The sequence below is a fragment of the Coregonus lavaretus genome, assembly GCF_964263955.1.
Source record: "Coregonus lavaretus genome assembly, chromosome: 5".
In the NCBI taxonomy this organism is placed as follows: Eukaryota; Metazoa; Chordata; class Actinopteri; order Salmoniformes; family Salmonidae; genus Coregonus; species Coregonus lavaretus.
The window spans coordinates 17,672,037-17,813,214 of NC_139992.1; the positions used below are offsets into that span (position 1 = coordinate 17,672,037).

The window sequence follows — 141,178 nt, forward strand, 5'->3', positions numbered from 1 at the left end:
GGTGTGCCAAGCTTGTGTCATACCAAAGAAGACTCAAGGCTGTAATCGCTGCCAAAGGTGCTTCAACAAAGTACTGAGTAAAGGGTCTGAATACTTATGTAAATGTGATATTTCTGGTTTTCTAAAACCTGTTTTTGCTTTGTCATTATGGGGTATTGTGTGTAGATTAATGAGGGGAAAAAACAATTTAATCCATTTTAGAATACGGCTGTAATGTAACAAAATGTGGAAAAAGTCAAGGGGTCCGAATACTTTCCAAAATGACTGTAACCTTTTAGCAGTGTCTGGTAAATGTCTAGGTGTGTCTAGGTATGCTCAGCCAACTGTATGGTGTCCTTAATATAGTGGGAACGGAGAAGTATGTCAACCTGTATCAGCGACATGGTGGTGTATGAAATACTGTCACATGTATTCCAAGTAATGATCCAAGCAAGGTGATATATTCATGACATATTTACGAGCGCTCTACTTTCTCTAAGGAGGCAACAGCGGCTCCCTCTGCTGGCCAGATGAAATAACCTAACCAGAAAATAATAATTATGCCCTCACTTCTCAAGTGTTGGAAAATGTGTATTATTCAGTAGAAAGGGCCTTTCTAGGGTATGTATAACCAAGCCATGTGAGGTAACAGAAACACCCTAATGAAAACAACATTTTGATTGCAGTTATTAACAATGAAAACTGATATGGTGGTGAATTAATAAGAAATGGACCCAAAAATGTATATAAAAACAGAGCATCTCAAGTTGTATAAACACTTACATACTGACAACATCGTTCACTAGATGGAGGCAGAGGACAAACACATCTTGGCTGTGCCATAAATGGTGTGTTGGAGTAAAAATAGAGTTCCATGAATAGATTTGGAACAGGAAACATGATAAAGAAACTGCTAAAGATGTGTGTGCAAACTTTAGACTAGTACCACCCACAGGCCTACATATGACATGCAGATATAATCATTATTAGGCCAAGGGAATCTCTAATAAATAGGGGATTGAGGCCCTGGTATTGAGGCCTCTTATTTGGGTTGCGCTTCCACAGCTGATATGAGAGGAATCTGCTCTCCTGACTGGAGAAACATGAGACAAATGGCAGAGACAGGAGGATGGAGGGGGAGGGAAAGAGAGAGGGAGGAGAGGGAGGGAATGTCACTTTGAATATAGACCCTCTAGAGACAAGGATCACAGTCTGTCACGCCCTGACTCAGGGGACGCTTATATGTTGAGTCAGGGTGTGTATATTCCTTGTTGTGCTTGTTCTATGTATGAGGATCTAGTATGTCTAGTTCTATGTTGGCCGGTGTGGTTCCCAATCAGAGGCAGCTGTCGCTCGTTGTCTCTGATTGGGGACCATACTTAAGAAGCCTATTGGCACTGTCTAATTGTGGGATCTTGTTCCGTGTAAGGTTTGTTTTCTGTACTACCTTGGACTTCACGTTTCGTTTCGTTTATTGTTTTGTCGTGGTGTTTAATAGTTAAAATAAACATGTATGCATATCACGCTGCGCCTTGGTCTGACCCGTCATTCAACGTTCGTGACAGAAGATCCCACCAAACAAGGACCAAGCAGCGTGCCGAGAAGGAGCAAACGCCTGGGACTCAACAGGAGGTTACATTAGTAGATGTCCTCCTCGGTTGGGGGAGAATTACGGAGGAGGAGGCCGTCCGTTATCGGAAGGCGATGAAGGAGGATGCCCAGGTAGGAGAGGAGAAACGGCGCCAACAGTGCCGACGACGGAGACCCGAGAGGCAACCCCAAGAAAAAATGTTGGGGGGGCACACGGTGTGGACGACGAGGCAGCAGGAGGCCGTGAAAGGGCGGATCTGCAGGTTAGGAGAGGAGGCCACCATGTTACGGGGGCTGTTGGCTCAGAGGGAGCAGGAGTTATTCGGTCAGAGGGAAGCGCTACAGGAGGCTAAAAGGGAGAAGGAAAAAGTAGAGGCACGGCGAGAGGAGCTGGTTAGGCAACAGAAGGAGCCATTCCGGTCCGGCCCGTTTCTGCTCCCCGCACCAAGCCAGTGGTGCGTGTTCCCAGTCCGGCCCGGCCCGTTCCTGCTCCTCGCACCAAGTCAGTGGTGCGCGTCGCCAGTCCGGCCCGGCCTGTTCCTGCTCCTCGCACCAAGCCAGTGGTGCGCGTCGCCAGCCCGGCCCGGCCTGTTCCTGCTCCTCGCACCAAGCCAGTGGTGCGCGTCGCCAGCCCGGCCTGTTCCTGCTCCTCGCACCAAGCCAGTGGTGCGCGTCGCCAGCCCGACCCGGCCTGTTCCTGCTCCTCGCACCAAGCCAGTGGTGCGAGTCGCCAGCCCGGCCCGGCCTGTTCCTGCTCCTCGCACCAAGGCAGTGGTGCGCGTCGCCAGCCCGGCCCGGCCTGTTCCTGCTCCTCGCACCAAGCCAGTGGTGCGCGTCGCCAGTCCGGCCCAGCCTGTTCCTGCTCCTCGCACCAAGCCAGTGGTTTGCGTCGCCAGTCCGGCCCTGCCCGTTCCTGACCCTCGCACCAAGCCAGTGGTGCATGTTCCTAGTCCGGTCCAGCCCGTGCCTGCTCCTCGCACCAGACCAGTGGTGCGTTTGTCCAGTCCGGCACGGCCCGTGCCCGTTCCACCGGTGCCTGGTCCGGCACCGGTCAGCTGTTCCACTCCGGAGCCAGAGCAGTCCGCTCCACCGGTGCCTGATCCAGCTCCGGTCAGCTGCTCCACTCCGGAGCCAGAGCAGTCCGCTCCACCGATGCCTGATCCAGCTCCCGTCAGCTGCGCCACTCCGGAGCCAGAGCAGTCCGCTCCACTGGGGTTTAGTCCAGCTCCGGTCAGCAGCTCCACTCCGGAGCCAGAGCAGTCCGCTCCACCGGTGCCTGATCCAGCTCCGGTCAGCGGCTCCACTCCGGAGCTAGAGCAGTCCGCTCCACCGGTGCCCAGTCCAGCTCCGGTCAGCGGCTCCAGTCCAGACCATGACGTCAGCCCCTCTCCAGGTTCGGGGTCTCCCACACCAGGGTCCAGACAGGGCCTGGCGTATCGTGGGAGGAAGGAGAGGAGAAGCAGCGCGCCGAGGTCCAGACCAGACCAGGGGCGCAACAGGGAGACGGAGAGTGAGAGGTCGTCACGCCCGAGCCGGATCCGCCTTCGAGGCGGAATGCCCACCCGGCCCCTACCCTGTTATGTTTATGTTGTGCGGTCGGTCGGAATCCGCACCTTTGGGGGGGGGGGGGGGGGTACTGTCACGCCCTGACTCAGGGGACGCTTATATGTTGAGTCAGGGTGTGTATATTCCTTGTTGTGCTTGTTCTATGTATGAGGATCTAGTATGTCTAGTTCTATGTTGGCCGGTGTGGTTCCCAATCAGAGGCAGCTGTCGCTCGTTGTCTCTGATTGGGGACCATACTTAAGCAGCCTATTGGCACTCTCTAGTTGTGGGATCTTGTTCCGTGTAAGGTTTGTTTTCTGTACTACCTTGGACTTCACGTTTCGTTTCGTTTATTGTTTTGTCGTGGTGTTTAATAGTTAAAATAAACATGTATGCATATCACGCTGCGCCTTGGTCTGACCCATCATTCAACGAACGTGACACAGTCCTAAAAGCCCCAAGCTTGAGCTCTTGATCTGGTCCCTGTGTTTGATAAATTGAGCTCTTGATCTGGGGCCTGTGTTAGATAAATTGAGCTCTTGATCTGGGGCCTGTGTTAGATAAATTGAGCTCTTGATCTGGGGCCTGTGTTAGATAAATTGAGCTCTTGATCTGGGGCCTGGGTTAGATCAATTGTGTTCTTGATCTGGGGCCTGGGTTGGATAAATTGAGCTCTTGATCTAGGACCTGGGTTAGATCAATTGAGCTCTTGATCTGGGACCTGGGTTAGATAAATTGAGCTCTTGATCTGGGACCTGGGTTAGATAAATTGAACTCTTGATCTGGGGCCTGGGTTAGATACATTGGGGTGCATAACCCTGTTCCTGGAGAGCTACCGTCCTGTAGGTTTTCACTCCAACCCTAATCTAGCGCACCTGATACTAATAATTAGCTGGTTGAATCAGGTTAGCTATAACTCGGGTTGTAGCTCTCCAGGAACAGGATTGGACTTAAAACCTACAGTAGCGTAGCTCTCCAGGAACAGGGTTGAAGTTAAAACCTACGGGAGTGTAGCTCTCCAGGAACAGGGTTTGGAGTTAAAACCTACAGGAGGGTAGCTCTCCAGGAACAGGGTTGGAGTTAAAACCTACAGGAGGGTGGCTCTCCAGGAACAGGGTTGGAGTTAAAACCTACAGGAGGGTAGGTCTCCAGGAACAGGGTTGGAGTTAAAATCTACAGGAGGGTAGCTCTCCAGGAACAGGCTTGGAGTTAAAACTTACAGGAGTGTAGCTCTCCAGGAACAGGGTTGGAGTTAAAACCTACAGGAGTGTAGCTCTCCAGGAACAGGGTTGGAGAGCCCTGACCTACACTAATAGACTAATTGATATAAAGCCAAAGGGTTGTTTCACCGTCCAACCTTAGTGATCTCCTCCTTGAAGCTGTGTGTGTGTGTGTGTGTGTGTGTGTGTGTGTGTGTGTGTGTGTGTGTGTGTGTGTGTGTGTGTGTGTGTGTGTGTGTGTGTGTGTGTGTGTGTGAGCGAGAGAGAGAGAGAGGGTTTGACCTCAGATCAATTGAGCTCTTGATCTGGGACCTGGGTTAGATAAATTGAGCTCTTGATCTGGGACCTGTGTTAGATAAATTGGGGTGCATAACCCTGTTCCTGGAGAGCTACCGTCCTGTAGGTTTTCACTCCAACCCTAATCTAGCACACCTGATACTAATAATTAGCTGGTTGAATCAGGTTAGCTATAACTCGGGTTGTAGCTCTCCAGGAACAGGGTTGGACTTAAAACCTACAGTAGCGTAGCTCTCCAGGAACAGGATTGGAGTTAAAACCTATGGGAGGGTAGCTCTCCAGGAACAGGGTTGGAATTAAAACCTACGGGAGGGTAGCTCTCCAGGAACAGGGTTTGGAGTTAAAACCTACAGGAGGTTAGCTCTCCAGGAACAGGGTTGGAATTAAAACCTATGGGAGGGTAGCTCTCCAGGAACAGGGTTGGAGTTAAAACCTACGGGAGGGTGGCTCTCCAGGAACAGGGTTGGAATTAAAACCTACGGGAGGGTAGCTCTCCAGGAACAGGGTTTGGAGTTAAAACCTACAGGAGGGTAGCTCTCCAGGAACAGGGTTGGAGTTAAAACTTACAGGAGTGTAGCTCTCCAGGAACAGGGTTGGAGAGCCCTGACCTACACTAATAGACTAATTGATATAAAGCCAAAGGGTTGTTTGTCCAACCTTAGTGATCTCCTCCTTGAAGCTGTGTGTGTGTGTGTGTGTGTGTGTGTGTGTGTGTGTGTGTGTGTGTGTGTGTGTGTGTGTGTGTGTGTGTGTGTGTGTGTGTGTGTGTGTGTGTGTGTGTGTGTGTGTGTGTGTGTGTGTGTGTGTGTGTGTGTGTGTGTGTGTGAGCGAGAGAGAGAGAGAGAGAGAGGGTTTCACCTCAGTGATCTCCTCCTTGAAGACACAGTAGTACATGTTGCTGATGAGGCTCTCTTCACACCTGTTGGCCTCAGCACTCCAGTTCACACAGCCTCTCTCCAGTCTCTCCAGACGCTCCTGCAGACGCTGCACAGAGAAACCTGAGGCATGCTGGGATGGCAGGAGAGAAAATGTTTGTATCATAGGATAATGATCAGGAAATGTAACAATCTTCAAAAGTATACTTCTAAACTCAGCAAAAAAAGAAACGTCCCTTTTTCACGACCCTGTCTTTCAAAGATAATTCGTAAAAAATCCAAATAACTTCACAGATCTTCATTGTAAAGGGTTTAAACACTGTTTCACATGCTTGTTCAAGGAACCATAAACAATTAATGAACATGCACCTGTGGAACGGTCGTTAAGACAATAACAGCTTACAGACGGTAGGCAATTAAGGTCACAGTTATGAAAACTTAGGACGCTAAAGAGGCCTTTCTACTGACTCTGAAAAACACCAAAAGGAAGATGCCCAGGGTCCCTGCTCATCTGCGTGAATGTGCCTTAGGTATGCTGCAAGGAGACATGAGGACTGCAGATGTGGCCAGGGCAATAAATTGCAATGGAGACAGGACGGACAGCTGATCGTCCTCGCAGTGGCAGACCACGTGTAACAACACCTGCACAGGATCGGTACATCCGAACATCACACCTGCGGGACAGGTACAGGATGGCAACAACAATTGCCCGAGTTACACCAGGAACGCACAATCCCTCTATCAGTGCTCAGACTGTCCGCAATAGGCTGAGAGCGGCTGGACTGAGGGCTTGTTGGCCTGTTGTAAGGCAGGTCCTCACCAGACATCACCGGCAACAATGTCGCCTATGGGCACAAACCCACCATCGCTGGACCAGACAGGACTGGCAAAAAGTGCTCTTCACTGACGAGTCGCAGTTTTGTCTCACCAGGGGTGATGGTCGGATTCGCGTTTATCGTCGAAGAAATGAGCGTTACATCCTCCTCCATCATGTGGTACCCTTCCTGCAGGCTCATCCTGACATAACCCTCCAGCATGACAATGCCACCAGCCATACTGCTCGTTCTGTACGTGATTTCCTGCAAGACAGGAATGTCAGTGTTCTGCCATGGTGAGCGAAGAATCCGGATCTCAATCCCATTGAGCACGTCTGGGACCTGTTGGATCGGAGTGTGAGGGCTAGGGCCATTCCCCCAAGAAATGTCCAGGAACTTGCAGGTGTCTTGGTGGAAGAATGGGGTAACATCTCACAGCAGGAACTGGCAAATCTGGTGCAGTCCATGAGGAGGAGATGCACTGCAGTACTTATTGCAGCTGGTGGCCACACCAGATACTGACTGTTACTTTTTATTTTGACCCCCCCTTTGTTCAGTGACACATTATACAATTTCTGTTAGTCACATGTCTGTGGAACTTGTTCAGTTTATGTCTCAGTTGTTGAATCTTGTTATGTTCATACAAATATTTACACATGTTAAGTTTGCTGAAAATAAACGCAGTTGACAGTGAGAGGACATTTCTGTTTTTGCTGAGTTTATTTATTATTTAGCATTTCATTGGTATGCATTGTGCCTGTGAAAAAAAAAGTCCAGCACTTGGTGCAAGGGGAGTGCAAACATGCTCTCAGGGTCAAGACAAACAAACAACAGCGGTGAATGATGAGGTGTTGCCTTGCAGTCGCACCGACAGTGTTACTGAGAGATGGCCAACTTGTACAGGTGTCTGACGTGGCTGTGTGTGTGTGTGTGTCTTCTCACCGACTGTTGTACAGTGTTGCTGATATCTCCTCCCAGAGAGATAGCCAGCTTGTATAGGTGTCTGACGTGACTCTGTCTGTCCTGGTGTTGGATCAGCTGGATCTTAGCCTGGCTCGTCTCACTGAACCCCGTCACAGGCTCCAACATTAACAGCTTATCCAGCTGGGGACAAAACAATGAACCAATTAGGAGGCTGTTTATTTATTGCTATGATCCGAATCTATGTGTGTTTAATGATGTTTGCATATCACCAGCTGTTCAAGAATTGATTATAAAATTAGTAAGTAATGAGGTCTATTAGTGTCTTCTGTGTTATCTTGTCTGGGAAACCTGCAAAGCATGCAAAGTATTAATCTCTTATGGTACATTTCTGGCTGAAAAGGTCTGCGAGGAATCTCCAGGGCATCTCTTAACTGATATCCTGTGTTCTTTGGTGTCTACAGAAAAGCTAGATAGGTAAGTAACTCTCTGATAGTTACAATATTTATGTGACATTTCAATCTGAAAATGTCTGTGAAGGGCAGGGAGCTTTGATCTATTCTAAACTGATCCCATGTGTTCTCTCAAACACACAGCAAATATAGTTTTCCATGCCAGACCCAGACACAATGACTCTGAAGAGACTATAGCAAAGATAACACCCTCCCTGATATTTACAGAATGTAAGACTATGGGTGCGTCCCAAATTTCACCCTATTCCCTATATAGTACACCTTATGAGCCCTGGTCAAAAGTAGTGCACTATTCTATTGGGAATAGGGCGGTACACAACACGCACACTTAGACTATGTGTTGTTACCTCGTCATAGAGCTGGTGGAACTTCACGGCCATGTTGAGGACAGACTCATACTCTTTGATTTTATTTTTCACTCTCTGATGAAGGTGAAGCATCTCTGTGACTTTCTCACTCTTCTCTTTGATAGGAATTCCTTTCAGCGCCAACAGTTCTGATGTCTTCACCATGTATTCTACCTCTGCATTCAACTGCTACAGGGGACATACAGTAAATAGAGATATAGTAGAATAATAATGCATATTTACCTATAGGATATCACATAATGGACCTGAACACAAATGTAGGCATGGTGTCATGCTACTTAGAGCCCCTGTAAAGATACTGTATAGATAAGGTAAAGTGTATACTAACTAACTACTAACACAGACTATTGGTACTATTGTAAAAGTATTATACATAATCAGTAATAATAATGTTGTGATTTCTTCTACCTACTGTGTATGACATGCCAATAGGCTACAGTTCTTACCAGAAACTGGGGCTTAGCTAGGTTAAAGTTCTCCAGTAGCTTGGACACAGTCTGAAGATCACTTCCCAGATCTACTTTAGAGGTCGGGACAAGAACCTCCTCCACATTCTTTAGGTCATGAACAGTCTGTAAAAAAAAACTCAATAAAAAAAATATAACACTTCTGTTCCAACATTGTATTCAGGGGGTTGTCTTAACACTAAATGAGATTGCACTTATGATAAATTGAGAATACATTTGTTGTGATTCAGGAATTTGTCATGGATATATAGTACCAGTCAAAAGTTTGGATACACCTACTCATTCAAGGGATTTTCGTTATTTTTACTATTTTCTACATTGTAGAATAATAGTGAAGACATCAAAACTATGAAATAACACATATGGAATCATGTAGTAACCCAAAACGTGTTAAACAAATGAAAATATATTTTATATTTGAGATTCTTCAAAGTAGCCACCCTTTGCCTTGATGACAGCTTTGCACACTCTTGGCATTCTCTCAACCAGCTTCAAGAGGAATGCTTTTCCAACAGTCTTGAAGGAGTTCCCAAATATGCTGAGCACTTGTTGGCTGCTTTTCCATACCATCTCAATTGGGTTGAGGTCGGGTGATTGTGGAGGCCAGGTCATCTGATTCAGCACTCAATCACTCTCCTTCTTGGTCAAATAGACCTTACACGGCCTGGAGGTGTGTTTGGGTCATTGTCCTGTTGAAAAACAAATGATAGTCCCACTAAGCACAAACCAGATGGGATGGCGTATCGCTGCAGAATGCTGTGGTAGCCATGCTGGTTAAGTGTGCCTTGAATTCTAAATAAATCACTGACAGTGTCACCAGCAAAGCAACCCCACACCATAACACCTCCTCCTCCATGCTTCATGGTGGGAACCACACATGCGGTGATCATCCGTTCACGTACTCTGCGTCTCACAAAGACACGGCGGTTGGAACCAAAAATCTCACATTTGGACTCATCGGACCAAAGGACAGATTTCCACCGGTCTAAAGTCCATTGCTCGTGTTTCTTGGCCCAAGCAAGTATCTTCTTCTTATTGGTGTCCTTTAGTAGTGGTTTCTTTGCAGCAATTCGACCATGAAGGCCTGATTTTCCGGATGTCTTAAAGTAATGATGGACTGTCGTTTCTATTTGCTTATTTGAGCAGACTGGCCAATAAAAAGAAAATATTAAGATGGGCAGTCTGAGATATGGCTTTTTCTTTGCAACTCTGCCTAGAAGGTCAGCATCCCGGAGTCGCCTCTTCACTGTTGACGTTGAGACTGGTGTTTTGAGGGTACTATTTAATGAAGCTGCTAGTAGAGGACCTGTGAGGCATCTGTTTCTCAAACTAGAAACTCTAATGTATTTGTCCTCTTGCTCAGTTGTGCACCGAGGCCTCCCACTCCTCTTTCTATTCTGGTTAGAGCCAGTTTGCGCTGTTCTGTGAAGGGAGTAGTACACAGCGTTGTACGAGATCTTCAGTTTCTTGGCAATTTCTCGCATGGAATAGCCTTCGTTTCTCAGAACAAGAATAGACTGACGAGTTTCAGAAGAAAGTTCTTTGTTTCTGGCCATTTTGAGCCTGTAATCGAACCCACAATTGCTGATGCTCCAGATACTCAACTAGTCTCAAGAAGGCCAGTTTTATTGCTTCTTTAATCAGCACAACAGTTTTCAGCTGTGCTAACATAATTGCAAAAGGGTTTTCTAATGATTAATTAGCCTTTTAAAATGATAAACTTGGATTAGCAAACACAACGTGCAATTGGAACACAGGACTGATGGTTGCTGATAATGGGCCTCTGTACGCCTATGTCGATATTCCATAAAAAATCAGCCGTTTCCAGCTACAATAGCCATTTACAACATTAACAATGTCTACACTGTATTTCTGATTTTACGTTATTTTAAATGGACAGAAAAATTGCTTTTCTTTCGAAAACAAGGACATTTCTAAGTGACCCCAAACTTTTGAACGGTAGTGTACATTATATATACTTATTTGTATTGTACCTTTTTCAGTTGTTCTTTGTATTTCTTCAACTGTTTCTTGACGGACTTCATCTGACTGACGTGGAGCTGCCAGGAGGTCCAGAGGTCTGACAGATCCACCTTCTTCTTGTTCAGCTCCTCCATGGTCTTCTCCACCACACCGATGGCTGCCCTCACATTCAGATTCAGGTTCTCACTCACCTGACAATGTCAACATAAAGAATCCATTGGTATCAGGTACTGGATCTTATCTGTATCCTACAGCCCTTACGAAGGGCTCCTGGATGTTGGCGGAAGTTATTATTCCAAAGCAATGCTAACCATACTTATATGAAAATGCAATAATCAATGGTTGTAAGGTTTGTCTAATTCTGGCATGACCTCTGTTTTGGCAGCATTTAGTTTTAAAAAGCAAAAAACTCCACAGTCAGGAACTTGCTGTTACGTTTGTCCCCCACGCTTTCATTTGAACCCAGAATCCAAAACATCACCAAGTCAGCCTTCTTCCACCTCAAAAACATCTCACGACTCAGACCCTCTCGCACTGAACCCACTGCTGAAACCCTGTTTAGTTCACCTCCCTGGTTAGTCTGTCCTTATATTTTGTGTACTTTTATATACTTGCTTATTTTAATGTGTGATTGTATTGCTTTTTATCCTGCTGATTATCTTGTGTATGTAAAGTGACGTGGGTGTCTTGAAAAGCGCTTAAAATAAAATGTATTATTATTACTTGTTAATTCTAAGATATACAGTGCATTCGGAAAGTATTCAGCCCCCTTGACTTTTTCCACATTTTGTTACGTTACAGCCTTATTTTAAAATTGATTAAATTGTTTTTTTTCCCTCATAAATCTACACACAATACCTCATAATGACAAAGCAAAAACAGTTTGTAGACATTTTTGCACATTCATAAAAAATAAAAAATAGAAATATACATTTACATAAGTATTCAGATCCTTTACTCAGTACTTTGTTGAAGCACCTTTGGCAGCGATTACAGCCTTGAGTCTACTTGGGTATGACGCTAGAAGCTTGGCACACCTGTATTTGGGGAGTTTCTCCCATTCTTCTCTGCAGATCCTCTCAAGCTCTGTCAGGTTGGATGGAGAGCGTCACTGCACAGCTATTTTCAGGTCTCTCCAGAGATGTTCGACCGGGATCATATCCGGGCTCTGGCTGGGCCACTCAAGGACATTCAGAGACTTGTCCAGAAGCCACTCCTGCGTTGTATTGGCTGTGTGCTTAGGGTCGTTGTCCTGTTGGATGGTGAACCTTCGCCCCAGTCTGAGGTCCTGAGCGCTCTGGAGCAGGTTTTCATCAAGGATCTCTCTGTACTTTGCTCTGTTCATCTTTCCCTCAATCCTGACTAGTCTCCCAGTCCCTGCCATTGAAAAACATCCCAACAGCATGATGCTGCCACCACCATGCTTCACCGTAGGGATGGTGCCAGGTTTCATCAGACCAGAGAATCTTGTTTCTCATGGTCTGAGAGTCTTTAGGTGCTTTTTGTTAAACTCCAAGCGGGCTGTCATGTGCCTTTTACTGAGAAGTGTGGCCACTCTACCATAAAGGCCTGATTGTTGGAGTGCTGCAAAGATGGTTGTCCTTCTGGAAGGTTCTTCTATCTCCACAGAAGAACTCTGGAGCTCTGTCAGAGTGACCATCAGGTTCTTGGTCATCTCCCTGACCAAGGCCCTTCTCCCCTGATTGCTCAGTTTGGCCAGGCGACCAGCTCTAGGAAGAGTCTTGGTGGTTCCAAACTTCTTCCATTTAAGAATGATTGAGGCCACTATGTTCTTGGGGACCTTCAATGCTGCACACATTTTTTGGTACCCTTCCCCAGATCTGTGCCTCGATACAATCCTGTCTCGGAGCTCTACGGACAATTCCTTCGACCTCATGGCTTGGTCTTTGCTCTGACATGCAATGTCAGCTGTGGGACCTTATATAGACAGGTGTGTGCCTTTCCAAATCTTGTCCAATCAATTGAATTTACCACAGGTGGACTCCAATGAAGTTGTAGAAATATCTCAAGGATGATCAATGGAAACAGGATGCACCTGAGCTCAATTTCGAGTCTCACAGCAAAGGGTCTGAATACTTATATAAATATTTTTTTAATGTTTTTATTTTTTGCAAATATTTCTACAAACCTGTTTTCTCTTTGTCATTATGGGGAATTGTACGTAGATTGATGAGGAAAACAATTAATTTAATCAATTTTAGAATAAGGCTGTAACGTAACAAAATGTGGAAAAACTCAAGGGGTCTGAATACTTTCTGAATGCACTGTATGTGCAGACAGAAAAGCAATGGCTTATAGGAAGGCTCAATGTTAGCATGGATAACAGTGCATGGAGGGGTTGAGGCTTAATAATGTCTCTCACCATGTTTGAGGAGTTGATGTAGTTGTTTCCTAGGTCCAGTGTGGTGAGGAAGCGTTCCAACATGGATTGCCACTTAGCGTCAGCTATCTCCTTAGACGTTACTCCACTCTCCTCATTCTCCTCCTCCTCTGGCTTCCTGTTATAGCTCTCATGTAGACTCTGCATCTGTTCCTCCACCTGAACCAGCATTGGAGTCACACATGTCAGAATATTACATTTTAGCAGTGTTGTGGCGTAGTAAACTACAAGTAGTTCAACTAGTAATTTAACTACTTTTTGCAGTAGCTTAGTGGTAGTTAAACTAAATTCAAATCTAGGTAGTGTTTTCAGTAGTTAATTACTTTTTTTGCCATGTAGTTGTGCAGTTAACTACTGGAGCTACACACTACTCTTCTTGCAAAAGGAAAATAAAATATGGGTGAAGTAGGCAATCATTTACTTTCTTTTTTGGCATCCGACCTGCCTAATTCTCACTTGAAACATTGATTTTGTGCTTAATAGGCTAAATTACACATTCTGTTAACATATGACCCCAAAGTGAACTGTTCTTGCAAATTGTCTTCTATGACATTTCAGATTTACATATGATAATCTTTCATGAAGAGGTTTGGATGTAGTGAACTACTTTTTCAAAGTAACTTTAGATAAGTAAACTATATCTTTCTTAAGGGTAGCTTTGGTGTAGCTTAACTTCTTCCAGGGTTAAGTAACTGGCATCTTCGTAAATTATATTTTCAGAGTAGCTTCCCCAACACTGCATTTCAGATTGATTTCCATTTCAGTTAATGACACATTTCATTTGAATTCCCCTGTGCTTTCAACATAATATTAATGAAATACATAAAAACTTAAATGTACACTGTACATAATTATGTAACATTATTTAGTCAGATACCACTGTACCAAACTAACTATACAGATCTATAAAAACCATGAGCTTCCTAAGTTTCATCAAATGATGTAAGAGAAAATAACCTCCTCAGCAATTCGCAAGAAGCCCACGTATGGTCGGATATTCTCGATGCGAGATGTGATGTTTCTGGTGACTGTCTTCAGCTCCTCTTCTAGCAGTGATGCTTTGTTGGAGAACTCAGTGGCTTCAGGACACTCCAGTGTTCTCAGTTCCTTTATCAGTTCTGCCATGGCCTCTGCCTCACTGACTGTTTCCTGAGAACCAAATTACCAGGGTTGAGAAAACTCTATGGTAACACATACACTATTTTATACACAAAAGTATGTGGACACCCCTTCAAATTAGTGGATTCGGCTATTTCAGCCACACCTGTTGCCGACTGGTGTATAAAATCGAGCACACAGCCATGCAATCTCCACAGACAAACATTGGCAGTAGAATGGCCATACTGAAGAGCTCAGTGACTTTCAACGTGGCACGCTCATAGGATGCCACCTTTCCAACAAGTACGTTTGTCAAATTTCTGCCCTGCTAGAGCTGCACCAGTCAACTGTAAGTGCTGTTATTGTGAAGTGGAAATGTCTAGGAGCAAAAACGGCTTAGCCGCGAAGTGGTAAGCCACACAAGCTCAAAGTACGGGACCACCGAATGCTGAAACGCGTAGAAATCGTCTGTCCTCGATTGCAACACTCACTATAGAGTTCCAAACTGCCTCTGGAAGCAACGTCAGCACAATAACTGTTAGTCGGGAGCTTCGTGAAATGGGTTACCATGGCCAAGCAGCCGCACACCAACCTAAGATCACCATGCGCAATGCCAAGCGATGGCTAGAGTGGTGTAAAGTTCGCCATTTTTGGACTGGAGCAGTGGAAACGCATTCTCTGGAGTGATGAATCACACTTTACCATCTGGCAGTCCGATGGACAAATCTGGGTTTGGCGGATGCCAGGAAAATGCTACCTGCCCGAATGCATAGTGTCAACTGTAAAGTTTGGTGTAGGAGGAATAATGGTCTGGGGCTGTTTTTCATGGTTCGGTCTAGGCCCCTTAGTTCCAGTGAAGGGAAATCGTAATGCTACAGCATACAATGACATTCTAGACGATACTGTGCTTTCAACTTAGTGGCAACAGTTTGGGTAAGGTCCTTTCCTGTTCCAGCATGACAATGCCCCCGTGCACAAAGCGAGGTCCATACAGAAATGGTTTGTCGAGATCGGTGTGGAAGAACTTGGTTGGCCTCAACCCCATTGAACACCTTTGGGATGAATTGGAATGCCGACTGCGAGCCAGGCCTAACCGCCCAACATCAGTGCCCGACCTGACTAATGCTCTTGTGGCTGAATGGAAGCAAGTCCCAGCAGCAATGTTGCAACATCTAGTGAAAAGCCTTCCCAGAAGAGTGTAGGCTGTTATGGCAGCAAAGGGGGGACCAACACCATATTAATGCCCATGATTTTGGAATGAGATGTTCGACGAGCAGGTGTCCACAAACTGTTGGTAATGTAATGTGTATACTTTAGTACAGTACAAGACAGGGTTAGGTCCATTAGAATGAATTCAATTCAGGAAGTAAACTGAGATTCCTGAATTGAAATGGAAGTGACCCCAAACGTTGTACAAGAGCTGTGTAAATAAACAAAAGGGACGTATATCTGAATAGGGTTGAGTAAGTGTACAGGTGTTATATCTGACTCTACCTGTGTCTGTGAAGAGAGTTCCAGGTGTTTGTTGAGCATGTCTTCAGACTGGGAGAGCAGGGAGCCTGGCTCAGTGTTGCTGGAGAGGACACTGTTGCTGCTCTTTAGCCACACTGAGATCTGGGACAGAAACACATTACTTTTACTTTACTTTATTAGTTCCACAATTCATTCAAATGCAGTCAACTGAAATACATGGACATTTACACACACATGAAAGCATTAGCAGTTGATCGTAGGCTGTCAACTAGCCTTGCTACGCGTTTGAGAATGGGCTGTAATCTGACTTTAGATACGCTTAACTGGTCCTTTGTAGCTCAGTTGGTAGCGCATGCCCCTTGTCAACACCAGGGTAGTGGGTTCAATTCCTGGGACCACCCATACATAAAATGTATGCACGCATGTTGTAAGTCACTTTGGATAAAAGACTCTGTTAAATGGCATATATATATGTTTTTACTTTTATGCACCTCTCCCACTGACAGTGAATTATATTATGCAAAAGTCTAACTTGCACATGCTTATGTCAACTCTGAATTCTGCCCAATGAGACTAGCAGTCAGCTGACACATCAATAGGAACAGGGTTGAAAAAAAATGATGGACCTAATCATAGAATTACATATAGAATCCCTATTAATTTAATTGCATCTCTGTGAGCCTAATAGTACATATGTGTTGTTTTACTTTTAAAATGTATTAGGCAAACCTTTTAATGTGACATAAACACAACCAGTCATGATGTTTTCATCTGATTGTCAAAAAATCACATCACAAGGCTCCTATGCAAGCCTGGCTACCTGCGCACATTCGTCCGCTATAGAATTATTCCCGCTGTCCCGCATCCAAACAGTGCAAAATGCACCCACCATTTGATGAATGGAAAGATACATCTGTTACAAAACTCCAACAAGTGTAATGAATGACATTCAGTGGTTGTCACTCATTAATAATTACATTCATAATAATGCTTCATTCACATTAACCATAAGCACTCCGTTACGTTATACCGGATGGCATTCATTTTTATGGGGACTGTCCACAACGGAATGGAATCACAATGCCCCTTTGCAGTTGAAAGCTCCGTTGCGAGACGGATGCTGCATACTTTGAATCTTTCCAAGCTCTGCGTCTTCGTCAGTCCAGCCAGAGTCCGTTGAAGAACAGGAAGTTACCAAATCACAGAAGAAGATGAAAATATAAAACCTTTGTCAAAGTTTCCAAAAATTGCAGTTGTTTAGAAGGAGTGCAAATGTGAATTGAGTTATTGCACACACGCACTTCACAAAATAGGCGTTCCCTAACGGAAATATGCAAACGAATGCTAGAACGTGCCAATAGGATCTCGCTAGCTCGTGCTTGGCTCTGCCCACCTCCTTGCTTGTTCTGCCCCCAATGGCTAATTTGTTCCCATTGGAAACGACAGGCTGTGGTCTATCTTAGTTATACAAATATTTGGTATAGCCATAACCTAGCTTTTAGCTAGCCTGCTGCTCTGTAAGATAGCTTGACTTGCTAGAAAGTTATAGAACAAGTTATAGAAACAACTAAAATGTTTTATTATCAACTGAAACAATATCTTTCTCTTGAATGAAAAGGTAATATTTTGCAATCTCCCAAAATATTGTTTGTATGTCTGGTGGGGTAAGTGTGTGTGTCAGAGCTGTGTGTAAATTGACAATGCAAACAATTTGGGATTTTCAACACATTAATGTTTCTTATAAAAATAACTGATGCAGTCAGTCTCTCGTCAACTCTTAACCAAGAGAGACTGGCATGCATAGTATTTACAGTATTTGCTTTGTCATTATGGGGCATTCTGTGTATATTGATGAGGGGAAAAAACAATTTAATCAATTTTAGAATAAGGCTGTAACATAACAAAATGTGGAAAAAGTAAAGTGGTCTGAATACTTTCCGAATGCACTGTATATCAGCCCTCTGATTACAATGAAGAGCAAGACGTGCTGCTCTGTTCTAGGCCAGCTGTAGCTTAACTAGGTCTTTCCTTGCAGCACTCGACCACATGACTGGACAATATTCAAGATAAGATAAAACTAGAGCCTATAGGACTCGCTTTTTGGAGTGTGGTGTCAAAAAAGCAGAGCATTTCTTTATTACAGACAAACCTCTCCCCATCTTACAACCATTGAATCTATATGTTTTGACCATGACAGTTTACAATCTAAGGTAACGCGAAGTAATTTAGTCTCCTCAACTTGTTCAACAGCCACACCATTCATTACCAGATTCAGCTGAGGTCTAAAACTTAGGGAATGATTTGTACCAAATACAATGCTCCTAGTTTTAGAGATGTTCAGGACAAGTTTATTACTGACCACCCATTCCAAAACAGACGACAACTATTTGTTAAGGGTTTCAGTGACTTCATTAGCTGTGGTTGCTGATGCGTATATGGTTGAATCATCAGCATGGACACACATGCTTTGTTCAATGCCAGTGGCAGGTCATTGGTAAAAATACAAAAGAGTAGAGGGCCTAGAGAGCTGCCCTGCGGTACACCACACTTTATATGTTTGACATTAGAGAAGCTTCCATTAAAGAAAACCCTTTGAGTTCTATTTGATAGATAGCTCTGAATCCACGATATGGCAGAGGTTGAAAAGCCATAACACATACGTTTTTTCAACAACAGGTTATGGTCAATAATATCAAAGGCTGCACTGAAAACAGTACAGCTCCCACAATCTTCTTATTATCAAATTCTTTCAACCAGTCATTTGGGTCAGTGCAGTACATGTTGAGTGCCCTTCTCTACGTATAAGTATGCTGAACATCTGTTGTTAATTTGTTTACAGAGAAATAGCGTTGTATTTGGTCAAACACAATTTTTTCACACAGTTTGCTAAGAGCTGGCAGCAAGCTTATAGGTCTGCTGTTAGAACCAGTAAAGGCCGATTTACCACTCTTGGGTAGTGGAATTACTTTGGCTTCCGTCCAGGCCTGAGGACAAAGACTTTCCTCTAGGCTCAGAATAAAGATGTAACTCAATAAAAAGATAGCTAAGGGTACATCCCAAACGGCACCCTTTTTCCTATATTGTGCACTACCTTTGACCAGAGCCCTATGGGCCCTGGTCAAAAGTAGTGCAATATAAAGGGAATAGGGTGCCATTTGGGACAAAACCTAAGGCTTGAGTGTACCTTGTCCATGAGGTCTTCACATTGGGACACCAGCTGCTGTCTCTTGGCTGCCAGTGCTTGGTGAGCATGGCACTCTTGGCTCAGAGCATCAACCCGGTCTCTGACATATCCTAGCATCCTTTTCACGCCTTCCACTTGGGTACTAGAAATACAGTAAGAGGCATGTCTGCTGTGAAATGCTCCATGTACTAATCATATTATCTGCATTCTTGATCCATCCATCTATTAATATAAAGGCCTATTTTGCACACACGGCATTGCATATAACAAGTATATTTGATTTCAGAATACAGTGATAGCAGTGACATCTTTACTATTGAAATCACATGTTACTCAAAATCTCTGTTTGCCAAACCAGTGATAAGCAGGTTGTGGTTATTATTGACCATAGCAGGTTTTAAACTTGACCAGAGTGGTTTTGACGTTTTGAGTCTGAGGACTAAGGATGTCCTAATATGGATGCCGTGCACCTTACCTCTGTGGGTTGGCCTTATGCAGTATGAGCTGTCCTCTCTGAAGAGGGTCGGTGGCTGACTCTTTGATGCTTCGCAACAGCTCCTCATGCTTTTTGGCCAACTCAGGCAACCATAGTGTCTGGGTCTTCAACCCCTTAAGTTTACTCTCAACAGTTCCCAGGACCTCAAAAGCCTGACAAAACATGAATGAGAGGATAGGACAATATACATTAAATATTAATGTTAACATGATAGATGGTTCAGCAGAAGTCCTGAATAAATGTAATGTTGCTCATTATAATAACAGTGATAATTCATGATGCAGTAGATGGCACAAATATTATACCCTTATTGTCCACTAGAGGGCAGCATGTTCAAATCAAATTAAAGTCACTAGTTCCCTACTCTTGTGTAGAGTACCTCCAAGACAGTTGTAAGCACTTAGTACTGCAATAATAATTACACTCTTCACATATTTGTCGGGCACATGATATTACATGTATAGTAGCTACCTTGTTGGAACTACTAAAGAAGGCTTTCCTGAAGGTGATATGTAATACAAGCCTACAGTAGCGACACTAGGTACCTGGTTGGCACTGCTAAAGAAAGAGGCACATGATTTGTACAGTATTCTAGCTACCCTGTTGGCATGCTAAAGAAGGTGGCACATGATATGTACATTAGGTCGTGTGAAACCGTAACGATTTGGCAGTAGCAGATTTGTTTGCGTTGTTTTAATCTTCCTACATGGACATGTCAACTAAATAAAGACTAACTGCAGCTATCTGGCAAGAGAGCATATTTTTGGATGGTCTGACTATATCCTACAAGTTTAGCCTGCATTTCTTTGTTAAAGCGACAGTACCTTATTGGCAGTGCTTAAGAAGGTGGTACTGGTACCCCCTGTATATAGCCTCATTATTGTTATTTTATTGTTTACTTTTTTTTACTTTAGTTTATTTTGTAAATATTTTCTTAACTCTACTTTCTTAAAACTGCATTGTTGGTTAAGGGCTCGTAAGTAAGCATTTCACGGTAAGGTCTACACCTGTTGTATTCTGCGCATGTGACAAATACAATTTGATTTGATTTGATTTGATGATATGCACAGTTACAGTAACAATCTTGACGGCACTGAAGGCATTTCTCTCATTACATGTACACTAGCATAGATATAGAACAGTTTTATCTTTATGTACACTAATCAGTAATTACCTTGTTGGCCCTGATAATGTATGGCCACAAAACATGTAGAGAAGGCACTGTCCCTTGTTGGCACTGTTAAAGAAGCCAATGCTCTCCTGTAGGTGATATGTATTGTTGCACTAGCTACTTTCTACTGCTGATTCAGTACCTACTCTCCTAAGCGGGGTTATATACAGTAGTCAGTTGTGTCTGTACCTTGTTGGCGCTGCTGAAGAAGGCGTTGCTCTCCTGTAGCTGTGCCAGCCGGCCCATCATGAGGTTCCAAAAGTGTTTGTGCAAGGCTTTGAGAGCCACACTCCTCTCAGAGACATGGCCCGTCTCAGCCTCAGCATGGCCTTCTGCTTCCCCCACTAGCAGCTCTGAAGACTGAACTAGCAGTTTCTCCACCAACACACTCCAGTCCTGCAGAACAGGACGCAAGCACGCACACACACGCACACAGACACACAGGGAATATTAGATTGGCTGTAGATCAAGTATGTTTTCTATACTAAAGTCACTTAGCTGTCGTGCTCATGGCCCCAGCATTATAATAGTCACAAATATACAGTAAAATTGGACATGCCCTAATATATAAGTTTTATGTTATAGCTTTGTTGTTTACTGTTGAAAATATCAGTCAACCACTTGGCAAATATGTCCCAAAGTGTATTCATATTTAAAGTATCATACCTTGGCTTTTTCTTCAAACTCTTTGTATTCCTGAAGGAGCTCTTTATTTTCTGTGAGAGTTGAGCCCAAATTATCTTTTTCAAAGTACAAGTCAGCTTTGTTTTTGAACCAGTGGGTTACCTGAAAAAAATACCATACATTATAACTGCAGTCAGGACATTAATGCATTTATACTTGGGTACTTATGTAAATTATTTCAAAGGAAGAGTTATATACTGCATGACTGCTCTTCCTTACACTAAGCAGTAGATAGAATATTAAACCCAGAGGCATCTGTACTTCCAGCATCTTAACACATGACCCCATATGGCTCAACAAGCCAGAAGGTATCATATTTTTCTAGGTAGGCATTCCCTCATTTCAATATCAGATGCACTTTCTAATACCATACTTATTATCCAACTGTTGTCACGCCCTGGCTCTGGGGACTCTAATATGTTGAGCCAGGGTGTGTAAAGTCTATGTGTGTTGTTCTAGGTTTCACATTCTGGTATTGTGGTTCTATGTTGGCCAGTGTGGTTCTCAATCAGAGGCAACGTGATTCAGCTGTTGCTTGTTGTCTCTGATTGAGAACCATACTTTAGCAGCCTGTTTCCCCACAGAGTTTGTGGGATCTTGTTTCTAGTCTGTTTATGTTAGACCGTGAACTGTCACGTATCGTTTGTTGTTTTGATCGTGTCTCTAAATAAAGAGTATGTTTGCCTGCAACGCTGCGCCTTGGTCCTCCTCTGTTCCCGACGAGCGTGACAGAAGATCCCACCAAGACTGGACCAAGCAGCAAGTCCAGGAGCCAGCGCCTGAGAGATCTCTAGCGGATCTCCTTCGCCTCCTCGACTGGGTCAAGCCATGTGAGGAAGAGAGGGGCTTGACGTGGAGGCAGAAGGGCAAAAGGCTGGCGAGGAGCATGGAGACCTGGTCCACGGGTAGGAGTGAAGCCCATACATTTTTTAGGGGGGGGCTAACGCCGTGGACGACGGGGCAGCAGGAGGCCGCCAGGTTACGGGAGTCACTGGTCACCAGGGGGAAGGAGGATGTAGAGGCACGGCGAGAGGTACTGGCGTGTGTTGCCAGTCCGGTCCGGCCTGTTCCTGATCCCCACGTAGGGCCAGTGGTGTGTGTTCCCAGTACGGTCCGGCCTGTTCCTGCCACTCGCACCAAGTCTACGGTGCGCATCGCCAGCTCGGCCCGGCCTGTTCCTGCTCCCCGCACCAAGTCTGTGGTGCGCGTCGCCGGCCCATTCCTGCTCCCCGCACCAAGTCAGTGGTGCGTTTCGTCAGCCCTGTCCGGCCCGTTCCTGCTCCCCGCACCAGGTCAGTGGTGCGCGTCGTCAGCCCGGTCCGGCCCATTCCTGCTCCCCGCACCAGGTCAGTGGTGCGCGTCGTCAGCCCGGTCCGGCCCATTCCTGCTCCCCGCACCAAGTCAGTGGTGCATTTCGTCAGCCCTGTCCGGCCCGTTCCTGCTCCCCGCACCAGGTCAGTGGTGCGCTTCGTCAGCCCAGCTCGGCCCGTTCCTGCTCCCCGCACCAAGTCAGTGGTGCGCTTCGTCAGCCCGGCACGGCCCGTTCCTGCTCCCCGCACCAAGTCAGTGGTGCGCTTCGTCAGCCCGGTCCGGCCCGCTCCTGCTCCCCGCACCAAGTCAGTGGTGCGTTTCGTCAGCCCGGCTCGGCCCGCTCCTGCTCCCCACACCAAGCCAGTGGTGTGCGTCGTCAGTCCGGCACGGCCCGTGCCTGTTCCACCGGTGGCTGGTCCGGCACCGGTCAGATGCTTCACGCCGGAGCTAGAGCAATCCGCTCCACCAGTATGCAGTCCAGCTCCGGCCAGCGGGGCCAGACCGGACCAGGGGTACTTTGGGGGGTTGGAGAGGGAGCGGGGATCAGGCCCGGAGCCGGATCCGCCGCCTAAGCGGAGTGCCCACCCGGTCCCTCCCCTGTGGTGTTTGGTGGGCGCGGTCGGAGTCCGCGCCTTTAGGGGGGGGGTACTGTCACGCCCTGGCTCTGGGGACTCTAATATGTTGAGCCAGGGTGTGTAAAGTCTATGTGTGTTGTTCTAGGTTTCACATTCTGGTATTGTGGTTCTATGTTGGCCAGTGTGGTTCTCAATCAGAGGCAACGTGATTCAGCTGTTGCTTGTTGTCTCTGATTGAGAACCATACTTTAGCAGCCTGTTTCCCCACAGAGTTTGTGGGATCTTGTTTCTAGTCTGTTTATGTTAGACCGTGAACTGTCACGTATCGTTTGTTGTTTTGATCGTGTCTCTAAATAAAGAGTATGTTTGCCTGCAACGCTGCGCCTTGGTCCTCCTCTGTTCCCGACGAGCGTGACAACTGTCATGCCACAGAACATTTGTTTCTACTCTACTTGGGGGCAGGCAACTCATGATGAGTTCAGATTTTTTTGGGCCCCCACCCCCATCAAAGTTGCCATCCCTGAGGTCGGTGAAAGTTTTAAGTCAAAAGGAGATTTCTGACACAGATTGATCTTAGATAGACATTTCCTGACATTTTGTGACTCACTTCCTGTTCCTGGCGATCCCATTGGTAGATGTTGAGGATCACTTCCAGGTCAAGGAGCTGCTGCTTCATGTGTTGATCCACCTGTCTCCTCCTGTCCTGCAGTATCTCCATCAGACTCTCCACCCGGCCATAGCTGCTGTCAGCCCCTCTCAACGCATCACTCCTCTGAAGACCCTCCTCAGTCTGAAACTCTCTCAGGAAGTCTAGAAGATCACAACTCTTATTCAGAACCAACATTGACTTCTCCAGGAGGCCTGGGGGAAGAGGGGAAGGATGGGGAGGTGTGGACGACAGAGGAGAGAGAGAGCAAGAAAGCAATAGAGAAAGAGAGAGAGAGGGATCGGTTTATTTACTATTACTTGGAGGCATTACATAGTCAGTGCCAATAGCAGCAAAAAGCTGAATTACGTGATACCATTTAAACGTTTCTCATTAGAAAGACACTCTTGTTAAGAACCAGCATTGACTTCTCCAGTAGACCCGAGGGACAGATATGGGCCAGAATAAGAAAAGATGATTACATGCACACATACAATGTATTTGAGCAGGTGCTGGACGTCAAAACAATATGGACCTGATGAAAACCTAAGTGGTCAAAACATTGTCACCAACATACCACATGGGAGCATAGATTGTAATGTGCATAATCTCTTTTTTGATTTGCAAAAGATATGGGCCAAAACAGAAATAATTAATGAATTAGTCCAGCTTTGGGTCGTGTAAATGCTGTACTATAGATGTATCAACATATACCCACCTCTCTTCATAACGCTGTGTTTCATGAGCAGTTCTTTCAGACACTCAGTGTCTGCCAGCTCCTGCCCTCTGCTCTGGAACTCCTCTGCCCCATCTATTCTGATAGCAAACTGAAGGAGGTGGAGGAAGACATAGTTAATCTATCTGTATAATTAGACAACAGTGAAGGAGATGGAGGAAGACAGTTCATATATCTGTATAATTAGACAACAGTGAAGGAGTTGGAGGAAGACAGTTCATATATCTGTATAATTACACAACAGTGAAGGAGGTGGAGGAAGAAAGTTAATCTACCTGTATAATTAGACAACAGTGAAGGAGGTGGAGGAAGACATAGTTAATCTATCAGTATAGTTAGACAACAATGAAGGACGTGGAGGAAGACATAGTTAATCTATCTGTATAGTTAGACAACAGTGAAGGAGGTTGAGGAAGACATAGTTCATATATCTGTATAGTTAGACAACCGTGAAGGAGGTGGAGGAATACAGTGTTAATCTATCTGTATTGTTAGACAACAGTGTAATTTAGCCTAATTTAAGCATGTTAACCCCCGCGAGGCTGCCGGCCCAGACGGCATTCCTAGCCGCGTCCTCAGAGCATGCGCAGACCAGCTGGCTGGTGTGTTTACGGACATATTCAATCTCTCCCTATCCCAGTCTGCTGTCCCCACATGCTTCAAGATGGCCACCATTGTTCCTGTACCCAAGAATGCAATGGTAACTGAACTAAATGACTATCGCCCCGTAGCACTCACTTCTGTCATCATGAAGTGCTTTGAGAGACTAGTCAAGGATCACATCACCTCCACCTTACCTGTCACCCTAGACCCACTTCAATTTGCTTACCGCCCCAATAGGTCCACAGACGATGCAATTGCCATCACACTGCACACAGCCCTATCCCCTCTGGACAAGAGGAATACCTATGTAAGAATGCTGTTCATTGACTATAGCTCAGCATTCAACACCATAGTACCCTCCAAGCTCATCATTAAGCTTGAGGCCCTGGGTCTCAACCCCACCCTGTGCAATTGGGTCCTGGACTTCCTGACGGGCCGCCCCCAGGTGGTGAAGGTAGGAAACAACATATCCACTTCGCTGATCCTCAACACTGGGGCCCCACAAGGGTGTGTGCTCAGCCCCCTCCTGTACTCCCTGTTCACCCATGACTGCGTAGCAATGCACGCCTCCAACTCTATCATCAAGTTTACAGACGACACAACAGTAGTAGGCTTGATTACCAACAACGATGAGACAGCCTACAGGGAGGAGGTGAGGGCTCTCAGAGTGTGGTGTCAGGAAAATAACCTCTCACTCAATGTCAAGGAAACAAAGGAAATGATCGTGGACTTCAGGAAACAGCAGAGGCTGTACCCCCCTATCCACATTGACAGGACAGCAGTGGAGAAGGTGGAAAGTTTTAAGTTCCTCGGCGTACATATATCTGACAAACTGAAATGGTCCACCCACACAGACAGTGTGGTATAGAAGGCGCAACATAGTCTCTTCAACCTCAGGAGGCTGAAGAAATGTGCCCTGTCACCTAAAACCATCACAAACTATTACAGATGCACAATTGAGAGCATTCTGTCAGGCTGTATCACCGCCTGGTATGGCAACTGCACCGCCCGCAACCGCAGGGCTCTCCAGAGGGTGGTGTGGTCTGCACAACGCATCACCGGGGGCAAACTACCAGCCCTCCAGGACACCTACAGCACCCGATGTCACAGGAAAGCCAAAAAGATAATCAAGGACAACTACCACCCGAGCCACTGCCTGTTCACCCCGCTATCATCCAGAAGACGAGGTCAGTACAGGTGCATCAAAGCTGGGACCGAGAGACTGAAAAACAGCTTCTATCTCAAGGCCATCAGACTGTTAAACACCCATCACTAGCACAGAGAGGCTGCTGCCTACATACAGACTTGAAAATCACTGGCCACTTTAATAAATGGAACACTAGTCACTTTAATAATGCCACTTTAATAATGTTTACATATCTTGCATTATCCATCTCATATGTATATGCTGTATTCTATACTATCTATTGCATCTTAGCCTATGCCGCTCTGACAATGACATTGCTCATCCATATATTTATATATTCTTATTCCATTCCTTTACATAGATTTGTGTGTATTAGATATTTGTTGTGGAGCTGTTAGATATTACTTGCTAGATATTACTGCACTGTTGGAACTAGAAGCACAAGCATTTCGCTACACTCGCAATAACATCTGCTAACCATGTGTTTGTGACCAATACATTTGATTTGATTTAGTATGTGCTCTGAGTTTGCACATTTATTCATGGAGATCTCCAAAGGCTTCGTACATTAACAATAGATTTAATAAAGAAGTAAAACATAGAAAAAGGAGCACTGTTTGGTATGTGATGAAACAGAAGGACAGACAGTACAAACAGTTCTGCTATTTGTTTAATTCTCAGTCACATCCACAGTGAGGTTATCCAGGGGGAACCATCTGCTTCCTTTATCTTTCACACTACCGCTCATCATGTTTCATAATCATCACACCAACTCAATGTGCTGCTGCTTTGTGCGGCAGCACCCAGGGTGGCCAGCCTTTAGAGCGTGGGTAAGTTACAGCACATAGGCCTACATTATCACAAAACGCAACGCTGTTTGTGGACTAATGGCATGGAAACTGCACCATTGTGACACTGGCAGTAAATTCCCCTGATATCTAATTGCAGTACAAACAGCCCCTTCTCAGTTACAATGTTATCTACGTTGACACAAATGCTAACAAAGCTGATAAAACAATGAACTGTTTTCTTTTGTCTTTTGAAGTAAACTTCACAGGAGGAAACAGATGCACTAACAGTAACACGACCGTAATAATATATTTCCTCCAACAAACAATGATCATGAAAAACAAAGAACTGGTTGAAATTCCACTTTCTAACAGGCTTAGTACAATGAAAACCCCTGTGGCATTGCCTACATGTACATGAACTGAAAAACAGCTCTGATCTGTTAGGGTCTATGTCTGGTCTATGTATGCTCCATGTCTGTTCTATGTAGCTATAACGGTCTGTTTGTTAGCCCGGCTCATACATCAAGTGCCCCGTCAAAGAACTCTTGAGGCCAGGTGTAGCAGTGACCAGCACTTCTCTAGCAGTGAGCTCAGGGTCTATGTATGGTCTATGTAGCTATAACATCTCCTTTCTGTTAGCCTTCCTACCTCGAGGGCCATGTCAATGAACTCGGAGGCCATGTGTAGCAGTGACCAGCACTCTAGCAGTGAGATCATATACTCCTGAGTGGCGCAGTGGTCTAAGGCACTGCATCGCAGTGCTAACTGTGCCACTAGAGATCCTGGTTCGAATCCAGGCTCTGTTGCAGCCGGCCGTGACCGGGAGACTCATGGGCGGCGCACAAGTCGTCCAGGGTAGGGGAGGGAATGGCCGGCAGGGATGTAGCTCAGTTGATAGAGCATGGCGTTTGCAACGCCAGGGTTGTGGGTTCAATTCCCACGGGGGGCCAGTATAAAAAAAATATGTATTCACTAACTGTAAGTCGCTCTGGATAAGAGCGTCTGCTAAATGACGTAAATGTAATGTATGTTTTTTATGCTTTATGTAACTATAACAGCTCTGTTTCTGTTTGCCCAGCTCCTACCTCGAGAGCCCTGTCGAAGAACTCGGATGCCAGGTGTAGCAGCGACCGGCGCTTCTCTAGCAGTGAGATCAGGGTTCTCCAGGCATCGCTCAGCGAGTCAGCCATGGCCTCGTACACCTCCCCTTCATCCTCCTTCTCCTCTGCCGTCCTGTCTGCCTCCTCCAGCAAGGCCCACACACCTGCTTCATGTTTCTGGAAAGAGAGAGAGTGTAGTGTCTGAGGGATTATGACTTTGCTAATGTTTTCAAAGTGGAACCTGAGAGGATGTTTATTCAGTTTTAGGGGGAGCAGTTTTAGAGGGACACCCCATAGAACAGAGGAAGTCTGTTGTGTGGAGACAGGTGATTGGTCAGTATGGGAAACCACCCATATCCTGGTAAAGATTATAAGTACTGGTTTGAGACAAAGAAGATCAGAACAGACATATTATTTTGGGACACTGTTCTCCAGATGCTGCAGACGTCTGTAAACTTATGCTGAAATCTTGTGATATAAATAAAACGTATAATCAAAGTACAGTATAAGCGGACTCCTTGGTTTCACAGCATAATTAGCAACATTTACTCTACACAACAAGAGGATCATACAAAAAAAGACAGAAGTCTGTAAGATATACTGTACCTAGTTCATTCAAGTATCTTCTCTGCATTATACATATATGTGGTCCTCTGTAGCTCAATTGGTAGAGCATGGCGCTTGTAACGCCAGGGTAGTGGGTTCGATCCCCGGGACCACCCATACGTAAAAATGTATGCACACATGACTGTAAGTCGCTTTGGATAAAAGCATCTGTTAAATGGCATATTATATTATACAGGCCTCCTTTTTTGGATTCTCACTCATGTTTCTGACACAGAGGAGGCATTCTGTTTAGAGCACTGCCTTATAAAAAATTGTTGCATTACCATATACTTGCATGTAAATTAACATTGTAAATGGACCGCTTTTTTTGCTGGCTACATTCTTATTAGCAAAACTGCCTTACAACGGGCTGGCACCAATTTGTACAGTGAGCTCCAAAAGTATTGGAACAGTGACACATCTTTTGTTGGCTCTGCACTCCAGTACTTTGGATTTGAAATGATGCAATGACTGTCAGCTTTCATTTAAGGGTATTTTCATCCATATTGGGTGACCCATTTAAAATAACAGCACTTTTTGTACAAGATCCCCCCATTTTAGGGGACCAAAAGCATTGGAACAAATTCACTTTTGTGTAATAAAGTAGTAAAAAGTTAAGTACTTGGTCCCATATTCATAGCACGCAATGACTACATAAATCTTGCGACTTTACAAACTTGTTGGATGCATTTTCGGTTGTGTTTCAGAGTATTTTGTGCCCAATAGAAATGAATGGAGTCACTTTTATTATAAATAAGAATATAATATGTTTCTAAACATCTCTACATTCATGTGGATGCTACTATGATTACGGATCATTCTGAATTCATCGGGAATAATGATGATTACCTGAATAGTAGAATACCTGGGATAGGATAAAGTAATCCTTCCACCCCCCACCCCAACTTTTGACTACTGTAATACACATATAAGTGAATTTGTCCCAATATTCAAATTAAAGCTGTCAGTCTGTACTTTCATCTCATAGTCATTGTATAATTTCAAATCCAGAGTGCTGGAGTACAGAGCCAAAACAATAAAACATTTGTCACTGTCCCAATACTTTTGGAGCTCACTGTACATTACATGGTCGTTGAGTACAATACTGACATTCTCTGAACATAAAAAACATACAATTACCATATGCATGTAAATCGACATTGTTAATGGAGCGATTCATTGACATTTTGTTCAATTGCACTATGGTAAGCTACACATTTTAAATGTTCAAAGGCTTGCAATGAGATTGCTGCTGGTAAGCTGAATTAAAAGCATTGGATAAAACAAGGACATGGCAAGTTTGTATTCAAATCTGTTTTGGATTGTTTTTGTGATAAAACCTCTCTGTGATTAGAGCTGTTGTTCAGGGGTTTAAATCTGTAGTTACTCTGATATCTTACTGGAAAATTACATTTTAGTTAGCAGACGCTCTTATCCAGAGCGACTTACAGGAGCTTAGGGTTAAGTGCCTTGCTCAAGGGCACATCGACAGATTTTCTACCTAGTCGGCTCAGGGATTCAAACCAGCGACATTTCAGTTGCTGGCCCAACGCTCTTAACCGCTAGGCTACTGGAACATTGACATTAATAATATCAATTGTTCACATGCTTATGCCAATAATATCATACTTGTATAAAACAAGATGGAACATGCTCAGCACTCAGACATAACTAAAACACCTGCAGTAGGTAAAAATAGTGAATGAGTTCTTGGCAATAGTAATGAATAGCCTGGATCTAAATAGCCATTGTCTATAACAAGGCCGGGGGAAAAGCTTTGAGTGGAAATAATATAAATCAACGTTGAAAGGGCTGCAGTGAACATTCCACCTTCCACCTAGGCTGAGGCAATGAAAGTGACTGAAGTAGTTTGACGCTCCATCTCTGAGACAAGAAAAGCATTGATGGTGTCTCAACGAGTTATAGTAAAACAAGGATGGGACTGAAGAAGCTTTAATCATAGCCTAATGGCCTAAACTCACCAAAGCCGGGAGAGCGAGGTGTGTGTGCGATTTATATTAGAATGCATTGTTTTGAATAATAATGTGGCAACCCGTCATTCAGGGCAGGTGGGACACCTGTTTTGAGCCCCACATTTCTAGCAAAAAAAAAAGTTTTTGGGGCCTTGCCTGTTTTGCATGTTATTTTGGCATTAATACGTGTCACATATCAGTTTGCAAACAATGTACAAATAAATAAATAATGATACTTGAGTTAATAAAGCAGCTTTTTTGCTTTCTTGAGTAAGGCAGCTCCAAAAGGAAGGTGTTTCAGCCTAGCTCAGTGCTTTCTGTGGTGGGGCAGCCAGCCGAAAATACGGAGTGTAGGTGTTGGTAATGTTCTCTAGTTGTGCCGTGATTGGCTCAGTGTTCCGTCACTCATGGGGACACTACGTCACCGCCAAGTCTAAGGGTAGAGCTCGAAAATTCAAGCCCCTTGGGTGCTGCCATAGAGTTACATTAGAAGTGCCCATCCAAGAAGTCTCAAGGTCATTGGCCACAGATAAAATGACGTCAAATCACATTATATCTACAGTAGCTTTGATTGGACTGATCATGTCAACATCATACTTTCAAAATCTTAGCTAGCAGTCATCATCATGAATCAAGTCGACAATCTATTGGCAAATCGTTTTTAATCCTTGTCATATCAAGAGAAAAAATGAAGAGAAATTATAGATAAAACGTATCGGTGCTCATCGGCCATTGGACATAAACATTACACAAGTTGGAAATCACATATTCAACAATGAGTGGTTTGGAAGGAATCAGTGGCTTACTGCAAGCATTGCAAAGCAATCACTAGCCTGCTATTCAGTGGAGTGGCTGTGTTGTCCCAAGTCTGGGATTAAGGGTCTCTTTTCCAAGCTTAAAATGACAAACGTTCAACATTGGCCATGATGTCAATGAAGCATGATTTGTGCCGCACTCAAAACAACTTAACTCATATTCTCAATGGGCAGCTCATCCTCATGGCCTACCATGGTCTCATTAGAATATGTCAAAATAGTGACATATCAATAATAGAATAGTGTAGTTCTATGTTGGCATATGTAAAAATAGTGACATACCAATAATAGAATAGAGTAGTTATATGTTCGCATGTCAAAATAGTGGCATATCAATAATAGAACAGTGTAGTTCTATGTCACCTGAGCTGACATATTAGTTATAGCTCACTTGTGGTGCCATTTTTATATATATTTGTTGAATATTCTTTTAGCTTACGGCACCTGGTATTCCCAGGTGGTCTCCCGTCCCGGTACTAACCAGGTGTGACCCTGAACAGGCGTGTTCAGGGTGGTATGGCCACAAGCGTATTCCCCCACCCCCTCTCCGTTTGCTCCTTGAATTAACTCCTCAATGGGCGCGGGAGAGTCGAAGGTCGAGTCATGCATCCTCCGAAACAAGACCCGCCTGGCTGCCTACTTCATATCACACTGCTCGCTTGACCCGGATGTCTGCCGCACCAATGTGTCGGAGGAAACACTGTTAGACTGACGACCGGAGTCAGCTTGCAGGCGCCCAGCCTTGTCACAAGAGCACGATGAGCCAAGGAAAGCCCCACCGGCCAAACCCTCCCCTACCCCGGACCAATTGGCTGTAGTGGCGCCTCTGCACTGCGGTGCAGTGCTTTTGACCGCTGGACCACCCAGGACCCCCCTGGTGGTGACATCTATTTCCAATGAGATGATTACCTTGAGTTTGATCAGGAGCTGCTCGTGTTCATGCAGTAGTTTCTTGGTTTCATCCTGGTTGCTGCCGATCTCCAGCAGGTTGGGATTGGCTTCAGTCAACTGCAGCTGCACCAGTGCCCCACACTACAAAACACACACAGCGTTTGTTTTCTCCCTTTTGTTCTCAATACATATTTATTATTATACACTGGGTGGGTCCAACCCTGAATGTCGATTGGCTGAAAGCCGTGGTATATCACGGGTATGACAAAACATTTACTAGTACTGTTCTAATTACGTTGGTAACCAGTTTATAATAGCAACAAGGCACCTCGGGGGTTTGTGGAATATGGTGAATATACCACGGCTAAGGGCTGTATCCAGGTACTCTGCGTTGCGTCGTGCATAAGAACAGCCCTTAGCAGTGGTACATTGGCCATATACCACACCCCCTCGGGCCTTATTGCTTAACCATACATTAGGAGTAAATGTCCTGTCTGTATCCATTGGATCAATTGATGTACTACTAAGTATCAAAGAGACTCATCAAAGTTAGAACCAGCAGGATGCCGAGGTCTGTTTGTGTTTACCTGCAAAGGCCATGTAACATGTTGTTTATGCTCTGACTGCAAACAGGGCAGGTTGGTGTAATATTATACCTGTGAACACCCACATGGTCCCCCTGTGAATTTCACAGTGTGTAAACAGCGTATGGAAATGTCGTCCGCAACGTGGGGCTCCTTTTCCAATATATTGTGCTGTCCCGGGAACGCCATCAGTGTTTGCATCCCAAATGGTGCCCTATTCCCTATATAGTGCACTACTTTTCACCAGAGCCCTATGTACCCTGTTCAAAAGTAGTGTACTATGTAGAGAATAGGGTGCCATTTGGGACACATTCCCAGGACAATGTCAATCCAGTAACCTGGGGTATTCCTTTAATGTAATGACTTACTGATACCTCTCTGGGTGACACATATTAACTTAAAGTCAAGCTTTTTGTGGAAGTGTCACCCTGAGTGTAAAGAGCACCAACAGCTGTTGCTGTAGCCTATATGACAGTATTACTACATAATGCCTGTATATATTTGGATAGACAGTACAGTAATTGATTTGTCAATGACAACCGTGGTTGTTCCAGCTACAAAGTGTTCATACTACCAACAACTGTTAAACTATATTACAAGATTTATACATAGTGTCACAAGCATTACAGTAGCCTATGTTGTTTCAGATGTAAGGAAACTTTCACTGAGACAATTATTCATATGTCAAAGAAAACGGTGGTTAGTCATGTGGTTGCAGCCACAGAGTGTGCATGGGCACTGTAACTGTGACGGTGCTGGCGGTAGAGATTAGGCCTATTTCCTACTCTGCATGCTTTGCCCTTTAATCAATGCATGCCTTGGATTGCAGCCGTGGCTGGAGCAGTCACTTTAAAGGAACCTCGAAATGCAGAGGAACGGCGTTACCATTACCCCCTTCCCCTTCACGGCCAAAATTGGTCAGCAAAATTGGCGCCAGAGGATACAACACAGAGGACAAAAACATCTCTCTCTTCAAACAGAACATACAGTGAGGGAAAAAAGTATTTGATCCCCTGCTGATTTTGTACGTTTGCCCACTGACAAAGAAATTATCAGTCTATAATTTTAATGGTAGGTTCATTTGAACAGTGAGAGACAGAATAACAACAAAAAAATCCAGAAAAACGCATGTCAAAAATGTTATAAATTGATTTGCATTTTAATGAGGGAAATAAGTATTTGACCCCCTCTCAATCAGAAAGATTTCTGGCTCCCAGGTGTCTTTTATACAGGTAACGAGCTGAGATTAGGAGCACACTCTTAAAGGGAGTGCTCCTAATCTCAGCTTGTTACCTGTATAAAAGACACCTGTCCACAGAAGCAATCAATCAATCAGATTCCAAACTCTACACCATAGACCAAAGAGCTATCCAAGGATGTCAGGGACAAGATTGTAGACCTACACAAGGCTGGAATGGGCTACAAGACCATCGCCAAGCAGCTTGGTGAGAAGGTGACAACAGTTTATTATTCGCAAATGGAAGAAACACAAAAGAACTGTCAATCTCTCTCGGCCTGGGGCTCCATGCAAGATCTCACCTCGTGGAGTTGCAATGATCATGAGAACGGTGAGGAATCAGCCCAGAACTACACGGGAGGATCTTGTCAATGATCTCAAGGCAGCTGGGACCATAGTCACCAAGAAAACAATTGGTAACACACTACGCCGTGAAGGACTGAAATCCTGCAGTGCCCGCAAGGTCCCCCTGCTCAAGAAAGCACGTATACAGGGCCGTCTGAAGTTTGCCAATGAACATTTGAATGATTCAGAGGAGAACTGGGTGAAAGTGTTGTGGTCAGATGAGACCAAAATCGAGCTCTTTGGCATCAACTCAACTCGCCGTGTTTGGAGGAGGAGGAATGCTGCCTATGACCCCAAGAACACCATCCCCACCGTCAAACATGGAGGTGGAAACATTATGCTTTGGGAGTATTTTTCTGCTAAGGGGACAGGACAACTTCACCGCATCAAAGGGACGATGGATGGGGCCATGTACTGTCAAATCTTGGGTGAGAACCTCCTTCCCTCAGCCAGGGCATTGAAAATGGGTTGTGGATGGGTATTCCAGCATGACAAAACACACGACCAAGGCAACAAAGGAGTGGCTCAAGAAGAAGCATATTAAGGTCCTGGAGTGGCCTAGCCAGTCTCCAGACCTTAATCCCATAGAAAATCTGTGGAGGGAGCTGAAGGTTCGAGTTGCCAAACGTCAGCCTCGAAACCTTAATGACTTGGAGAAGATCTGCAAAGAGGAGTGGAACAAAATCCCTCCTGAGATGTGTGCAAACCTGGTGGCCAACTACAAGAAACGTCTGACCTCTGTGATTGCCAACAAGGGTTTTGCCACCAAGTACTAAGTCATGTTTTGCAGAGGGGTCAAATAATTATTTCCCTCATTAAAATGAAAATCAATTTATAACATTTTTGACATGCGTTTTTCTGGATTTTTTGTTGTTGTTATTCTGTTTCTCACTGTTCAAATAAACCTACCATTAAAATTATAGATTGATCATGTCTTTGTCAGTGGTCAAACGTACAAAATCAGCAGGGGATCAAATACTTTTTTCTCTCACTGTAGGCTTTTCCTTCTCCTCTGTTTCTGTGTTTTATCATATCTAATATCTTGTGCATTTGAACTTTCCCATAAATTTAACATGTTTTTACCATGTATTTACCATGCATTTACCATGTATTTACCATGCATTTACCATGTATTTACCATGCATTTACCATGTATTTACCATGTATTTACCATGTATTAACATGTATTTACCATGCATTTACCATGTATTTACCATGTATTTACCATGCATTTAACATGCATTTACCATGTATTTACCATGTATTTACCATGTATTTACCATGTATTTACCATGCATTTAACATGTATTTACCATGTATTTACCATGTATTTACCATGCATTTACCATGTATTTACCATGCATTTACCATGTATTTACCATGTATTTAACATGTATTTAACATGTATTTACCATGTATTTACCATGTATTTACCATGCATTTACCATGTATTTACCATGTATTTAACATGTATTTACCATGTATTTACCATGTATTTACCATGCATTTACCATGTATTTACCATGTATTTACCATGTATTTAACATGTTTTTACCATGTATTTACCATGTATTTACCATGTATTTACCATGTATTTACCATGCATTTACAATATGTATTTGACTGCTATGTGGGAAAAGAATAACTTAGAAAAGTAAACTTTAAAAAAAGACCTAATACCTAATGTCCACTGTCTTATCACTACCATGGGAAAGCCCTGCAGGGCTGCCTACATGTTGAGATGTACGGTGTTAGTATGTGAGGCATTGAGATAAGCCTGCTGGTTTGGCTGGGAGCTAGTCCTATAAGCATAATGGAGAAACAGAGAGCACTATTGACATCCCAGGACACTAGCTGTAACAATGTGGACTATGCAAGCTTGTGACATCATTGACAACATGAAATGCCTTTCTCTGGTTGTGTCGCTAATGGCTATATTCCCTATATAGGCTAGTGCACTTCTTTTTACCAGACCCCTGGTCATAAGTAGTGCACTATAAAGGGAATAGGGTGCCATTTGGGAAACATCCTCTAATAGCAGCAGCACTTTGGAAAGAAAGAGATCGATGGATGATCACTGTGAGGTCAGTGTCTGTCAGATACAGACAGATCAATAATCTAGCTTGACAGTCACTGAACATTACCATTCCTTGTTGTTATATAGACATAACGCTATGGTAATATTAGACAACATTTTTGTTAAACTGCTTGGAAAGATTGATCTTCTCCATCTCCATCATTGTGGAGTGAACAATCATTTCTGACCAAAGAAGAGTTCTGAGAGGCATATACAGTGGGGAGAACAAGTATTTGATACACTGCCGATTTTGCAGGTTTTCCTACTTACAAAGCATGTATAGGTCTGTAATTTTTATCATAGGTACACTTCAACTGTGAGAGACGGAATCTAAAACAAAAATCCAGAAAATCACATTGTATGATTTTTAAGTAATTAATTTGCATTTTATTGCATGACATAAGTATTTGATCACCTACCAACCAGTATGAATTCCGGCTCTCACAGACCTGTTAGTTTTTCTTTAAGAAGCCCTCCTATTCTCCACTCATTACGTGTATTAACTGCACCTGTTTGAACTCGTTACCTGTATAAAAGACACTTGTCCACACACTCAATCAAACAGACTCCCACCTCTCCACAATGGCCAAGACCAGAGAGCTGTGTAAGGACATCAAGGATCAAATTGTAGACCTGCACAAGGCTGGGAGGGGCTACAGGACAATAGGCAAGCAGCTTGGTGAGAAGGCAACAACTGTTGGCGCAATTATTAGAAAATGGAAGAAGTTCAAGATGATGGTCAATCACCCTCGGTCTGGGGCTCCATGCAAGATCTCACCTCGTGGGGCATCAATGATCATGAGGAAGGTGAGGGATCAGCCCAGAACTACACAGCAGGACCTGGTCAATGACCTGAAGAGAGCTGGGACCACAGTCTCAAAGAAAACAATTAGTAACACACTACGCCGTCATGGATTAATATCCTGCAACGCACGCAAGGTCCCCCTGCTCAAGCCAGCGCATGTCCAGGCCCGTCTGAAGTTTGCCAATGACCATCTGGATGATCCAGAGGAGGAATGGGAGAAGGTCATGTGGTCTGATGAGACAAAAATAGAGCTTTTTGGTCTAAACTCCACTCGCCGTGTTTGAAGGAAGAAGAAGGATGAGTACAACCCCAAGAACACCATCCCAACCGTGAAGCATGGAGGTGGAAACATCATTCTTTGGGGATGCTTTTCTGCAAAGGGGACAGGACGACTGCACCGTATTGAGGGGAGGATGGATGGGGCCATGTATCGCGAGATCTTGGCCAACAACCTCCTTCCCTCAGTAAGAGCATTGAAGATGGGTCGTGGCTGGGTCTTCCAGCATGACAACGACCCGAAACACACAGCCAGGGCAACTAAGGAGTGGCTCCGTAAGAAGCATCTCAAGGTCCTGGAGTGGCCTAGCCAGTCTCCAGACCTGAACCATCTTTGGAGGGAGCTGAAAGTCCATATTGCCCAGCGCCAGCCCCGAAACCTGAAGGATCTGGAGAAGGTCTGTATGGAGGAGTGGGCCAAAATCCCTGCTGTAGTGTGTGCAAACCTGGTCAAGACCTACAGGAAATGTATGATCACTGTAATTGCAAACAAAGGTTTCTGTACCAAATATTAAGTTCTGCTTTTCTGATCAAATACTTGTCATGCAATAAAATGCAAATTAATTACTTAAAAATCATACAATGTGATTTTCTGGATTTTTGTTTTAGATTCCGTCTCTCACATTTGAAGTGTACCTATGATACAAATTACAGACCTCTACATGCTTTGTAAGTAGGAAAACCTGCAAGATTGGCAGTGTATCAAATACTTGTTCTCCCCACTGTATCTAAGCTCTTCTGTTCTGTTCACATGAGTTATCAACAAACTGAAAAAGAATACATGGGTTTTATATAGTGCTTTTCAAGGACCGAAATAAGCTTAAAAAGACAACTAAAGACAGCTAAAGACGACACAAAGACACAACTTAAGAATATTTTAGGAGATCGGTACCTTGAACACAGTAACAATAATCTGAGATTCCCCAGCCTGCACGGCGACAGTGCTGATTGTTGTTGTCGCAGCAGGTTGACCTCCAGTGTCACTTTCGTTAGACATTGTCTCCCCCGTCCAAACTTAACTTCATAAAGTACAAGATGAGCTTTACAGCCCCGACAGTACACTCTTCTCTCTGGATTCTGGAAATCCTAGTCTCTCTCCTGTTCTCTCATTTCAGTCTCTGGGGGCTTCCAAACTCAACAGTCCTTCAATATTTCCTTTGAAGACAGTGACCAAGCAAAAAACAGCAGTAGAGAGACCCCTCTGTCCCCTCGTCCAACAGGCGCTATAAAATCAAATTGGAAGGTCTATGTTTAAGCAGCAGTGTTATGCCCCCCTTCCACTCCCTCCAGTCCCACAGCCGAGCCACAGCACAGCACAACAGATCAGAGCCACTAGCATCAATGTACTGACTGAAGCTCAACAAGCAGGAGACACAGAGCAGAGAGAAGTTGACAGGGCAGAACACGACTGGCCAGTGTGTTAAAAATAGAACTATCCACTAGGATTATCACACTGTGCTGTGCTGGGAGCCATTTGACACACCCATAGTTTGGTGGCTCCGCTCCACTCTGGTCTATCTGCACAACCCTTCCCTCTCCCTGCCTGCCTCTCTCCCAGTCCCACTCGGCCCCTCTTTATCCTCTCCTGCCTCCCTCCCACACAGACAACCCCACATAGGCACCAGTCCATCCATGGAATATCATATTGGTAGGCCTATCTATCTTCCAATAGAAGGGAAAATACCCTGTGAGTTGTGATAGCGGGACATATTTTTATCTTGCTTCTCTAGGTCTGTGAATACGTTTTTCCATTGGTGTCCCCTCTGGTGTCCCCTCTACGTGACTGTAAGTCGCTTTGGATAAAGGCGTCTGCTAAATGGCATTTATTATTATTATTATTATTATTATTATTATTATTATTATTATTATTATTATTATTATTATTATTATTATATTATTAAAGCCAAAAGCCAAGCACACTTCACACTGGTATGCTACACTAGTGTTTAAGTATATTTTAAGAGAAAGAAAAGTCCACACTCTCACTGGCTGGCTGCTTCTAATTACCACTACCTTGCCTGGCTGGCTGACTGGCTGGCTAGATAGCCCCTTTAGGCACAGGCAATACTTCTACCAATAAGTAATTCAAAAAGACATATTTGACCACTCTCTCAAACACAGTACATGTCTGTATTATTTATTTTGAGGAAACTGGCATTCTTTAGAGACGTTTTATTTAAAATTCCTCTTGGTTCCCCTTTGGGGAACAAGCCAGTGTGTCAGAGAGTTAGGGGGAGTTAGTATTGTCCTAATGAGAATCAGCTCTTTATTCCCTGACTACAGCACAATGGTAGGAAAAGAGATGGAGAGAGAGAGAGAGAGAGAGAGAGAGAGAGAGAGAGAGAGAGAGAGAGAGAGAGAGAGAGAGAGAGAGAGAGAGTACATTCTGATACAGTAGGGGAAACAGCAGAGGAACACAAACAGACCTCAGCTTCCTGCTGGCCCAACTTTGATGAGTCTCTTTGATACTTAGTAGTACATGAATAGATCCAATAGAGAGAGGTAAGCGTGTCAGAGAGTTAGGGGGAGTTAGTATTGTCCTAATGAGAATCAGCTCTTTATTCCCTGACTACAGCACAATGGTAGGAAAAGAGATGGAGAGAGAGAGAGAGAGAGAGAGAGAGAGAGAGAGAGAGAGAGAGAGAGAGAGAGAGAGAGAGAGAGAGAGAGAATACATTCTGATACAGTAGGGAAACAGCAGGGGAACACAAACAGACCTCAGCTTCCCAACTTTAATGAGTCTATTTGATAGTTAGTAATACATCAATAGATCCAAGATCCAATAGTGAGAGGTATGTGTTACTCTCCTAAGGTACGGTGATAGATATGTACTGTAAACTGGGTGAAGAAACAAACACAATAGATATGAATGTATGTATGTGCATATGTTGTGTGTGTGTCCAAATGATATAGCCTACTGTAAGGCCAACAGTGGCCCATCATGGGCCTCAGGATACCAGAGATCACCGAGGTCACTTCATATCAAATCAACAACTTTTACAACAACACACAACACATTTTGTTGTGTAGACAAGATACAAAACTTCCCAAACGTCCCCAGTGTACAGTACAAGTACTTCAATCATCTACCCTAGTTGCCAATGTCTTACTAGTATGTCGTGCACAGAAACATTATTTGATATATTTGACAAGATGCAAAATGTCACAAATGTCCACAAAGTACAGTTCTAATGTGCAATATAACATTTGTACTATTTTGCATAGAAGGAGCGGCTTAGATAGAGGACATGCCAGGGTTAAAGGACTGAGAGCTGACTGTTTGTAATGGGCAGTACTGTGGAGGAGGTGAATAATCAAACTGGGTTTCATACTGTGTAGAAATGCTCCATCAACTAGAAAATAAAACCACTGTTCAGTGTTTCCACTGCGGGTCGTCACTGTGTGTGTGTGCCACTGCCAAACAACAGTGCCTGACTCAGATACTTGAGGGAAGACATTTGCGTGAAATGTAGCCTACTCAAAGGCATGTCGGGGTGCCTGAAGTCCAAAGAAGTGTAGTGATTGCTAACAAGACAACTTGGATCTGCATGTCATGCTTCCCCATTGTCACTACACTCAGACCTGGGTTCAAATAGGCTACTATGTGAAATCTACAAATATTTTGAGCATTTGCCTGTCTGGAGTGCCAGATTTTGGGATCTCTGGGGGTGCAAGGCAAGGGTTTGCAAAGCAACAAGCAAGCTCAATCAACCACAGCTAAAATATTTTTAATTATTTCAAATAGTATTTGAACCCAGGTCTGTCATGGACTAGTGTTGCGGGCAGGCGGCAGCTGTTAGAGAAGTTAAAGAAACAGCTGAGAAAGTAAGACGCTGTGAGATCAGCCAAGTCGGGGGCACACACACACACAGACACAGACACAGACACACAGACACACAGACACACAGACACACACACACAGACACACATACACAGACAGATCAGCCGAGTCGAGCAGACACACACACACACACACACACACAGACACACACACACAGATCAGCCGATTCGGGCACAGCCCAGGACAGACTGGGAGGACCTGGAAGGCACCCTCACCCCACCCAGCCATCTGTTGGGGTCTCCTGATAATTCTGTCCCAGCTACCGTCTCTCTGAGCAGCTCAAATGGCACCATATTCCTTTTATAGTGCTCTACCTTTAGGGCTCTGGTCAAAAGTAGTGCACTATAAAGGGGATATGTCATCATTTGGGACGCACACTCTGAGCAGCCCGCTCCGGCCGAGAGAAATCAGAGAGGATTAAATATAGGTTCACCATCAGCTTCATGTCATTATAAGCATTGACAACAGCTACAGCAACAGCTATCACCTTCAAGATTTAAAAGCTACTGAGTCAGATGGATTCAAACATTGTAACTTAATGAACAGTATCACCTTTAAGCTGTATTAAAAGATCACCGGGCCTCAAACAGCATTTGGTTTGGAATCCCCCCCCCCCCCTCCCCCCTGCCCCATGTGGATACAATATTTGTTTGTTGTGTGTTACAAAGCTCACTTTCAATATGTTTACACCTTTGATGTCTGAAAATAAATAGGCCTATTTCTTTATAAGGAAGTGTCTCTTTGTTTCTATAATAGTTACTATGGCTTCACAAAATAACAATAGAAATGAACAAGAGAAGACCTAGTAGACCAAAAGCCACCACAACACCCTACTCCCTCTGCTGGTTCACAGACTAAGCTAAGCAGCCAGGGCCTACCCTGCACCTAGATTTGGTACACAACATAGGGAGTCTGTGTGTTGGTTGGACTCCCTGAGTCCCTTGGACTCCCTATTCCTACCCTGCACCATGTTTTAGTAGGCCTAGATCAGGGATCATCAACTAGGTCGGGGGGCCGGAACATAATTACAAATAATTTGTAGACTGCAAATTGACCGCAAGAAGCCCAAACATATATCATATTTGACTAAAACACAATCATTTCAAATCATCCTTACATTTGTATAAGATCAGATGTGTCTCTGTATTATGAATGGGAATACTTTGGAACAGATATCCAAAATTAAAATCACTTGGAGCTGATTTCCTGGCGTTTATACAGTCTTTTATGTCCAGCAATGAAAATAATAAAAATGGTCAGCAAACTTGAGGGGCCAAATAAAACTGCGGGCCGCCAGTTGGGGAACCCTGGCCTAGATCCACACATACAACCTTCAAACACACCCTTAAATACCAAAGAACAAATTATACTAAATAAGCAATATTGCTTCTTTACAATGGCCCAACATTACAGAAACCAGACTTCAGTAGTTCTGCCCTAGGCTCTGAAGATAAGCAGGCTATGGGCCTTCTCCGTTCCAGTAGATTAGAACATCCACTTGAAATACAATATATGGATGCTATGCTACTGAAAAAAGTATTGTTGCCGGGCCATTTACAAAAAGCAAAACTGAACAATTCCAGTGTTTTGATACCTTGAAGGTTTGTGTTAGTCGTGGAATGGTTCGAAAAGTAAAGATGGTATGATAACTTTGAAGATGACTCACGATGTGGGTATTTCCCTTCAACTGCTGTGTGAACTGCTGGCTCCCAGACTCCCAGGAAAGCGGGCACTGATAAAGTCAGGAGTTTATCCACCGGTTGGGCGCCATTTTGTCATTTCCGGCTAAGGGGTGTATTTATTGTTTAAATATAAATGCAAATGTCGTGCCAAATTAGGGAATGTTATTTTATGATGCCCATACTCTTTATTCATGGTGAGCTGTTCTTGAGGTAACATGTTCTTACATACCTCAGTCTAATCTGCACCACCCAGCGGCTGCTGTGAGTACACACCCTGAAGATTTGGGAATGTGTGGCAGCTTTATTGAAACCCTTAAAATATCCTATTTAATCTGACAACTGGGCAGCTTTATTGAAAACCTTAAAATATCCTATTTAATCTGACAGCCTTTCATCAGGGCCAAATTACCGAAAGGGCACACAGGGGGGCCCCCCAACCAATTTGTATTTATTTTGTGGGCCCCCTGGTGGTCAGGTGCCCCCAGATAGCAAAATGTATATAATTGAAGGAACTGCAAAATTCTTTCTCAGCATCATGGCATTAAACATTTTTGAATAACAGGATACTAGCTTAAAACTGCAAAATTATCTCTCAGCCTCATGGCAAAAATTTGTAGAATTGCAGGAAATTAGCTTTAAAACTGCAACATTTTCTCATAGCCTCATGACAAAATGTGTAGAATAGCATTATAAAACTGGGGGCCTGGAGGTCGGTGCCCCAGGGTCCCAAATGCGTCAAATGAAATTGAAGCATGAAGTCATACCTTGTGTATGTGTAAGAGACAACATTGTCTTGTAAGACTTATGAATCAAAAGACAAATAACTACATTCTCTCCAAGAAATCTTTCAAATGTTTGCTTGTTTATTTCGCAGGACCCAGGTTTTCAAGAAATACATGATTAGCCTCGCTAACCTAAAAACTCCACAAGCATTATGACTTTGACTGGTATGTAAAATACCAATATACAAAACAAAATAAATATATAATTAATATTTCAATAGCATGCCTCACAATGCAAAAGGTGTATGTACTGTATGTGTACATTAGAATGACAATTATGAAGAGATTAAGCATAATTCTCATATCACATTTTATTAATAAAAACAAAGCCCTGGATCTACCACTCTAATCTAGGTTTATAACAAAGCTCTGATTTGACATTTTACCTTGATGCACACAAGTGACACAGCCATCTAAATATCTTAAAAGCTGGTTGACTGCACCCATCCATCCACGTAATATACAACAGTCCGTCTATACCGGAAACAGTCGGCTGGGACGTTAGTGCCAAATTCAAAGGCATTTAGAATGAGAATGGATTGATATATTGGCCCATCTTTTTACATTTTTATCTCTCCTTCCAGAAACCACTTGAAAGTACTGCGAACAAGAAACAAAAGAGGGAAAATATAAAATACATTGCTTATAGTCAAACAAGGCAGTTTGACAAGAAAGAGAAAGGCCTAGAAACTCTAAAGCACCGGTAAGGTAAATACAAGGAGAGAGACGGTGCTTTGCTTTCTGTACGTTCTAGAAGGTTTAGTAGAACCATGTAAAAGCTTGAGTCACCTGTCTTAAGGGTTTTTTACACTACTTGTTCTTAACCCAGGCCTAACCTTAACCCTGGGTTAAAACTATCCCTGGGCCAAGTGCAGCGTGAACACAACTTCAGAGGGACAAGCGACAGGCAAGGTAAAGCTTTAAGGGAAATAGTCAATTTCAGAGTTCAGTCCAGTCAGTGCTTTCAGTTTCTTTCTTTTTGTTTCCCTCCTCCTCTCCTCTCTTCTCCATGTCATGTACTGTATGCAATGTAAGTGGATCCTAGAGGACCATATTCTATCTTTAACTGCTATTGGTAGGTTAATATGGCTTGACGAGGCAGAGTACAACCGAGACGGAAGGAATGCGGTCACACCGGGAGATTGACGGGATTCTAGAGATTTAAATTTTAGTCATTTTAGCAGACGCTCTTATCCAGAGCGACTTAAAGTTAGTGAGTGCATACATTGAGATCTGGTGCACGTGATGGTAAGGTGCTGTGTTGACGTAACGTCGAAGGTCAGAGGTGTTCTTTCCTGTCCTCAATGTCTGGAGGACTGCTTGCTGCTGCTGTTATAGGTCTGCAGCCTGGCCCCAGATCTGTTTATGCTCTCTTGTCAACTCCTATGGTCATTGTCACGCCAATGACCATAGGATTTGGCAAGACAGCACAAACTGATCTGGGACCAGGCTAGCTGTTATAAGAGCCTCATTAGCATTCCTAAGTGTCCGTCTCATTCTCCAGTTCTAGTTCCTCCCCATCTTGTAGTTCATTATCCACTTCCTGTAGTTCTTCATCATGTAGTTCCTGGTCGTCTTGTAGTTCTTCATCATCTTGTAGTTCTTCGTCCTGGTCATGTATCTGCTCATACTGTAGCTGCTCGATGTCTTCTTCCTCTTCATCTTCCTCGTGCAGAGTCAGTTTCCTGTCCTCCACCAGCTTCATCTTGTCCCGGATGTGTTCAGCAGAGGACGCCATGTCTCCAGGACTGCCAAAGTACTGCTCGCTCCTGAAGGGGGGACAAAGGGGACAGAAGGACTCAGCAGGGTCATAGATGGGGCTATGGATGCAAGGATTGACAGTCCATGATCAAAATGGCATGCATCATTAGATCTTGCATCTTGGTAAAGCCATGCATGTCTCAGTGTGAAATGTCCATTGTTTCTTACCCGTCTGGGAATATAACAGGGACAGTGAGTCTGTCCAGTAGAGCCTTCCCCACAGTCTCCACCTCCTCATAGGTCTCCTGCTCCACCTCGACTGGGAGATCACCCAGGTCTGGGCTGGCTTGGACCAGCACCTGGGATGGAGGAGACAGGAGGGAATGGAAACAGAGGAGGACCATCAACAAAAAAGTATGTACTCACTGTACTGTTAGTCACTTTAGATAAGTATCTGTTAAGTGGCATACATGCATATCACAATAACTCAACACTTCCAAGCAACAGGGCTCACTGAGTAGAAGTCAGAAGCACAAAGAAGACAAAACCTTGGCAATGTTTGCTAAGAAGAAGGTGTATTCTTTGGCTGCCACAAAGGTACTTCAGTAATACATTAACATCTTCCTGATAATATTAGGTTTCATTTTAATAACTGTCATTCTCTTCCTACCTTCTCAGCTGCGGTGTGGAAGGAGCAGGCCATCTCCAGCCGATGGACCCTCTCCTCGGTGGTGACAGTGAATTGTTTCCAGACCCGGTTGAGGCGTGGCAGGGTGTCACCAGAGGAGCGTGTGGAGCACCGTAGAGACTGACACAACACCACCGTCGCCTGGAGCAGCTGACGGCCGTAGTCATAGGTGCTCTGGACACAGAGAAAGAGAGAGAGAGCCAGGTTAACAATATAGCTAGTACCCTGTAGGGGACAGTGGGGTAAGTTGAGCCATTTTTTACATTCAGCATCACTGCGTCATGGGAAATATAAGTTAGTACTCTTTCTAACAAAGAAATTACATATATTTCAGGATGTTGTGTATCCTTGGAAATAATCATATGTGACTAGTTTCAGGAAACTAGGCGTATGTCGCACGTCACTACAGGAGCGCCATTTGAACGTACACTTTTTTGTTGTTGATCAAAATGCGTTTTTTTGGCAGAAATGCCTTCTGTAACATGTGAACTTTCATGTGCCTTAATAACAAACTTCTATGCCATCTGTAAATACGAACAAAATAGTTAAATTAGGAGCCTTGTTGGTTTAGCCACGGAAAAAGACAGCAACCTTCCCGCTAGCCATGATTGGCTGAGATAATGAGTGGGCTGGACATGCCGAGAGATGAGTTCGGATTGGTCTGCCATGTAGCTCGCTTCTGTCTATAACATGAGCTGGTCAGTATGTGTAGGTAATCCTTTCTAACACAGATTTTTTGAAAGATATCACGTAGTAGAACTGCATAAGTGTTGCTCTCTATTTTCTGGAGGACCGAGTTTTGAAATCAGTAGAATTAGAGTATGATAGCTAAGGAGATGGAGAAAATGCTGGCGTTTGATTGCAAATATGCAGACGAAGTGGAAAAGAGAACACAGAAGACTGTTGTATAAAACACCTGTCTCCAGATTACATCTTCAAACTAATGGCAACCATGGCATCCGTGACAGAGAGGGACAAGCGTCCATCCATGTATATGGGTAAGATAGTCTAGCTAGCCACATTTTCATATATTACACGTTTCTAATTTTGTCAGAAAGTCGTTTTCATTTCAAGTTAAAGTGTACTGTTAGCTAGCTAGCTAACGTTAGCTGGCTGGCTAGCTAGCTAATGTTACGTGTATGATATGTGTAGTAATATTATTCGTATCTCAGAGGCATTTGCATTGCTAGTTATAGCCTAATATTAGCTAGCTAACATTGAACCTGGGTGGTTAGCTACCTGCACATTCAAGGGTAGTAACGTTATGAGTTGGGATTATGGTTCATTGTTTAGCTAGCTAGCTAGCTACATGTTTAAACAAAATACTCCACTATGCAAGTAACTATTTCAATAGAATGTTTATGATGTCATTGCGACAACTGTCGATAGACGTAGCTGGTAAATTCGCTCTGGCTATCTACTCTGATTTCAGAGCACTCTCGTCTGAGTGTGCCAGAGCGCAGAATGACTGACGAATTTACGAACGCTCAACACCCGTTGAATATGGCCGGTGTCAGTAAACGTTGGCAAAAAAGCGAAGTAAATTGTTGCCAGCAGCACAATTGCAGTCACCAACGCTCTGGATAACATAAAAACAGCCTAACCAGCTCTGCTAGGGCGAGTAAAATGGTCAGTGAGCTGTTTTCTCATTTGTTCTTGGAAGTAGCTAGCAAGCTAGCCAACATTAGCCAGTTAGCTTCGGTGCTTGACTGCTGTTGTTAGGTCAGAACGCTCGTAACAACCCTACTCCTCGGCCAGAACATCCAGTGTGCACTCTGAACGCACCAAGAGCGAAACGTTCTGAATTTACAAACGGACAATCTGACAACGCTCTGACTTTTTGAACGCCCAGAGCACACCCTGGCACTCCAGATAAAATTTACGAACACACCCGTAGTATAAACCAGCCTTTAGTCTTGAAATCTTTGCTTGTTTAGTACATAGCCTCACATGTGAATCATTAAAGACATGGGTGGGGCTAAAGCTTAAGAGGGTGTGAACAATACTGAATGGGTGTAGACAAAGAAGAGCGCTCCAGTAGGTACCAAAACATTCAAGGGCCATTTTCTCAAAAGTGAGGTTACAAGTTTATCAACTTTCAAAGCAGAATTACTTTCCCATTGTTCCTCAACTGTAGTGTATGATATACTATTTTCTAGCTCTTGAGTCTCTACTTTTATCCAATGTAAAAAATACTATTTCAAATTTTGCTACATAAGACCGAATCGAGCCGGTCGGTCACATATTCATGTAAACATTACAGTTCTGAAAACATAGCTTGTCCAAAAAAAGTGGTATCTTGTCATGCGGGACAGGGTAAGTTAAGCCGCCTACCAATTTCTTTACTGAATGAAATACTACCACTACCTTTTTAAAACCATGTCTATCTTTATTTCCCAAACACAATTCAACACAATCACAAATCGCTTTTTATCTTTTAATCACTTTAAGCATATTTTAAAACAGGCTTAACACCTAACAAAAACGTTGTACTTTTTAAAATACTTTTAACATAGGCCAGGCACTGTTGTTACCTCATATCCCAGCGATAATGCAATTGGCTCAACTTACCCCAAGGCAAACGTTTTGACTATATTAGCCCACCCACACAGCTACGATGCACTTTTATGCTAGGTTTAGGGCCGCATACTGAAGCTTATAGAGACCCCAACTGATATATAAACAATCTTACAAATATCTACTTCGGTTTAGATACAAGCATCATGAAACCTCTAACACAATACATTTGACTTGGTGAAAATCCATATTTTGGACCTAACTTGCTTCCCACTTTTTCCATGTGGTTTCTTCCTTCACAGACTTCATGAAATTATTACCTCTTCCTAAATATTTGGTCAAATTATTAACTTTGTGTATGGTTTCCTAGTCACAAGGGTGGCTCAACTTACCCCACTCTCCCCTTCCCCCTCTATCTCTCTTTGAAAGACAAGAGAAAAGAGACAGAGAGAGAGAGGAGGGGGCAGACAGAACAATTGAGGGAGTGACGAGAGCGTGAGAGAGAGAACCCCTCAGTCTTCCTCAAGCTGTCTGAACTCTACTCTTGTAGTATGTACCTGTGCAACATCCACAAACTTCTTGTGTTTCTCCAGCAGCACTTTGGTTTCCTGTGAGTCGTCCCCTAGTCTGATGTGGGTCTTTAGAAGAGCATCAAGGAGTTCACCCAGCCACTCCACCGCCTGAGAGTTAACACAGTGACATGAGCTGGGGTTTACAAGGTATTGTCAACAACAATAACAACATGTCAACAACAACATGTCAATAATAACAACACACTGAAGTTTACAGTCCAGAACCAACAGAGGTCAAACAAACAAACAGAGATGAACAGAAGGAGGCCTATCTACTGACCTGTGATGCATCTTCCTCACACTTGAACAGCTGGACCATCTGAAGCATCTTCAGTCTCCTGACATCCACCATATCCTCACATCTACACAGAACCAAAACTTTACTAATGTCTTAAAACATGACGACAGCCGTTTCCATGACAAGTTCCATGACAACGGCCAAAATTCCACGATATTCCAGAAATTGCTTGACTCATGGAACCTTTGTAAACAACTCCAGCATCATCTTGAGGCATGTGGCCTTACATCATCAAAAAAAAGATTGAAAAGAAATCTGAGCAAACCTTTGTTTCCGGAGCTGCATGTCCTCCATGACACCTTGGATGTGATCAACGTTGTCTTTGTTCTCGATGGGCACGTCTTTCCCATAGGACCAGGAAGTCTGGTTGGACATCTGATCCATCAGGACCTGACCTTTCTCCCTCAGGCCTACCAGGGCTCCCTCTGGGCAGAAATACACAGCAAATAATACTCCTGAATTACTCAACTAACACTACTGAAAGTTAAATTATTATTATTGCAGTTTTCCATTAGAAAAAAAACAAGAAGAGGGGATATAGTTAAGACTGTCAATGTTTCAGCACAAATACCTTTCTCAAGATCAGTCTTATTATTCTACTATGCAGTTATCCATTGTAGGCTTGGTTTCATAAAATACGGTGAATAATAAACTTAATTGTGCTTACCGACGCTCTTGAGTTTCTCCTCGAGGTGTTTGAGTGTTTGTTGGATGGCAGCCCCGTCAGCAGGCGCCACGTCTGCACAGAGCATGCCCAGTAGACCATCCAGTTGCTGGGACAGCTGGGAGGGTAAACTGGGGCGTTATTACCAAGGCAACAAAGAGCTTTAGTCCAAGCAGTTAGTAGTCTATACTACACTGAACAAAATGTTTAACACAACACGTAAAGTGTTTGTCCCATGTTTCATGAGCTGAAATAAAAGATCCCAGAAATGTCCCATATGCACAAAAAGCTTATTTCTCTCAATGTTTTTGCACAAACTTGTTTACATCCCTGTTAGTGAGCATTTCTCCTTTGCCAAGATAATCGATCCATCAGGTGTGGCATATCAAGAAGCTGATTAAACAGCATGATCATTACACAGGTGCACCTTGTGTTGGGAACAATAAAAGGCCACTCTAAAATGTGCAATAAAAGGCCACTCTAAAACACAATGCCACAGATGTCTCAAGTTTTGAGGGAGCGTGCAATTGGCATGCACATCTGGCATGTAACCACGCCAGCCCAGGTCCTCCACATCTGGCTTCTTCACCTGCGGGATCATCTGAGACCAGCCACCTGGACAGCTGATGAATCTGTGGGTTTGCACAACGGAATAATTTCTGCACAAACTGTCAGAAACCGGCTCAGGGAAGCTCATCTGCGTGCTCGTCGTCCTCGGGTTTTGACCTGAATGCAGTTCGCCATCGTAACAGACTTCAGTGGGCAAATGCTCACCCTCGATGGCCACTGGCACGCTGGAGAAATGTGCTCTTCACGGATGAATCGCAGTTCCAACTGTACCGGGCAGATGGCAGGTGATGGCACCGTGTGGGTGAGCGGTTTGCTGATGTCAACATTGTGAACAGAGTGCCCCTTGGTGGCGGTGGGGTTAAGCTACGGACAACGAACATAAACCATGGACAACGAACACAATTGCATTTTATCAATGGCAATTTGAATGCACAGAGATACCGTGACGAGATCCTGAGGCCCATTGTCATGCCATACATCCGCCGCCATCACCTCATGTTTCAGCATGATAATGTACGGATCTGTACACAATTCCTGGAAGCTGAAAATATCCCAGTTCTTCCATGGCCTGCATACTCACCAGACATGTCACCCATTGAGCATGTTTGGGTATGCTCTGGATCAACGTGTATGACAGTGTGTTCCAGTTCCCACCAATATCCAGCAACTTCGCACCGCCATTGAAGTGGAGTGGGAAAACATTCCACAGGCCACAATCAACAGCCTGATCAACTCTATGCGAAGGAGATGTGTTGCCCTGCATGAGGCAAATGGTGGTCATACCAGATACTGACTGGTTTTCTGATCCATGCCCCTACCTTTTATTCAGGTATCTGTGAATGCATATCTGTATTCTCAGTCATGTGAAAGACATAGATTAGGGACTAATTTATTTATTTCAATTGACTGATTTCCTTATTTGAACTGTAACTCTGTAAAACCTCTGAAATTGTTGCATGTTGCGTTGATATTTTTGTTCAGTATATTATGACCCCCACCCCTTCACCCCTAGGCACTTATGTAGATCAGGTGACTGGATAAGTGTAAGCAATATGGGTGGTTGTAGCTCTATCTTGCCCTCTGATTGTTGCCATATTGCTTACACCTATCAAATCCTCAAAGATCTACACAAGGGCCTAGAGACCAGGCCTAGGGTTTGACTTTGTGATTTAGAGTGAGAGTCACTGTAGTTCTTATTCTTGGCTTTATAAATGTTTTATAATGATCAGATGAATCAAATCAATCAATCAATCGTTTTGTTAGACTTCAGTGTGGCTTTTGACATTATCGATCATTGTCTGCTGCTGGAAAAACGTATGTGTTATGGCTTTACACCCCCTGCTATAATGTCGATAAAGAGTTACTTGTCTAACAGAGCACAGAGGGTGTTCTTTAATGGAAGCCTCTCAAACATAATCCAGGTAGAATCAGCAATTCCCCAGGGCAGCTGTCTAGGCCCCTTGTTTTTTTCCATCTTTACTAACGACATGCCACTGGCTTTGAGTAAAGCCAGTGTGTCTATGTATGCGGATGACTCAACACTATACACGTCAGCTACTACAGCAACTGAAATAACTACAACACTTAACAAAGAGTACGCACACATTGTGATATTGTTGCATGGTGGTATTAAACATTTTATATTGTTTATAGGTAGTGGTGTAATAATGTCATATGATGTACTGTTTTATATTTTGTTTGTAATGTAAGTGCTTTAATATGTTTGGACCCCAGGAAGATTTGCTGCTGCCTTGGCAGCAGCTAATGGGGATCCCTAATAAATACAAATACAAATGATACATACGTCCTGTGCGGTGCCGTGGAACTCGTGTGCTGACTGCAGTACGTTCTGTCTGGACTCCAGTTGGCTGGCCTGTCTGTAACAGACATCACTGAGCTGCTGCTGAAGACCCTTTAACTCCACTAGGTCCTCCTCGTCTCCAGAACTCAGCAACGCTGCTATCTGCTGGTTCAGCTCCACGTATACTGCAAACCACTCCTGTAAATACACAAGCAATAACACATACATTATGATTTGTTGATTCACAAATTAAAAACACAATTCAGCCACACAAGTGAATAACACAATGTTTCACAACTTATTTCCATTGTGGTCCTCTGACTTTGGCCAGAAAGCAGGAAAACTATTTCTGATATACAAGCCAATTTATCACAGAGAAGCTCAATACACAGAAGAACCACACACTAAAGATGTTTCTGTATCAAAGCTGTTCAAATTCTGTTCAGACCTACTGTACAGTAATTGAGTTGAATGCTCTAGTGATGTGTTTTTGTGCTGTAGTTATTACCCTGACAACACTTGGACATTTCAGATCAATAGCTCCACCTGCTGAAGGCTGTTGGAGATAAAATCACAACAAGGCTCTCTCTCGCTTTAGCCTAACCATCAATCTTTAGCTTTGACCTCGCTCTCGCTTTAGCCTTCCATTAGTTACACCCCACAGCTGCAGCTGCTGCTGCTGCAGTCACTTCCTGGCCTGGCCTGTCTGTCCACGACTCTGGGCAGGACAATACTACATCCAGGGAGGAAAAGTTAAGGGCAAGCTCTAATTTGTGCTTCAAACTCTCTATCTCTCTGTTTTGTAAGTGAAATCACACAAGCTTTTTCCAGATGTAAACATTGTACCTTATTTACTTCAATGGCTTTATTCCATATTTTTGGTCTTGTACTGCTTTAACCGTGCTCCTCAGCCCAGAGAGTAATGACCTATAAAACCAGTTTCAGTACAGTACATCTCCTGGCAGCTAACAGACTCTTCCTAACAATCCAAACCCATATTCATATTCGGTGACCTAATTATTGGGATCGTCAAGATTCTCCACAGGCAAGTGCTTCTACTGCAGAGAGAGAGAGAAAGCAAGAAAGAGAGGCACACACAGAACTAGCAGCTATCTCCCCACCTCTTCTCATGTCTGTGATTATGAACATTGAACAAGGAGTGATGTAATAGAGTTCTGCTGTTGGCAAGCTGTGTCGTGTTGTATTGCATTGTATTGTGTTGTTTGTTGTTTTGTGTCTGTAGTGTGTGTTGTGTTATTATGTCCTTACGCTGTGTTGGCTCTCTATCTCCTCGTGTTTCTGCTGCAGGGCCTGGGAGGCCCTGATGGAATCTCCGATCCCCCACTGTGTTCGGAGCTGCTCTGTGCCAGGCCCCTCCAGCCAATTCACAACCTGCATAGCAACAAGGAAGAGAAAGACCCCATTAGCACACGCTTCATGACTCACAGACACACACCCCAGGACCAACCAATCAAATACCTTCCAGGTATCTGTGAGGTCGATGATTGGACACAAATCATTAACAAATCAGTGTGGGATTGGGTTAAAATGGGGTACTTCATTGTTTCGGTTAAAATGCGGTACTTAAAACCAGCAGGTATAATGACTATAAAGAATGTATGAACATTTATAATGTCTTATAATGAGACAAATAGTGTACCATGTGTCAGCACAGAACAAGATTTTGCCAAGTAAATATTGTTCATGTTATATTGTACTAATGTTTTCTGTGTGTCTAAACTGACATCCCAGGACAAGATAAGGAAATATCGAATAACATGATAAATCTAATTCAACATCTGGTTCAAATATATTAAAGCAGTATTTAGGGAGGATCAAGAAGAGGTGTTATAATCCACTGAACTGTGTAAGAGGGGTGATCAAATGGTTCAGTGTGTTGAGTTTGATAGAGCGGTTTTCTTCTGCATCATCTTTTAGCTTGGTGAGGCACTTCTTCTGCCTGTCTCCTATAGAGCTTGGAGCAATACAGCTTACAAACTACTCCCCCACTCACTACACAGCATCTTTACTGCCAGCAGATAAGAACTAGGCCAAACTCCCCAAGCCAAACTAATCCTACTGCTGCCTAGGAACATACAATACCCCAGGAACTAGCTGCACTGGGAGCCAAATTTGAAATGGAAGACATTGAATACATGGAGCAGGGTGGGGAAATAAATCGCATTAAAACACTATTTAGATGTATTTTCGGAAGGGCTGTGGTCACCATTCATGTAATACATTAAATATACAGCTCTGGAAAAAATTAAGAGACCACTGCACATTTTTCTTAAATCAGCATCTCTACATGTATGACAGCCATTCCATTCCAGTGTTTGTTGAATTCCAACACAGGCACACCTCATTCTACTGAATTAGGAACTGATTAGGTGATCACCTGAACCAAATCGTATTTAACGAGGAAAAGTATAAAAACCACTGCTGTGGTCATCACTATCCTCTTGCAATAGGATCAGCTGGATGGCAAAAACAGTGCTAATAGTACCTCAAAAGTAATATTAATCAAAAAATAACTATTGACCATGCCAAAAGAGTTAAAAAGGAACGTTTTCAGTGAGGAAAATAAGGGTTAAATTCTGGCTTTACTGGCAGAGGGATACAGTGAGCGTCAGGTTGCTTCCGTCCTTAAAATTTCAAAGACGGTGGTTCATAAGAACAAGGTCAAGAGGCAGACATTGGGGACAACTAAACTACAGACCGGCAGAGGGCGAAAACGACTCTCTACTGACCGGGATGACCACCAACTCATTCGAATGTCACTCAACAACCGTAGGATGACATCAAGTGACCTACAAAAAGAATGGCAAACGGCAGCTGGGGTGAAGTGCACAGCGAGGACGGTTCGAAACAGGCTCCTAGTGGCAGGGCTGAAGTCGTGCAAAGCTAGAAAAAAGCCCTTCATCAATGAGAAGCAGAGAAGTGCCAGGCTAAGGTTTGCAAAAGACCATAAGGATTGGACCATAGAGGACTGGAGTAAGGTCATCTTCTCTGATGAGTCCAATTTTCAGCTTTGCCCAACACCTGGTCGTCTAATGGTTAGACGGAGACCTGGAGAGGCCTACAAGCCACAGTGTCTCGCACCCACTGTGAAATTTGGTGGAGGATCAGTGATGATCTGGGGGTGCTTCAGCAAGGCTGGAATCGGGCAGATTTGTCTTTGTGAAGGACGCATGAATCAAGCCACGTACAAGCTTGTCCTGAAAGAAAACTTGCTTCCTTTTGCTCTGACATTGTTCCCCAACTCTGAGGATTGTTTTTTCCAGCAGGACAATGCGCCATGCCACACAGCCAGGTCAATCAAGGTGTGGATGGAGGACCACCAGATCAAGACCCTGCCATGGCCAGCCCGATCTCCAGACCTGAACCCCATTGAAAACTTCTGGAACGTGATCAAGAGGAAGATGGATGGTCACAAGCCATCAAACAAAGCCGAGCTGCTTGAATTTTTGCGCCAGGAGTGGCATAAAGTCACCCAACATCAATATTAGAAATAGCGATGCACAATAGCTGCAAATCAACTAATCTTTTTTTCTAATTTATCAAATTATATTCCATTCTCTTGTTTTTATCATGGACATATTCCCACTAATGTTGTAATTAAGCTTTCACATGTGTGTTTTACACTTTTTATCAAGCTGTTGGTGCTTACTTCCATTTATGCCAAATCATTTGACCGCTGCAGGTTGAGATTCATGTTTCCTAACGTTATTCCTTTACAGTTTTCTGTAGCGAATAGAGAAGACCATATACCCATCACATCCCACATTGGGTTAATGAAGTCCCCATGTTTGTGTAACTCAAATGTGTGTTTGGGGCTGGATTGGGAAGGTGTGAAACGTATCAACAAGAGAAAGAAGCCAATCAATCTTATCGTATACATTCTCTTCAGTTTATGAGCTATCACTCCTCATGCCATGAAGGAGAAAATAATACCAGCATTAAACTTTGATTGATTGAATGGAACTATATCAATGCATTTGAATCATGATGGTCATATGATTGGAAAGTGAAAACAATTCCGATTCCGATTCACGTTTGTCCTACAAGAGGAAATCTTAGCCTTTCTCACACATCACATAGGCCTAAACAACACATATAGAAAACAAAGCAGGAAACAAACAATAAGAACAGTCAGACAAATACCTGTCCTACCCTCCCATCCCACCCCACACCTGCCCATATGGGGAGTTGTTCATAATAGTGATAGCCCCTGGGATGAAACTCCTCCTGAAGCGCACAGTGCACGCCATTTAATTGTCTGATTTCTCCGACCCGATTGGAGATCAAATCAGTGGTGAAGTGGGTGGTCTGGGCTGGAGATCATGTGGCGGGCTTTGCGCTTTATAGTGCATTCATTCAGTAGGTGAGGGGGATCCAATCTGTTTAGATGCCATGATTTTTTAAATAGTAGGTCTATAGTAGTAGGCCTATAAGAAATGTTTTATACAAACCTTCAGACCATACAGTGCAAAACTTGAAAGAACTTGTGGTTCTCACAGTCAAGCGAAATGAAACAATATATCACTTGTGCACCAGTGTCCTCTGAAGAGGAAACAACGATATGTAGTCTAACAACATCGCTCCCAAAAGGCAGCGTTATGAGGGGCCCCAGGACCTAGTTTGGGAAATCCTGATCTAGGGTGTAATCATTAGTCCAACAGTTGCAAATTAGAGTTTCTATTGGACAAATTCAGCTATGTTTATCCCCGTTTCATTCTGTTTGCTTCTGTTTAAGAAACGTTTTTCAACAGAATCGGCAGAATGAATACACCCCTGATCACACACAAACATTTCACTTTCATAACAGCCACATAAAAACAGTTGTATATACAACTATATACGCGCTCTCCACCTCTCACCTTTTCACTTGTGGACTTCAGTGCACAACACATCAGCTGTCTGTGACCAGGCTAAAAAACCTTTCCAAGCCAAACCTTCATATCATGACCGCTAACTGCTACACACAGCCTACATCGCTGTCATGTCATAATCAACTAGAATTCCCCGAGCCGACTAGGTGAAAAATCTGTCGATGTGCCCTTGAGCAAGGCACTTAACCCTAATTGCTCCTGTAAGTCGCTCTGGATAAGAGCGTCTGCTAAATGACTAATTATTATTATTATTATTACTAACGCGTTAGTAAACCCGCTAAAATCATGCAATACAGTGTACAGTCAGAAAGCAGTTTAGTAGTTACACTGGCGGGCCCTGGAGGGCAATAAATTAATAAAAACCTAAAGCTTACCTTGACTTGGAAGAGTTCCAGTGTTGGATAGCCATAGCCAGCTAGCATCTCTCTCTGTTTGAGCCGAGTGTTTGAGTAGGCTAAACTAGCTAGCTGCAATTGCTAGCTAAGTGAAAGTGAAAAAAAATACAACCAAAATATAGCTCTTTCTCTTGCTTCTTCTTAATTTTTGAATAAATGAATTTGTTCAAAAACTGTTCAACTATTGTCTTTCTCTCTCTTTGAGTCAACTACTCACCATATTTTATGAAGTGCTAGCTAGCTCTAGCTTATGATTTCAGTACCAGATTCATTCTCTGATCCTTTGATTGGGTGGACAACGTGTCAGTTCATGCTGCAAGAGCTCTAAGAGGTTGGAGGATGTCCTCCGGAAGCTGTCATAATTACTGTGTAAGTCTATGGAAGGGGGTGAGAACCATGAGCCTCCAATGTTTTGTATTGAAGTCAATGTACCCAGAGGAGGACAGAAGCTAGCTGTCCTCTGGCTACACCATGGTGCTACCCTACATAGTGCTGCTGAGTCTACCTTCATTACAAAACAGTGTGTTTTAATACATTATTTAGTGACCTGAATATATTTAGTATAGTTTTATCTAAAAAGGATAACGTTTTATATGTTTCACTATTTTTATTTTTATGAAATTCACCGAGGATGGTCCTCCTCTTCTTCCTCTGAGGAGCCTCCACTGTTGGCTATAAGAAGTAAATGGGAAAATAATTGACCCATGAAAAAAATATAAAATAGCTCCCCACTACCATGACATCTATATATTTAATGTATTAATTGAATGGTGACCACAGCCCTTACAAAAATACATTGAAATTGTGTTTTGTTTCACCCTGCTCCAGGTATTCAATGTATTCCATTTCAAATTTGGCTCCCAGTGTGGCTTTACTTCCGGGCTATTATGACGCATCTAGCAGTTCCTTCTCTGTATGTTCCTAGACTACTGTCTACTGAACAACATCTTTATCACCATAGCAACAGACAGCTCATTCCCTTAGAATCTAGAATCTGTAAAATCTAAAATAGAATCCGTCCATTCCATGGAACACATCTCATCATCTGTTCACTTCCTCATTGGTAGTTTTATCATCCAATATCGACTGCTTTGCACTGTAAAACATTCAAAATGGTTCTCAACCTGGGGTACTTGTAGCCCTGAGGGTACCAGGCCTATCCACAGGGGGTAGCCTACATTGGGAAGACTCATAAGAACATAGGCCTAATGGTCAGTTGCAAATGAGAGGGTACTTCTGGCAGAGCAATATGTGATTAGGGGTTCAGTGACCAAAATAGGTTAAGAACCACTGTTTTAGACGCTAAAGTAGAGTTCAATCTATTGGCCAATGGGAGAAAAGGCGTTTTCTCTTCATGGTTACAGACAGGAAATTAGGTAGTGCCAAGGAGGAAGTGTGCTGGGATGAAGGCCATGTGTGCTGAGGATGTGTGTGTGTGTGTGTGTGTGTGTGTGTGTAGCCGTGTGTGTGTAGCCGTGTGTGTGTGTGTGTTTGTAGCCATGTGTGCTGACTGATGAGTAACCCTGCCAGAGACTCGAAGTAAACAGTCTGTCGGAAGTTAGCTTTTCCATCCAGTGGTATGTAACGCTGACTTTGGAACGAGAAGGCCTAACCGAAAAGGTTTTGATATGAGTCGGTTACAGGGACAGTCAGACAATTTATCACCAGGGTCTGGCTTTAAATAAACTGAAGAAGGTGAGAAATTGAAATTGAAAAATAAGTTCCACTGAAGCATCACATTCCCTAGTCCCTGAGCATTACAACCACTGGGCCTTTCTCTGGATGTCTGTTGAACTGATCCTCATGAAATCCTGTGGGTGTGTGTAGCTTGTAAACCTCTCTGAAACAAAGTGCAAAAGACAATGGAAAAAAGAGCAGCTCTCTCTCAGTCTGGTCACTAGGCTGCTGTTGTTGATGGCATTGGGCCAAAGTCAAGGCAGTGCGATGTCTGAAATATCCGTTTGTTTGAATCCTGGCCTCAGTCTTTCACTTTGCTGGTGTTTTGGATCCATTAGGGCAGTGAGTGTAGGTTTGTCAGTGGGCTGGTATTGACGATGTCATAGTGTTTGTGTGCAGTTTGTGAGCTGTGTGTGTGTGTGTGCATGTCTGTGTGTGCCTATGTGTGTGTGTGATATCATAGGGCAGTGTGTGTGCAGTACCTGCATGACCTTGGTCTGTATATCCTCCAGCTGGGATCGTTTGCTGCGTTGGCGACACACCTCCTGGTACTTGGTGTACTGTTCCCTGAGGGAGTCCAGCAGCTTCATGACCTGAAATAATATAACATTTATTTTGTTATCTTGTATATATTGTATATAGTCTTTGTATATATTGTATTTGTATGTTATGTGTGAATTTTGCTGTTATATGTTTACTATATATTTTGTACATCTTATCTGACTTTTTACATCTTATCTGTCCCCCATGGATGACTATTTTACACCTCTGGGAAATATAAAGTTATTCTATTCTATTGTACCTGTGGCTGGGCCAGTAGCTCATCATCCATGGGGGACCAGGCCACACCACCTCCCTCTGCCCCATTAAACCTCCGCTGCTGCAGCTCCGACAGCAACTCATGGCCTGGAGGGGAGAGAGGCGATGCGGATGATCAGAGGGGGAATAGTAGTGACAGGAGGGGAGAGATAATGAATGAGAGAGAGAGAGCGGGAGGAAGTAGAGGGGGGGGGGGGGGGGGGTCGTGGCCAATGGCAAAACAAGTTAGAGGCCCTCCTCTTGGCCACAGAGACAATATGTTGCTGCAATTCTACACATTTTGCCATGGGGCAGAGAGAACATTTTAATGTTTTAAAGCTAGTTTCCTTCAATTCTACATATTTTGTCATGGGTCTGAGAGAAAAAAAATTAAGTTTCAAAGTGAATTTCCTGCAATTCTACACATTTTGCCATGGCTTATGCCTTGTTCTTATGCTATCCAAGTGACTCAAACATTATCACAAAATCAATCGGGGCCCCATGACATGACATTTTTAGAATTTTAGACTCAAAGATGATCTTATTAAAAAATATATACAGTGGGGAGAACAAGTATTTGATACACTGCCGATTTTGCAGGTTTTCCTACTTACAAAGCATGTAGAGGTCTGTAATTTTTATCATAGGTACACTTCAACTGTGAGAGACGGAATCTAAAACAAAAATCCAGAAAATCACATTGTATTATTTTTCAGTAATTAATTTGCATTTTATTGCATGACATAAGTATTTGATCACCTACCAACCATTAAGAATTCCGGCTCTCACAGACCTGTTAGTTTTTCTTTAAGAAGCCCTCCTGTTCTCCACTCATTACCTGTATTAACTGCACCTGTTTGAACTCGTTACCTGTTAAAAGACACTTGTCCACACACTCAATCAAACAGACTCCAACCTCTCCACAATGGCCAAGACCAGAGAGCTGTGTAAGGACATCAGGGATAAAATTGTAGACCTGCACAAGGCTGGGATGGGCTACAGGACAATAGGCAAGCAGCTTGGTGAGAAGGGAACAACTGTTGGCGCAATTATTAGAAAATGGAAGAAGTTCAAGATGACGGTCAATTACCCTCGGTCTGGGGCTCCATGCAAGATCTCACCTCGTGGAGCATCAATGATCATGAGGAAGGTGAGGGATCAGCCCAGAACTACACGGCAGGACCTGGTCAATGACCTGAAGAGAGCTGGGACCACAGTCTCAAAGAAAACCATTAGTAACACACTACGCCGTCATGGATTAAAATCCTGCAGCGCACGCAAGGTCCCCCTGCTCAAGCCAGCGCATGTCCAGGCCCGTCTGAAGTTTGCCAATGACCATCTGGATGATCCAGAGGAGGAATGGGAGAAGGTCATGTGGTCTGATGAGACAAAAATAGAGCTTTTTGGTCTAAACTCCACTCGCCGTGTTTGGAGGAAGAAGGATGAGTACAACCCCAAGAACACCATCCCAACCGTGAAGCATGGAGGTGGAAACATCATTCTTTGGGGATGCTTTTCTGCAAAGTGGACAGGACGACTGCACCGTATTGAGGGGAGGATGGATGGGGCCATGTATCGTGAGATCTTGGCCAACAACCTCCTTCCCTCAGTAAGAGCATTGAAGATGGGTCGTGGCTGGGTCTTCCAGCATGACAATGACCCGAAACACACAGCCAGGGCAACTAAGGAGTGGCTCCGTAAGAAGCATCTCAAGGTCCTGGAGTGGCCTAGCCAGTCTCCAGACCTGAACCCAATAGAAAATCTTTGGAGGGAGCTGAAAGTCCGTATTGCCCAGCGACAGCCCCGAAACCTGAAGGATCTGGAGAAGGTCTGTATGGAGGAGTGGGCCAAAATCCCTGCTGCAGTGTGTGCAAACCTGGTCAAGACCTACAGGAAACGTATGATCTCTGTAATTGCAAACAAAGGTTTCTGTACCAAATATTAAGTTCTGCTTTTCTGATGTATCAAATACTTATGTCATGCAATAAAATGCAAACTAATTACTTAAAAATCATACAATGTGATTTTCTGGATTTTTGTTTTAGATTCCGTCTCTCACAGTTGAAGTGTACCTATGATAAAAATGACAGACCTCTACATGCTTTGTAAGTAGGAAAACCTGCAAAATCGGCAGTGTATCAAATACTTGTTCTCCCCACTGTAGCTCCATTATCTTTTCTACATACTTTGTATCTGGTTTTAGTCGTTTAAGTTTACTATCCCAATGTATTTTTTCCAATCTTTATTTTATTTTATTAATTTGTATTTTTTTGTGGCGCTGCGAAATGCATATATGGGAAACATTGGAGAGAGACAGAGAGATAGGAGGGTGTACCATGTTGACGATAAGCAGCAAATTCCTATTTGTCATCCATTATGTTACAAAAGATATCAGATGTGCATTGAGGAGTACTTCAGGGGGAAAGATCGCTATTAATTTATTCATAATACCAACATCAACAACATCCCAACCTCTTTAAACACAAACAGTGAAATATTACACCGGAAAGCCTTCCAAGTCCATTCCTTGACAACAGCACACAACAAATAGGACAGAGAATTCTTCTCATATCATATACATGCTCTTATTCCATCTCATGCTGCATCCCCTAGCCTCCCTGTTGTGGCTGTAACAACACAACTACACAACAACACAAACAACACTGGCACGGCAGCCCAAGCCCTCTCTGTATTCATTATGCATGGCATTCCCTCAGAGATAGAGAGAGAGAAAGAGAGAGAGAGAGAGAGAGAGAGAGAGAGAGAGAGACAGAGACAGAGACAGAGAGAGAGAGAGAGAGAGAGAGAGAGAGAGAGAGAGAGAGAGAGAGAGAGAGAGAGAGAGAGAGAGAAAGAGAGAGAGAGAGAGAGAGAGAGAGAGACAGAGACAGAGACAGAGACAGAGAGAGAGAGAGAGAGAGAGAGAGAGAGAGAGAGACAGAGAGAGAGAGAGAGAGAGAGAGAGAGAGAGAGAGAGAGAGAGAGAGAGAGAAAGACAGAGACAGAAAGAGAAAGAGAAAGCGAGAGAGAAAGACTGTGCACGCTTGGCATTTGCTCAGAGAGAGAGAGAGAGAAAGAGAACATCAGGGGTTGTGTAGCCGTCAGACAGAGAAAGCGTCCCAAATTGCACCCTATTCTCTATATCATGCACAACTTTTGACAAGGGCCCGTAGGCTTCTGGTCAAAAGTAGTGCACAATGTAGGGAATAGGGTGCCAGTTAGGACTTAACCAGAGTGAGTTCTTCTGTGGGAAGCACAGTACCAGAGACGCGTTGAGCTGACCGTCCATTCCACAACCCCCAGACAAAGCTCCTTTTATTGGGCCAGCTCTGCTATGTGCTGGCCTTCCAGGGCTTTTATTGGGCCAGCTCTGCTATGTGCTGGCCTTCCAGGGCTTTTATTGGGCCAGCTCTGCTATGTGCTGGCCTTCCAGGGCTGTGTCCAATATGGCACCTTACTCCCTTTATAGTGCACCTATGGGCCCTGGTCAAAAGTAGTGCACTATAAAGGGAATAAGGTGCCATTTGAGACGTACCCCAGCTCTGCTCTGGCCTCCCGCTCTCTACCAGAGCTGTCTGTGTAAATACTTTCATTGTAGTAAAACTGTTCAAGTAACGCACTACTCGCCACTAGGCCTGCAAATAAAACGACTGGGTCTATGTCCCAAATTCCACCGTATATCGAAGGACTTTTCAACAGGGCCCATAGGGAATAGAGTACCATTTGGGACGTAGCCTAGGAGTCAGTTTACTGAAGGGTTTAGCCGAGTGGAAAAAGTGTTCTCTGCTGGCGGCGTGCACTGCTAACCATGGTGGTTAACATTCTAGCTTCAAATCATCCCTGCATCCCGTCCCATTAAACTTAACAGAGCCCAAACTGGTTTAGAACCACACAGCACTACTTGCTTGGCTACTGGTATTCAGAAGTTTGCATAAAGATTTTACAAAAGTAGAATAATTACCAGTTTGTAGAACTGTTTCAGGATCCAAAGATGGTAGGAAGTTACAATCTGGTGGCCTGGGAGAAAGATAAGTAAGCAATGTCTTTACTGGCCTAAATAAACATGTCATAAACAATATAATGTGTTGCAATTCCAATGCCACAAACAATTCCACAATAATTTGCCTCAATCATTGGGCAACATGTTGGGAAATAAATACCTTTCTTTGTCTAACTGGCTGCTTTTCTCACTGTCATTGATGACCACCAGCTCATCTAGAAGGGATGTGGACTCCTTGGTAAACTTTTCAAAGACCTGAGAAGGAAAACACATTTGTAAATTGTGTGTCATTCAAAACATAATACAAATATGGACACAGGCAGAGATGAACTCAACTTGAACTTGCCTTCCTGAAACTATGAGGCTGATTTTGACATACAAGATATAATATACTTTATTGCCACACAACCAATTTGGTGGTATTTGTTTGCATTTGTTTGTATTGTCATGGTGTTAATGTAAACATTGGTAATATGTACATTAACTTTATAAGCAAGTAATATGTCAAATCAAAAACGTCTTTGATCTAATCGAAAGCCATTATATCATTTTAGTAGTCTCAGGTTGCAAATCACTTCCAAATAAAATGTGGTGCTTTAAACAGTAATTGTACACAGTCACAGTGGGGATGTATTGCAATGGCGGCTTACCAGTCTTTTGTTCACCCAGTCTATGTGATCGTACACCAGACTTCCCCCAAACTCATCAGTAAGCTGACAGGGCTCGATGTAGCGTGTGAGCTTATTGGCAGATACCAGAATAACCTGGAACAGAGGAGTGGGAGAAAGTATTATATTGTAACTCTATGGAGTCAGAGCTTATTAAATCCCCACTGGTACAAATACTTATTTCATCATGACTAATCCCCTCCAGTTGGAAATACTACCCAAGGTTAGGCATAATAAATGCAACATTTAGAAACAATTGATCAAGCAGGCAGGACAAGGCCTAATCACAGCTGGTGGTCTGTTGCAATTATGACCTCTCGTACTGGGTAAAGAAAGTCCCCACATGAATGTTAAGAATTCAGACTAACTCTAGATAAAGTCCCCTCTTCGACACATCAATGTCGAAGTTCAAGTCAGACTTTCTCTAGATAGGAATCTGGGAATGTGGAATAGGAATCTGGGAGAGGCCTATGCAGACATGTCTCTCTCTAAACAAAGCCTGTTAGCCTCCACAGCTGTTCCTCCTATCTCTCTCTGACTCATCTTTCCTCCTGCCATATAGGCTTGTTACAGGCCTGTTGGTTCTGGTTCACGCTCTCTCTCTCTCTCTCTCTCTCTCTCTCTCTCTCACACACACACAGACACACACGCTACAGGCCTGTTCAGATGTATCATGTGGATAAGAGGTAACAGTTGTCCATACAGATGAGAGGAACACCGGACCTGGGTTCAAATACTATTGCAAATATTTCAAATACTTTGAGCATTTGCTTTAGCCTGCCTGGAGTGACAGAAGGCTGGAGTTTTCAGTTTTCAAACTATTATATTGGTTCCATTGCGCTAGCGTATTTTAAATGAATTCAAATAGTGTTTGAATCCAGGTGTGATGAGTACAGCTGAGTCAGTCTATCACCACCTGGGATAGACAGGACTAGGAAACATTTCGGACCTCTACACAAAAACACATCCCGGACACTTCCTGTCAGAGAGAAGGAAAATATTGTCATCAGGATCTCCAAATAACGTGACTTCTCGTCTACTCTTATGGGGTTGTAGCTTTTCCCCTGTAGAGATTTTGATATCTGCCTGATGTCATGTGTGGGTTTGTTGAGAAGTAACTGATCTATCTGGCAGCCATACCTGGTTGTTTGGAGTAAAAAGTGCAGGCACCAATGGAGTGTAAAGTGAAAAATAGATGTCTTGTCTTATTACTATGCTGTGATTCCTCACCAGTCTATGCTGTGATTCCTCACCAGTCTATGCTGTGAATATTACTCAGAGAATATCAGATATTACTCAACCTAACCTGTACACAGAGAAATCGCTCATACTCCCCTCACCAGAGAAGATTAAAGTGAGAGCTGCTGCAACGTCAACACATATACAACACGTATAAAGAGATAAGAGAGAGCTTAAGCCCAAATACAAGTGAACCCTCTGTATCCCAAATTCTCAGTAGTCTACGCTAATCTGGATGGTTTGTTTTTAATCAAAATAAAGCTTTACATAATGTCATACTCTACCTTTAAATATACCGCCGGTATGGTGAACCTGAACATAATACGTCCTAGCTCCAACCAACCGCATCACACGCTGCAGAGACATGACTGCAGAGACCTGACTGCAGAGACCTGACTGGTGTGTGTATGCGTGTATGTGTGCATCACAAGCTGAAAGCAGAAACCCTGACTGGAAGGCTGCCAACCCCTTGCACATATCCGCAAGGTTAGCCGTAGGATGCTAAACACATACTCCATCTAAAACAACACTACCATCAAACCTGAAGGACTATATAGTTAGAGGAATCAACCCTGAAGAACTACATAGTTAGAGGAATCAACCCTGAAGAACTACATAGTTAGAGGAATCAACCCTGAATAACTAATTTACATGGTTAGAGCCGTCACCCCTGAAGAACTACATAGTTAGAGGAATCAACCCTGAAGGACTACATAGTTAGAGGAATCACCCCTGAAGAACTACATAGTTAGAGGAATCAACCCTGAAGAACTACATAGTTAGAGGAATCAACCCTGAAGAACTACATAGTTAGAGGAATCAACCCTGAAGGACTACATAGTTAGAGGAATCAACCCTGAAGAACTACATAGTTAGAGGAATCACCCCTGAAGAACTACATAGTTAGAGGAATCAACCCTGAAGAACTACATAGTTAGAGGAATCAACCCTGAAGGACTACATAGTTAGAGGAATCAACCCTGAAGAACTACATAGTTAGAGGAATCAACCCTGAAGGACTACATAGTTAGAGGAATCAACCCTGAAGGACTAAATAGTTGTGGTCCTAACCTGTACCCCCGCACATTGACTCGGTACCGGTACCCCCTCTATATACATTTACATTTACGTCATTTAGCAGACGCTCTTATCCATATATAGCCTAAATATTGTTATTTTATTTTATTGTGTTACTTTTTATTTTACTTTTTACTTTAGTTTATTTAGTAAATATTTTCTTAACTCTATTTCTTGAACTGCATTGTTAGTTAAGGGCTTGTAAGTAAGCATTTCACAGAAAGGTCTATACCTGTTGTATTCAAAACAAGTAATTTTTCCAAAAATTGTTTACAGACAGATTATTTCACTTATCATTCACTGTATCACAATTCCAGTGGGTCAGAAGTTTATATACACTAAGTTGACTGTGCCTTTAAACATCTTGGAAAATTCCAGAAAATGATGTCATGGCTTTAGAAACTTCTGATAGGCTAATTGACATCATTTCAGTCAATTGGAGGTGTACCTGTGGATGTATTTCAAGGCCTACCTTCAAACTCAGTGCCTCTTTGCTTGACATCATGGGAAAATCAAGACCTCAGAAAAATAATTGTAGACCTCCACAAGTCTGGTTCATCCTTGGGAGCAATTTCCAAACGCCTGAAGGTACCACGTTCATCTGTATAAACAATAGTACGCAAGTATAAACACCATGGGACCACGCAGCCGTCATACCGCTCAGGAAGGAGACGCGTTCTGTCTCCTAGAGATGAACGTACTTTGGAGCGAAAAGTGCAAATCAATCCCAGAACAACAGCAAAGGACCTTGTGAAGATGCTGTAGGAAACAGGTACAAAAGTATCTATATCCACAGTAAAACGAGTCCTATATCGACATAACCTGAAAGGCCGTTCAGCAAGGAAGAAGCCACTGCTCCAAAACCGCCATAAAAAAGCCAGACTACGGTTTGCAACTGCACATGGGGCCAAAGACCGTACTTTTTGGAGAAATATCCTCTGGTCTGATGAAACAAAAATATAACTGTTTGGCCTTAATGACCATCGTTATGTTCGGAGGAAAAAGGGGGCTCCTTGCAAGCCGAAGAACACCATCCAACCGTGAAGGACGGGGGTGGCAGCATCATGCTGTGGGGGTGCTTTGCTGCAGGAGGGACTGGTGCACTTCACAAAATAGATGGCATCATGAGGAAGGAAAATAATGTGGATATATTGAAGCAACATCTCAAGACATCAGTAAGGAAGTTAAAGCTTGGTCGCAAATGGGTCTTCCAAATGGACAATGACCCCAAGCATACTTCCAAAGTTGTGGCAAAATGGCTTAAGGACAACAAAGTCAAGGTATTGGAGTGACCATCACAAAGCCCTGACCTCAATCCTATAGAAAATGTGTGGGCAGAACTGAAAAAGCGTGTGCGAGCAAGGAGGCCTACAAACCTGACTCAGTTACACCAGCTCTGTCAGGAGGAATGGGCCAAAATTCACCCAACTTATTTTGGGAAGCTTGTGGAAGGCTACCCAAAACGTTTGACCCAAGTTAAACAATTTAAAGGCAATGCTACCAAATACTAATTCAGTGTATGTAAACTTCTGACCCACTGGGAATGTGATGAAAGAAAGAAATCATTCTCTCTACTATTATTCTGACATTTCACATTCTTAAAATAAAGTGGTGATCCTAACTGACCTAAAACAGGGACATTTTACTAGGACATGAGTTTAAATGTATTTGGCTAAGGTGTAGGTAAACTTCCGACATCAACTGTACATCCACTGGGCACACACGGGTTGAGTCAACGTTGTTTCCACATCATTTCAATGAAATAACGTTGAACGAACGTGGAATAAACGTTGAATTGAAGTCTGTGCCCAGTGGCATATGACTAACAAGGCCAGGAAACACACACAGGTTTTCTGTTCGCAAGTACATTTATTTATATCGCGATTAGCTTCCAAATAAGAAGGAAAACAACATAGCCTGAGGGTTTTGGTGAATATTGTGATGGCAGATTGGGCAACACTTTAGCCAAACCACCGAAAGACAAACAAAAAGAAAAACATAAGTGAAAACAGACCCTTCCCTTCTCTTCCACAGCCCAGTATGTATCAACTACATCTGGATAGAGACATTTGTATATGAAACCACCTCTTTAATATGTGAGCTGATGTCACGATATGCATTCATAATTATTTACAATTTGATTTTTTTTATTTTTTTTAACGTACTGAACACACGACAAAACAACAAACGAAACGTGAAGTCCAAGGTAGACAAATAACATACCTCACACGGAACAAGATCCCACAACTAACAGGTGCCAAACGGCTGCCTAAGTATGGTCCCCAATCAGAGACAACGAGCTACAGCTGCCTCTGATTGGGAACCACCCTGGCCAACATAGATCTAAACGATCTAGAAACTAAACATAGAAAACACAACATCGAAACTACACACCCTGGCTCAACATTTAAGAGTCCCCAGAGCCAGGGCGTGACAGCTGAGTTTACACCCCAGGGCCCGTATTTGAAAAGCGTCTCAGAGCAGGAGTGTTGATCTAGGTCAGTTTTTCCTTTTAGATCAACACTCCTACTCTGAGACGCTTTTCCAATATGGGCCCTGGGGTGTAAGCTCAGCTCAGAATCCTAATCGAAGTGCTTTGAAACTGAAAGGTAGATCGAGGGGCATTTTGTGTGAGCTCACAATCCTAAAGGGTGTAGTTTTAAACTGAAAGGCAGATCAAGCAGAGCATTTTGTGCCAGGGTATAAAACTAGTGGCGTTATTGTTTAGCTGCGTCTCAGTGAGTCAGCTCTCTAGTCTCTACTATAAGTGTTGCTTTGTCTAACTGTGAGATCATTACATTAACACAATAATGTGTCCCCTCAAAATAGAATGGCCATGTTCGAGAACATCAAATCCATGATGTATTGTGGGTCAATTGTGACTGACTGATTTATAGTGCAAGGTGATTTGCAATGCAACGCATGTCAAACAAGCCAAATAGCTAGTCTTTTGAGTTTGAGGTGGCAGGCACTACGAGTGAGACTTCACTCTTTCTACAGGGTTTTCATGCCCTGTTACATTCCCATATACTCCGGTATTCATGCCAGATTGGTTCTGGGTAGTAGATGCCATACAGGTCACCCAACCACTTAGTTCAAAGTTCATAGATATTTCATTCTCAACAGTAAAGTTCGATGAATACAAGCACCGGATCCACCCTGTCTAAACTAAAGTACACTACCGTTCAAAAGTTTGGGGTCACTTAGAAATGTCCTTGTTTTCAAAAGAAAAGCAATTTTTTGGTCCATTAAAATAACATCAAATTGATCAGAAATACAGTGGAGACATTGTTAATGTTATAAATGGCTATTGTTATGGAATATCTACATTGGCGTACAGAAGCCCATTATCAGCAACCATCAGTCCTGTGTTCCAATGGCACGTTGTATTTGCTAATCCAAGTTTATCATTTTAAAAGGCTAATTGATCATTAGAAAACCCTTTTGCAATTATGTTAGCACAGCTGAAAACTGTTGTGCTGATTAAAGAAGCAATAAAACTGGCCTTATTGAGACTAGTTGAGTATCTGGAGCATCAGCAATTGTGGGTTCAATTACAGGATCAAAATGGCCAGAAACAAATAACTTTCTTCTGAAACTCGTCAGTCTATTCTTGTTCTGAGAAATGAAGGCTATTCCATGCGAGAAATTGCCAAGAAACTGAAGATCTCGTACAACGCTGTGTACTACTCCCTTCACAGAACAGCGCAAACTGGCTCTAACCAGAATAGAACGAGGAGTGGGAGGCCCCGGTGCACAACTGAGCAAGAGGACAAATACATTAGAGTGTCTAGTTTGAGAAACAGACGCCTCACAGGTCCTCAACTGGCAGCTTCATTAAATAGTACCAGCAAAACACCAGTCTCAACGTCAACAGTGAAGAGGCGACTCCGGGATGCTGACCCTCTAGGCAGAGTTGCAAAGAAAAAGCCATATCTCAGACTGGCCAATAAAAAGAAAAGATTAAGATGGGCAAAAGAACACAGACACTGGACAGAGGAAGATTGGAAAAAAGTGTTATGGACAGACGAATCGAAGTTTGTGGTGTTCGGATCACAAAGAAGAACATTTGTGAGACGCAGACCAAATGAAAAGATGCTGGAGGAGTGCTTGATGCCATCTGTCAAGCATGGTGGAGGCAATGTGATGGTCTAGGGGTGCTTTGGTGGTGGTAAAGTGGGAGATTTGTACAGGGTAAAAGGGATCTTGAAGAAGGAAGGCTATCACTCCATTTTGCAACGCCATGCCATACCCTGTGGATGGCGCTTGATTGGAGCCAATTTCCTCCTACAACAGGACAATGACCCAAAGCACAGCTCCAAACTATGCAATAACTATTTAGGAAGGAACAGTCAGCTGGTATTCTGTCTATAATGGAGTGGCGAGCACAGTCACCGGATCTCAACCCTATTGAGCTGTTGTGGGAACAGCTTGACCATATTTGTACGTAAGAAGTGCCCATCAAGCCAATCCAACTTGTGGGAGGTGCTTCAGGAAGCATGGGGTGAAATCTCTTCTGATTACCTCAACATATTGACAACTAGAATGCCAAAGGTCTGCAAGGCTGTAATTGCTGCAAATGGAGGGTTCTTTGACGAAAGAAAAGTTTGAAGGACACAATTATTATTTCAATTAAAAATCATTATTTCTAACCTTGTCAATGACTACATTTCCTATGCATTTTGCTATATTTCCTATTCAAACTAATTTATTTTATGTTTTCATGGAAAACAAGGACATTTCTAAGTGACCCCAAACTTTTGAACGGTAGTGTAGGTCAACTTTAATTTTCAAGTATCCCCACCCCCCCAATTCCCTTTCATTTCCAATCCCAATAAATTGACCACCTCAGCCATCCAACAGAGCCATCTGGTCTAGCAGGGGAGTTATAATGAGGAAGAGCTAGAAGGGACTGCTGGTCCAGATCAACACAGAACTGTTATAGTGAGGAAGTGCTAGAAGGGACTGCTGGTCCAGATCAACACAGAACTGTTATAGTGAGGAAGTGCTAGAAGGGACTGCTGGTCCAGATCAACACATAACTGTTATAGTGAGGAAGAGCTAGAAGGGACTGCTGGTCCAGATCAACACATAACTGTTATAGTGAGGAAGTGCTAGAAGGGACTGCTGGTCCAGATCAACACAGAACTGTTATAGTGAGGAAGAGCTAGAAGGGACTGCTGGTCCAGATCAACACAGAACTGTTGGAGCAAAAACAACAAGAAAGACCTCTACTGAGCAGTCTCTGGATTAGTGTCAGTTCCAGGACACTTTCCACACACACACTTACGTATATAAACACTCACAAAGACTAAGGCATGCACGCACACACGGTCACACATACGATCACACACGGTCACACACACAGTCACACACACGGTAACACACACACACACACACACTGGGCTGACAATGCTGAAGACAGTAATGTTATACTGCAGCCTGCATCTGCTCTGGATATACATTACTGTTGCCAAGCAACATGATGACAGTATTAGTCAACGCTGAAGGAGACCAAGCTGCAGACAGAAGGTCAGACTAACTACTACTACCACGTATTCCTCCTTCATACTTCCATTACTATCAGACAAACTAGTATGTACTATCAGACAAACTAGCATACGCCATCATTTCATTACCATCACTCTGTTGTGAGGGGGCTTCTAGCACTAAAATATAAACAGGGAATACTAGCTACATCTCTCCTCTCTTCTATCTCAGAGAACAAAGATAGAAACTTGAGGAGTGTGTGTCCCACCCCTCTATTAACATAAATCCTTCAGGATGTATAGGAAGAGATGACAGAAGCCATATGGGAGGTTGAAATGGAGCACGATGCATGAATATTTAATAAGTAATATTAATCTAGCTCTGAGACAATGGTGACTTACTGCCATAAAGTTATACCTACTAAATCACCACACAGTGCACTTAAAAAAGTATAATGCTGCCATGCTGTCTACCACAACAGACCTTGGTCATCTACCTATCAGACGCAACTGACGAGAGCTTCATTTGCATAGTGGTCTATAACGTATTGTCAGCAATTCCTCTGGGGGTACAGTGCCTTGCAAAAGTATTCATCCCCCTTGCCGTTTTTCCTATTTTGTTGCATTACAAGCTGTAATTTAAATGAATTTTTATTTTTATTTCATGTAATGGACAAACACAAAATAGTTCAAAATGGTGAAGTTAAATGAAAAAAATAACTTGTTTCAAAAAATTCAAAAAAATAAATAACGGAAAAGGGGTGCGTGCATATGTATTCACCACCTTTGCTATGAAGCCCCTAAATAAGATCTGGTGCAACCAATTACCTTCAGAAGTCACATAATTAGTTAAATAAAGTCCACCTGTGTGCAATCTAAGTGTCACATGATCTGTCACATGACCTCAGTATATACACTACCGTTCAAAAGTTTGGGGTCACTTAATTGCTTTTTTTTCCGAAAACAAGGACATTTAAGTGACCCCAAACTTTTGAACGGTAGTGTATACACCTGTTCTGAAAGGCCCCAGAGTCTGCAACACCACTAAGCAAGGGGCACCACCAAGCAAGTGGCACCATGAAGACCAAGGAGCTCTCCAAACAGGTCAGGGACAAATTTGTGGAGACGTACAGATCAGGGTTTGGGTTATAAAAAAATATCAGAAACTTTGAACATCCCACGGAGCACCATTCAATCCATTATAAAAAAATTTGAACTAATATGGCACCACAACAAACCTGCCAAGAGAGGGCCGCCCACCAAAGCTCACGGACCAGGCAAGGAGGGCATTAATCAGAGAGGCAACAAAGAGACCAAAGATAACCCTGAAGGAGCTGCAAAGCTCCACAGCAGAGATTGGAGTATCTGTCCATAGGTCCACTTTAAGCTGTACACTCCACAGAGTGGGCAGAAAAAAGCCATTGCTTAAATAAAAAAATAAGCAAATACGTTTGGTGTTCGCCAAAAGGCATGTGGGAGACTCCCCAAACATATGGAAGAAGGTACTCTGGTGAGATGAGACTAAAATTGAGCTTTTTGGTCATCAAGGAAAACGCTATGTCTGGCGCAAACCCAACACCTCTCAACAACCCGAGAACACCATCCCCAGCATTGTGGTGGCAGCATCATGCTGTGGGGATGTTTTTCATCGGCAGGGACTGGGAAACTTGTCAGAATTGAAGGAATGATGGATGGCGCTAAATACAGGGAAATTCTTGAGGGAAACTTGTTTCAGTCTTCCAGAGATTTGAGACTTGGACGGAGGTTCACCTTCCAGCAGGAAAATGACCCTAAGCATACTGCTAAAGCATACTGCTAAAGCAACACTGGAGTGGTTTAAGGGGAAACATTTAAATGTCTTGGAATGGCCTAGTCAAAGACCAGACCTCAATCCAATTGAGAATCTGTGGTCTGACTTAAAGATTGCTGTACACCAGCGGGACCCATCCAACTTGAAGGAGCTGGAGCAGTTTTGCCTTGAAGAACGGGTAAAAATCCCAGTGGCTAGATGTGCCAAGCTTATAGAGACATACCCCAAGAGACTTCCAGCTGTAATTGCTGCAAAAGGTGGCTCTACAAAGTATTGACTTTGGGGGGGGTGAATAGTTATGCACGCTCAAGTTTTCTGTTTTTTTGGTCTTATTTCTTGTTTGTTTCACAATAAAAAAATATTTTGCATCTTCAAAGTGGTAGGCATGTTGTGTAAATCAAATGATTCAAAACCCCCATAAAATCAATTTTAATTCCAGGTTGTAAGGCAACAAAATAGGAAAAATGCCAAGGGGGGTGAATACTTTCGCAAGCCACCGTATGTTGGTAATTGATAGGCTAAATTTGAGGGCTGTTGTGGAGCAGGAAAGCACAAAAAAATCACTAGAAAATCACTAGCCATTGCAATAACAACAAATCACATGAGTTGGCTATATAGCACAAACAGATCTTGGCCCAAGATAAAAAACACCATTGCTGAAGGGGTTCATGAGGCCAAATATAATACTGACTGAAGCAAAATAAAAAGCATAATCTCTCTACCTCTATCAATTTGTATGCCGCCCAACCACCAACATTAAAATCATTGGTTTGTGAAGGAAAGTCAATTGAATTCTGGTCATAATCTGTCCCTCTGGGAGGTGAAGGCGGATAGGATTCTGCTGCTCAGAGATGCAACATTATTAGGAGAGAGAGAGAGAGATCGAGAGAGAGAGAGTGAGGGGGAAGAAATAGAGGGAGAGATGTGGAGAGATAGAGAGAGGAGCGAGAGAGAGGGGGTAGTGAGAGAGAAGGAGAGAGAGAGATAAAGACAAGACACTCACCTCAAAGCCTAGTCTGTCCTTCTCCTTCCAGAAGCAGAAATGAGTGACCTTCTTGTCCCAGAATTCATCAGGCTTCACCACACACACCAGGGACACCTCTGCTGGAATCACATTCTACAGAAAATGGGATGATATCAAAAGAAAATAGTATTTCTTTAGCAAAATGGTATAGGCTTTGGGTGGTTTATTAGACACAGAAATAAACAGAAAGTGTTGTCCCAAAACACTTTTAGGTATGATTCTATTTGAAAGTCTGCTTACAAACATCTTGGAAACCATCAGTAACTGTATGTTAACATAACATAAAACTACTTTTGTTAATTTATCTAGTACACTCTTAGAAAATAACGTGCTATCTAGAACCTAAAACGGTTCTTCGGCTGTCCCCATAGGAGAACCCTTTGAAGAACCCTTTTTGGTTGCAGGTAGAACCATTTTGGGTTCCATATAAAACCCTTTCCACAGAGGGTTCTACATGGAACCCAAAATAGTTATTTCTATCTGGAACCAAAAAGGGTTCTCCTATGGGGACAGCCAAAGAACCCTTTGGAACCCTTTTTTCTAAGAGTGTAAAAAATATACAGTGGGGAGCACAAGTATTTGATACACTGCCGATTTTGCAGGTTTTCCTACTTACAAAGCATGTAGAGGTCTGTAATTTTTATCATAGGTACACTTCAACTGTGAGAGACGGAATCTAAAACAATGCACTGATATCACATCTGATATCTTTTGTAACTTAATGGATGACAAATAGGAATTTGCTGCTTGTCGTCAACATGGTACACCCTCCTATCTCTCGTTCTCATATACAGTGGGGAAAAAAAGTATTTAGTCAGCCACCAATTGTGCAAGTTCTCCCACTTAAAAAGATGAGAGAGGCCTGTCATTTTCATCATAGGTACACGTCAACTATGACAGACAAATTGAGGAAAAAAAATCCAGAAAATCCCATTGTAGGATTTTTAATGAATTTATTTGCAAATTATGGTGGAAAATAAGTATTTGGTCACCTACAAACAAGCAAGATTTCTGGCTCTCACAGACCTGTAACTTCTTCTTTAAGAGGCTCCTCTGTCCTCCACTCGTTACCTGTATTAATGGCACCTGTTTGAACTTGTTATCAGTATAAAAGACACCTGTCCACAACCTCAAACAGTCACACTCCAAACTCCACAATGGCCAAGACCAAAGAGCTGTCAAAGGACACCAAAAACAAAATTGTAGACCTGCACCAGGCTGGGCAGACTGAATCTGCAATAGGTAAGCAGCTTGGTTTGAAGAAATCAACTGTGGGAGCAATTATTAGGAAATGGAAGACATACAAGACCACTGATAATCTCCCTCGATCTGGGGCTCCACGCAAGATCTCACCCCGTGGGGTCAAAATGATCACAAGAACGGTGAGCAAAAATCCCAGAACCACACGGAGGGACCTAGTGAATGACCTGCAGAGAGCTGGGACCAAAGTAACAAAGCCTACCATCAGTAACACACTACGCCGCCAGGGACTCAAATCCTGCAGTGCAAGACGTGTCCCCCTGCTTAAGCCAGTACATGTCCAGGCCCGTCTGAAGTGCATTTGGATGATCCAGAAGAGGATTGGGAGAATGTCATATGGTCAGATGAAACCAAAATATAACTTTTTGGTAAAAACTCAACTCGTCATGTTTGGAGGACAAAGAATGCTGAGTTGCATCCAAAGAACACCATACCTACTGTGAAGCGTGGGGTTGGAAACATCATGCTTTGGGGCTGTTTTTCTGCAAAGGGACCAGGACGACTGATCCGTGTAAAGGAAAGAATGAATGGTGCCATGTATCGTGAGATTTTGAGTGAAACCCTCCTTCCATCAGCAAGGGCATTGAAGATGAAACGTGGCTGGGTCTTTCAGCATGACAATGATCCCAAACACACCGCCCGAAAAACGAAGGAGTGGCTTCGTAAGAAGCATTTCAAGGTCCTGGAGTGGCCTAGCCAGTCTCCAGATCTCAACACCATAGAAAATCTTTGGAGGGAGTTGAAAGTCTGTGTTGCCCAGCGACAGCCCCAAAACATCACTGCTCTAGAGGAGATCTGCATGGAGGAATGGGCCAAAATACCAGCAACAGTGTGTGAAAACCTTGTGAAGACTTACAGAAAACGTTTGACCTGTGTCATTGCCAACAAAGGGTATATAACAAAGTATTGAGAAACTTTTGTTATTGACCAAATACTTATTTTCCACCATCATATGCCAATAAATTCATAAAAAATCCTACAATGTGATTTTCTGGATTTTTTTTTCTCATTTTGTCTGTCATAGTTGACGTGTACCTATGATGAGAATTACAGGCCTCTCTCATCTTTTTAAGTGGGAGAACTTGCACAATTGGTGGCTGACTAAATACTTTTTTTCCCCACTGTATGCATTTCGCAGCGCCACCAAAAAAATATAAATTAATAAAATAAAATAAAGATTGGAAAAAAGACATTGGGATAGTAAACTTAAACGACTAAAACCAGATACAAAGTATGTAGAAAAGATAATGGAGCTACAGTGGGGAGAACAAGTATTTGATACACTGCCGATTTTGCAGGTTTTCCTACTTACAAAGCATGTAGAGGTCTGTAATTTTTATCATAGGTACACTTCAACTGTGAGAGACGGAATCTAAAACAAAAATCCAGAAAATCACATTGTATGATTTTTAAGTAATTAATTTACATTTTATTGCATGACATAAGTATTTGATACATCAACAAAGCAGAACTTAATATTTGGTACAGAAACCTTTGTTTGCAATTACAGAGATCATACGTTTCCTGTAGATCTTGACCAGGTTTGCACACACTGCAGCAGGGATTTTGGCCCACTCCTCCATGCAGACCTTCTCCAGATCCTTCAGGTTTCGGGGCTGTCGCTGGGCAATACGGACTTTAAGCTCCCTCCAAAGATGTTCTATTGGGTTCAGGTCTGGAGACTGGCTAGGCCACTCCAGGACCTTGAGATGCTTCTTACGGAGCCACTCCTTAGTTGCCCTGGCTGTGTGTTTCGGGTCGTTGTCATGTTGGAAGACCCAGCCACGACCCATCTTCAATGCTCTTACTGAGGGAAGGAGGTTGTTGGCCAAGATCTTGCGATACATGGCCCCATCCATCCTCCCCTCAATACGGTGCAGTCGTCCTGTCCCCTTTGCAGAAAAGCATCCCCAAAGAATGATGTTTCCACCTTCATGCTTCACGGTTGGGATGGTGTTCTTGGGGTTGTACTCATCCTTCTTCTTCCTCCAAACACGGCGAGTGGAGTTTAGACCAAAAAGCTCTATTTTTGTCTCATCAGACCACATGACCTTCTCCCATTCCTCCTCTGGATCATCCAGATGGTCATTGGCAAACTTCAGATGGGCCTGGACATGCGCTGGCTTGAGCAGGGGGACCTTGCGTGCGCTGCAGGATTTTAATCCATGATGGCGTAGTGTGTTACTAATGGTTTTCTTTGAGACTGTGGTCCCAGCTCTCTTCAGGTCATTGACCAGGTCCTGCCGTGTAGTTCTGGGCTGATCCCTCACCTTCCTCATGATCATTGATGCCCCACGAGGTGAGATCTTGCATGGAGCCCCAGACCGAGGGTGATTGACCGTCATCTTGAACTTCTTCCATTTTCTAATAATTGCGCCAACAGTTGTTGCCTTCTCACTAAGCTGCTTGCCTATTGTCCTGTAGCCCATCCCAGCCTTGTGTAGGTCTACAATTTTATCCCTGATGTCCTTACACAGCTCTCTGGTCTTGGCCATTGTGGAGAGGTTGGAGTCTGTTTGATTGAGTGTGTGGACAGGTGTCTTTTATACAGGTAACGAGTTCAAACAGGTGCAGTTAATACAGGTAATGAGTGGAGAACAGGAGGGCTTCTTAAAGAAAAACTAACAGGTCTGTGAGAGCCGGAATTCTTACTGGTTGGTAGGTGATCAAATACTTATGTCATGCAATAAAATGCAAATTAATTACTTAAAAATCATACAATGTGATTTTCTGTATTTTTGTTTTATAGATTCCGTCTCTCACAGTTGAAGTGTACCTATGATAAAAATTACAGACCTCTACATGCTTTGTAAGTAGGAAAACCTGCAAAATCGGCAGTGTATCAAATACTTGTTCTCCCCACTGTCTATAACCCTGTAGTGCGTCACAGTTTTTTCATTAAATCCTGCAGTGAATTTCCCCAGACAGTGGCAGGCAGATTGTACATTTCATACTGTCATCCTATCTATTCTGGTCCTGTTTCTACAGAGGTCTATAGATAGCAGGGGACTGGAGATTTCTGCCAAGAGCATTTTATACTGTATAGCCAATCTGCAGTGACAAAACCAGGCAGAATGCAGACTGAAGTAGACCTGGGTTCAAATAGTATTTGAAATCTTTCAAATATACTGAGCGTTTGCTCTCGCCTGCCTAGAGTGCCAGTTTTGGGACTCTTCTATTGGTTCATTAAGCCAAGGAAGCTCAACCAGGCACAGCTAAAGTATTTGAAATTATTTCAAATAGTATTTGAACCCAGGTCTGGGGCAGGCAGACTGCAGACTACAGCAGAGACAGACAGAGCTCAGCTTGTCTGTTGATGTAGGCCACACTGCAGAGTGGATGGTCAGAGCCTGGGTCCTGTTCATTAGGCATCAAATGGACAAAACTGACTGAAACAGGGAGGGACAACCTGGACTTGCTAATTTTTCGTTGTCAAATGTTTGGCTACAGTTTGCCCTAATGAGCCCAACCCAGAGCCTGGACTTCAGGGGAAAACGTTGTTTAAAGGTATAATTAGGCAGATGGAGAAATTACACAGCCCAGTCAGGAGATCGATTAGCCTACTCTTCTTGAAACCTAATCAGCTTAGATTCCCTTTTGTCTTAATTAGTTCTCACTTGATTGCTGGCGATGCATTTGATCTGAGATGTCTATTTATTTTATTATTTTAGTTTATTTGTCAGGGACCATGCACAATGCATATTGCACCAGATGTAACTACATAGCCCAATCACTGTAATGTTTTATGGCACAGACAGAATGCAACATCTGGGTTGGACCACCATTTTATTTCTCCTCCAAGGCTTTTTGTCATGTTCTGATTGGCAGAGAGCTGTTAATGTGGTGGAGGTAGGCCTAGATGGTTCCCCTGTGGGAACTTCATGTCCACATCTGTCTGCTTCTCACTCAGACATCTGCTCCTCTATTGTATACTGTGCTAATTAATCATTAACCTTTTACTGCAGTGGGCTAAATCAGGGTCACACAGAGTGTTCTTGGTAGTCTTAAACAAATCTACTTTGAAACAAAAGTATACACCTCACACACATGGTTATGGGCTTAAACAAAAGAAGACACCTGTACCATGTCAGATATAGAGTTGAAATGTATTAAATGTTGAGTTTGCATCCCAATATTACACTTTATATACATCACAGACTGCGTTTAAAAACATATATGTTTATGAATTATGAAATAATGAAAAATATTAATAACATTCCACCCATGGGGTCACTAGGTCATTTGACTGCAGGAAACGGCTACATCATTACAATCATGAATATTCACAGGGATAATTATAGTAATGGGTTTTAAAGTGTTAAATCTACTGAACATTGTTAAATAGGCCATTGGGAACAGAACAGAACACATCATCATGTTAAAGTATTTTGATATCCTCACTCTAGGGCTGGGCAATATATCAAATTAATTTTCATTAATGTTTTAGTGCGATATTCCAAATGCCTGTATCGCTAGTTTTTTTTGTAGCGTTTATGTCTTTTTGGCCTCGTCTCCTTCGCTCCTTCTGTGCTGTGTGCCCCTTCCCACTCACACACAGACACCAATCCCCTCCCTCTGCCACTCAGAACAACCACGACGAAAGATTAGAGCTCTGCTACCCGACCCGAGCCCCACATTATACGTTGGGTTGGGAAGGGTAGGGTCTATTTTTTCATCAATAACTAGGGTATGGGTAGTGCTCGGGTATCACTAAATTGATCACTAACATTTTGAAGCTGAACCATTTGCTCGTGCTCAATCATATCTAACTAAGATCATAACATGGCGTCAAAAGTGCTTCAACCTCGTCAAATATAAAACAGGAGCGATTATTTCACAGAAAATAATAACGTTCCTTGATTTTTCTCAGTTTAGAGTGGCAAAAAGTAGCTAACAGCTCACTGCTCTGTCATCTCTTGTCCTTCAGCAGAGCAGCCTAAACCGAGCCGTTGCTATGGATACTCAGACTTAGAGCGCCATTAGCTGCCTGCTCGGAGGGAGAACGTGACAGACAGACAGGAGCAGCTAATGGATTTACTAAAGGAGGAAGTTATCGTGTCATGCTTTACATTTGGCAGAAGCAATTGAGCCTGGGTAGGGTAGGGCCTGAATGTCGCGGGCATGGGTAGGGCTCAGGCTTAAAATTCATGCCAGTGCAAGGCTCTACTATAAGATCCCTTCTTCCTCTCTGACAATAAGCAGTTTTAACTCCCTATTTGCATTTTAGGTTTGGTCCAACAGAATCGGTCAAATGGACACCGGAACACATTTAGATATTATTTTACTGTTGATGGATTCTGTTAAAATGTAACATGTTTCAAGTTAAACTGTAGTTTGTTTGTATCCTGTTTAGTGAATGATTACTGTGAGTATTAATTGAGTTTAGGCCATGAAACTGTGTGTATGCTAATTTGGAAAGGTTGACCTAATCAGATAAGAGGAAATTTCCTAGGATCAGGGAGCAGGGTCAGGCCCAGGACAATGAAGATGGACGGGGTGTGATTCTGACATCTAGCTAACCAAAGAGAGGACCATGGACATTCCACAGGGGAGAGAAGGGAAACTCATTGGGTTCATAAATGTATAGCTGGGGAGGTGACACCTACAAGAGGGTGGTGACCAAAAGGAGGGAGGAGTATAAGATGTGTTGTGAACTTTCTAAATGTATGCACTCAGCTGACGGCATCCTTGGTAATAAACACTTGAAACTTCTCTTGCGATTTTGGTCTCAATTCCTTATTGCAAAGAGGTTTCAATAGCATTTTTATTTTTAACAATTGGCGTCACGAAAAGGATTCACCCTTGAGAGACAGACTTGGTGGGAAGGAGAATCGGTAGTGGAGGTGGCCGGTCTAAAATAAAAAAGGTAAGCTAGTTTCTTACCAATACCTCCTGTGCCCCATAAGGGCCATCTACCCTTTCTGTTTTATCCCTCAGTCATGTATTTTTTTTAGGTTGCTGAAAAAAGTATCTGTAGGAGAGTGAAGTTTCAATTTGTTTATGTGAAACCATTGTTGGCGGGAGGGGTACCCAGAAATAGAGTCTGGTCATCATAAGGGTGCAGACTATTGGTAGTAGTTTTGAAATTGGGGGAAGGACTGTGACTAGGACATATCCGAACTGTCTTGCACAGGTCTATAGAAGGTCTCCGGGTGGGGGCCTAGGTGCTCCGGTAAGGGCATTATGGTTGGGTTGTATCATCGTATGGTCTGGGGTGGGAATTCCCAATACAGAGGCTCACCATAATGTGCTGTTGTTCAGGGGGTCGTTCAACGCAGACGGGTCATATTAGGTGATCTATTCGGGTAGGGAGGCATCCCTATCAGAGAATAGATGTGCGGTTGTGCCGTGTTCCCCGCAAAGACAGGGTTCAGGGGATCCTGGAGTGGAGGCTTGTATTTAATATTAGGTTTTCATGGGTGAGAGCTGTATTTAATGCAAGTATCCACAAGTGAATATATATATATACATTTGTAGAAATAACTAGATAAATAATTGGAACATTTGTGAGAAGAAAATAGTAACAAATAAATACAATTCAGAAGTTCCAATTGCTAAGGTAATAGAGTTATTGAGTGATGACCCAAGTATTGTGGAAGGTTTTTCTCTAAAAACGGTACAATATAACCCTACTTTGGGGATTAAAGTAATTTTAGAAGAAGGTGCTACTCCCTATTGGGAAAAATCCAGGGTTCCAATTTATGAGTGGGAGGGGGAAGGGAAACAGTGTGTAGTATTTTCAGCACTCGAAAGGTAAATTTTTATAAAAACCGGTGGAGACAGGGTAAAAGAGCTTTGTGGTAACATGGCAACTTCACCTGAAAACTCCACAGATCGGTGGGCCCAAGCAATAAAAAAGTTGGGTGAGGATGCTGATGAGGAGTGCAAAAGCATGTATAGGAGTTGTCACCGTAAGTTTCCAGTATTTCCAGATACAGGGAAGGACGTCCCTGAGGATATATTGAGGGAGGTAATTATGGGATGTTTTGCACCAGGGGTGAAAACACGTCGTCAAAAGTGGGCTCCGATGCTGTGGAGCAAATGGTTATCTCTGAAACAAAACACTCTGGTACAGAAACATAACCATGTTACTAAAGAATTAACAGAGGCCAAGAAAAAGCTGGAATGGACTCAAAAAGAGCTAGGAAAGGTGGTTAAGGAGGTTAAAATATTGACTATTGAAATGGAGGACATGCGAAGAGATATGTGGGTGGCAATTGAAGAGCCAGAGAAACCATAAATCTGGAAAGCCTGCCAGGGGTGAAGAAATTGGTTGTTTTAAGTGTGGGAGTACGACACATTGGATAAGAGAGTGTCCCAAATGGACACAAGACAGCCCTAGGGGGGAAGATCAAAGGCTGAGGCCATCTGCCCCAATAGCCATAAAAGGTCAGCTGGTGGAGAAATTTTCCCATCTAACAACAGGGCAGAAAAAGGCCCTGCTAGGAGCAGCCAGAAGGAGGAAGGATGATTCTGAAGCATAGGGGTGGTTGACCTCTGTGCGTCAGTGGTAATAAAAGGCATTGATGGGTTTTATATGGAAGGTACCGTTGGAGGTCGCGGGACATTTAACTTTCTTATAGATACTGGTGCCGAAATGTCACTGATTTCTTTTAACTCTATCACAGAACATTTTCAATTTGAGGCTGAAGCACCCTATCATGGGATTTCAGGAGTGCAACAAACAGCACGTGTCACTATTCCATTGCCGATTGACTTTGGTTGTGTAACAGTGACAGCAAAATTAAGAGTAGCTCCAGTCAAGGAAGCTATATTGGGTTTAGACATAATGGCTATGTTCCCTGGAGCATGGGTGTTTACACAAGGGAAGATGGAGTACCTACCACGAGTACAACGGGTAGAAGATGCAAAACTTGATTCAAAATGGGATAAATATGACTGTTGGGCAAAAGATGGATTCGATTGCGGGTTTTTGAAAGACTGTGAACCAGTGGTTGTGGAGGGGGAGCCTCCTCCCCGACAGAAACAGTACCCCATCCGGAGGTATGCCGAGATAGCTATAGGAGAGGATGTGGCAGTTTTGGTGGAGAGAGGAGTTTTGGTGAAACAGGCAAGCTTCTGTAACAGTCCTATGTTTCCTGTAGCGAAGGGTGAAGGATATAGGCTAACAGTTGACCTTAGGGGTGTGAACAATAGAGCAAAAAAAAAGTAGCACCCATAGTAGCTGACCCTTCCACCATTCTGTCTTCCATCCCACCATCTGCTAGCATTTTCTCAGTAATTGATTTGAAGAACGGTTTTTGGGCCGTGCCAATTCACGAGAACTCACAACATTGGTTTGCGTTCATATGCAATGACGAGCAGTATTGTTTTCGCCGTTTGCCAATGGGGTATGCTGCTGCCCCTGCCCTGTTTCACAGCGCTGTTAGGAAAGCTCTGGAGAACTGTCAGTTCACGGGAGGTTCCACTATGATTCAATATGTGGATGATTTGTTAATATGTTCAGATTTTCAGACAGCCCATGAAGAGGATCTTGACATCCTCTTGAGACACCTAACAAAAGTTGGTCTGAAGGCGTCCCGTGAAAAGGCACAAATTGCGCTCCCAGAGGTAACATACATGGGACACATTAAAACCTAAAACACATATGGTTTTCATAGGGGGGTGGGGGATGGGTATGCCGTGGGATGAGAGATGTGATCCAGATCTGAGTAATGGTAAGTATTACCCGCCAGTCAATACTGTCGCACAACATAAGGAGGCAATAGATAAGCTGGTCAGGAAAACGTTAGGAGAGGACTGGGAAAATGGCAGAGAATATCTCAGAAACTCAATCATAGATCTAACGGTAAAGCCGGTGACGCAAGTCACTGAGAGTGACAGAGTTAAAGCGGGAGCAATAATTACTGCTGTTACATTGGGGGTAATAACAAAAATAGACTTTTAAGGTTGTGGGAGGTGCTGTTGGAACAGCATGGTATTGGACTATTGATCAAATAAGGCAGGATGGGCAGTGTTGGCAGTTACGGGAGTAGCTCTGGTGACATTGTTAGGACTCCATATAGTAAAAGCTTTGTTGTTGAAACGCATCTATAGTCCGGATCTGCCACAAGAGGAGGTGAAATTGAATCAGGCTTTAGGGTAGCTTTAGGAGGTGAACGCAGTGAGGACGGCTTGGCTGAAAAACATCTCTTGTGATGCTGTAGCCCTTGATGGAAGACTGATGAAAAGCATAATGGGGTTATTTACAGCCCTTAGCAGAAAAGCATATCAGTGGGCATAGTGTCCAGGACTAGCAGGAGATTGTGTCAGTCGGGTTCCTCAAGCTGTGTTCAGAGATTTAGTTTATAAATGTATCTACATAGAAGCTTATGATAATCAGTAGAATTTAGGATTGTTTTAACTCATGAGTGTTTTTTTTGTGTGTGTTTTTTTCTAGTATTTTCTATTTTCTCTATCTATCAAGTCTGTTTCTATTACACTCTCAGGTCTGGAGAAAACCAAGGAAGAAGAAAGTCTACAGCAGGCAGTTGAAATGATTGTTTAGTGATATTAAACAATAAAAAGTGTTTATGGTTTAATAGGGGGGACTGATGAATTCTGTTAAAATGTAACATGTTTCAAGTTAAACTGTAGTTTGTTTGTATCCTGTTTAGTGAATGATTACTGTGAGTATTAATGGAGTTTAGGCCATGAAACTGTGTGTATGCTAATTTGGAAAGGTTGACCTAATCAGATAAGAGGACATTTCCTAGGATCAGGGAGCAGGGTCAGGCCCAGGACAATGAAGATGGACGGGGTGTGATTCTGACATCTAGCTAACCAAAGAGAGGACCATGGACATTCCACAGGGGAGAGAAGGGAAACTCATTGGGGTCATAAATGTATAGCTGGGGAGGTGACACCTACAAGAGGGTGGTGACCAAAAGGAGGGAAGAGTATAAGATGTGTTGTGAACTTTCTAAATGTATGCACTCAGCTGACGGCATCCTTGGTAATAAACACTTGAAACTTCTCTTGCGATTTTGGTCTCAATTCCTTATTGCAAAGAGGTTGCAATAGCATTTTTCTATTTAACAGTGTAATAGACGAGAAGTTAACCTTTTTAACGATACCCTTTTTATGTCTAAACTCCCCAAATGTAAAACAGAGCAGACCATAATAAAACAGGAGTATCAATGTACATGATTGTGGAAAATGTATGCTTAGTTTCCGCTAGCAGCATTTCCGGTAACAGTTTCTGGTAACATGTATGCTGTTATGTGCTAGCAGCTGTCTAGTCTGTGTTTTATAAATGTGCAATGAGGATAAGAAGTCACATTTATATAAGGAATTGGCAACTCGTTCTCATTCTGAGAAATAAGCATCTTCTTATCCAGGTAGGCCACATCTAAACAAAGTGAACAGGCTATGTTGTTCAAACAGTTGGAGATGGACAGGGGGATGTTTTCATAACAGTTCAACTGTTCTACCTTGTTAGCAAGCAAATACATCCAAGGTGGCTAGACTTTGAATATAAAGATTAGCTGGCTACTCACTAGCACGTGGGCTTGTGCTTGAGAGATTGTTTATGAGACCTGTGTTACATTTCTATAATGCCTGATACCAGAAGTTGGTCATTATTAGTGGATGTGCATTGTCCATGGTTCTGGTTAAATTTGTAAAATAAATAAATCATGTTCATAGACAGACTTGACAGCTAGATTAGTAATTATTGCAAAAAAAAGCAGGTTAAACTATTTTTATTTATTGTTTTATTTAACCTTTATTTAACTAGGCAAGTCAGTTAAGAACCAATTCTTATTTACAATGACGGCCTACACCGGCCAAACCCGGACGACGCAGGGCCAATTGTTCGCCGCCCTATGGGACTCCCAATCACGGCCGGTTGTGATACAGCCTGGAATCGAACCAGGGGGTCTGTAGTGACGCCTCAAGCACTGAGATGTAGTGCCTTAGACCGCTGCGCCACTCGGGAGCCCATTTTGATAAAATAATTAAATTATTAGTGGTAGTGGAAGGCTTATATTTAGCATAGATATAATTTTACAAGCCCTGAATTCATTAGATTATTCCTGACTGTTTGAAATGCTAGACAATCTTGTTTCTAAAATTAGCCGCCGAAATTGTCGCAACCCCTATTACCAGCCTGTTCAAACTCTCTTTCGTATCGTCTGAGATCCCCAGAGATTGGAAAGCTGCCGCGGTCATCCCCCTCTTCAAAGGGGGTGACACTCTAGATCCAAACTGTTACAGACCTATATCCATCCTGCCCTGACTTTTGAAAGTATTTGAAAGCCAAGTTAACAAACAGATCACCGACCATTTCGAATCCCACCGTACCTTCTCCGCTATGAAATCTGGTTTCCGAGCTGGTCATGGGTGTACCTCAGCCACGCTCAAGGTCCTAAACGATATAATAACCGCGATCGATAAAAGACAGTACTGTGCAGCCGTCTTCATTGACCTGGCCAAGGCTTTTGTCTCTGTCAATCACCGCATTCTTATTGGCAGACTAAATAGCCTTGGTTTCTCAAATGACTGCCTCGCCTGGTTCACCAACTACTTCTCAGATAGAGTTAAATGTGTCAAATCGGAGTGCCTGTTGTCTGGACCTCTGGCAGTCTCTATGGGGGTGCCACAGGGTTAAATTCTCGGGCCGACTCTATTCTCTGTGTATATCAATGATGTCGCTCCTGCTGCTGGTGACTCTCAGATCCACCTCTACGCAGACAACACCATTTTGTATACATCTGGCCCTTCATTGGACACTGTGTTAACAAACCTCCAAACGAGCTTCAATGCCATACAACACTCCTTCCGTGGCCTCCAACTGCTCTTAAACGCTAGTAAAACTAAATGCATGCTCTTCAATCAAACGCTGCTTGCACCCGCCTGCCCGACTAGAATCACTACTCTCGGCGGGTCTGACTTAGAATATGTGGACAACTACAAATACCTAGGTGTCTGGTTAGACCATAAACTCTCCTTCCAGACTCACATTAAGCATCTCCAATACAAAGTTAAATCTAGAATCGGCTTCCTATTTCACAACAAAGCCTCCTTCACTCATGCTGCTAAACATGCCCTCGTAAAACGGACTATCCTACCGATCCTTGACTTCGGCGATGCCATTTACAAAATAGCTTCCAACACTCTACTCAGCAAATTCGATGTAGTCTATCACAGTGCCATCCGTTTTGTCACCAAAGCCCCATATACTACCCACCATTGTGACCTGTACGCTCTCTTTGGCTGGCCCTCACTACATATTTGTCGCCAAACCCACTTGCTCCAGGTCATCTATAAATCACTTCTAGGCAAATCCCCGCCTTATCTTAGCTCATTGGTCACCATAGCAACACCCACCCGTAGTATGCTTTCCAGCAGGTATATCTCACTGGTCATCCCCAAAGCCAACACCTTCTTTGGTCGCCATTCCTTCCAGTTCTCTGCTGCAAATGACTTGAACAAACTGCAAAAATCTCTGAAGCTGGAGACACTTATCTCCCTCACTATCTTTAAGCATCAGTTGTCATAGCAGCTTACCGATCACTGCACCTGTACACAGCCCATCTGTAATTAGCCCACCCAACTACCTCATCCCCATATTGTTATTTACATTGTTATTTATTTTGCTCATTTGCACCCCAGTATCTCTATTTGCACATCATCTTCTGCACATATATCACTCCAGTGTTAATACTAAATTATAATTGTAATTATTTTGCACTATGGCCTATTTATTGCCTTACCTCCATAACTACATTTGCACACACTGTATATAGATGTTATATTGTGTTATTGACTGTACGTTTTGTTTATTCCATATGTAACTCTGTGTTGTTGTTGTTTTTAACTGCACTGCTTTGCTTTATCTTGGCCAGGTCGCAATTGTAAATGAGAACTTGTTCTCAACTGGCTTACCTGGTTAAATAAAGGTTAAATAAATAAAAGTATTGACCTTTAATTGTGCAACAAAGCTTATTTAGAGAAAACATTTTTTTTAACTATATACATTTATATAGTGAATCGCCCATAAATGTGAAAAAATCTCGATATGATTTTTAGGCCATATCACCCAGGTCTACCACACTGCTCAGCCCTCCCCTACAGACAGTATTTTTTGTACAACAAAGCATGGCATTGGAATCGTCTTCCTATCTAGCCTGGGTGTGTGTGATCAGGAGTCTGTTATAGCAGACTGCTATAATCTCCGGACTGTTTCTATGCAGAGTAAAACACAGACAGTAGTGTCTTTGACCTAAAATGTATATGAGTCATCATTCTGTCAAACTGTAGATGATATTATTAGTATTCACTCCATATGACTGTAATGTATTCCACTATACATTCCAAAAGCAGTAGTTTGACAGGCGTTCTTCCATTTGATACACAGAAATATGGACTTCTCGTCTCGCTGCAGTGTGGGGGTAAACTGTGGTTTTATCCTTAAAGGAACACATCTGCGCTGATTATCAGTTCCTACCTGCAACATGAGCACCACCGTCTTCACTATGTTCCACTGAGACTTCCGTCCATCCACAATGACTGTGAAGCCTCTTGCTTTACACTTGTCACTGAAGAGAGGAGAGAAGATAGGAGAAAAAAGACATGGTGATTATGTCTACCTGTAATAATGTGTGCTCTTGCTCCATGAATCTGACACCAAGGATCCCAATCTGGCCCTTAAATAAGATATGCAGATGAAGCAAGCATGCCTACAGCAATTTAACCCACAACATTGGTGCCATGCTCTTACCAACTGAGTCACACAGGACAGTAAAGCCAAGATAAATACTGAACAGAAAGTGTGTGATCATCATGTAGGAGACATAAGCTAACATAGCATGATCCTTCTTAGCATATTATTTTGGTAATCTCTCCTACAGACTAATGTAGCAGAACTAGCTCAATCCAAATAGAATGCTGAGAGGCCAATGAGTGCACAATATTGTTGCTATGCAAGTGCTTTTTCAAAGGCAATGGAGCCACCTATCCTTTGCTGAACCAAAAAATAAATGCAACATGCAACAATTTCAAAGATTCTACTGAGTTACAGTTCATATGAGGAAATCAGTCAATTGAAATAAATAAATTAGGCCCTAATCTATGGATTTCACATGACTGGTAATACAGATATGTATCTGTTGATCACAGATACCTTTAAAAAATGGGCCTCACAATGGACCTCAGGATCTCGCACTGTATTTTTGTGCATTCAAATTGCCACCGATAAAATACAATTGTGTTTGTTGTCCGCAGCTTATGCCTGCCCATACAATAACCCCTCCGCCACCATGGGGCACTCTGTTCACAACGTTTACATCAGAAAACCGCTCGCCAACACGACGCCATACACGTGGTCTGCGGTTGTGGGGCTGGTTAGACGTACTGCCAAATTCTCTAAAACAATGTTGGAGGTGGCTTATGGTAGAGAAATGAACATTAAATTATCTGGCAACAGCTCTGGTGGACATTGCCAATTGCATGCTCCCTCAAAACTTGAGACATATGTGGCATTGTGTTGTGTGACAAAACTTCACATCTTAGAGATGCCTTTTATTGTCCCCAGCACAAGGTGCATCTGTGTAACGATCATGCTGTTTAATCAGCTTCTTGATATGCCACACCTGTCAGGTGGATGGATTATCTTGGCAAAGGAGAAATGCTAACTAACAGGGATGCAAACAAATTTGAGCACACAATTTGAGAGAAATAAGCTTTTTGTGCATTTTGAACATTTCGGGATCTTTTATTTCAGCTCATGAAACATGGCACCAACACTTTATATGTTGCGTTTATATTTTTGTTCAGTGTACAATTAAATTATTTCTAATCAGAAGCCCCAGACACTTACCCAGGCGACTATTTCGGTTTTGCTTAAAAAGGACAAGAATGCCCTAGAATGTGGCTCGTACCGCCCTATAAGCCTCTTGTGCTGCGATTATAAAATTCTCACTAAGGTCCTCTCACACTGTTTAGAGACAGTGATTCCTAATAGAATGAACTCTGACCAAACCAGCTTTATCTCAGGTAGGCAATCTTTCTATAATATGCGCCGGCTATTTAATGTTCTTTATTCTGCCCACTCAACTCCACAGCCAGAGGTCAGAGGTCGTCATCTCTCTGGATGCTAAGAAGGCTTTCGACCGGGTTGAGTGGGAATATCTATTTAAAGTACTAGAGAGATTTGGGTTTGGCCCGTCATTCCTTTCCTGGATTAAGATTTTGTACTCGTCCCCAGTGGCTTCTGTTCGCACCAACAATGTTATTCACACTTTCACGTGTGTATCAAGAATGGTCAACCACCCAAAGGACATCAAGCCAACTTGACACAACTGTGGGACGCATTGGAGTCAACATGGGCCAGCATCCCTGTGAAACGCTTTAACACCTTGTAGAGTCCTTGCCCCAACGAATTGAGGCTGTTCTGAGGGCAAAAGGGGGTGCAACTCAATTTTAGGAAGGTGTTCCTAATATTTTGTACTCTCAGTGTATGTGTCTAGAAATTTATATAAGTCAATGGTGATAACACAGGGTGTGCCAGTAATGGGATCTTACCTGGGGATGTCAAGGAGATAGTCCAACGTGGAGCTGAGCTCCTCCATACTGGTCTGTTCTGTACATAGTGGAATGGTAAGGATTAGCCCACTGCGTCTGTCCTTGCCTCCTGTGAATGTGAAACATCCAGAAAATGAACTCTTATTCACCTTATTCAAATCTATTTTGCAAGAGAGACCTGGTGTATCTACCGTAGTGGGTGTACCCATGAGTGTACCAGTCAAATTGCTATGGTCAGAGGTTCCAAGGCCGTTTTACTCCTAATTCTATGGTCTCTACAGGCAGAACCAAGTATTCCAAGTACGGCCTGCCAAGAATCATCTATTAAAAGAGGAGTTGCGTCTTGTAAATGCCAAGGACAACGTTAATGATGGTGGGAGCTCTGCCTCTGGATGCATCCCAAATGGTGCCCTATTCCCTTTGTAGTGCACTACTTGGCCGCTGAGACAAAAGTTTGTTGTTTCCTGCAATTCTACATATTTTGTCATTGGGATGCAGTGTTCTTATGCTTTCTGAGTGACTCAAACATTATAACAAAATCAATGGGGGCCCCATGCCATGACATTTGGGGAATTTTTGATTCTCCCTGACTCTCAATTTTTTATTTTGGTGATTGTTAGTTCTCAAAGATTATCTTATTTAAAAAATATATAGCTCCATTATCTTTTCTACATACTTTCTATGTGGTTTTAGTCATTTAAGTTTACACTGAAAATGCTTTACCATCCCGATAATCGGGGTGGTAAAGCCTTTGTATATATATTGTTTTATTCATCATATTGTTTGGAGTAGCGATTGGGAAACACTGATTACTGTTGTTTGTCCCTCTTGAATAGTCTGAATAAATCTAACATAAATCTAGATATCTGTAAAAAATGTTGAAGTTTTTGCCGAGGAGGTCTTAGTCGCGCAATTTTACATCTAGCTAAGATGTTGGGTGCAGTACTTTTCAAGTGAAAAAATGTGCTTGAAAACTAGTAGTGCACTGCAGACAGTAGGACCTAGTTGCTGCTGTGCTCTCTAATATCTCTCGTTGAATGACAGCAAACACTTCATTGAAGAATCCCGTCCATAGTTCCCACCCCTACTGTTGACCAATCACCGACGAAGGGGCATAGACTTCGGCTACCGAACTACAACTTGCCTCAAGAAAAAACTGTGTGTGCACGAACAGCCGAAAAACAACCTGCCGAACACAAAAACTAACCAAAAGTCACAAGCGCTATGATTTTCCTGAAACAATTATGCGTCTATTTGAGACCTTTACCAGTCTGGAAATAACAACAAAACAATTTTAAACTAGCAGAAGTCTTTATATGACGCTCACTGGCAAATGTTGAAGTATTCAAACATTTATGTCTAAACTATTATTTTTTTTAAATTATAAACTCAATCTCAAGAGCTAACAAAATCAGTGTGAAGTATATAGCGTACAGCAGCTCAATCTAAAACAATGTTCTCTTAGTAGAAAACAAGAAAATAATAGCTATTACCATCAGAACAAATTCCACATTTGTCAATATTTGTGAACTGAACTATTAGCTTTCATTAGACTTCCAGTGTCACAAGTAGAATAAAGATATATTATATTCTAATACCACAAGCCTTCATTTTTGTGTATCTAGTGCTTAGTAAGTCAATGAGAACTTCAACAGTATTCTGAACACTCAGCATCTCTGGAAAGTCCCTCCCTGATGCAGTCCTGGTGCTGTGACCTTCAAATCAGAGTCATCAACATGATGAGAAACCTAATTCTGTCAGCAGCAGGCAGGGCAGAACAACAGGCCATTATCATTCACCTTCATCACAACACACTGCCTGCCAGCACCAAGAGTAGAAAGGGGTATTTAGCAGCCCACCAAGGACTAGCTACTACACTCCTAGACCAAGGACTACAGTGAGGGAAAAAAGTATTTGATCCCCTGCTGATTTTGTACGTTTGCCCACTGACAAAGAAATGATCAGTCTATAATTTTAATGATAGGTTTATTTGAACAGTGAGAGACAGAATAACAACAAAAAGATCCAGAAAAACGCATGTCAAAAATGTTATAAATTGATTTGCATTTTAATGAGGGAAATAAGTATTTGACCCCCTCTCAATCAGAAAGATTTCTGGCTCCCAGGTGTCTTTTATACAGGTAAGGGGCTGAGATTAGGAGCACACTCTTAAAGGGAGTGCTCCTAATCTCAGCTTGTTACCTGTATAAAAGACACCTGTCCACAAAAGCAATCAATCAATCAGATTCCAAACTCTCCACCATGGCCAAGACCAAAGTGCTCTCCAAGGATGTCAGGGACAAGATTGTAGACCTACACAAGACCGGAATGCGCTACAAGACCATCGCCAAGCAGCTTGGTGAGAAGGTGACAACAGTTGGTGCGATTATTCGCAAATGGAAGAAACACAAAATAACTGTCAATCTCCCTCGGCCTGGGGCTCCATGCAAGCTCTCACCTCGTGGAGTTGCAATGATCATGAGAACAGTGAGGAATCAGCCCAGAACTACACGGGAGGATCTTGTCAATGATCTCAAGGTAGCTGGGACCATAGTCACCAAGAAAACAATTGGTAACACACTACGCTGTGAAGGACTGAAATCCTGTAGCGCCCGCAAGGTCCCCCTGCTCAAGAAAGCACATATACAGGGCCGTCTGAAGTTTGTCAATGAACATCTGAATGATTCAGAGGAGAACTGGGTGAAAGTGTTGTGGTAAGATGAGACCAAAATCGACCTCTTTGGCATAAACTCAACTCGCCGTGTTTGGAGGAGGAGGAATGCTGCCTATGACCCCAAGAACACCATCCCCACCATCAAACATGGAGGTGGAAACATTATGCTTTGGGGGTATTTTTCTGCTAAGGGGACAGGACAACTTCACCGCATCAAATGGACGATGGACGGGGCCATGTACCGTCAAATCTTGGGTGAGAACCTCCTTCCCTCAGCCAGGGCATTGAAAATGGGTCGTGGATGGGTATTCCAGCATGACAATGACCCAAAACACACGGCCAAGGCAACAAAGGAGTGGCTCAAGAAGAAGCACATTAAGGTCCTGGAGTGGCCTAGCCAGTCTCCAGACCTTAATCCCATAGAAAATCTGTGGAGGGAGCTGAAGGTTCGAGTTGCCAAACGTCAGCCTCGAAACCTTCATGACTTGGAGAAGATCTGCAAAGAGGAGTGGAACAAAATCCCTCCTGAGATGTGTGCAAACCTGGTGGCCAACTACAAGAAACGTCTGACCTCTGTGATTGCCAATAAGGGTTTTGCCACCAAGTACTAAGTCATGTTTTGCAGAGGGGTCAAATACTTATTTCCCTCATTAAAATGCTAATCAATTCATAAAAAAATGTACATGCGTTTTTCTGGATTTTTGTTGTTGTTATTCTGTCTCTCACTGTTCAAATAAACCTACCATTAAAATTATAGACTGATCATGTCTTTGTCAGTGGGCAAACGTACAAAATCAGCAGGGGATCGAGTGGCGCAGTGGTCTAAGGCACTGCATCGCAGTGCTAGCTGTGCCACTAGAGATCCTGGTTCGTATCCAGGCTCTGTCGTAGCCGGCCGTGACCGGGAGACCCATGGGGCGGCGCACAATTGGCCCAGCGTCGTCCAGGGTAGGGGAGGGAATGGCCGGCAGGGATGTTGGTAGAGCATGGCGTTTGCAACGCCAGGGTTGTGGGTTCGATTCCCGCGGGGGGCCAGTATGAAAAAATTAATTTAAAAAAAAACGAACAAACAAAAACAATATGTATGCACTCACTAACTGTAAGTCGCTCTGGATAAGAGCGTCTGCTAAATGACTAAAATGTAAATGGGATCAAATACTTTTTTCCCTCACTGTACATTTACATTTTAGTCATTTAGCAGACGCTCTTATCCAGAGCGACTTACAGTTAGTGAGTGCATACATTTTTCATACTGGCCCCCCGTGGGAATCGAACCCACAACCCTGGCGTTGCAAGCGCCATGCTCTACCAACTGAGCTACAGGAGACTACTACACTACAATACACTACACTCCCTTCAGAGGCTAGAGAGGGAGGAGGACACATCAATAACACTGCAACTTCAAATGGTTGTGCCCTTGTACAACTATGATGATTAAACAACTTGATGAAAGTGAGAGTTAGATGTGTGGTACACATAAAGTTGACAATCCTGGGATTTATATGAGCCTGCATACCTTGAAGTTCATTTTTTAGTCAACTCTACTTCTTTGATAATGCTCACTCTCACTGCTGTACTGTTATTTCACTGACTGGAATTGTTCAATAAGCAGCACAGAAAGTGCTTAGGCCAGCTGCATGAGCTAGGACCAATGCATAATTGTAATACTATAATTACTAGTAGTAATTAGTAGATGTGGTACAACTGTTGGGCTTTTCTATGTAAAGATGATCACTGGTAATGTTACACTTTTACAATGCAGTGAAGGTCATTCCAAGAAGACATCTCTGTTAACAGTAAACATAAACATCTTTGACTGATTGGAGCATGTTATTACCTGACAAGAAGGCTAGGCGTTTCTTCAGAATGGGCAGTATGTTGGTGGCCTCCATCCTGCCAAGTTCCACCCTTCAGTCTGAAAAGTAAAGATGTAGGTTATAGCAAAGCAGGTGATGCACATAATAATAATTACATGATCACACACACGCACGCACACATACAACATAGCATATAGTACTGTGATCACTTTGTCAATTAAAAGCCAAATGGTACAATGAAAAGCCAAGATGCTTTACCTTCCCAGAAATCACAGGTACCTCCTTCAAACCTTTCCTTCTGGGCCCATGTTCTGTAATGAGGACACAGAGATAAGAACAAGTCAACCCTATAGATAAGCAGTAATTAGCTCAATATTGACAATCATATTGACAAACGAATCATCCCCTAATGTGGAATCAAGACATAGCGTATTACTTTCTGAGAACAAAACAATCTCCAGGCACTTATGTAGGCTACAGTATCAAGTTATGAAGTAGGAAGAAGGAAGTGTGTAACTGTTCTGTTCTATTCCGTTAGCTTCAAATACACTAATGAACTTAGTTGATTCTGCAAAACAAGCGGTGGGAGGATTACCTATCTGGGCTGTTAACAATAACATGTCTTGTCTTAACTGAACTGAATGATACACAAACCACAGCAGTACATCATCATACCCTTTTGGTCAAATCTGTTCTCAGCACAATTGTTAGACTGCAGAATGATAGATTTACTTGGTTGCTGGCCAAAACAGTGTGGGGAAACATTTGAAACCCATTAGTAGATTGCAATGCAGCAAACTCTGACTTACTGCACAGTACTGAGCCACCCACTGGCATATTATCATAGATGACATGCCAAATGACACCCTATGGGCCCTGGTCAAAAGTAGTGCACTACATAGGGAATAGGGTGCCATTTGGGATGAAGACCTGGTTTACTGTCCCTTCTTCTCTCTAACTTGCATGTAGCCTAGTGTAACTTTGGGTTCATCCAGGCAACAGTTATCAAAGCACTATAACCATTAATAATTAAATAATCTTGTCCTTGTGTCATATAATTGTAGAAAATTTTGGATTTGCTTTTTTCCTGGTAAGTTAGTGTCTTTGAGCTATTATATCTAGATCAAATATGTGCATGATGTGTAAAGTGTGTTGACTGCCAGAGGCTACTGTAATTAGCCAAGGGATAATCTCACTCATATTCTCATACTCCAAGAATAAATAGTTATTCCTATTTGAAGGTTGTAATTGATGACAATAACAAGGCTACTTATTTTGATAAAAGGCATAATATTGTCAGTTTCAATATTAGACTGCTACCAAATAATTGATAATAGTTTCCCTTGCTTTCAAAGGTAGGCTACAGTAATTCGATATTGATGACATTTTCAATGACATTACCAATGGCCACGACGCATAGGCTAGGTATGAAAGGGGCGTTTATGAGGATAGGCAATACTAGGCATGGTTGAGAATAAACAGACATTCATTTTCTTACATTTAGGTTAAATTGCAAGTTTCGATATTAGGCTATGCTAATTTGTAGGCAGATCATTGTAGAATGGTTTTATAGCCAGGCACACAGCTATAGCCACGAGACAAAAGCCCTGAAATCGAATGACCCACCTCCATGGCCTGTTCATCGCTAGAGCTCGTTTCGAAAATTCTATAATGTAAGACCCTCTTCACGATGTATGAAATGTATGATGATATACCTACACATTTGCTCACCCGTGCTGAATAAGAAGCAGCGTTTGTATCACTGTAGCAGTAGCACGAGGTTTTCCCCCCAACAACTGGCTAGTGGCTACACAACCAATGGAAGCAATTATACACTGTTGCAGTAGAGTAGGCTATTGCAGACACAATTACATTGAATCCTGCTCTAACCGTGTTCCCATTATAATCCTTGATAATGATGCATTGTAGCGACTGAAGGGACGATTTCGTTCTTACCTCAGACGAAACAGGACGAAGTATGTACCATTATACGATGCTGAATCAATGTAGTCTGTAGGAGGAGCAGCAGTAGGCAGCTGTTCCTTCTGGAAATCCCACTTTTTATCTGAGTTCCACTGATTTCTTGGACTGTAGCCTACGCGATCACATCTACGTGATCACATCTTTCAAGCCTTTAGACACCGTTAGAAAAATGTTTCTATCATCAAAAGTTACAACTCAGCCATATCGACACTGGATTTGCTATTGAAATATGGTTTGTTTTCAGGGGGCTGGGCTTTTACTACAGAGGCCACTCCCAAACGGACAATACTTGCTCTCTCTGCCCGGTAGGAAGGGATTCAACGTGCCGTTTTCCATTCAAATGAAAAAATTGAAACTTTTTATGATTATGTATAATGACAGTGAGGGTAAAAACATGTTATTGTTTAAAAAGGGAAGATTGCAGTCAAACGGGTATATTTTATATTAGAGGTTTTATAAAGCTTTATAAACGTTATAACATGTTTCTAAATAGTATATACACATGTTATTATTAATTTAGAGGCAGCAGGCTAGGTAACGCTACCCTAAAATGGTTTATAAAGGGTATAGGGCAGGCTATAAACGTACAAGTAGTTTATAAACTGTTAACTAGTCTTGTAAATGTATGGATAGTTTATACAGCTGTAATTAACAGTAGGCCAGGTAATTATAGTCACTATTATAATAATAATAAATGTATTCATTCATGTGTAATTGTGTATTTGTTATTTAGATGCAACTGAGGAAGATAAGAAACACTGACACAAGTAAGTCTGTTCTCTGATAAATGCTGAAAATGTACAGTACCAGTCAAAAGTTTGGACACACCTACTCATTCAAGGGTTTTTCTTTATTTTTACTATTTTCTACATTGTAGAATAATAGTGAAGACATCAAAACTATGAAATAACACATATGGAATCATGTAGTAACCAAAAAAGTGTTAAACAAATCCAAATATATTTTATATTGGAGATTCTTCAAAGTAGCCACCCTTTGCCTTGATGACAGCTTTGCACACTCTTGGCATTCTCTCAACCAGCTTCAAGAGGAATGCTTTTCCAACAGTCTTGGAGGAGTTCTCACATATGCTAAGCACTTGTTGGCTGCTTTTCCTTCACTCTACGGTCCAACTCATCCCATACCATCTCAATTGGGTTGAGGTCGAGTGATTGTGGAGGCCAGGTCATCTGATGCAGCACTCCATCACTTTCCTTGATCAAATACCCCTTACACAGCTGTCACGAACCGGCTCAAGTTCGTAACAAAAGGGAGACACGTGGAGACAAGGAATACTCAAAGTATATATTTATTAACTAAAGTAAACTAAATCAAATAACAATGGTGTGTGTAATCAGTAATCAGTAGTGTAAGTGAGTGTTTGCATGCATAAATGTAATATGGAAAAGTGTTGAGAGGTGCCAAAGCAAACAACCAAAAAGGCCACAAAAATACCACAACCAAAGTCAAAGTATCTACCTGGAGAGAGTATCCTCAATGAATGTGGAAGAGGTCCATTTATGCTGGGACACACCCGGCCCAGGTGTTTCCCATGTAGCTGACGACCCTCCCAACTCCGCCCACCGGCATCCTAATAAGGAAACAAGAGCAAAGAGAGAATACGGCAGACAGAGTGGGAGGGTCGTCACACCCCCCCCCCCCCCCCCCCCCATAAGACCGGGGACCAACAAGGACCCCGGACCAACGTACCAGCCCCTGCGTCCCAAACCGACAAATTGTACATGTTCACACCTCCACTTGCCCCACCCATCATCCTCCTCTCCAGACCTCAGCAACCTTTACACAGGAAGCAACCTTTAAGAGGAAAGAAGAACACAAGACTAGGAGGGGACAAACAGGAAAGATAGAACATGACAAAATCAAACAATGTCTGTTTGTTCCATCCGATTTACTGACCAAGATACAGGGAGAAGCCCAACTGGAGAAAGAAGGCTCTGCTATTTTACTCTCCAGCATGTACCTGACCTCAGCATCCAGACAACGCAGTTTCTCTGAAGAAACTCTATAGAACCGTTGACGAATGGGGTCAGCATCTCCAATGTCAATATCATGTTCTATTAAGTTTGTACGTGTTGGTGTATCAGAAAACAACCCTGGAAATCTCTGAATCAGACTAACCATCTCTTTCCGCCCATCAACAGGTAGATGAGTAAGAAGGCTATCTAAAATCTCCAGTGTCTCTGAATTTTTCAATCTACCCTGCAGTATGCAATCGTCGGGACCAGAAACATCTTCCTGCTCCTGCACAGACCTAGCATGACCAGAACCCAGGGAATAAACAGTATCAGCCAAAAGAACAGCCTTACCGTCCTCTGTAGACTCCCCCTGTTCAGTCTCAGAGGAACGTGCATAATAGGGTTTTAACAAATTTACATGGCACAGTTGGTGTGCTTTCCTCCGTTCTGGAGTGGCAACTAGATAATTTTGCTCAGTGTACTGGCGCACCACTGTATATGGACCTTGAAACGGAGAACCAACAATTGGCAGCAGAGCCAGAACCTGATCACCTGGACTAAAGTGACGAGGCTCAGTTCGCCGATCATATATGCTCTTCATCCTGTCCTGTGAAGATGATAGCTTCTCTTTAGCCATTTCACCAGCGGCATACAAGCGTCGCCGAAAATCACACACATATGATAACAGGGACTGAGGAGGCTCGGGAGACTTCCAGTCATCCTGGAGAACAGTTAAAAGCCCACGCACCCTATGTCCAAACACTAGGTCATTTGGGCTAAAACCTGTGCTCTCCTGTGAAACCTCCCTAGCGGCTAACAGTAACCAAGGCAACCCCTCCTCCCAATCCTTATCCATCTCAGTACAATAAGCTCTCAACAAAGACTTAAGTGTTTGATGGAAACGTTCCAGTGCTCCTTGACTTTGGGCATGATAAGCGCTAGACAAGTTGTCTTTACTATGGAGTTGTTGGAGAATCTGTCCAAAGAGATTAGAGGTGAAATTAGATCCTTGATCACTTTGAATGACCTTAGGGATTCCAAACAGTGAGAAAAACCGAGTCAAAGCTTTTAACACAGACTTAGTCGTAATAGACCGGAGAGGATAGGCAGCAGGAAACCTAGTGGTCTGACACATCACAGTCAACAAATAATTACTACCCTTTCTAGAACGAGGCAGAGGACCAACACAGTCAATAATCAGATACTCAAAAGGTTTACTGAGTACAGGAATAGGGAACAGTGGTACCGGCTTAATAGCTTGATTAGGTTTACCAGTTAATTGACAGGTGTGACAAGTTTTGATGAAATCAGAAACATCCCTCTTTAATCTTAGCCAAAAAAAAGGTCGTAATATGCGATTGTAGGTTTTTCTCACACCCATATGCCCAGCAACGTCGTTGTGAGAAGTTGTCAGCACCAACTCACGAAGCCTAACTGGTACCACAACCTGACTAATCGCCTCCCCCAGAAAACAACTACCATGAGACACCCACTTTCTCATCAGGACCTCCTCTTGGAGAAAATAGCCCTGTGCGACATCTCCCAACTGTTCCACAGGCACAATTTGGTCCCGCAACTCTTCTAATGTAGGGTCAGTCCGTTGCGCCTCGATTAAATCGGAGCGGGATACAGATAACGGGATAACAGGGAAAACAGTAACAGACTTCTTTATGGTATTCTCGTTAGCCAGTTCCGTGACCAAGTCGTCAGGGATCATAGAACGCGTCACTGCACACGCAGAAAACACCTCTGGGAAATTCTGCGCACTCTCATCAGGAATCCCTACAATTGAAGACTTAGTGGAAACCACTAAAGATGGAAACACGATAGGCCACACACGCTCCCCAGCCAAGTTATTTCCAGGGATCACGTCAATACCCTCAATAGGCAATGAAGGACGCACCCCCACAACAACCTCACCTTTCACCAGTCCATAATCCAACATCAGTTTATGCAATGGAACTGACAGAGTGTTCAAACCTATTCCCCTAATTAGAACACTATTCCCCGAATCAGTCTCCGCAGAGAAGGGTAACACAGATTCCAACACAAATGATTCAGAGGCACCTGTGTCTCTTAGGATCTTTACTGGCACTAGGTTCTTACTTTCTAACATAGACACAAAACCCTCCGTAACGAAAGGTAAATAGTCGGGATCAATATAGCCCTTCACATGGCTCTGGGCATGAGACAATGCGTCAGGAGTGAACTGATGTGGAACAGGCGCTGCTAACGCTGTAGGCCTCGATTTACCATAAGCACCTGTACTGAATTTACCCCTAGACCTAAGAATCGGACATTCATTTTTCCAATGACCTAATTCTCGACAGTAGTGACACTCTTGACCAAAGTCAGTTTTACCACGGGTATCAGGCTCAACCCCAGTTGAATGAAACTCTGCCCGGGAACCGAAGTATCTCGGCGAGCGAGGCCCAAATCTCTGCGAACGCCCCCACTCACTCCGAATACGGGGTTCTGCAAAAAAAATTGTGTGAGTCAACACATATTCATCTGCCAAAACCGCAGCTTCAGCGACAGTCTTTATTTTTTGTTCGTTAATGTACGTCGCTATACGATCAGGGATTGTGTCCTTAAATTGTTCTAACATAATCAGATCACACAGCCCTTGGAAAGTCATAACTGCAGAGGCGGAACACCAGCGATTAAACTGTGAAGATAATATTCGCGCAAACTCAACATGAGTCTGCTGATCATCCCTTTTTAAAGTTCTAAATCGTTGGCGGTAAGCCTCAGGGACCAATTCGTAACTCTGTAACACAGCCGTTTTAACCTTATCATAACTGACACTGTCGGCTACACTAAGAGCTGAATATGCTTCTTGCGCTTTACCAGTCAGCACACACTGCAACATCAAAGTGCGATCAGAATCAGGCCAACTCCTAGCGTCAGCAACACGCTCAAACAACGAAAAGAATGTCTCCGGGTCCTTTTCATTAAACTGGGGCAACAACCATAAATTCCCAACAATATCAAATGTGTCTGGATTACGACCAAAAGAGGAACGACCCCTAGGTAACTCTGGATCACCTTCCCAGAGCAAACTCTCCCCTGAGAGCTTTCCTTCCCTAACCAACTCTAGTCGCTCTTGTTGCAGCTTGATTTTAGCACGCTCCATATCCTGTTTAAATTCGAATTCCCTTTCATATTTTACACGATCATGCTCCATTTTAGCTTGTTCATGCTCCATTTTAGCTCTTTGTCCATTTTGTTCATGCTCTAGCTGTAACAGAAGCAGTTCTTTCTGCTGTTCAAAAAGAAGACTACTATGACTAACCGATGGAGCGGTCATTGTAACATATCGGGGAGACAACGTGTCCTCAGCAGAGGCTGCCCCAGTGGTAACATCCAGAATACCACTCTCCATCAAATTGGCCTTCAATATTAACCTAATAGAATTTTTTAGACGTTTATCACTAATTTCAACCTTGTAGTGTTCAGCAACCTTCAACAGCTGTTCTTTAGTACACCATTCTAACAGTTCTTCTGATGGAAAGCGAATGAACTCGTCTACATTAGACGGCATAATCAGGAAAAAAATAAAATATATATATATCTCATAATAATCTTGCTCAACCCCTCTGCTGAGCACACCAGACACAAGAGAAATGACAATCACACCGAGCACCACAGAAGAGAGCTGGGATATAGAGCTTCCCCAAAACCTACAATAACTCAACCCTAGTCTTCGTGCAGATTCGCGGTGGGTAATTACGCACTGTAGCCCGCTGGCAAGGAATTAAACCCCCCAGCACGCTGGTAGATTCCCCCAAGCCACGGATGTGCCCCCGAGACAACTGCTCAGTCCACAGACACCACACAAAAATAACAAACATTTAACCATGCCCAACGTATCCCAAAACAAAACACGTCACTAAGCCTATCAGGGGAAAAGCTATAGCTCCGGGTAGCAAATGTCACTACCCTACCCAATCTCCCACTGAGGTACACAGCCGATTGTACTCACCTCCTCAGACCGATGTCCCAACAGCGAGTAGAGCAAGAGTTTCCAGGCTGGGCAGGGACTGGAAACTAACCAATGTACTCTCTCCAACGCAGTACACAACCCAAAGGCAACCAATACTGGGCCTATCAAACTCAAACAAACTAACAAAATTTACAAAGAAAGACCCTACAGAATTGAACATTAACTCCACGTTCTCCCAAACACAACCAGTTCAAGATCCCGGACGAACCCCCACTTGTCACGAACCGGCTCAAGTTCGTAACAAAAGGGAGACACGTGGAGACAAGGAATACTCAAAGTATATATTTATTAACTAAAGTAAACTAAATCAAATAACAATGGTGTGTGTAATCAGTAATCAGTAGTGTAAGTGAGTGTTTGCATGCATAAATGTAATATGGAAAAGTGTTGAGAGGTGCCAAAGCAAACAACCAAAAAGGCCACAAAAATACCACAACCAAAGGCAAAGTATCTGCCTGGAGAGAGTCTCCTCAATGAATGTGGAAGAGGTCCATTTATGCTGGGACACACCCGGCCCAGGTGTTTCCCATGTAGCTGACGACCCTCCCAACTCCGCCCACCGGCATCCTAATAAGGAAACAAGAGCAAAGAGATTACGGCAGACAGAGTGGGAGGGTCGTCACACAGCCTGGAGGTGTGTTTTGGGTCATTGTCCTGTTGAAAAACAAATGATAGTCCCACTAAGCGCAAACCAGATGGGATGGCGTATCACTGCAGAATGCTGTGGTAGCCATGCTGGTTAAGTGTGCCTTGAATTCTAAATAAATCTCAGAAATTGTCACCAGCAAAGCACCCCCACACCATCACACCTCCTCCTCCATGCTTCACGGTGGGAACCACACATGCGGAGGTCATCCGTTCACCTACTCTGCGTCTCACAAAGACACGGCGGTTGGAACCAAAAATCTCAAATTTGGACTCATCGGACCAAAGGACAGATTTCCACCGGTCTAATGTCCTTTGCTCGTGTTTCTTGGCCCAAACAAGTCTCTTCCTCTTATTGGTGTCCTTTAGTAGTGGTTTCTTTGCAGCAATTCGACCATGAAGGCCTGATTCACACAGTTTCCTTTGAGCAGTTGATGTTGAGATGTGTCTGTTAATTGAACTGTGAAGCATTTATTTGGGCTGCAATCTGAGTTGCAGTTAACTCTAATGAATTTATCCTCTGCAGCAGAGGTAACTCTGGGTCTTCCTTTCCTGTGGCGTTCCTCGTGAGAGCCAGTTTCATCATAGCGCTTGATGGTTTTTGTGACTGCAGTTGAAGAAACTTTCAAATACATTTTCAGGATTGACTGACCTTCATGTCTTAAAGTAATGATGGACTGTCATTTCTGTTTGCTTAATTGATCTGTTCTTGCCATAATATGGACTTGGTCTTTTACCAAATAGGGCTGTCTCCTGTATACCAACCCTACCTTGTCACAACACAACTGATTGGCTCAAACGCATTAATTACAAATTAACTTTTAACAAGGCACACCTGTTCATTGAAATGCATTCCAGATGACTACCTCATGAAGCTGGTTGAGAGAATGCCAAGAGTGTGCAAAGCTGTCATCAAGGCAAAGGGTGGCTACTTTGAAGAATCTCAAATATAAAATATATTTTGATTTGTTTAACACTTTCTTGGTTACTACATGATTCCATATGTGTTATTTCATAGTTTTGATGTCTTCACTACTATTCTACAATGTAGAAAATAGTAAAAATAAAGAAAAACCCTGGAATGAGTAGGTGTGTCCAAACTTTTGACTGGTACTGAATGTTTTGAAAATGTCCTCCCAAGTCAACAATCAAACTAAGTTCCAACAATATACTTCGCATATGGTCCTTTAATTTAAATAAATTACATGTTTAATATGTGTTTTCTATAGTAATGAGGTGTGCATCGTGTTTAGGATTAATTTGTCTATGAAGAACCACTAGATGTCTCTGCCTGTTCAATTTCAATTCAAAGCTGTTATAAAATGTTCCCTGCTCAAATGCAGTAATTCAGCACTAGTTGCAGTTCTAATTCAGGGCAGGCATAGAGATTTGTTGACTGAAGTATTCTGTTGTTTTTATATGACACAACATACAACATGTTGACTGTCTTTCTGACCCTAAGTACCTAATTTACAAAAACTGCATTAGTACTTTAAAAACAATTTCAAAGATTTTACTGAGTTACAGTTCATATAAGGAAATCAGTCAATTGAAATAAATAAATTAGGCCCTAATCTATGGATTTCACATGACTGGAATACAGATATGCATCTGTTGGTCACAGATACCTTTAAAAAAAGGCGACCACCATTTGACTCATGCAGTGCAACACATCTCCTTCGCATAGAGTTGATCAGGCTGTTGATTGTGGCCTGTGGAATCTTGTCCCAATCCTCTTCAATGGCTGTGCGACGTTTCTAGATATTGGTGGGAACTGGAACACACTGTCGTACACGTCGATCCAGAGCATCCCAAACATGCTCAATGGGTGACATGTCTGGTGAGTATGCAGAACTGGGACATTTTCAGCTTCCAGGAATTGTGTACAGATCTTTGCGACATGGGGCCGTGCATTATCATGCTTAAACATGAGGTGATGGCAGTGGATGAATGTCACAACAATGGTCCTAAGGATCTCGTCACAGTATCTCTGTGCATTCATATTGCAATTGTGTTCGTTGTCCATGGCTTATGCCTGTCCATACCATAACCCCACCGCCACACACGCTGTCTGCCATCTGCCCGGTACAGTTGAAACCGGGATTCATCTTTGAAGAGCACACTTCTCCAGCGTGCCAGTGCCCATCGAAGGTGAGCATTTGCCCAATGAAGTCGGTTACGACGCCGAACTGCAGTCAGGTCAAGACCCTGTTGAGGACGACGAGCATGCAGATGAGCTTCCCTGAGACAGTTTCTGACAGTGTGCAGAAATTATTCGGTTGTGCAAACCCACAGTTTCATCAGCTGTCCAGATGGTTGGTCTCAGACGATCCCGCAGGTGAAGAAACCGGATGTGGAGGTCCTGGGCTGGTGTGGTTACACCTGGTCTGCGGTTGTGAGGCCTGTTGGACATACTGCCAAATTCTCTAAAACGACATTGGAGGTGACTTATGGTAGAGAAATGAACATTAAATTATCTGGCAACAGATCTGGTGGACATTCTTGCAGTCAGCATGCTAATTACAATTTCCCTCAAAACCTGAGACATATGTGGCATTGTGCTGTGTGACAAAACCACATTTTAGAGTGTCCCCAGCACAAGGTGCACCTGTGTAATAATCATGCTGTTTAATCATCTTCTTGATATGCCACACCTGTCAGGTGGATGGATTATCTTGGCAAAGGAAAAATACTCACTAACAGGGATGTAAAGACATTTGTGCACAACATTTGAGAGAAATAAGGTTTTTGTGCGAATGGAACATTTCTGGGATATTTTCTTTCAGCTCATGAAACATGGGACCAACACTTTACATGTTGCGTTTATATTTGTGTTCATTGTACATCCACATATCTATACGATGACTTAGTATTTCAAGTCAAATTGATAAGAAGGGCCTTGTGTAAAATATGATTGACTGATTTTGGTAGAGAAACTACTTTGTAGAAAGTACCATTGCGTTCAGTGGTAATGATGAGATGCTGGGCTGAAGAGAAAAGGCCCATACTATGTTTCCTGTGGCAATCTGCAGTGATTGTGTGGATGTAGGCCTATACGTACTGTAATTGCTGCCTATCTCCCTGTCGACCAAACAGATGGAATGTAACATGAAGTTGTGTGGGCTGTATGTTTAGCTAAACCTGAATGAGTCGTAGAGTGATAAACGTAAAGTTGTGTTGGTTGTATGTTTAAACCTGACATCGACTCAGAGTGTTAAACATGGAGGTGTGTTGGCTTTCAGATCAGACAGAGAGAAGTATTTGGAGGTACTTAGTTATCTCAGAGGAGGCAGTAGGCACAACTCATATGAGTAATACCTGCCAAGCAAAAGAAGGCTTTATACTACATTTTCTGAACTGAACAGAAAGCCAGGATTATACAGTATATCACTGGATTAGGAAAAGTGACTAAATATGCAGTGTCAAGAATAATATTCAATATTTCGTTAAAATAGGTACATTCCTGTATCATAATTACAGTTATTGGGATCTCTATCCAATCTACCTAGGAACAGTTCAAGTACAAGTGGACTGTCATTAGTCTAGTGTGTGTGTGTGCGTGTGCATGTGCGTGCGTGTGATTATAAAGATAACTACAGTATTAATTTGGCAGATGAAATCCCTATGTCCATGACTTTACAGGTTTTGCAGCTCTCATGCTCTGGGATAAGTGGGATCCATGGTGATAATGTCTGTAAAGCTTTACACGCTGGCTGTCTGTGGGTATTTATATAAGCAGTGTTGAGTCCTTATGACCAGAACACTAATACAGTATACTGTTGAAATGTTATTACTGGCACTATGACAAAAGGACAAAATACATGATAGAATGTTATAATGTTTGTTTCAATTTGGCACTGAAGACCCAAGGGACTGGGAGTCATACAATTAATATCTTATTTAAAATATATCTTCAGTCCTGTCCTCCTAATTTCATCACAACCACTAGTGTCATTGGATGTGTAGCCTCGGAAGACCAGGCTTCTCATGTACAGATATTTGGAAGGACTATAGAATATGTAACTATGGTTTACCAGCATGATAATAACATAAAGGACAGTGTAATAATAATAACTGGTATGTATTGGTCACATACACGTGTTTAGCAGATGTAATTGTGGGTGTAGCGAAATGCTTGTGTTTCTAGCTCCGACAGTGCAGTAATATCTAACAAGTAATATCTAACAATTTCACAACATATACCTAATACACACAAGTCTAAGTAAAGCAATGGAATTAACTAAGATACAGTAGAATAGTATAGAATACAGTATTTACATATGAGATGAGTAATGCAAGATATGTAAACATTATTAAAGTGACTAGTGATTTCTAATCTATGTATATAGGCAGCAGCCTCTAATGTGCTAGTGAAGGCTATTTAACAGTCTGATGGCCTTGAGATAGAAGCAGTTTTTCAGTCTCTCAGTCCCAGCTTTGATGCACCTGTACAGACCTTGCCTACTGGATGATAGCGGGGTGAACAAGCAGTGGCTCAGGTGGTTGTTGTCCTTGATGATCTTTTTGGCTTTCCTGTGACATCGGGTGCTGTAGGTGTCCTGGAGGGCTGGTAGTTTGCCCCGGTGATGCATTGGGCAGACCGCACCACCCTCTGGAGAGCCCTGCGGTTGCGGGCGGTGCAGTTGCCATACCAGACGGTGATACAGCCGACAGAATGCCCTCAATTGTGCATCTGTAAAAGTTTGTGAGGGTTTTAGGTGCTAAGCCACATTTCTTCAGCCTCCTCAGCTTGAAAAGGCGCTGTTGCGTGGGTGGGCCATTTCAGTTTGTCAGTGATGTGTACGCCGAGGAACTTAAAACTTTCCACCTTCTCCACTGCAGTCCCGTCGATGTGGATAGGGGGGGTGCTCCCTCTGCTGTTTCCTGAAGTCCACAATCATCTTCTTTGTTTTGTTGACGTTGAGTGAGAGGTTATTTTCCTGGCACAACACTCCCAGAGCCCTCACCTCCTCCCTGTAGGCTGTCTCGTCATTGTTGGTAATCAAGCCTACTACTGTTGTGTCATCTGCAAACTTGATGATTGAGTTAGAGGCGTGCTTGGCCACACAGTCATGGGTGAACAGGGAATACAGGAGAGGGCTGAGCACGTTCCCTTCTGTGGCCCCTGTGTTGAGGATCAGCGATGTGGAGGTGTTGTTTCATACCTTCCCCACCTGGGGGCGGCCCGTCAGGAAGTCCAGGACCCAGTTGCACAGGGCGGTGTTCAGACCCAGGGCCTCAAGCTTAATGATAATCTTGGAGGGTACTATGGTGTTGAATGCTGAGCTATAGTCAATGAACAGCATTCTTACATAGGTATTCCTCTTGTCCAGATGGGATAGGGCAGTGTGCAGTGTGATGGCGATTGCATTGTCTGTGGATCTATTGGGGCGGTAAGCAAATTGAAGTGGGTCTAGGGTGACAGGTAAGGTAGAGGTGATATGATCCACAGACGTAACATAGTAAATGTAAATCAGTGACACTCAATTAGTATGATATGTTACGTTCGGTATGGTTACATAAGACAGAAGGTTGTTTGTTCGAATAACATCACGGACAACTTTAGCATTTTAGCTCATTAGCAACTTTACAACTACTTACTACTTTTTTGCTACTTTGCAACTACTTAGCATGTTAGCTAACCCTAACCTTAACCCCTAACTCCTAACCTTAACCTTCAGCCTAACCTTAAACCCTAACCTTAACCCTGACCCCTAACCCTTACCTTAACCCTAACCTTAACCCCTAACATCTAGCCTAGCTAATGGTAGCCACATAGCTAAAGTTAGCCACAACAAATTTGAATTCGTAACATATCATACTAATTCTAATTCGTTACATATTCGAAAATGGATGATGGACATCCACAAATGAATACATACCATTTGAAACATAACATATCACACTCATTTGAGTGTCACAGATTTACGTTTACTATGTTACGTCTACCCCTGAGTCGCGGTTCATATGAGGTGTCAACTAGGATAATGTACGTACTGTTAGCTATACGATGATCTTGACGTTAATATTCTTTAAGCTTTGTCATCATGACTTAAATCACTACGGTAACGTTATCTATTTCAAATAATCACTTAACAAAATATATTTTGAAGTACAGAAAAGTGATATGGAATTGATACATTCTTTATGAACCTTTCCATGTCCAGTAGTATCTCATAGTAATCTGTCATTTTAAATTCACGTTCTCCTTTCCCTCCGAGCTAAGGATGAGATGGGCATCAACCAGTTAAGGTTAAACTTACCCGCCCTGTGTCATCTGTGAGCTAAGACCATGTCAAAAGACCAAGCTTATTCATCAGTGTCATGTTGCAACTGTCTATGGTAGTCCTAAATGAACGTATGTAAACATACCTGAACTGCAGACTGATAGAGACATCACAGTGGTGAAACTAGAAGGGGAGAGGAGTATCAGTTCATACTGCAGAAAGCATGTATATATGGCGTTTTGTATGTATATGGCTAAAATGTATGTATATTGCTTTTGCAATTATTTGTTAATTATATACATGGTAACACTTTACTTGACACCCAGTGTCATAACACGTTATGACACGGTCATAACCATGTCTTAGTATGTCATAACAGCTGACATAACTTGTCATAACCTGTCATAATATGGTCATAACACTGTCATGACCCATTTATTTACACCTGTTGTGACATATATTGCGTTATTTTATGGCTGGTTATGACACCTACATAAGAGTGTCAAAACCCACATTTATTCTAATTAGTTTTTTCCCTGCCAAGAAGTTTCCATTCGTTTGAAAATGTGTTTCTTAGATCCTTTGTTGTTGTTGTAAGGAATTCTTTACAGTAGAAAACCTGTAGAAAATACACTTTATAAGACGCATTATGACCATCCTGTGTCACTTTACTTGGACTAAGAAAAGACACTTTATAACAATGTTAAGAAACATTATGACCATCTGTAAGGGTTGGGGTGAGGTGTGACCCAGGTGCAGTGCAGGATATACAGTAGGCAGTAGGCATAGATGGTGAAACAAGGATCTTTACTGGTGGTCCCGAAGCCAAAAGACAAAAATAATGGACGTTTTTTTTTTGGGGGGGGGGGGGGGGGGGGGGTAGATCAGCTTAATATTGCAGATAGATTGTAACTTCCATCAATGTAATTGTCTGCATCACTTTATATATATACTCCCCTTTATTACTTTTCAACCCCACCATCCTTTCCCTACTTGGGGTAAATTAGTGAACAACAATGCCCAGGCCTCTACTTCCAGCCTATACTTACTATCTACACCTTATGGACACAGTCAATTTTACAATAATTATATTTTATTTGTTTTTGCTCCTGAACTTCTTCTACTCTCAACCTCTCCGATCATTTTCATGATGTCCATCCGGTTTGCTTCTATATGCCATATCTTTCTAACTGTGCTCTTTCCCAAAAGCTCCCAACATACAACCTATATACTTATTATGGACACAGTATGCTTACATTATTAGTTATCTTGTTATTATTTGTTGTTATTAGTCCCATCCTTCAACTCCATTCAACACCTCCCATCTATCTCTTAACACCATCCATATAGGATTTCTATTTGCCATATATATTTCAACCGTACTGTGATGTTTTACAAAAGTTCTGAACCTTTCTATTCTCATTGCTTCTACAGATTGTGAATTAAAAATAAACATTTTTGCTAAAAGTATTATTATATTATTGATCGATTGACTATGACTTTTCAGATCACCCAGTAATGCTATCTGCAAGGTTAGCTCCACGTAAATATTGTAATCCTTTAGCCATTCCTGGACCTGTGTCCAAAAACAAGCTACAAATGGACAGAACCAAAACATGAACACTGTGCCATGGGATCGGTACGTCAAAAATCTCTTCCCAACTATTTTGCAATCTATATGGGACGGCTGTCAATCCTTTGGTCCTTAAGTGAAACTGATATACTTTTTTATTTATCACAGTTTTCCTTAACCAATTATGTTCTTTAATGCAAGGCCGACAGACAAGTTCCTTACTTTCTCCCCCTTCCACTTTCCTCTTCCACTTTTGCGGTAAGGCTGCAATTATTTGGTTGTAATTTTGGGTAGAGCAGACATTTCCATATGTTTTTGTTAGCTGCATGTGCGACATAACTCCACCAGTCCTACCGATGATATCATTTACGAAGATTATACCTTTTTTAAACATTCTGTCAAAAGTTTTTTTGTCAATTAGTATATTTGAATTTAACCACAATATTTATTGCATTATTTGTTCTGTCGTTTCTGGAGGATTAAATTGAAATTGCAACCAACTTTCTATGGCTTGTTTTAGAAATAGTGATATTTGGGAGATGATTTCCTTTTCAAATAACTGAAAATGAGTGGTTGTAATCTGAATAAAGGGAAAAAGGCCATTCTTGAACATTGGGTGAGACAATCTTACTAATTTGCTTGAGAACCAGTTCGGATTTAAGTATAACTTTTGTATGACTGAAGCTTTTAGTGATAGGTCTAATGCTTTAATATTTAATAATTTCTGTCCTCCGAATTCATATTAATTATATAAATAGGCCCTTTAAATTTTATCTGGCTTGCCGTTCCAAATAAAATTGAATATTTTTTCTCATATAATTTAAAAAACTGTTCGCTAGGCGTAGGCAAGACCATAAGCAAATAGGTAAACTGGGATAATACTAAAGAGTTAATCAGGGTGATTTTTCCACAAATTGACAGGTATTTACCTTTCCATGGTAGTAAGATCTTATCTATTTTTGCTAACTTTCTATTAAAATGTATTGAAGTGAGATCATTTATTTCCTTTGGGATATGTATTCCGAGTATATCCACATCACCATCAGACCATTTTATTGGTAAACTACATGGTAATGTAAATTATTTTATTTTTTTTGTGATCCAATACGTAATATAGTACATTTGTCATAATTTGGTTGTAATCCAGAGAGGTTAGAAAATGTATCTAGATCCTCTATGAGGCTGTGGAGGGATTCTAGTTGTGGATTTAAAAGAAAACATGAATCATCAGCGTACAATGACACCTTTGTTTTTAAGCCCTGGATTTCTAATCCTCTGATATTATTATTGGATCTGATTTTAATAGCTAACATCTCGATGGCCACAATAAATAGATATGCCGATAGTGGACAACCTTGTATCACTCCTCTTGACAGTTGAAAACTTTCTGAGAAATAGCCATTATTTACTATTTTACACCTAGGGTTACTATACATGATTTTGACCCATTTTATAAGAGATTCTCCAAAATTGAAATGCTCCAGGCATTTATATATAAACCCCAGTCGTACTTTATCAAATGCCTTTTCGAAGTCTGCTATGAATAGCAGGCCTGGTTTCCCATATTTTCCATAGTGTTCTATTGTTTCCAATACTTGCCTTATATTATCTCCAATGTATCTTCCATGTAAAAAACCTGTCTGATTAGAATGAATAATATCCGACAATACCTTTTTAATTCTATGCGCTATACATTTTGCTAGAATTTTTGCATCACAACACTGAAGTGTAAGGGGCCTCCAATTTTTTAAATGGACTGGATCTTTATATTTTCCACTTGTATCCTGTTTCAGTAATCATGAGAACAGACCTTCTTCTTGAGTGTCAGATAATCTACCATTTACATATGAGTGGTTAAAACATGCTAATAACGGTCCTCTTAGTATATCAAAAAAGGTTTGGTAAAATAATGGACTTATCACAATAAAAGAAAGGCGGAGCAAATAAGTCTCCAAAAACCAGCTGACAGCCAAAATATGAAATACTACCTAAGACTGAAACAAATAACAAAACAGGGAGAACACTTCTCAAGTACTTGTACATAGATCTCCGATCAGACACTGAGTAGTACTGCTGGACATAGAGAAACTAGCAGAGAAAACTGAGCAAGGGAACACAGGGAAGTGAGGGCATAAATACACAGGTGAACCGATAGACACAGGTGACACCAATAGGATGATGATTAGTCCCGACTGTGAGTGAGGAGGTCCCTAAGGTTGTCGGAGGATAACACCTAGTGGTTCGCTCCGGAACTGCGACCCCCTCCTGTAACAGTGCCCCCCCCCCCACCCCCCGACGAATGGCCCCAGCCGTTAACCGCGGCGCCTCAGGGTGGAGGTGACGGAATGTTGTTATCAACCCTGGGTCCAGAATGTCCCTCCTGGGCACCCAGGACCGCTCCTCCGGCCCATAACCCTCCCAGTCCACCAGAAATTGGAGACCTCTCCCCACCCACCGGCAGTCCAGGATCCGGTCCACAGTAAAAGCTGGCTGCCCTCCGACGAGGCACAGCGGGGGAACATGACGAGGAGGGGGAGCCAGGGGACAGGTGGCGACGGGCTTGAGGAGGGACACATGGAATGTGGGTTGCACCCGCATGGTGGGGGGAGTTGCAGGCGGTAGGCCACTGGGTTGACTCGCCGGACCACTCTGAATGGCCCGACGAACCAGGGGGACAGCTTCCTGGACTCCACGTGGAGTGGAAGATCCCGCGTGGAGAGCCACACCCTCTGTCCCGGGCGAAAGACTGGGGCCGGGTGACGCCTGCGGTTGGCCTGATGCGACTGACTGAGGCCCACTTAAGCGCCGCCCGTACCTGCCTTCAGGTGCGGCGACAGCGACTGATGTGTGCCTGGACCGACGGGACCGCCGCCTCCTCCTCTTGCTCGGGGAATAGGGGGGGGGGTTGGTACCCGTATTGGCACTGGAACAGGGACAGGCCGGTGGACGAGCAGAGAAGGGTGTTGTGGGCATATCCCGCCCACGCCAGTTGCTGACTCCACGTAGCTGGGTTGCTGGAGGCGTAGCACCTCAGCACACCCTCCAGATCCTGGTTGACGCGCTCCGTTCGACTGGGGATGGAAGCCGGAAGACAAGTTGACGGATGTGCCGAGGCAGGTTGCAAACGCCTTCCAGAACCTGGAGGCGAACTGAGGGCCCTGATCCGACACCACATCTTGGGAAAGGCCATGGACCCGGAAAACATGCTGCACCACCAACTTAGAGTTTGGGAAGGGGAATGAAGTGGGCAGCCTTCGAGAACCGGTCCACAACAACCAGGATTACTGTTTATCCATCAGAGGGGGGTAGGGCGGAAATTAAACCAGGGGCACTTGGCGATAGGCAGGGGTCGGAGCAGCCCTGCCGTGGGCTGACGTGAGCTGTTCGTGCACGCGCACACCGGGCAAGCAGCCACGAAGGCGCATATCCCCCTCAGCAGATGGCCACCAGAACCTCCTATGCAGGAACTCCAACGTCCTGGCGCCCCCCGGATGGCTGGTGAGTTCGGACGCGTGCGCCCACTGAAGCAGTCATGAGCGCGCAGCCTTGGGTACGTACATCCTCCCCGATGGACCTCCGCCCGGATCGGGCTCCCGCCATAGCGCTGCTCTGACCAGCCTATCAATTTCCCACGAAACTGGGGCAGCAATCAGGGTGTTGGCTGGGTCCATCCGTAGAGCCCCCTGGGTGACGATGAACCCCAGGAAGGAGACTGTCTCTGTGTGGAACACACACTTCTCCGTCTTGACATTGAGTTGGTGACGGAGAAGGCGTTGGAGGACCTGCTGAACGTGCTGCTGGTGTTCACTCATGTCCTTCGAAAATATTAGGATGTCATCCAAATACACGAAGATGCTATAGTCAAGGAGGTCCTGGAGCACGTCATTGACCAACGCCTGGAACACCGCAGGCGCTTTGACTAGAACAAATGGCATGACTTGGTACTTGTAATGCCCACTGGGTGTGTTAAAAGCAGTCTTCCACTCGTCCCCCTCCCGAATCCTCACCAGGTTGTAGGCATTACGTAAGTCCAGCTTGGTGAAGACCCGGGCTCCCTGCAATGACTCGAATGGTGTCATCATCAGGGGGAGTGGGTAGCGGTTCTTAACCGTGATGTCGTTGAGCGCCCTGTAATCAATGCACGGCTGCTGCCCACCGTCCTTTTTCCCCACGAAGAAGAAGCCTGCGCCCGCGGGTGAGGTAGAGGGATGGCTGTGACCCTCGACGAGTGCTCCCTCATGGCCAGCGTCTCTGGCCGGGACAAGGAAAACAATCATCCTCGTGTGGGCAATGTGCCTGGCAGGAGATCGATAGCGCAGTCGTAAAGCCTGTGAGGAGGTAGGCCCTTGGCACGCCTCTTACTAAACACCTCCCCCAGATCCCAATACTCTCGGGGAACGCCTGCTAGGTCTGGGCCGGTGACGGAGTCTGTAGCCTCCGTCCTCCAGGTGGCAGCCGCCGCTAGGGGACCTGGGGAAGAGGTGAGGACTGGTAGGTGGTCTGAGACGGTGGTTTGGGTTGATGAGTGGTCGGTGGAGACCGGAACAGGACGGGGGCGGAGCCTCCCTCCAGGATGAGCTGCCCCATGAACCAGTCTATCCGGGGTTTGTGGGCGACCAGCCAGGGGTGCCCGAGGACGAGGGGACACTCCGGAGAGTCCACAATGAAAAACTGGATATCCTCCCATAGCCCCCCCGCCACCCGGACACGCACAGGGACAGTGCGCCGGGTGATGAAGCCCGACCCCAACGGCCAAACATCCAGGCCCATGACCGGAACCGGCTCGGAGAGGGAGAGTAACGGAACGCTCCACCCTCTGGCCAGCCCAGCATCCATCAGGTTTCCCACAGCCCCAGAATCCACCAGTGCATGCACCCAACGCGCAGTGTTGAACCCTGACAGGGAGAAAAGTCTGGGAGTCTCTGGAGTACAGGCAACATCCGTGGCGCAGACGCCTCTGCCTCTCCATCCTGGACAAGCGCCACCCCCAGCTGCATAGTCTCCTCCTGAGGCGTCTCCTCCCTGAATCGGCGGAAAGCCTCCGGGTTGATAGGGGGATGCGGGGGCGCGCCTTGCGTCAATCCTCTCTCATGCGCCCTCTCACGACGCCGATAGTCTACCCGCACCAAGTGTCCGACGAGGCCGTCCAATCGCTCAGGCAGCTCCCTGAAGGAGAGTTCGTCCTTCATCCCCTCCGATAGCCCCTGGGCGTAAAGGACCACCTGATTGGCCTCCTCTCATCCTGCCTCTCGAGCCCGGGTCCGGAACTCCACGGAGTAGTCCGCCACCGAACGGTCAGCCTGCCGACAGGCCGTGAGCCGCCTCCCGGCCTCGTGCTCCGACACCACATGAGAGGTAGCCCAGGAAAGGGCCCGACCCGTCAACAGATTGATGATGTAGGCCACCCGGCCCTGCTCCATCGGGAAGGAGGAGGGTTGTAGGCTGAATACTAGGGAACACTGGGTGAGGAATTCTCTGTAGCCCTCTGGACGTCCGTCATACCTCTCCGGAGGTGGTAGGTGTGGTTCACGCTGGGTCCATATTAGCTCAGTTTTCTGTAAGGGTTGGGGTGAGGATATACAGTAGGCAGTAGGCAGAGATGGTGAAACAAGGATCTTTATTGGTGGTCCCGAAGCCAAAATACAAAATAACAGACTTATCACAATAAAAGAAAGGCAGAGCAAATAAGTCTCCAAAAACTGTCTGACAGACAAAATACGAAATACTACCTAAGACTGAAACAAATAACGAAACAGGGAGAACACTTCTCAAGTACCTGTACATAGATCTCCGATCAGACACTGAGTAGTACTGCTGGACATAGAGAAACTAGCAGAGAAAACTGAGCAAGGGAACACAGGGAAGTGAGGGCATAAATACACAGGTGAACCGATAGACACAGGTGACACCAATAGGATGATGATTAGTCCTGACTGTGAGTGAGGAGGTGCCTAAGGTTGTCGGAGGATGAGACCTAGTCTTTCGCTCCGGAACTGCAACCCCCTCCTGTAACAACCATTATAATCATATAAGCCAGATAGGCCTATCTTGGACATGCCCTTATATCAGTCATCAGTCAAAAAGTGGGTGTCTTGTCCTGCTCCAGAAATCTGCTCCTGCATTCATCCCAGTCATCAGCAACAGAGCATTGGGGTAGGTGCATGTCTGACATCAATGTGTGTGCAATTACAATTATAATTTAATATGGTCAATAAAAAAAATTAAACATAAACATAGTGTTGACACGTAGGCTATGGTGTAATGGAATGTTTTGCCTTGTGTGGTAGGTTTTGTGGGTTTTGACACTATTATGTAGGTGTCATAACTAGCCATAAAATAATGCAATACCTGTATATGTCACAACAGGTCTAAATATATGTGTCATGACAGTGTTATGACCATATTATACAATGGGTGGGTCTAATCCTGAATGCTGATTGGTTAAAACTGCATTCCAGCCGGTTTCTATTCCTCAAGTTACCACCAGCTAAATCTATGACGTTAAAATGCCTATTTACTCTGTTCCGTCTGACTGCGCAATCCACTGTCTCATCAGCCCAGCCAGGCAATTTATGAACTTGATCTCCACTATAAAATGCATCTAGATATTATCTCACATTTCTTTTCGATTAACATTTAGTTTTCAACAGCGGAGATTGTTATAAAACTTGGTGTCTGTCTCTCCGACATTTGCAACATTGTTTCAATATTCAAATTGGATCTCCAGCTGTCGCATAGTAATGAACCGAGACAGACAGGCAGGCAGCTTTTATCAGCCAGTCGAAATCATGCATCAGCATAATTTTTATGAATATATACAAATAAATATCAATAGAAAACAGGTACAACGAAACGAAGTGCAGTTAGTTTGCAGTCTTTTCAGCTTCAGTTTGAAGTGATTGTGTTAGCTGTGTTGTTGGCTAGCTCCTCTGAACAACAGTGTCCTGACGAGAGAGCACATTTTCTATGCCAGGTGAAATTGTGCCTCCTTAGCTCATTGTTATGGATGTATCCAAATAAATGTCACCAGAAAACAGCTAAAACAAATGAAAATGCAGCTACTTTGTTGTTATTCTGACTGCACTGTTTGACTGTAAGCTAGCCGTAGTTGGCTAGCTAGCAAGCAAGGGATAATAATGTTTCCAGCCAGTATGGCAATAGAACATTTAGAACGAGCGACTGGGTCGAGTCCATAGATACAGAACAAAAAGACTTAACGACTGGGTCGGGTCTCTGGGAACTGAACCGATAGAATGAACGAACAGCTGGCTTGGGTAGCAACCCTAGATTTGCGTCAGGACTATATCTTGTGGAAGGATAAAATATTATGAATAGATTAATCAAAATAATGTTTTTAATGACAATATGTAAATCATTATCTGAATATTTTGGTAACCCGTTGTATAAAAGTGATAATGCCCTCAAAGCTTGTGTTTGGAGGATATATTGGCACGGTTTGCTAACAATACCCGTGCCAATATATTCTCCAAACACCGGCTTCTCGGGCATTATCACTCAATTATAACAGTTATGTCAGCTGTTATGACATATTATGACATGGTTATGTCTGTTTCATAATGTGTTATGACGTTGGGTGTCAAGTAAAGTGTTACCCATACATACACACACGTCACAACACAACTGACTGGCTCAATGAGTAGGTATATATGTATATATATATACAGTACCAGTCAAAAGTTTGGACACACCTACTCATTCTAGGGTTTTTCTTTATTTTTACTATTTTCTACATTGTAGAATAATAGTGAAGACATCAAAACTATAAAATAACACATATGGAATCGTGTAGTAACCAAAAAAGTGTTAAACAAATCAAAATATATTTTATATTTGAGATTCTTCAAAGTAGCCACCCTTTGCCTTGATGACAGCTTTGTACACTCTTGGCATTCTCTCAACCAGCTTCATGAGGTAGCCACCTGGAATGCATTTCAATTAAAAGGTTTGCCTTGTTAAAAGTTAATTTGTGGAATTTATTTCCTTCTTAATGCGTTTGAGCCAGTCAGTTGTGTTGTGACAAGGTAGGGTTGGTATACAGGAGATAGCCCTATTTGGTAAAAGACCAAGTACATATTATGGCAAGAACAGCTCAAATAAGCAAAGAGAAATTACAGTCCATCATTACTTTAAGACATGAAGGTCAGTCAATCCGGAAAATGTCAAGAACTATGAAAGTTTCTTCAAGTGCAGTCGCAAAAACCATCAAGCGCTATGATGAAACTGGCTCTCATGAGGACCACCACAGGAAAGGAAGACCCACAGGAAAGGAAGACCCAGAGTTACCTCTGCTGCAGAGGATAAGTTCATTAGAGTTACCAGTCTCAGAAATTGCAGCCCAAATAAATGCTTCACAGAGTTCAAGTAACAGACATCTCAACATCAACTGTTCAGAGGAGACTGCGTGAATCAGGCCTTCATGGTCGAATTGCTGCAAAGAAACCACTACTAAAGGACACCAATAAGAAGAAGAGTCTTGCTTGGGCCAAGAAACAATGGACATTAGACCGGTGGAAATCTGTCCTTTGGTCTGTTGAGTCCAAATTTGAGAGTTTTGGTTCCAACCGCTGTGTCTTTGTGAGACGCAGAGTAGGTGAACGGATGATCTACGCATGTGTGGTTCCCACCGTGAAGCATGGAGGAGGAGGTGTGATGGTGCTTTGCTGGTGACACTGTCTGTGATTTATTTAGAATTCAAGGCACACTTAACCAGCATGGCTACCACAGCGTTCTGCAGCGATACGCCATCCCATCTGGTTTGCGCTTAGTGGGACTATCATTTGTTTTTCAACAGGACAATGACCCAACACACCTCCAGGCTATGTAAGGGCTATTTGACCAATAAGGAGAGTGATGGAGTGCTGCATCAGATGACCTGGCCTCCACAATCACCCGACCTCAACCCAATTGAGATGGTTTGGGATGAGTTGGACCGCAGAGTGAAGGAAAAGCAGACAACAAGTGCTCAGCGTATGTGGGAACTCCTTCAAGACTGTTGGAAAAGCATTCCAGGTGAAGCTGGTTGAGAGAAGACCAAGAGTGTGCAAAGTTGTCATCAAGGCAAAGGGTGGCTACTTTGAAGAATCTCCAATATAAAATATATTTGGATTTGTTTAACACTTTTTTGGTTACTACATGATTCCATATGTGTTATTTCATAGTTTTGATGTCTTCACTATTATTCTACAATGTAGAAAATAGTAAAAATAAAGAAAAACCCTGGAATGAGTAGGTGTGTCCAAACTTTTGACTGGTACTGTATATTGATGAGTGATGTCGTAACACGGATGAACATATGTTAGATAGTGTTGTTTATTGCCAGAGTCAAGCAACATCTAAACTAGGCAAATGTACTGTAGCTGGACATATGCTGCTGCTGGCATAGTACACAATGTTTCCAGATTAGATAACCTCATATGCCTCATATTAGATAATATTCATATGCTGAATATTAACTTGAATATGTATATAATGTAATGATATTTTTTTAATCAATAGGACATAATGGATTACTCTGCACAAATCTTAATAACTGAATTTTGCAGGAGAAGAACCTAAAAAGTGTTTAATGTAAATTAAGAGTAATATCTACAGTTGCATATGAAATCATTTTAAAAATGTATAATCGACATATGATATCTAACTCTATCTTAACATATTAATTTAGCAGGAGATATTAGAACCTAAAATGTGTTAATTAAGAAATGTGCTTTATAATACTTTAAACATTGACTAATTAAGTAATCAGTCTTCTTATAATATCAAGGAATAACTCAATACGAGTGATACGTTTAGGTATTTAATAAAAACAAATAAAATGTTTAACAAACAAACAAATGATAAAACAATTACATATCTCAAATAAAACTGAATGTATGCATCAATCGCATCAATAAACAATCTGAAAATAAATACTGTACATGTCACACAGAGTAGATGATAATATGATTAACTTATATCTCTTTCAATGAACATCGCTTTTATTGACAATCTCTACATCAGGTCTCCTTTATAAACTATATTCAGTTAATTAATTAATTAAATAATTACAATTATTTTTCAGTTGTGGAAAATAAAATTGTGATATGGGTGCAAATCATCCAAATATAAATGTATTTGAAAAGATACATTTCAATTTCAGTGTATCTTGTATATTCTGTCATGGAGTGGATTGCTTTTTTTTCAACTTAAAAAATACAAATACCTCTGTCTGTCTCTCTGTCCCCCTCTGTAACATACTGCACAACTAGTATTGCAACTTGGAAAGGGTGATACAAACAGGGTTCGGGTCAATTCCATTTCATTTCAGTCAATTCATGAAGAAAACAGAAATAAACTGAAGTTTACAGATGTAGGATCTTAATTTGATCAACCTATTGTTGCAGGAAATCTTTTAAACTTTGGGGTTTAAAAAGCCTTAAAAACGTAGTAATTTCCACTTTAAAATGTCAGACATTATTTGTCTTAACAAAAACTCCTGCTAAAATGTCCATTAATTATAATCCACAGAATAATTCACATCCGGTTGCTGCAGGATTATTTCGAGAAACTGGTCAAACATCTGTACTTCCTGAATTCACTGATTTGAAGTGGAATTGACCTCAACCCTGGATACAAGTGATGAAAACTAATAGATTCTACTATTTCTCTAAGAAATGAATGACTGATGATTACATAATATACTGCAGAAACAATGTACTGTAAGGGTCGAGTCCTGACTTGAGATCTGCACACTTAAAGCATGAAAAACACTGAGAATCTCACTGCTGATAGACTGCCGATAGGTACTCATGACAGTGGGAGGCCGTTCCTTGTCTTGCTAGAACAAAAGAGGTACCTGCTGTATGCCGATCCAGTAGTGACGAACCTACCATTTCTACATGTAGAATCGCAATGCTCATCAGTGACAACAACTTGACTTTGAGCCAATCAGAGAGCACGAACCCCCATGTTGTGACAACAAGAAGGAAAAAATAGGGCATTTTCTCTGTATATCCACACGAGCTGGTCACACTTCATATACAATGTAGGCTATGGGATGGTAGCTAGCTAAGTGCACAGACACAATGCATCCAACACTAAATAATTCCTCCAAGCGAACCACTGTATCTGGTATTGACATTATAATTAAATCACAATGGATTAGCTAGTTTACATGAAACAGCTGCCTGTGTTAGCTGCCGAGTTAGTGCAGTGTCCTTAGCTAGTGAGCTATGTTATGCTAGCTATGCTATCGTTAGCTATCGAGCTAAACTTTTGGCTATGGGCTGGCACTGGCAGTATGTAGGGTGTCCACCCACTCTGGGCAAATTGCGCTTCGTGATGACATTTCACTTCCTTATGTTATAAAATACATCTTACCAAGACAAATAGGATTCTTCATGTTCTGACTCGTTCAGTGGGGTCTTTCTCTAACATACTGAATCATTAACATTGTATCCAAAAAGTCGGATTTCGTAACCTAATACATCCGATAATAAGCACCGAGCTCTGTTGTCAGAGCGGTGCAGCTTTCTTGCCGAAACGTTTGAGAATTTTACATTTTGTGGTCATCTTCCAAGTTGTTTCCGCGGGTCGCAAATGGCAAATTTAGCATGACACGAGCTGAATTAAATGTAAAAGGCTTTGAAAATAAAAAGCTTGCGGTATACTTAGTGCTCCGTTGACATGTCACAGAGATACGCTTGTTTTTGTGAGAAGTCTTCCGAAAAATTATATGAACTTTGCATTTATATAATAATAATAATAAGCATTTAGCAGACGCTTTTATCCAAAGCGATTTACAGTCATGCGTGCATACATTTTTAGGTATGGGTGGTCCCGGGGATCGAACCCACTACCCTGGCGTTACAAGCGCCATGCTCTACCAAGTGAGCTACAGAGGAACAGTGTATACTAAAATATGAAAATACTACTTGTCATGTCTCAAAATCGATATCCATCTTACCTCTGTATTGTTTTATGTCCTCCGGATTGGAGAAGAAAGATGACGAGTTCCACGGTGAGCCTGTCAGGTAGCCTTAATTCTTGCACAGCATCCAGCCTAGCTGACGCAATGCTATTTTCCTGATTTTTGACCCCTTTTTTCTCTGGCCTCCATTGATTTAGTCGGCCTAATTTGAACCATCCTACAAGTTTTGTATGGATTATGATAGAGACATGAGGTTTGGACCATTGTTTGTTTTTGTTTTGAGGATTATATAAACAATTAACATATTATTTTACCCATTGGTCAAAAGATGCGTTTTGATTGGACTCCCTACAGTATGGGATTATGGTTTCTTCGTCATCTTGCCAGGTAGTTATCTAGCTGTGGCCATCTGGCTAATATCAACAAGGGCTTTCTACAAAATAGCAACATTAGCGCAGCAGCTAACATTGGAATCTAGACCATAAGCAACACACATGGACATGCATTGCCAAACAACGCTACTGCCATCTTCTGGTTTGGAGTACTTTAACAAGGCTGAGTGGCTGACGACTTCAAGGTCTTTGCTGTGTGAACACAAAATATATTGACTGCCGACACTGTTCAGAGGTGCTACGTACTGTCGGCAGGCAAACGTTTGACAATCCTACCAGTGTGTTTGAGCTTTAACTAAAATGTTCTTGAACAGACTTGAAGTCTCCCATTGACATACATCTATCTCAAGTTAAAATCTGTCTCTTACTGAGAAACCAAGAGAATGGTTTCTCTCTCTGAAGTGGAGGAAATTAGAACACTGTTACTAAACAATACTATGGCTATCTACTGTAAATTGAAGCCAGACTATTTGATGATCATAACAGAGATTCAGCTTTTTGCCTTACACAATCCAGGACAGAACAGAGGTCAAAACTGCATTACAGTGTTAACATACAGTCCATGACTCATGACATCAAGCAACAACTGAAAATGTGCAATGATACCCTTTTCACACTACTGGGCCAGACAAAGCGGAGCCAAGCTGAACTGCTCTGATCTGATTGCACATCCCCTGTAGTTGCTTAAACTGTGCTGGAAAGGACAATGTGAGAAAAAAATATGCAAGCCAGCCCAGTGCGGTTCAGGTTGGCCATATAGTGTGAATCAGGTATGACTGTCCTTCTGTCTGGGGGCTGTTATGATGAACACTGTCATACACATGTAGCTGTCCATTAATTTAATCAAATAGGAAGACTATGGTAATTCAAGTCATTCAGGAAGCAGTTTGATGCTCTTTATTATTACACAAGAATCCAATACTTAGACCCTCAGTGGTCTTAGCGAGCCCACTGTACCTCTGTACTTCATGCTTCAGGGCAACGCACGCAGACAGGCAAAGTTAAACAAGTTCAATCAAATAAATACACTGTTGTTCGTTCAAGCTTCGCAGTGTAGTAGTCCTCTCAGTTCAGTGCACCGGGGAGGTACTGTCTGTAGTAGGACGTCATCCACTCACTGTTCCACGTGGTCAGAGGTCACCTGTTTGTCAACTCATGTCAGTATCCCCTTTGTGTTACTTCTGGCTCCCTGGCTCCATACCGATATACAGGGTTGTGTCCATTAGGGCACACCGTAGCGAAAACGGGAGATAAAAACAAGCATTAATTAGTGGACGAGCTCAGATAGTACCTCCCCGTTTCACTCAGTTTCTGCCATTTTCTTCCATTCTCTGCCTACTGAACACGACCCTGGTGTCACGACCCAGGAATTAATACGGGGCGAAAAGTATAGAGCCGGTGGTGGGCCGGATGGGCCCTGGAGCAGCCCGGAGGAAGGAGCCCATGGAGCTCATGGAGCCTGGGAGGCCAGCAGTCTGAAAGATGGAAGTGTTGGGCCGCGGGTGCAGGGCGATGGAGGGGACAGTGGTGGGGCAGAAGGGGTTGGAGAGGAATGCGGCAGGGGAGATAGGCTTCACCAGGTCCTTCTGAAGAGCCAGCTTGGCCTGAAGAAGAGGAGAGGAGAGGAGAGGAGAGGAGAGGAGAGGAGAGGAGAGGAGAGGAGAGGAGAGGAGAGGAGAGGAGAGGAGAGGAGAGGAGAGGAGAGGAGAGGAGAGGAGAGGAGAGGAGAGGAGAGGAGAGGAGAGGAGAGGAGAGGAGAGGAGTTAAATGAGAAATCAAATCTATTCATAAAGAAATCATTCGTATTGATTAGCTACACAAACAACAAGCCATTATTTTCCATGAGCATAAAGGCCTGTCTTTAAGCCCACTGATGCATCAATATTCCTAAATGCTGTTTTAAGAAACTGCCAATAAATGTATTAACGATTAATCCCTGAAGTCGAATCAACTTTTCTTGAGGGGCTTTGATTAGGAACATATATGATACATACGGCCAGGACTGTGGAGCTGCGTTGCTGTTTGTTGTAAGGGCTGTATTTGGGCTTCATCGGTTTCCCAGCCACTCTGTCCTTGTGCCTTCTGCTGGAGATGTGCTGACAAAATACAACAAAAAAGATCAATGACGTTACTGTGTGTGAATCCCTATGGGAACCTGGTCAAAAGTAGTGCACTATAAAGGGTATAGGGTGCCATTTGGGACACACCTTTTGGTGAGCCAATTATAAAAAGCCTGTAAGGTCCCTTCAAGCTGTAACAAGACAAGCACGGCATACTTCAGTTCCCAAAGTGAAATCAATTTCACGTTAAAAAAAAATGTTTTAAAGGTGAATTCTAGGATTTTAAATAAGTGAGTTCCCAGAATGTGTTTTCCCCAATTCCCCCTCTGACCATACTGTATTGTGATTGACCTAATCTCGGCACCAATAAATCTCACAAATCTTGCATGCGCGCTGGCTGCTGATCAGCTAAGATGTATTTATTCATTTGTGCACAAGAAAATTAAAGAGAGGTAAAAACCCAAAGGGCTGGAAAGGCCTGTCACGAGACACTATGGTGTACCTGTTTGAGCTGTATTTCTGAGTTGACATGGACGTCACAGATCTCACAATGGAACGTCTTGTTCTGCAGTCCGGAGCCTTTCAGCACGGTGGTGGCCTGGACTTTGAGCTTTGAGCCCGGTCTGGGATAGGCCTTAATTGGGCCTGCGCCGTTCCTCGCCTCAAGCATAGTTTTGTGTTTAGAACCTTCAGGGAACAGAAGAAAGGGAAAAACATAATGAAGTATATTGCACACGGAAAATACCATAAATAAAACATACAAAGAACACCATTTCATTTGTTTGGATTAAAAGTAGAACAGATTTTGTTTTCCCATCCAAAATTCTCATAGGTCTCACTGACCTCACTATAACTACATAACAGCCGTACGTGCCAATGTTAGCTAACAAACATCTGACATATTGAGCCCTTCTGCTTTTAACACAATTATGATGGCTAGGGGGCAAATCGGATTTCAATATGGTCAATATGAAATCTTTTGTGACGTTGTTGTCATGTTGTATACTGGAAGGATGTTTTGGAAACGTTTTGTTGTACCTTTAACAACCCAAAGAAAAGTCCAGATAACAACCAAAATATGACATATTTCCCATGAAAAACAAAGGGGATTGCAGTGTGAAGGTATTTGTGGACATTGTTGTGAGATGGGTGTTAACAGAAGTTAAGGGAAAACTGAACAAGAACAAGCTGAAAGCCTTGCGGAGGAGGGTGGCACACACAACAGAGCAAACAGAAACAGATGCTGGATCACACCTGTGTTGTGGGCCTCCAGCTGCGACAGAGAGTTGACGGCCACTTTGCAAAGCGAACAGTACAGGAGCTTTTTGGCTTTTTCGTCCTCCGACTCTGGCGTGGGCTGAGTTGCTGTAGCAGTGGTTGAGGCCGTGAGCCCAGGCTTGGTGCTGCTGCTGCCACTGCTCTTCATAACAGGCCCCTGTAGTTGTACTTGTGTAGCTGATGGGGGGCTGGCAGGCGTGGGATCACACAGGACGGGATTACAGGGACTGAGGACGGCCATGGCTGTTAAAGCTGCCAGGGAGGAGGAGTTGGAGATGATGGGGACGAAAGCATTTGGAGAAGCCAAGGTTTTATCTGCCGTGCTAGGAGGCACTGCGATTTGTTCTGAGATCAAGAAAGAGAGAGGGCGGGAGGGAGGGAAGGAGGGAGGGAGAGGGAAAGAGAGAGAGAGACACAACATCTGACAGTTAGTCCGGGAGCGTTAACAATATTGCAACTTTTGGTGACACATTCCTTAACATCTTTATTTTGGTGTGTTGTGTAAGAGTTTGATCCCTGGGGAGGGAGAGTTCTTTTTCACACAGCAGCAGCTGAGTAGCAGGAGCAGGACTGAGCTACTGGCCAGTGGTGTTTTCTGTATCTTTATCTCTCTCTCTTTCTGTGTGTACATGCGTGCGTACCAGTTTGTGTGCCTACGTGTGTGTGCGTCCATGTGGCCCTCTGTCAATGTTACAGAGCCCAGTTGTCAAACTCTTGTCCCCAAAATTGGTAAAAAAATAACAAACAAGAAAGTATACCAGTTCCATTTAACGACAAAAAATTTGAAAAATCTGCCATACAGGTTGCTAAATAGTTGGGAAGAGATTTCCGATGTGCCCATTCCATGGCACATGGTTTATGAACTGATACACAAAACAACGCCTGATTCAAAACGTAGTTTTTCAATTTAAATTGTTATACAACATTCTTGCGATTAATAGAATGTTATGTATATGGGGGATACAACCATTCCCGCTCTGCAGATTTTGCTGGGAAGAGAGAATCATTAGATCACTTGTTTTGGTACTGCCCATATGTAGCTTGTTTCTGGTCACAGGTTCAGGAATGGCTGAAAAATCACATTTACCGAAAACTAACTCTGCAAATAGCACTGCTGGGTGACTTGAAAAGCCATAGTCAATCGATCAATAATACTCTTAGTAAAAATGTTAATCTTTAATTTACAATCAGTAGAAACTATGAGAATAGAAAGGTTCAGAACTTTTGTGAAACATCACAGCACAGTTGAAAAATATATGGCTAGTAGAAATCAAAACTGGATGGTTTTCAGAGATAGATGGGAGGGGTTGAGGGTAGCTGAAGGGTGGGACAAAAAAATACAATGTAAACTAACTAATGTAAAATGTACCCCCCCCCCTCCATTCATTCACAGATAAGAGATGGAAGGATACACATTGAAGAGATATTGACAAATACTGGTGCTTTGAATCAATGTGTTTACTTTTAACTGAATCTAGACTCAAAAACATTAAAGGAACATCCCTGTTTGACCATTCCCAGAATTTCACAATTTTACCCATTCAGACTCAAACCTTTAATACAGAACTACTCTGAAGAGCCGATTCGCAGAGCTCACAATTACACTGATAATCCAGCATGCTGTGTTCGTTCGTTTCAAGACATTACATAAAAGACAGCCTCTTATGTAAACAGCTGAAGCTAGCAATTTTAATGATTTCGTTTTTCAACTCTTTCTGTTTAAACTGAATCTGACTTCAGCCTCTCTGTTTGCCAGAAACCCAGCCAGGAGAAACAACAGCATCCCCCCGACAGAGAGTGGGGTTGCATCCCAAATGATACACTAAGGCCCATAGGTCCCAGGTCATAAGTGGTGCCATTTGGGACATAGCCTTGGTCGAAACAGAGGCTTGTACTAATATGGCACGATGGCAGCGACCATCAGAGAGAAGAGAAGCACCCCAAACATCCAGCTAGACAGTCTGTGACTCCAACTAACAGTGTGACATGGCACCCTATTCCCTATATAGTGCACTACATAGAGCTCTTGTCATAAGTAGTGCACTATACAGGGAATAGGGTGCCATTTGGGACACAGACACAGAATACTAACAAGTAGTATCGCTGGCTCTGGATCGTTACAGAACTTCAACCTAATCTCTAAAGAGGGCTGAGCAGTGAGTTTCTGTCTGTGTTCCAAAAGGTACCCTATCCCCTATATAGTGCACTACTTTTGAACTGGGTCATATGGGCCCTGGTCAAAAGTAGTGCACTATATAGGGAATAGGGTTCCATTTGGGATGCATTTTCTGAAACCCTCTTACCTGCAGTTTGGACCCCAGGAAGAGTAGATGCTGCCTTGGCAACAGCTAATGGGGATCCTAATAAAAAACGAAATACCTCCTAATTTGCACTCCCCTGATGTGAGGCCAGACAGTGTGATTTAAAACAATATCAAGATCCAACAGAAATGAGTGCAAATTTACATTTTACAACACATTGCTTTAGATTTTAAGCTTTCTTTTTTGCCTTGGTTTGTAACACATGCTTACCATACATGTGGTCTATTCTGACTATATTAATCTATACATTAGTCATTAGATATTATCGTCTGTCCCCTATAGGTTACTACCACAGAGCAACTTGGAATTATTCTATGAAAAAAACTCAAATGGATGTGGTTTCACTACTTTATCCCAGTGAGCAAAACTGGTTGAAATGCATGGCACTTGTCACACACTAATACCTGTTAATTAGTCATTTAATTGGTTAAAGCATTTCCCAGACTTGGCAAACACTTATTCCAAAGACAAATACAGTGCACATATGCACATGCACACAAAGCATGTAATGACACAAGATAACACACAATTTTATTTAACTAGGCAAGTCAGTTAAGAACAAATTCTTATTTACAATGACGGCCTACACCGGCCAAACCTGGACGAATTGTGCGCTGCCCTATGGGATTCCCAATCACGGCCGGTTGTGATACAGCCTGGAATCGAACCAGGGGGTTTGTAGTGACGCCTCAAGCACTGAGATGCAGTGCCTTAGACCGTTGCGCCACTCAGGAGCCCAGAGACTAGAGCATGGAGAGGAATGGAAAGTTTCCACATACCTGGTTGGTCAGAGTTGCTGGCCGTGACAGTGCTGGTCAAGCTGGTGGAGGTGGTGGTGGTGATTGTCTTTGCACTGTCCAGGGAAGGAGGAAGAGGAGGAGGTGGAAGGGAACTCTTGGGCGGCTTATTCTTGGTGTTCTCCTGTGCTTTGAGCTTCTTGGCATGTTTAGTGCCTTTGTAGTGCGCCTCGGCTTGGCTCTGCAGAGGGAGAACAAATGAACCATGCAATCAGGCTAGTTTCTCACACAACGGGTCTCAGTCATGGACTGCAATCACATCAAATCACATAGGAGACAAATACACACACACACACACACAGACACACACACTTCAATCCCACAGAGGAAAAACACAGCTTTCAATAGATAGGCCCAATCAGAGGAAAAATTAGAGAGATGCTTGAAAGTGTTTGATTTCTAGAGCGGATCATGATGTTAGGATTTTCATATGGCCAATGGGAAGAAGTAGGGTGTGTGTGTGTGTGTGTGTGTGTGTGTGTGTGTGTGTGTGTGTGTGTGTGTGTGTGTGTGTGTGTGTGTGTGTGTGTGTGAGAGAGAGAGAGAGAGAGAGAGAGAGAGAGAGAGAGAGAGAGAGAGAGAGAGAGAGAGAGAGAGAGAGAGAGAGAGAGAGAGAGAGAGAGAGAGAGAGAGAGAGAGAGAGAGAGAAAGAGAGAGAGAGAGAGCTTTAGACAAAATAATTAATGATAAGAAAAATAAATGAAGAAGAAATGGATTCTAGTGAGTGAGCAAAAAGCATTTTGGAGACAGAGTTTTAAATTGGTTTGATTGTACACTCTATATCCTGGATATATGGGGGAAATGACTACAATACACTCAGCGAATCTTTATGTTGAATTAGATTTAGCAGTTGAGTGGAATATCAGCTTACCTCAATGTGGTCTGGTGCATTGAGTCGCTATAGGTAAATAGCTTTATTTGACCAATCTTGTTTCTCACATCCTGTCCTTGCACATACAATCATTAGAATTAATTCATATTGAACCATGGTCCTCTTCTCTGAGGTGGAACTCTCCTGTCTCTATTACTTTTAAAGGTTTGTGGTCCTACTCATCACACACATATCTTTCAAATCCACGTGGCTATGGAAAGGGAACACCTTTGTTCTCCAACCAAGGTGCATTAATTGAGGCGCAAACTGAACTGAAGATATCCCTGTGGCTATAACATTTACAGAAAACACCTAGGTATCCATGGAAACTCAGAACCTCCAACCCTGGAGTGAGAAATGTCTTTAGAGAAAGTCACTGAGCTGAGGACACATGAGTCACTAGTGACATGAGATTATATCTGTGACTCAAGGGTTGCATCCCAAATGGCACCCTATTCCCTATATAGTGCCTTACTTTTGACTAGAGCCCTATTGGCCCTGGTTAAAAAATAGTGCCCTTAATAGGGAATAGGATGCCATTTGGAACACAGACAAGATGACTCACCCATACTGCCACGAGACAACCAGTCAGATGAAACACCAGAGGAAATGGAAAATCAAGAGTGTTTTCTCTGTCATAGATCAAATGAGACACTGGGTGTTTCTCAATATACCGTGCTCCACACTCATGCTCCGAGTGCATTCTCCGAGGACGTTCTCTTGAGTACGTTCTTGTGAGGACGAGAGTGTGGAGAACGGATAAAACATTGAGAAGCACTCGCACTCTCCCTACGGTATAACCTCACGCTGCACCTCCCCATTCACTGAACCTTCTTCCAGCCAGGACAATGGCAATAGAAACTAAACAAGATATACACAAAGCAAACATTTTACTTCATAATTATCAGCTAGCTATATGTGAATCATAATGATCTAGCTAGCCAGCTAGTTTAACAAACAATAATGACCAAAAGCTAATGTTATGCTAGGTAGATGTCAATTCTTCATGGGTAGCTGAGTGGCGCAGTGGTCTAAGCCACTAGAGATCCTGGTTCGAATCCTGGCTCTGTCGCAGCCGGCCGCGACCGGGAGACTCATGGGCGGCGCACAATTGGCCCAGCGTCGTCCAGGGTAGGGGAGGGAATGGCCGGCAGGGATGTAGCTCAGTTGATAGAGCATGGCGTTTGCAACGCCAGGGTTGTGGGTTCGATTCCCATGGGGCGTCAGTATAAAAAAATATATATATAATGTATTCACTAACTGTAAGTCGCTCTGGATAAGAGCGTCTGCTAAATGACTAAAATGTAGCTGGCCTAACAATTTTTTGTGGCTAGCTAACAGTAGTAGGTAGCCAGTTAGCCCTATGGGCTTGCAATCTACGCACACTACAGAGGGTATTGTAGGCAGGTATACATGCCAAAATTAACACAGTGTGTATTTATTAACGTATCAAGATAAAATATTGTAGTCAGGCAACACATGAGATGTGAACAGGAAACATTTCATTCCGAAGTCTGAGTTTATTTTCTCTCGCTTCAGCTCAAATAGTGGCTGCCATTGATTTCAAATTTGCGTCATATTTCTGTGCATACTTTCCGTTGAAGCTTGCATCAATGCATGCTTCAAAATATGTACAAACGGAGTACGCATTCGAGAACTGCCCTCCGTGCTTCGTTTTGCATACTTTGATTTGGACTCAAGCCCGATGTCCACCAGATGCATATGCGTTTTGTTTTGATGGATGTCTATCCCGCATTTTGACGCACGTGCTTCGCTTTTCAACTTTCTTAACGCTAGCTAGTTGGAGTCTGTGTGTGTACTTCCGTTTGTACCACCGCATGGTAAAGCAAAACACGAGTTGAAAATATTGAATGCATGCGGTACACAGAACGCACCCCAGCCTAGTGTGGCACCCCCAGCATAGCGTTGCGGACTGCTCCATTGACAATGAATGACTTCTGCCGGAACGCAAAGAGTTTGATGAATGACATGAGGCGTCATTCTCCGACTCTCGTGTGCTCCAATTTGCGTGGTCAGAGCATGGTAGTATGCATTTGAGAAACACCCACTGTGTGTACGCACTATGTCTGTTCGAATAGAAAAGGTGTCTAAAGATCCTTAAGATCCTAAATTGCCTAGAGATTTGCTTTCCTGATAGAAGAGAGTAAACTGAAGAAAAAGGCTCACATACTGCAGATGCAGTGAACAAGTAAACCTTTATGTTAACTACAGTAGGTGTAGTTGTCAATTAATCAAATTCCTGATTAGAGTAGCAGAAGTGAGGACACACTAGAAAAAGTATTATTACATAGAGTACTGCTGTAGTGTTTGTGTTTATACTTTTTCATAACGACAAGTTTTATGTCGGACGACAATAGAATGTTCATGATGTCACTGCGACAACTGTCGATAGATGTAGTATAAACCAGCCTTTAGTCTTGAAATCTTTGGTTGTTTAGTACACTACCATACTCACTCTGTTTAGCACATGGCCTCACATGAAGCCTTAAAGAGATGGGTGGGGCTAAGGCTTAAGAGGGTGTGAACGATGCTGAATGGGTGTAGACAAAGAAGAGGTCTCCAGTAGGTGTACCAAAACATTCAAACATTCTCAAAAGTGAGGTTACAAGTTTATCAACTTTCAAAGCAGAACTACTTTCCCATTGTTCCTCAACCGTAGTGTATGATATAACCTTTTCTAGCTCTGAGTCGCTACTTTTATCCAATGTAAAAACCACCATTACAAATTTTGCTACATAAAACTGAGTCGAGCCGGTCGGTCACATTTTGTTATGTTACAGCCTTATTCTAAAATTAATTAAATAAATGTTTTTCATAATCAATCTACACACAATACCCCATAATGACAAAGTGAAAACTGTTTTTTTTAAATGTTTGCACATTTATAAAAAATAAAAAACAGAAATACCTTATTTAGAAGGGCCTTGGTCAGGAAGGTTAGTCAGGATCGAGTCAAAGATGAACGGAGCAAAGTACAGAGCGATCCTTGATAAAAACCTGCTCAAGAGAGCTCAGGACCTCAGACTGGAGCGAAGGTTCACCTTTCAACAGGACAACGACCCTAAGCACACAGCCAAGACAACGCAGGAGTGGCTTCGGGACAAGTATCTGAATGTCCTTGAGTGGCCCAGCCAGAGCCCGGACTTGAACCCAATCGAACATCTCTGGAGAGACCTGAAAATAGCTGTGCAGCGACGCTCCCCATCCAACCTGACAGAGCTTGAGAGGATCTGCAGAGAAGAATGGGAGAAACTCCCCAAATACAGGTGTGCAAAGCTTGTAGCGTCATACCCAAGAAGACTCAAGGCTGTAATAGCTGCCAAAGGAGCTTCAACAAAGTACTGAGTAAAGGGTCTGAATACTTATGTAAATGTGATATTTCATTTTTTTATTTTTATACATTTGTAAAATATTCAATAAACTGTTTTTTGCTTTGTCATTATGGGGTATTGTGTGTAGATTGATGAAGGGGAAAAACAATTTAATCAATTTTAGAATAAGTCTGTATCGTAACAAACTGTGGAAAAAGTCAAAGGGTCTGAATAATTTCAGAATGCACTGTATAGTGTATATAAACATGTCTAGTTAGATACCTTCCTTTGAAGTAGCCTACCTTATCCATTTGATCCCTGATTCATTGAATGAGGGAATAATTTTATAAAGACAAGTATTTGGTTGTAATGTTGCAATATTTTATACCATCCTCCAGGATAGCTACTGCATGGGTTTGCAGGCTTTTGTTCAAGCCCTGGTCTAACCACATTGTAGCCTAAACATCAGCTGCTCAACAGGACCTTGATAAGCAGACTTGGCCAAGCCTGCACACCCAGGAGCTCTCCAGATGGAGGGTTGACCACATGTTGACAACATGTGACTAACAGTACAGTTCTACTTTGCGGGGGGTTAAGTGCCTTGGTCAAGGGCACAACGGCAATAAATGGTGGGTCTGCATGGGATCAGACACAGTAGCCTTCCAGTGTCAATAATGCTTACTTTTTCATGTAGGCTATAATAATAGTCATGAAAATCTGGTTAAAAGTCATGGAGAAGTCATGGAAAATGTGTATAAACCCTTAATAGTGAATAATCAGAGGTGTCTATAGCATAATGTAATTTATGAATTTCAGTGAGCATAGTCTAATGGACCGACTTGGAAAAAGACAGCTCCTGCACTTCTTTCATCCCCCAAGTCAAGCACTGTGTACAAATAGAGCTTTCAAAGAGAAACGCACTGGCACACTGTTACAACCTGTCTTTAGGCCATACTGAGTAGTGTTTGCATTTGTTCTCCATTACATACACCCTAGGTATGCATTATTGTCAGCACTCTGTGGACTAGCAAGAGATCATTTATAGAGACATTTATAGCTGGAGGGGCCAAGTGCCAGTCTTGTGAATGGAGTTGGACCGTTGCTTTTTAAAACGACTCTCTCTCTCTGCATCGCTCTTTCGCTCTCTCCCTGTCTCTTTCTCTCTGTGTATCTCTCTCTCTCTCTCTCTCTCTCTCTCTCTCTCTCTCTCTTTCTCTCTGTGTATCTCTCTCTCTCTCTCTCTCTCTTTCTCTCTGTGTATCTCTCTCTCTCTCTCTCTCTCTCTCTCTCTCTCTTCTCTCTGTGTATCTCTCTCTCTCTCTCTCTCTTCTCTCTCTCTCTCTCTCTCTCTCTCTCTCTCTCTCTCTCTCTCTCTCTCTCTCTCTCTCTCTCTCTTTCTCTCTGTGTATCTCTCTCTCTCTCTCTCTCTCTCTCTCTCTCTTCTCTCTCTCTCTCTCTCTCTCTCTCTCTCTCTCTCTCTCTCTCTCTCTCTCTCTCTCTCTCCTCTCTCTCTCTCTCTCTCTCTCTCTCTCTCTCTCTCTCTCTCTCAGGAGTAAGTGTACTTGTGACACACTCCTGTACTGCAGTTGCTGCTGGATGCCTGTGCAGTGTGCGTGTGTGTGTGTGTGTGTGCGGTACAGTACGTGCATGCGTGTGCATGTGCATGCGCATATGTAGCTGAATCACTGACTACCTAAGATGAATCAGACAATGATGCTCTATGAATGGTCTGTGTTTTCATGCCAGCTGTCACAACTAGTACCTTAGTCTCTCTAAGTTCCCCACAGTAACAGTCTCAGAGCATGCAATCTCACCTTGGTGCCCTGGCTCCTTCCCAAAAGCTTTCAGTGTAGATACTGTAATATTAGTGTACTTTTTAGCCCTGGCAGACTGCATTCTCATGGTGGAAATCTCACGGAATCTAAACACGCATTGGTTACCCATAACTGTTACTGGTTTGACTAAATAAATATAAAATCAAACTAAATAGACTAGATAAAAGTTAATTTAAATAAGAATGTGCCATGATTTCTAGGTTTATGGGAAATACTATTGCAGTATGTTATGGTATTATAGCTGTTTTATTTTCCACTCGTAGAGAGGCAACTAGAGGGGGTCGGCAGATGTGTGTGGTGTTGTGTTGTGACCTAGTTCATTTGGACTGTTAACCACACTTCCAGGTGTCGTTAAATTGAGGTTCTATTAGCTTAACTTAAAAAAGAAAGCGTCTTGATTTCTGTTTGTGGAATGTATTATTGCTATGTTTGTCTGCAAGGAGCTGCACACCTAGTGAGGCCACTTGAGAGGCCGGCAGATGTGTGTTGCATGGTGTTGTGGCCTAGTTAACTGAGACTTTTAACAGCAGCTAATCTGGAAATATACATTATCATGAGAGCTCCAGTGAGTATTCATTACACATGACAAATCAACTTGAAACTTAGTTACTGGTTTAATAAATAAAAGTGCCAACGATTTCTACGATTTCTCTTTGTGGTGATATATTATTGGTGTGCTTGTTTGTTTTATTCCCACTCCTATTGAGGCTAATTAGAGGGCAGATGTGTTGTGGCCTAGTTAACTTGGAGAGTTTTGTTTTAAAGACAGGGTTAATCTGGAGTGGCCTGACCTTTGGGTCTTCTTCTAATCCAGAAAACAAAGACCATCCTATTAAATGTTAAGAAACAGCCACTAAATTAATCATAGCTAATTAAAACCCTTAAGGAAATTGTTCCAAAAACACATTTTTACGTGATCTTATGTAAAGTTAATGTGATAACATGTGACAACATGTAAAGCAACATGTGATACCATGGAACTACACATGTGAAAACGTGAAGTGTTCCAAAAACATGTTTTCACATGATTTCGCATGTGAAATGTCACTTGAAATCATGTGATTTTCTGTAAGAGAACTAATTGAAGAAACCTCTGAAACACTGTCAGAAAGACATCGGCTGTGTCCCAAATGGCACCCTTGTCCCATACGTATATACACTGAGTGTACAAAACATTAGGAACACCTGCTCTTTCCATGACAGACTGACCAGGTGAATCCAAGTGAAAGCTATGATCCCTTATTGATGTCACTTGTTAAATCCACTTCAATCAGTGTAGATGAAGGGGAGGATACAGGTTAATGAAGGATTTTTAAGCCTTGAGACAATTGAGACATGGATTATGTATGTGTGTGCCATTCAAGAGGGTGAATGGGCAAGGACAAATCAAATCACATTTTATTTGTCACATGCACCGAATCAACAGGTGTAGTCCTTACTGTCACGTTCGTTGAGTACAGGATTGGACCAAGGTGGCAGCGTTGGTATGCGTACATGTTCGTTTATTGAATAAACACCGAACAAAACAACAAAAGCAACGTAACGTGAAGTTCTAAAGGCTAACATCAAACAAGCCAAACACACAGAAACAAGATCCCACAACATAGGTAGGCAACATGGCTGCCTAAGTATGATCCCCAATCAGAGACAACGATCGACAGCTGCCCTCTGATTGGGAACCACACCTGGCCAACATAGAACTAGATAAACTAGAATGTCAACATTCACATAGATATGTATATACACATCGATATTCACACCCCTGACCAAACCAACGAGAAACAACAGGCATTAAAGGTCAGGGCGTGACAGTACCCCACCCCCCCAAAGGTGCAGACTCCGGCCGCAAAACCTAACTTAACAGGGGAGGGTCCGGGTGCGCATCTAGCCTCGGTGGCGGCTCCGGCTCCGGGCGTGACGTCCTCTCCCTTACTGTCTCCCCGTTGCACCCCTGGTCCGGTTCTGGACCTCGGCGCGATGCTTCCCCTCTCAGTCCCTCCCACGATGCACCAAGCCCTGTCTGGACCCTGGTGTGGGAGGCCCCGACCCTGGAGAGGGGCTGACGTCTGGGCCTGGACCGGCAATCCCCCCGCGATGCACCAAGCCCTGTCTGGACCCTGTGTGGGGAGGCCCCGACCCTGGAGAGGGGTTGACGTCTGGTTCTAGAGTGGAGCCACTGACCGGGAGCTGAACTGGACCCCGGTGGAGCGGACTGCTCTGGCTCTGGGACTGGAGCAGCTGACCAGAAGCTGGACTTGGCACCGGTGGAGCGGACTGCTCTGGCACGGGAGTGGAGCAACTGACCGGAGCTGGACTGGGCACCGGTGGAGCGGACTGCTCTGGCACTGGAGTGGAGCAGCTGACCGGAGCTGGACTGGACACCGGTGGAGCGACTACTCTGGCACTGGAGTGGAGCAGCTGACCGGAGCTGGACTGTGGCACCAGTGTAGGAGCAGTTGACCGGAGCTGGACTAGGCACCGGTGGAGCGGAACTGCTCTGGCACCAGCTGTACCGGGCTGATGACACGCACCCACTGGTCTGGTGCGGGGAGCATGCACGGGCCATACCGGACTGGATACAACGCACCCACTGGTTTGGTGCGGGGAGCAGGCACAGGGCCGTGCCGGACTGGAGACACGCACCACGGGTTTGGTGCGAGGAGCAGGCACGGGCTTTACCGGTCTATGAAGGCGCACTGGCGGCACAGTGCGTAAAGCCGGCGCATAGCCTGGTGCCTGCACAGTCACCATACCTCAAAGTGAGTGCGGGGAGTTGGATCTGCTAACCTCTGCTCTAAAGACTGAGCTCTCTGCTGCTGGAGGGTTAATGCCTCTCTCAGCTTCTCTTGTTGCCTGGCCAGCTCCTCTCTCCGTGCAACCATTGACTCCTTCTCCCTAAGGGCCTCCTGCAGCGCCTGCTTTTGAAGGGAGCTC

At 43.2% G+C, this 141,178-nt stretch overlaps 3 protein-coding genes across 3 annotated transcripts in view; all 3 read right to left on the reverse strand.

Moving 5' to 3' along the window:
* Window positions 1–38,555, reverse strand: part of LOC311129760 (coiled-coil domain-containing protein 141-like) — a gene marked incomplete at both ends in the record, with an annotated part of 63,629 nt that extends 25,074 nt beyond the window's left edge. Inside the window, 17 exons of the mRNA XM_084162188.1 lie at window positions 5,490–5,639; window positions 7,264–7,425; window positions 8,063–8,251; window positions 8,530–8,655; window positions 10,545–10,724; window positions 12,917–13,093; window positions 13,892–14,083; window positions 15,527–15,646; window positions 18,690–18,831; window positions 19,165–19,337; window positions 20,546–20,752; window positions 21,023–21,142; window positions 23,534–23,787; window positions 24,291–24,399; window positions 27,935–28,126; window positions 32,253–32,375; window positions 38,451–38,555. Of these exons, the coding sequence (XP_084018314.1) occupies window positions 5,490–5,639; window positions 7,264–7,425; window positions 8,063–8,251; window positions 8,530–8,655; window positions 10,545–10,724; window positions 12,917–13,093; window positions 13,892–14,083; window positions 15,527–15,646; window positions 18,690–18,831; window positions 19,165–19,337; window positions 20,546–20,752; window positions 21,023–21,142; window positions 23,534–23,787; window positions 24,291–24,399; window positions 27,935–28,126; window positions 32,253–32,375; window positions 38,451–38,555 (2,721 nt within the window). The remainder of the gene's footprint in view (window positions 1–5,489; window positions 5,640–7,263; window positions 7,426–8,062; window positions 8,252–8,529; window positions 8,656–10,544; window positions 10,725–12,916; window positions 13,094–13,891; window positions 14,084–15,526; window positions 15,647–18,689; window positions 18,832–19,164; window positions 19,338–20,545; window positions 20,753–21,022; window positions 21,143–23,533; window positions 23,788–24,290; window positions 24,400–27,934; window positions 28,127–32,252; window positions 32,376–38,450) is intronic.
* A 6,788-nt stretch (window positions 38,556–45,343) lies between these two features.
* LOC311129386 (SEC14 domain and spectrin repeat-containing protein 1) lies at window positions 45,344–97,330 on the reverse strand (the record flags this gene model as incomplete). The annotated part of the gene is made up of 19 exons (XM_084161670.1): window positions 97,278–97,330; window positions 97,040–97,117; window positions 92,529–92,637; window positions 90,454–90,544; window positions 75,723–75,836; window positions 65,087–65,200; window positions 64,597–64,691; window positions 64,398–64,453; window positions 60,441–60,544; window positions 60,121–60,231; window positions 53,944–54,066; window positions 52,678–52,872; window positions 50,307–50,421; window positions 49,905–50,064; window positions 49,622–49,703; window positions 49,327–49,449; window positions 46,235–46,426; window positions 45,793–45,923; window positions 45,344–45,632 (listed from the first exon to the last, which is right to left on the reverse strand). Exons 2-19 carry the CDS (start codon window positions 97,092–97,094, stop codon window positions 45,344–45,346), a joined length of 2,259 nt encoding a protein of 752 aa, XP_084017796.1. The 5' UTR covers window positions 97,095–97,117; window positions 97,278–97,330.
* Window positions 97,331–126,634: 29,304 nt separating this feature from the next.
* LOC311128755 (zinc finger protein 385B-like) lies at window positions 126,635–132,452 on the reverse strand (the record flags this gene model as incomplete). Its single annotated transcript, XM_084161003.1, has 6 exons — window positions 126,635–127,354; window positions 127,745–127,846; window positions 128,313–128,497; window positions 129,065–129,433; window positions 132,189–132,387; window positions 132,435–132,452. The coding sequence occupies 6 exons, from the start codon at window positions 132,450–132,452 to the stop codon at window positions 127,121–127,123; spliced, it is 1,107 nt and encodes a 368-aa protein (XP_084017129.1). The 3' UTR covers window positions 126,635–127,120.
* Window positions 132,453–141,178: the final 8,726 nt, after the last annotated feature.